Below are 144179 nucleotides of genomic sequence, written 5' to 3'. Positions count from 1 at the left end.
CCAACGACCACCAGGACCTCCCAAGACCAAGAAGGACCGCAGGAGCCCCAAACACACCGAGACAGCCAGAAAGCACAAGGGTTCGAGCTGGACGTGCAAGAGGGCCAGAGGGACGTGCTGCGCAAGAGAGAACTGGATATGTAAGAGGGCCAGAGGGACGTGCTACGCAAGAGAGAACTGGATGTACAAGAGGGCCAGAGGGACGTGCTGCGCAAGAGAGAACTGGATGGGCAAGAGGGAAAATGTCATTCGGCGCGCCCTGATATAACATGGGCGGTGACGTCAGCCCCGGCGCACCACCAACCAGCGCCCTCCACCGAACTTTCCAGCTTCGCGCCTCCCGCATTCGTTGGCTGGAGGTTCACGCCCACCGCGCTGACCAATCACAGGCCCGCAGCGTGGTGATTGCTCGTGGCACTCTATTTTGCTCGGCCTGCCGGAGGTGTAGCTGGCTGCGGCCCATGCGGCGGTGCCCCGAACTGGCCTCTTGCCTGTTCTCTTCCGAAGTCCTTGTCAGGGAAGGGAATTATTTAATGTTGTACTAAGGGCCTGTCTCAGTGTCTACAGGTGTGCATTGCCATAAGGGACAAAGGTTTGATTACCAGGTGTGACACACAGGGGTTTAGTTTTCATTCCTACACTATCTAACACTCGAACATCCTGGTATGCTCACAAGCAGACATCTTAACCCGGCAAACCAGACTAAAACACAGAACGTATTACAGGTAGATTCCCTATCGCGACAGACGAAGCATGTTACCTATTCAGATCTACCTGGCTCTAGATTTTGCTCTACCCTACCGACATAACAATACTAAAGATCAATTTTTAAAAATAATTTATACGCCAAGTTTTGTCTTTTGTAACTCTTGTGAATAAAATGACCCCACGATTTCTTCTCCATGCAAATCATATAACTTATAAGTCCAAGGTACTGTATCCGTTACCTCAACGATTTTAAAAAGTTCATTAGTCCATCTCTTTGTATAACCCTTCTCAAAATGACTTTTCCATCTGTATATTCTTACAACATCGCCAACTTTGAACATTGGTTTTCTCAAATTAACCTTCTTTTCATATTCTAATTTTGTAACCGTTTGTGCTGGTTTTTCTTTAGTAGATGAATGTACCACATTGTCATAATTGTCAACAATATCCTGAATTTCCATTACCCATTGTTGAGAACCGACTTGTGTGAATTTTTTATATAACCTCTCTTTCAAAGTGCGATTAAAACGCTCAATAACAACTGCATTTCCTTCATTAAATGTACTGTATAATATAATGCCATGCTCTTTAAGAAATTTAATAAATATGCTGTTGTGGAACTCCGTCCCCTCATCCGTCCACAGTTTCTTTGGTTTTCTTTTACTTTTATTAAATATCTGTTGGAAGGCTAACATCAGAGTATAACCTCTCTTGTTTTTCAAAGGAACAACCCAAGCAAATCTACTCCTCAAATCAATTACGGTTAAAGCATACTTGTATCCCTCATCATTTTTTAGTTCGATTAAATCAGCGGACCATATGTGGTCGGTGTATTTAGAATAAACTTTCCTTCTTTTAAACTTTGTGATTATAGGTTTATGTAATTCATCAGCCAAAAGCTCCTCAGTCTTGATGACATCATTAGAGCCTAATAGTTTTTTGAGGGTGAATAACCAAGGCCAAGTTTCAATTTAGCATTTATCAAATTTCTCACAATAAACCTATCAACCTTCTCTCTCAACGTTGGATTTTGTATCAAAGACAAATTATACAACATTTCTCTGTCGGCTTTATGTTTTTCAGTCAATGTAGTGGTTTTCCCATAAGCAATATCATGCTTCATACACACTTCGTCAACCCTATTTGTAGGTTTAGACCAAGGTTTAGGATTGTCAGCCTCATCTAATCTTTTATCCAGGTTTGTTCCAGGACCACAGAAAGAATATCCAGGTAGATGTAGTTCCCCTGGAATTACAGTTGTTGTAAATTTACTTCCTGACAAAAACTTTTGTATGTCTCCTCCACTTTTAGGAGAGATGAATTGGCACTTTTTAGAGCCATACACTTGACATATTCCTTTTTCATAAACTCCATTATTTTTATCTTTAACAAAGGAGATATTTTTAGATTTAGTTTTCTTTTTACATTTGAGACAATAACTCATATTTATTTATGAGAAAAAGTCCTACATAGTGCCAAAACCTTTTTGGTTTTCAACATATACATTTCTATCTTGATTTTTAAAACATAAAGAATCCTTAGGAATGCCTTCACTCTCTCCTCCATTTATTTACAAATAAAACTAACTAAAGTCAATAACACCAACATCATCAACTATATGTTGTATATCTGCTCTCTGAATTTATTATAGCAAATTTAAAAACCAATATCTTCATAAGAGCCATTAGTTCTTTATTTTCCTCTTCGGTGCGTTGAGATTGATTTATTTGCCGTAATAACTTCAATCTTTCATTAATCTCAGGAATGGTCATATTTTTATATTTTTCCCCCCTCTCTCTTTCCTCCCTCTCCTCCTCCTCCTTTTTCTCCCTTTCCTCCCTCTCCTCCTTCTCCTTTTTCTCCCTTTCATCCTTCTCCTCCTTTTTCTCCCTCTCCTCCTTCTCCCTTTCCTCCTTCTCCTCCTTCTCTCTTTCCTCCTTCTCTTCTTCAACTCCTTCCTCCTTCTCTTCTTCAACTCCTTCCTCATCCCTTGCTACCCTTGAGCTTGAGCCCAAAAGAATATTATACATATACTCATCTGGATTTTGAGATATTCTTGTATCTATAATTATTTTTCTCATAATAGGATACCAATAAGATTTGTTGACGATTTCTAAAAGAGTTTTATATTTCATAACTTTGAGAAGTTCATTTTTATTTAATATTTTAAACAAGTCTCTATTTGTGGGTTTAGCAATATCAGTATAAGGCCAGTTTTTAATGACAAAATTTCCATGTATATGCTCCAAATCATAAGGTATGTAATACCGAGCACCCTTTTCTTGTAGGTATCCCTGAATACAAAAATTATAATTCTCTTGTAGTCTTTTTCCTGCCATTTATGTATCAGAAATATATGTGAGATTAATATTATAACAGGTAATACCACCCCATCTTCCCACTACCAAATCGGTTTGTATTCCTCGGCTTTCTATCCTTATCTCATTACCTTCCTTCTTTGTCATGTTAACCATCGCTATACTATCATATATTTTTCTTTTCTTAAAATCATGTATTTGTTGTTTACTAATTGTACTTCCACATAAATCCTTATCCTCACCAAGCGGATAATATTCTTCTTTACGAGACTGATTCAAATCATGTAGGTCTTCTAAGTTTATTGAAAAATACCAATTATACCCTAAATTAGGCATATCATACCCCCATTTATTGATTCGCATATTAACTATATGTCCTTCTTTATAAAATTCAATTGTAAGCAGATAGGTTAAATTGAATGAGGAAAGGTGTATGGTCAGTATAACCGGGTGTTGTGGTTGTAAATTTTACTTGTTTAACAAAACGTGCTGTTTTATTTAAAAAGATATATTGTGATAAATCACTGAATCTAATTAAGTCATTCGCATCTGTAGGGTTTGGATAATTGATTAATTTATAAGTATTCTTCATATTAATATTTTTACTTATACTATATTTTTGTCGTTCAGCCTGTGCCTTTGTATAATAATTTGATAAATCAATATCCTGAGAGGATTTTCCAAAGATAGAACCATCTTTTCCAACATAAGTCATTTATATTAGATTAAAAATGATATCATAAAAATTTTCATTATTGTTGAGTTGAAATAATACATATAAACATAATTGACCACAACATTTAGAATTAATTTCTTGAACTTGAAATGTTTGATAAACACCATTCTGTAAGAATTGTATTACTTCAACAGGTGGTGGCATACCATAACTATCAAAATAATATTTATCCTGACTATTATGAATACAAACCCAATGAGAACCATTCTGTGTGTCTAAATTCATAATAATATTCATTGTATTCTTGGACAACTTTTTAAATTCATCTCTCATACAAATAACCACATTATCAATTTTTAGTTTTTTACAATATTTAGTAAGTTCTATATTTGACGTTGTATTCTTTCCAAATTGTTTAAACCATTTATCCATTTATTTATGAGAAAGATATAACCCATTACCCCTTTTAGTTAGTTTAACACCCGCTTGAGCGATAGAGGAAAGCATATCTCCAACTAACAATCTAGCTTTATCAGGTAGACTTTCAAGTTTTTGAGCAAAATCTACAATTACACCACTTCCACTAATTTGTTTCTCCAACTCCTTGTTATGTCTTTCCAATTCTTTTTGAGCTTTTAGTTGTGCCTTCCTTTCGTTAGCAGTTTTTACCGCTGCTGAAATACCACCAGTCAATGCTCCCGCCGCACTTAAACCAGCAAATAAAGGAATTAGAAACGGGAGAAATCCTCCTCTTGACTCGTCTATTGAATATTTCTTTAACATAGGTTTTGTCATTTTAATTTTAAGTGATCCAGCATCATTTAGTGTTTTCACCTGCTCTCTTGTGAGTAAAACATCAATCCTTACTGCTCCTTTTCTTTGAAATGTATTAACATTAATAATACAAGGCTTTTGATTTTGAATACAAGATGTTAATTTATCAAGATTGATTTGATTAACATATACCCCTACCATTTATTTATGAGAAAAAACCTATGTGATATTAATCATAACACCATTATCTGTATTAATCTGTAATTCTGTTTCCTCCAAAAGCAAACAATAAGCATCAACTTCTTCATTCTCTCCTCTTTCAATGTATAGAGAAGTATCCACTCTATTAGACTTTATAGTTTCCTTTTGAGAACTCAGGTCAATTGCGTAGATTGTATAAAGTTTTTGAAACGCAACCATATCCAAAATAGGTTCATTATTACCGTTGCTTTCACACACCTTTTGGTAAGACTTGTAGGCTTCCGCATAATCATTTTTTTCCCAATCAATTTCCAATCTATCTCGCGGATAAAATGTTCCATCAAGAGAAACCCGAAGTTGTTTCACCTTAGCATTATCACTCAGCGCATTATTCTTATCAGTACCCTCCTCTCCATCTGGTTTCTTAAAAATGAGCCATAGGTATCGTGGCTTTCCTTCAAGAACATCCAAATTCCAAGTGTAGGTAGTGTGTTCCAGTTTAACGTGTTGACATCTTCTTTTAAGGTATGATACATTTAGCGGTTTCTTTGAGTTAAGTCTTCTATTTAACATCTCTTCCGTTTTAAGATTAGGAGTATATTCACTAATATACCAACACAAATCATTAATAACAAATTTATTATAGTCACCAAAAGCATTTTCAGCCCCAAAAAGCAACCTATTTACATTATCATTCCTTTGCAGTTAAAATCTAATTTTAAGACCACACAAAACTTTATCATAATCACAAAATCCAAATATACCTTTCAGAGGTACTGCTACGGTAAAACTATTCTCTGCTTTTGTATCATCATTATACATTGACTTCCTTTGACTATAACCAGGGTCAGCATTTGTTCCCGTTGACATATCAGGAATAAAACCTTCAACAGCTCCCTTACCCATTCTATCACTAAACGAATATAGTGCAAATTTCATCATTTCAGATATAGCAGAGACATAATCAACCGCTTCAACCTCTTGTGTTCCAATATACAGGCGGACACTATCAAACATTTTCCAGAAGAAATCATTTACGAGTGTAGCATTAGTATTATTCGCAGCCTTAGTGAATTTAAATTTACACAGCAAGAAACTTTTTTTTTTTTTTTGGGATACTGAATCGAGGCTCGTGAAAGAGCTAACATTTACTTCACAAACAAATCGACCAGACAAACAAAATACACAAAAAGAGGGAGCGGAAGACAAGATGAAGAGAAAAGGGGAAGCACACAAACACAACATCCGAGAGCAGGGAGATGTGTGGAAGGGAGAGGGCCCGGGGGGAGGAGGCATGGGAAGGGGGGGGGGGGAGGGAGAAGTATAAAGCACAAGGACACCAAGGACTTCCAGGAAAGAAGTTGGTATTTCAAAAAGGGGAATTGGGGTGAAATTAGCGGGGGTAGAAAAGATCAAGGTTTTGGATGGGGGAAGATAAGAGATGGTGGTGAACAGCTGTTTTAAAGACTTGGAGGGTGGAGTGGGATTGAAGAGAGTGAGGGAGTTTGTTCCAGAGGCGGGAGAAAAGAGGAATGAAGGAGTGAAGGTGAGCAGAGAGTCTTGATTTTGGCAGTTTAACCAAAAGAGGGTTGCAGGCAGATCTTGTGCGACCTGTAGGAATATTTGCGGGACAGAGCCCAGAGAGAGCTGGGGGGGCAAGGCCAGAGAGGAGTCGGTAGAAGACGGAAAGACCACCAACCTGCCTGCGGTGAGTGAGTGAGAGGCCCTTGGAGTTAGCTTCATCGCGGGAGATTCCAATGATTCTGAATGCTTTGGTTTCAACAGCGCGAAGGCGAGCTAGGTGTGAGGCAGGAGCACCAGCCCAGAGGGGAGAGCAGTATTCCATTGAGCTGCGGATGAAAGCCTTGTATGTGGTGAGGAGCTCAGGTGTGCCAAGGAAGGACTTCGCACGACGGAGGATGCCCAGTCGGCGACTGGCTTTGGAGGCCAGATTTGAAATGTGGTTTTTCCAGGAAAGATCATGGCAGATAGTGAGACCCAAAAGCTTGAGTGACAGAACTTCTTGGAGAGGATTATTCAGAAAGTGGATGGGAGGGTTGTCCAGTCGGTCTTTTCGGAGAGACATCGTAAGAGTGTGAGATTTGTCAGGATTGAAAGACATGTTCCACTTGTTTGCCCAGTCTGTGATTTTGTCAAGGTCTGCAGAGAGTGAGGAGGCTGCAGACTGCCGATCTGAGGGATGAAGAATGGAGCGACAGAGAGTAGAGTCGTCAGCAAAGAGATAGAGAGGATTTTCAAGAGAGTCAGAGAGATCATTGATGAAGACCAGAAAAAGCACAGGGCCCAGAACACTGCCTTGGGGAACTCCAGCCTGAACAGGAAGAGGAGATGAGAGAAACCCATTCAGGGCCACACGTTGACTACGAATAGAGAGGAAGTCCGCCAGCCATGCGTGGAGATTTCCATGGATACCAAAAGAGGAGAGTTTGGTGAGCAGAGCGGGGTGCCAGACTGTATCGAAGGCACGTGATATGTCAAGGGAGACTGCTCTAATTTTCTGTTTGGCATTGAGGACCTCCATCCATTGTTGAGAAAGCAGAAGCAGCATGTCCAGAGTGGAGTGTCCAGGTCTGAAACCAAATTGATGATCAGAGATCAAGCCATTGGAGAAGAGGAAAGATTTCATATCTGAAGCAATGATGGATTCCATGACCTTGCTGATAATTGGGAGAAGGCTGATTGGTCTGTAGTTGCTGGGATCTGTTTTTGCACCTTTTTTGTGCAAAGCGGTGATGTTGGCAGATTTCCAAGCAGATGGAAGATGACCTTGAGCAAAAGAGAGGGTGAAGAGAACAGAGAGAGGGAGTGAAAGAGCGGAAGAACATGATTTTAGGACCCGTGGGCTGATGCCGTCAGGTCCAGTTGCAGAATCAGAGTCGAGGGTTGACAGACACTTTTCCACCTTGTCAGGAGGAAAGGACACAGAGTCCAGGAGCAGCTGGGTACGACTGGGTACGGTGGGTACAGAGAGGGATGGGTTTGGGACACAAGATTTAGAGGCAAACACAGAGTTGAGGCATTCGGCTTTTTCACGTGCGGAGTCAGCCGTGTGGCCATTTAAGGTGAGGGAGGGGATGGAGGGGGAACAAACACCAGAAACAGATTTTACCAGACGCCACCAGGAATTGGAAGAGGGAGACAGATAAGAGAGTTCGGTCCTGAGGACGGAGAGATATTGTTTCCTGGCTCTCCTGAGGGTGGACACACACTTGTTTCGGGCTTTGTGAAAGGAAATGAGATTTCCTTCCGTTGGATTTGCTTTCCAGGAGACGAAAGCAAGTTGTTTCTGGGCAATAGCCTCACCACAAGATTCCGTGTACCATGGACGGGAGGAAGGGTATGACAACTGAAGACGAGAAGGGATAAAACTGTGCATGAGAGAGAGCAATTTACTTTGGAAGAATTCCCAGGATGAGTTGATGTCAGAGGCAGTAGAGATGGGAGACCAGTCCAGATGATTGATGGCTGCTTGAAGACCGTGCCAGTTGGCCTGAGTGAAATGCCAGACTCGCCGACGCTGAGGAGGCTCTCTGAAAATGGTCAGAGAGATGTCCACTTTAACAAGCACATGATCAGAAGAGCCGATTGGAGCAGAAGAAGAGCAGCAGACATTTTCAGGGAAGTTAGTCATAACCAAGTCCAGAAGAGAAGATTCTCCGTTGACTGAGATCCGGGTTGGGAAATTGACAGATTGTGTCAGTCCCAGTGAGTCACAGAAGTCCTTTGCTGAAGAGCCATGGCTGGTGAGAGAGGTACCCATCCCCAGCCAACTGGCATGGTGACAGTTGAAATCACCACATATGAGGAAGAGAGAGTTGGGATGGGTAGATAGAAGTTGGTCCATATTATCAGACAGCGAGATGTAGATGGAGTCATCACTGTTTGGTGGACGGTACAACACGCATATGAACAAAAGGTGGGAGCGAAGGGGAAGCCGTAGCCAAAGGTATTCCTGGGGGTGAGGTGGAGAGAGGGCAGTGCAGGGCGAGTGAGGAAGAGAGTTTTTTATAAAGATAGCAACCCCACCTCCAGAACGAGGCTCAGGTCTATCATACCGGAGGAGGGAGTAACCTGGGAGAGATACCAAGGAATCAGAGACATCATGAAGGAGGAAGGTTTCTGTTAAGCAGATCACGTCTGGTTTGTCAGAAGCAACCTTGGAGAGATCAGTTAAGTTTGAGCGAAGGCCCCGGATGTTTGAGGTCCATACTGTTAAGGAAGAGGAAGGGGGAGCATCGGATACAGAACAGGGGGGGGGGGGGGGAGCGGTAGGGCAGGATGTGGAAGAGGAGGAAGAGGAGGAAACTCCTATTAAAGCTATATTCAAGTAAGTTTGTTGATTATTTATTTCAAAACTTTTTGTTCCATTTGAATTCGTCTGTTCCTGTTGTAGCATTTACCTTAAAATAGTCTTCCTTTTTAGTAGAGTTTGAAATGATAATCGTATCATCCAAATCATAGATACTATCAATCGCTTCCATACTTGTATTTATATAGTATTAAAATCGTTGAAACCCTGACCCAAGTATTTTAATGATTTTTTGTCGTTCTTGTGAAGATAGTTGAGTTTTACCTTTTTTAATTTCTTTGATTGCTTGTAATTTATGAGACTCCTTTTGAGCATCTTTTATACTCTTTATAGCACCCACAACTGAGCCCACGGCTGAAGCAGTTGAACCAATTAGGTCTTTATGTTTAAGGATGGTTGAACCAATACCCATTAGAGTATCAATTATCCCATCTCCTTTATTTCTAAATTGATGTCCCACACCCCGTTGTCTCTTTGGTTTTTAGTATCCTCTACCAAGAAACATACCTTCACCCTTATAGTATGGTGAAAGGAACATCCCATCCCCTGTAATTATTTTATATTTTCCCAACTCGTGTTTTCTCACAATAACCATTATTTATTTATTGAAAAACTTCACGTAGGTGAATTCTGATGGATATAATTTCATCATTAAAGGATATCATACGATTATCTTGGTCGGTTATCCTAAAATTTACTCTGTATATGGTTTTTCCTGACACAGGTAAATAGACAAGATTTTTTGGTTCCATATTAAATTTATAACCAATCGGGGTTGAGTATGCACTGAATGAAAATATTGTATTTGTTCTTATTCCATCGTTATAAGCACCATCAATCAAATCACAATGAATTAATACTGAATTTATACCGGAGGATATTTGAATGACATTATCACTGTAAGACGTCCCGTTAGTTTCAATCTTTTTAGAAGAGAAACCCAATAGCTCTCTGAACGAATTTTCAATCGTGAAATCAACTTTATAATTATTTTTAAGTTTAATAGTTGATTTTGAAGTGTGTTTTTGAATATCTATTACAATATTTTTTGGTTCATCACCTTTTTCTTTCATAAGGCGAGAGACTTCTGAAGATATTTGAGAAATCTCGTAAGCACCGGATGAAACGGTTATAGTTTTATATCCACTTCCTGGATTATAACTAAACTTGTTGTTTTTCTCTGTGATATTAAAAAGGGTATTGTAAGTCTCCATTGACAACAAAGAAGCCTCATATTCTTTTGTGGGGTCAAGTTGTAGTGGGTAAGGGAATGAAGCCGTGTTATCACTCGTTGTGAAATTAAAACTAAGAATTGTGCTTCTCATCTTATTTAATATCTAATAAAATATCTTTGTATTGACATTTATTAATTATTTTCATATTCATCAACTGATCTAAAATGGCGGATGCTTCATTAAAACAATTGTTGTTTCCAGCCTTCTTACTACCTAACAACAATAATAACCTATTAACTAATTGTGATGGGTCATTTGGAAGAAAACTAACACCCGAACCAAGCTTACTTAAAGCATCAATAATATGTTTCTCCTTCTCATTCTTCTTACTTTTACCAGCAACAGAAACTCCATAATCAAGTGCGTTTAGCAACTCAATATACTCTCTATCTTCCTCTCTTTCCATATCAAGCGGTTCATCAAAATAAGGTGAATTAGCATGTCCATCTTTTGTTTGAAGAAACATTAATCTTGGGGTTAATTCAACATTTGGTTGGTCAGAACTTAAGAACACCAATTTATCATTAAATATCAATAACTTTTCTTTCACAAGATGGAACTGTGCTGGTTCTTCTGTTGGAATGAGACCTGCTCTGGTTTTTGAACCCTTCAAATATTCATTGTTTTGAAGAGCTTCTACAATATAATTGGAAAGTTTATTTACCTTCTCAAGATGTCGAAATAATCCTTCATCATCATATTCTAATTCTCCAAGTTCTTGCTCTGTCATTTGACTAAAATCTTTGAGCATTTGAAATTTTTTTGGAGTAAATTCTACCGTGGGAACTGTAGGTGAAATCGTTTGTTGAGTTTTTAAAAGTGGTTAAAAAAATTTCTCTTGTTTTCTTTCAAAGGCTTCTTCACCAGTTAGTTTCTGTCTCCTTTTCTTCTTTATGTCTTCCTGTTGCTTTACAACTTTTGAAACCAACTCTTGATGTTCTTTAAACTTTCTTACTCTTTCTTCGGTATTCATTTTCTGTATTTATTTATTGAAAAATATCATTTAGTATCTCATCTTGTTTCACAACAATATATTTATATTTTCCAATCGTGTGTTTCATATTATTTTCAAATTCCTTCTTACTACATAATGTAGAACAATTATCTCTCCAAAAATTATTTGTATCTATTGAATTTAACTTAAATAAAATAAAAGTATTAGCATTGTTTCTTATTGAGCGCCGAGGGAGTTGAAAATATGACTGACTAAGATAAATACAATTACAAGAAGAATTTCTCCCTCTTGTATAGTAGCTATCCATTACTGTTTGGTTTCTCTCATTAACACAATCATCAAAGATAACGAGGTTCTTTTTTGATTTATCTAAATCTTGAGGTGAAGGTATATCATCCGTATTATCACTGAGAATACAAGTTATGGGTTTTGGTTTTGATTTTGATTTCTGTGTATCACAAAATAATTGTATTATATCATCAATATTATAATCATTTAGTTTGTTTTGAAGTTTAAATAAACCGATAATGTCTTCCTTTTTAAGACCCGCATTAAAACCCTGTGAGAGTAGTTGATACTCGGGTTGAAAACTTGACTTTGTAAAAATTATTAAATTATCATAATCTAAAAAATTAGGACTAAGGAGCATCTTTAAAAGTAAACAGGTTTTTCCACATCCGCTTGAACCGACTATTAGACATCTCAATGAATTTGGAAGATTTTTATGGTTATTAAATTTTATCTTATTTTCCCAAACGGGTAAAAAATCATTCATTTATATATTTGGAAAACAAGTCATCTAACTTTTTTGAGTTTTTTGAGAAACTCTATATTTTATCCTGAGTTCAGGTTTAATTTCAAAATAATTCATTATTTTGTTTATATAGTATCTTGTATTAACATTTCCATTAAAATTATTTTGAATAATAAATATCATTAAACCCTTATACATTTCCTCAATACAAATAGTCTCTTCCCTTGTAAGAAATGGTGTATTATCACCATAATACTTAACATTCATCTCTCTTATTAATCTTGTAAAGTAATTAATTTTTGGTTCTAATTTAAAAGAGTTATATATTTTTCTATATTTTTTATTATCATTAATTAAAATTAAATCACAGAAAATACATTGTTTATATGAACCCTCATTATTAAGCCCTATTCTACCACAACGGTGGCAGATTTCTAATTTATCATATGGAGAGTCTGGAAATTCTAAATATCCTTCAGAATTTATCATATTTATAAAGTAAAATTATACTTAAAACAAAGTGCCTTTTTTAGAGGCTTTTTTAAAGATGAAACTGTGCTTAAAGTAAAACACAAAAGACAAATTTCAATCAATCTCTACTTCGGTGGAAGATATAGAAAAATATGTCAAAGATGTTAAATTGAACAAAGAGAAATATGGAAATTTTTGGATTAAACCCATAATGGAGAATAACATGTGTCCTTTTATTAAATTTACGAGACAAGCTATGTTAATTAATAACTCTATTAAAGTAAATTTGACAAAAGTTTCTCCACTACTACTAACAATTTACTCAAAGCTTGAAAAGGTCATTGATAAAGAAGCTTTGAAAATGAATGATAAGACCATCAACGATTCTAGAGGAAACATTTGTATATTCTTTAATAGACCCAAAGATGTGGGCGAAATTAATAATATGAATATTAGTGGTGAACTATCATTCCGTACTCTGATTATTAGAGATTATTTGAAAATAACATTTAATGTAAAAAATATTGTGGTTATTAGTTCTAATGAAAGAAAATATATAGATATTGATGGAAGTTTAATGGTATGTAAATGAGTGATATTAACAGTCAATACTCTGAGAGTTATTATACTGAGAGTCTAGGATCTGAAGATAGTTATGATACTAATAGTTTGTGTTCAAATGATAGTTATGAGAGTAGCTTTATTGATGACTCAGATAGTGAAATTGAAATTGATGAACTAGAGTATCTAAACTTTCTGGCTAATACATAGACGCTTTACTTTAAGTAAAGTTATATACATAAAACGAGTTGAAAAGCTCAAAGGTGTTTTACTTTAAGTAAAGTTATATACATAAAACGAGTTGAAAAGCTCAAAGGTGTTTTACTTTAAGTAAAGTTATATACATAAAACGAGTTGAAAAGCTCAAAGGTGTTTTACTTTAAGTAAAGTTATATACATAAAACGAGTTGAAAAGCTCAAAGGTGTTTTACTTTAAGTAAAGTTATATACATAAAACGAGTTGAAAAGCTCAAAGGTGTTTTACTTTAAGTAAAGTTATATACATAAATCGAGTTGAAAAGCTCAAAGGTGTTTTACTTTAAGTAAAGGTATATACATAAAACGAGTTGAAAAGCTCAAAGGTGTTTTACTTTAAGTAAAGCTATATACATAAAACGAGTTGAAAAGCTCAAAGGTGTTTTACTTTAAGCACAGTTTCATCTTTTAAAAAGCCTCTAAAAAAGGCACTTTGTTTTAAGTATAATTTTACTATATAAATAAATATGATCAAAGCAACGTATTGCGACGTTTGTGAACAAGAATATAAACAATACAAAAGACACCTTAAAACTAACAAACACACATTTAATCTACTTCACCTACTATCTCCTATTCAGAAGGAAACAAAACACTGTTCTGCATGTAATAAAAATATCCTCAAGAAAGGCTTTGAAATACATCTTAAAACAATTCTACATCTATCTATAATTCCAGTAATCTCTGTGTGTGTGTGTGTCTGTGTGTGTGTGTGTGTGTGTGTGTGTGTGTGTGTGTGTTTGTCTGTGACCGCTGTTTCTCGACAACTACCGGTCCGATATACTTGAAACTTGCCAGGTATATTGCTGGGGACCCGAGGATGTGCCTTTTCAAGGTTTCATATTAATCGGAGAAGTAGTTACCGAGCTATGGCGATTTCTTTACCAAACTCCGCAAGCCGTTCGCTTTGGACCAAACCATTTCATGTAAATAGAGGGGGGGGGGGGGGGGGGGGGTTCTGTGGTCGTTGCGAATGGACCAAACCATTTCATGTAAATAGAGGGGGGGGGGGGTTCTGTGGTCGTTACTGCCACGTGGTTTCAAAGTTTTTTTTTGTTGTTGTTGTTTGCACGCATACTTTTTTGCACGCACGTACGGGCACCCACGTACGGGCACGTCCTAGTTTATCAAATTTTATCACAACTAAAAACTCTGATGGCGCATTCAAAGGACATATTAAAATAAGAGTCTTTAACTTCAAACCTCCTGAACCAGAGTCTATAGTTGATGCTGTAGAAATAGTTAAACCTGCTGTTCAAACGTTGATTGAAAAAACACTAAAAGAAATGAAACCACTTAAATTTTATATGGGAGTAAAATTAGAAATGACAAAGGACGAAGGAGTTATAGATACACCATACATGAGAACTGAGCCACACTTTATATCTTCATATCAAGATTTTAAAACATCAGGAGTCTATGATGAACTTATTAAACAAGAGCAAGATGTGGATAATTCAATCGTAGGAAGTGGATTCAATATTGGAAAAATTATTTACATAGACATTCATATTCTTAAATCAGATCCTCTAAAAGCTTCTTCCTACATTGATTTACCCAGTGTTATCAAAAATAGAAAAGCAGTTATCAATATCAAAAATAAAGACAATAAATGTTTTCTCTGGTCTATTCTAGCACACTTACATCCTCCACATTTTCATGATGAAAGAGTATCTCATTATAAAAAATATGAGAATACATTAAATACGAAAGATCTAAAGTTTCCTATGGCTTTAAATGATATTCCTAAATTTGAAAAGATAAATAATTTATCAGTTAATGTTTATGGTCTAACAGAAACAAACAGCATTCAGGTTTTAAAGCTTTCTGACAATTGTAAACAAACTCATATTAATCTTCTATATTTTAATTCAGAGGAAAATTCACATTATACATACATTAAAGATATTGCTAAATTAATAAAACCACAAGTATGTAAAAGAACAAATAAAATATATATTTGTTTGCGTTGTCTTAACTTCTTCCATACACAAGAAAGATTAGATAAACATTCAAATTATTGTGGTGAACATAAATCAACGGTAATCAATATGCCTAAAGAAGGCTCAAATATCACATTCAAAGATGAAAAGAAAAAGATCAAACATCCATTTGTTATATATGCTGATTTTGAAAGTATTCTAGAAAAAATAGATACTGCTTCTCCAGATCCAAAAGAATCATACACAAATAAATATCAAAAACATACTCCTTGTGGTTTTTGTTATTATATCAAATCATCCGTTGGTGATAAATACAAGTTAGAGGAGTATAGAGGCTCAAATACCCCAGAGGAGTTTGTGAAACAACTAGAAAAAGACTGTGTCCGATTAACCAAGATAATGAGAGAAACTAATAAACCAATGTCCTTGACGAGTGAACAGAAAAGGGAATTTAGAAAAAACAATGTTTGTCATATTTGTGAGGAAAAAATTGGTGAAGGTCTAAAGGTTAGAGATCATTGTCATCTCACTGGTAAATATAGAGGTCCAGCTCATCAAAGTTGTAATATTAATTATCAACTCCCCTCTTTCATTCCTGTCTTTCTTCATAACAACGCTCATTATGATACGCATCTATTTATTAATGAACTTTCAAAGACATCTGGACACATTTCAGCAATTCCTAACATGGATCAGAAATACATTTCATTCACAAAAACAATTCACACATCTCCTATTACTCATATCAGATTTCTTGATACATTTAAATTCATGGCAAGTCCATTGGCTAACTTGGTTCAAAATCTAAAAGAGTTTCCATGTCTTTCAGAGTATTTTTCAGATAAAGATTTTCTAACACAAAAGGGAATTTACCCCTATGACTATATGGACTCATTTGAGAGATTCAATGAAACACAACTTCCTTTAAAAGAAAATTTCGATAACAAATTAAACAACAGTCATATATCTGATAAAGATTATGTACACGCACAAAATGTTTGGGAAAAATATAACATCAAGAATCTTGGCGAGTATCACGATTTATATCTCAAAACTGATGTGCTTTTATTGGCCGATGTATTTGAAGCCTTTAGATCTGTTTGTCGCACTGGATATGGATTGGATCCTGCTCACTACTACACAGCACCTGGATTGGCTTGGAGCGCGATGTTGAAAATGACAAAACAAGCTTTGGATTTGATAACCGATGTCGATATGCTTTTGATGATTGAAAAGGCAAAAAGAGGTGGAATTTCACAAGTATGCTCGAGCAGATACGCAAAAGCAAATAACAAATATCTTCCAAATTATGATTCAACGAAAGAGAGTTCTTACTTGATGTACTATGACGCAAACAACTTGTATGGCTGGGCAATGTCTCAAGCTCTTCCTTATGGGAAACTAAGATGGGTAAAGGAAAAAGACTACACAAAGGTTTTACAAGATGTATGTATCTCTACACAAAAAGAATTGGATGATTCAAAGGTTGGTTATTATTTTGAGGTCGATTTAAAATATCCTGAAGAACTTCATATCAAACATAAAGATCTTCCATTTGCTTGTGAGAAAGAAAGTCCAAAGAAAGAATGGTTGAGTGATGATCAACGATCGTTTGATATAGGTGAATCAACAGAAAAATTACTTACTACATTATATAACAAGAAAAATTATGTACTACACCAAAGAAATTTGCGACAATATTTATCAAAAGGTCTAAGAGTAGAGAAGATCCACAGGGTTCTAAAGTTCAATCAAAGTCATTGGTTAAAGGGGTACATTGAATTTAACACACAAAGAAGAACAGAGTCAAAAACAGATTTTGAGAAAGACTTTTATAAATTGATGAATAATGCAGTCTTTGGTAAGACCATGGAGAATGTGAGGAAAAGACAAAATATCAGACTAGCAACATCTTGGGAACAAGCATCAAAATTAATTAATAGACCGAGTTTTACTAGAGCTGAGGTCTTTACTGAGAACTTTTGTGCGATCCATTTGGTTAAAGAGAGTATTGAAATGGACAAACCTATTTACATTGGAACATCAATTCTTGACTTGTCAAAGTCATTAATGTATGATTACTTTTATATTAATCTAAAATCAAAGTATAAGGATAATGTGTCATTGTTGTATATGGATACTGATAGTTTTATTTTGAAAATTAATACTGATGATGTTTATTCAGACATGAAAAAGGACATTAATATCTATGATACAAGTAATTACAGTCCAGAGAGTGAGTTGTTCTCTTCTAAAAATAAAAAGGTGATTGGAAAGTTCAAGGATGAATTGGGAGGAAATGTTATGAGTGAATTTGTGGGATTGAGGTGGAAGGCTTATGCTTATAAATACATTGTGAATAACGTTGAAAAGACTGATAAGAAGTTAAAAGGTGTAAAGAAAAATGTCATTAAAGAAACAATAAACTTTAAGGATTATTATAACTGTTTAACAACAAAGAAAGAAGAGTTTAGAAAGATTAATGGAATAAGAAGTTATAAACATCAATTATATTCAGAAGAGGTGAATAAGAAAGCATTGGGGGCTTTTGATGATAAGAGGTTTATTTTAGAAAATGGAATTGATAGTCTCCCTTATGGTTATATAAGTATATAAGTGATAAGATATATAAGTGATATGATAGAAGTGATAAGATATATAAGTGATAAGATATATAAGTGATAAGATATATATAAGTGATAAGATATATATATATAAGTGATAAGATATGTATATAAGTGATAAGTTAAAAAGGGGGGGTTAGGGATTTTAACGGGCTACCACCGCCTTTTTTACTATTATATAAACTAGGGCATGCCCGTACTATATATATATCTAAAATTATATCCCCCCCCCCTCTATTTACATGAAATGGTTTGGTCCAAAGCGAACGGCTTGCGAGTACGGTGACAATCCCCCCCCTCTATTTACATGAAATGGTTTGGTTCAAAGCGAACGGCTTGCGAGTACGGTGTTTTTTATCGGACCCGTGGAATTATAGATAGTAGTTTTAATTAGTTTTAAAACATAGTTTAACGGCAACATAGTTTTCCAACGTGAAATAAATGAATACGCTCTCAAATGTGCCGTCCGAGGCAGAGTCTGTTCGCCACGTTCGGCACACGTGATAGCTCGCTGCTCTCTGATTGGTTGAATCGTTTTTTGGACATAGCTCGGTAACTACTTGTCCGATTAATATGAAACCTTGAAAAGGCACATCCTCGGGTCCCCAGCAATATACCTGGCAAGTTTAAAGTATATCGGACCCGTGGTTGTCGAGAAACAGCGGTCACAGACATACAAACATACAAACATACAAACATACACACAGAGATTACTGGAATTATAGATAGATGATAGAACCAAGTATCAACCAGACTAAAGAGTGGACGTGTAATCAACCTTGGTATATAAATGGAAAACATAACGAATGTGAAAAATATCAGATTCAAGAGGTTGAGAGAATCACTGGTCAGAAGGTTCTCAAGACGGATAAACGTATTCATTTGTTAAGTGGGGTAATGGAGGGCGGGAAGAAAAATATATTAGAGTGGAGTGAGAACTTTAATGGTTATCAATCGGATAATAAATATTATAATTTTAAAATGGTATGTGGGAGAGGAGGAGGTCAAACAAGAACCCTCCGTGAAACATACCACTTTATACTTTCACAACAAAAGGTTAAGGAACCTGTATACTTTATAAATATACTTGATGGGGATGAGTTCTATTGGAGAATGGAACTCTTTAAAAAGTTAGAAAGAGATAATATATTTATAGGCTCATTAGTAGAGTGGTCTAAGGAACTACATTAAGGGGGTAGTGGGGGGAATAGGGTAAAAATTACATGTAAGTGAGAAGGATCATAGGTTCATAAGGCTAGAAGGATTATAGGTTCATAAAGAAAATCATAGGTTCATAAGGTGAGAAGGATTATAGGTTCATAAGGTGAGAAGGATTATAGGTTCATAAGGCGAGAGGGATTATAGGTTCATAAGGTGAGAAGGATTATAGGTTCATAGAGGGAAAAATAGAGGTGTTTATGATTTTTGAAAAAGACAGGGGGGTAAATGACATTAGATAGGGATTTCCCATGTTAAACGGAGGTGTCCCAGAAGCAACATTTATCACCTACTGGTAGGGGTAGGGAGGAGGGGGAGGGGGAAAATGGAGGGGGAGGGAGAAAAGGGAGGGGGGGAGGGAGAAAAGGGAGGGGGAGGGGGAAAAAGGGAGGGGGAGGGGAGAAGGGGAGGGGGTAGGGTGGAGTGGGAAGGGAGGGGGGAAGGGGAGGGAAGGGGAGGGCCAGTCAACAATGACGTTGCAGTTCTCATGGTCGGAGAGCAGCACAACAATCGCGACATCGTCCTGCATCTTCGCAACAGCACAAAGCGGATTTTGGAGACTCACCGATCCTGTGACGCCCTCCAGTACCGGCGTTGCCGGGCGGGGGAAGGGAGACCCATACATTACACACATTACAACATTACACACACACAAACTGTGTTTTATGTTCAATGGTCTGGCGGCGGGGATGGAACATCACGTGATCGCTCTGAGCGAATCAGCGCGCTGCTCTGCCACCAGGTCAGATTCCGTGTATAATATTCCTCGCTGAAATGCGCTGAGGTAAATATGAATAAAAAATATGGATCTCGTCAAATATTTTTAGGTAGGCCATGTCCTTCCCAGGCTCAATGGCCATGTCTGTGCCAAATATCAAGTATGTGAGCCTCTCCGTTTAGGAGTCTATCGGTAACATTACACACACACAAACTGTGTTTTATATATATAGATGACCCCTTTTAGTTCGTTTTACACCCGCCTGTGCGATAGAAGAAAGCATATCTCCGACTAACGATCTCGCCCTATCAGGCAGACTTTCAAGCCTTTCAGCAAAATCTACAATTACCCTACTTCCACTAACTTCTTTCTCCAACGCCTTGTTATGTCTTTCCAATTCTTTTTGGGCTGCTAGTTGAGCTTTCCTTTCATTCGCGGCTTTTACCGCTGCTGAAATACCACCCGTCGCTGCCCCCGCTGCACCTACAGCACCGGCAATTAAGGGGCTTAGGGCTAGAAGCGGAAGAAATCCTCCGTTTATTTCCTTTAGTGAATATTTCTTCAACATAGGTTTTGACATTTTTCAACTAAGTGAACCGACGCTATTTAGTTTTTCCTCCTGCACTTTTGTGAGTAAAACACTAATTCTCATATCACCCTTTCTTTGAATTGTACGAACATTAATCGTACAAGGTTTTTGATTTTGGATACAAGACGATAGTTTATCACGATTGATTTGATTAATATATACATCAGTTGTTACTTTACTCATTTTATTTATGAAAATATTTTTTTCCCTAGTTATGGAAATTTTTCCCTAGATGATTATGTGATATTGGTCATAACACCATTATCCGTATTGATCTGTAGTTCTGTTTCTTCCAAGAGTAAACAATACGCATCAACTTCTTCATTCTCTTCTCTTTCGATGTATAGGGAAGTATCCACTCTATTAGACCTTATAGTTTCCTTTTGCGTACTTAGGTCAATTGCGTAGATTGTATATACAGCAATACCCCATTTTACGCCATTTCGACCTATGTCAAATCCGACTTTACGCCACTCTTCTAGAGTAAATTTCAGTTCAGCGAACGTCATTATGTGCGACTTTACGTCACTCCTACATCATAATACCAACGCATACCAATACGAACGCATACCAACGAGCCAGCTGCTGATACAGGAGAAGGCGAAGTTTTTGTTCCAGGATCTTCTGAAGAAGTAACCGGAGGATAAGGACACAACCTTCGTTGCAAGATCTGGATGGTTTGCACGCTTTAAACGGAGCTTCAGCTTGCACAACGTCAAGATTCAGCGCGTAGCCGCCGAGGAATTTCCTGCCACATTGAAGATCATTGAGGACGAGGGATTCTTGCCCGAGCAGATCTTCATCGTCGATGAAATGGGCCTTTTTTGGAAGAGGATGCCGGACAGATCCTTTATCTCGAAGGAGGAGAAGACCATGCCAGGCTACAAAGTCGCGAAGGAGCGGCTAACGCTAATGCTTGGAGGTAATTGCACCGGCGACTTCAAGCTGAAGCCGCTCTTGGTGTATCATGCGGCGAACCCCCGGGCACTTAAGAACATCCTGAAGGCGTCTCTTCCCATCATTTGGATGAATAATATGAAGGCATGGGTAACCGTCATAATTTTTGAAGAATGGTTCATCAATCATTTCATCCCCACTGTCAAGAGCTATTGTCGAGAGAAGAAAATTCAATTTAAATTGCTGCTGATTTTGGACAATGCACCTGGCCATCCCACTAACCTCGGTGATTTCGACCCCAATGCGAAGGTGGTGTACTTGCCACCCAACACCACATCGCTCATCCAGCCTATGGACCAGGGTGTGATGGTGCTTTTTAAGCGCTATCTCCACTGCACTCTTCGTCAGGCTGTCGATACAACGTCGGAGGAGGAAGGCATCAACATCCGGCAGTTTTGGAAAAACTATAACATCTACCAGGCAGTGCTTAACATCAATGCTGCATGGTTACGGTGTTTGTCTTCATTTTAAGGCATTTTTAAGGCATTACGCCTGGTTTACGTCAAAAACCGAGTTACGTCACGGCTTATGGAACCAATTAATGACGTAGGCCGGGGTATTGCTGTATGTCTTTAAACGACGCCATATCCAAAATGGGCTCTTGATTACCGTTGCTTTCACACACCTTTTGGTAAGACTTATAGGCTTCAGCATAATCATTGGTTTTCCAATTAATTTCCAATCTATCTCGAGGATAAAATGTTCCATCTAGAGAAACCCGAAGTTGTTTTACGGTAGCATTATCACACAACGCGTTATTCTTATCAGTAGCAGTACCCCCATCGGGTTTCTTAAAAAGAAGCCATAGGTACCAAGGCTTTCCTTCCAGAACACCTAAATTCCAAGTGTAGGTAGTATGTTCCAATGTAACATGTTGACATCTTCTTTTAAGGTAGGATACATTTAGCGGGGTCTTTGTGTTCAGCCTTGTATTCAACATCTCTTCCGTTTTAAGACGGAGTATATTCACTAATATACCAACACAGATCATTAACAACAAATTTATTGTTAGCACCGAAAGCGTTAGCCTCCCCAAAAACCAATCTGTTTTCATTAGTATTCCTCACTAGTTGAAATCTAATTTTAAGGCCATACAGAACTTTATCATAATCACAAAATCCAAATATACCTTTAAGGGGCACAGCTACGGTAAAACTATTCACTGGTTTTGTCTCATCATTATACATTCCCTTCCTTTGTTTATAGCCCGGGATATCGACCTTTTCTGTTTTCATATCAGAAATAAAACCTTCAACACACCCCTTACCCACCCTATCACTAGGCGAACATAGCGTAAATTTCATCATTTCAGCTGTCGTAATCAATCGCTTCAACTTCTTGCGTTCCAATATACAACGAATACTATCAAACATTTTCCAGAAGAAATCATTTACGAGGGTAGCGTTTGTGTTATTCCCCGCTTTGGTGAATTTAAATTTACATAACAAGAAACTATCGGCTAGGTTCAAGTAAGTTTGTTGATTATTTATCTCAAAACCTTTTGTTCCGGTCGTATTCCAATCTGTTCCTGTTACGGCCTTACCTTATAATAATCTTCTTTTTTAGTTGAGTTTGAGATGATAATCGTATCATCCAAATCATAAATAGTATCAATTGCCTCCATTCTTTTTATATAACAATAAAAAATAGAATAAATAAATTTATTATATTTACGTGTGATACTAATAAAATATTTAAAACTTTTGAAAACCCGACCCAAGTACTTCAATTATTCTTTGTCGTTCTTGTGGAGTTAGTTCAGTTTTACCTTTTCTAACTTCTTTGATCGCTTGTAATTTATGAGACTCCTTTTGAGCGTCTTTTATACTCTTTATAGCACCCGCTACATTTCCCACGGCAGAAGCGGTTGAACCAATTAGGTCTTTATGTTTAAGAATAGTTGAACCGATACCCATTAGAGTATCAATTAACCCATCTCCTTTATTTCTCAATTGATCTCCGACGCCACGTTCTCTCGTAGGCTCATAGTATCCTCTCCCAAAAAACATACCTTCCCCCTTATAGTATGGTGAAAGATACATACCTTGACCCTTATAGTGCGGTGAAAGATACATACCTTCCCCAATCCCATTCCCAGCTATTTTACTAACACCTTTCGTATCTTTCGTTATGACTATATTTTCTTAGCTCATGTTTTCTTACAACAACCATCTTGTTTTTATTCCAAGTGGAATAAAAAACTTTTAGCATTTTAGTTTTAATTTTTTCAATTTATCCGCTTTGATTTTTCGTTCTAGTCGCGAATACTTAGTGCCCGGCGGCCAAAACAACTTTTCAAAACATAATTTATCTTTCATTGAAAATTTTGACGGAATTAAAAATTCTCCGCTCGACGTTAACATAACCTCTCCTCTTTCCCGAGTAAATACAAGACCTATTTTTCCAAACGCTAACTCTTGATAAGTTTTCTTTTTATCTTGATCACTCATGTTAAAACTACATTCTAGAAAAAACAGTTGGACGTTCATTTATTAATTAGTTTATAGTTATTATATAATTTTTCAAATTATTTTTTGAAGAACTTCGCATAGCTGATCTACAGTTGATTGTTGAACAACTTCACGTAGGTGAATTCTGATGGATATAATTTCACCATTGAAAGAAACCATATGGTGATCCGGATCGGTTAGGCGGAGAAAAATATATTTCTGGGTTCTGGTCAGCGCGCGCATCGATTTTGACCCTGCGCGTCAACAATTTTTTTTTCCAATTTGGTATCGACATTCGTGCACGGTTCTCCCCTACAAAACTGCGTTTAGTTTGTCCAAATCCAACCAGCCATTCCAAAGCTATGAGTAGTTTTGTGTGCCGTGACGTCATGAATCCAATCAGGAAGTTGCATGTGACGTCATCGTCTTAGTCACGTGACCGCGTGGGTGGCAAAACATTGCTTCTGCCACCATACGTGATGGCGACAATTTGAAACTCGTCTCACATATAAATTGCCCTATACACGATGATAAAGAGTTGTTGTGCTGTCGGATATACAGCCCGATTTCATAAGGGATCGGGCTCGTCATTCTACCGTTTTCCGGACGACACAACGCGCTAAAACGGATTCATAGCTGCCTTGACTGCAGCTCTCAGGTGAGAATATGGCTCATGAGGTTGTTACCTTTGCTCGCGAAGCGAAAAGCAGGATTAGGCATTTGGTTACGTACATGTGGAGTGTGTGGCGTACGTGTGGTGTACTTGTGGAGTGTGTGTGGCGTACGTGTGGCGTACTTGTGGAGTGTGTGTGGCGTACATGTGGAGTGTGTGTGGCGTACGTGTGGCGTACTTGTGGAGTGTGTGTGGCGTACATGTGGAGTGTGTGTGGCGTACGTGTGGCGTACATGTGGAGTGTGTGTGGCGTACTTGTGGAGTGTGTGCGGCATACGTGTGGCGTATGTGTGGAGTGTGTGTGGCGTACATGTGGAGTGTGTGCGGCATACGTGTGGTGTACGTGTGGAGTGTGTGCGGCATACGTGTGGCGTACATGTGGAGTGTGTGCGGCATACGTGTGGTGTACATGTGGAGTGTGTGCGGCATACGTGTGGAGTGTGTGTGGCATACATGTGGCGTACTTGTGGAGTGTGTGTGGCGTACTTGTGGCATACGTGTGGAGTGTGTGTGGACTGTGGAGTGTGTGTGGCGTACTTGTGGGTCCACACGGGTCCACAGGCAGATGACACAGCCTCAGTTTCTCGCAATACCGCGAAAACGCCTCAGCGGGCAAGCTACGGGCGTAAACTGACAGGTCCGTCTGATCAAACGACAGCTTTCCCGCCATGTTGTTTATGCCACCCAAGATGGCGGCCGGAACCGGTTGCCATGGACGATGCTCACGCGATGCAAGGCCTCTATCGGCTGGATATTGTCATTTATTGAAACGAAGACGTTCTTTGTCGGGTTCGTGTGAAGCAACCAGAAGGCCTAGAGAGCTGCGGGTGGTCTCGTTAGTTAGGACTGGATCCTATCTCGTTTGTCATGACGTTGTAAGTGTCTGTGATAATCTGGTGGACTGGGAGAAGAGATCGTGGGAGACCATCGACCTGTTAGACCAATTGCGCATGCGCAGTGTTGACGCGATCGACGCATTGGAATGTTTAACGGTACGGCGAGGCGATCTCGAGAACGAAATGGCAGTCTATAATATGCTTGAAGAACTTAATAATTTTCAGAATAAATACATTTTAAAATAACTTAAGCTTGTGTTCATTATTTACAAAAAGGCCTACCAGTCCCATTGGCTGTCTTTAATTTCTCTCTGGACGGCGCCACAGCAGATGAGGAGGACTGCAAGGCACGAGGACACAAAAAACCTCTATATGTGCAATCCATGCTTTCCAAAAAAAACCAAGAAAAAAAAAACCACATCGCCGCATCAATTCTGGAACTTTGGTCTGACCAGAGACCAGCAATATATATTTTTGGGCCTAATATCTTAAAATTTACTTTAGAAATGGTTTTTCCTGACACGGGCAAATAGGTGAGATTCTTTGGCTCAATATTGAATTTATAACCTATTGGAGTTGAATAAGCGCTGAATGAAAATATTGTATTTGTTTTTACTCCATCGTCATAAGCACCATCAACCAAATCACAGTGAATTAATATTGAATTTATACCTGAGGATATGTCAATGACGTTATCACTGACAAATGTATTATTATCCTCGAGCTTTTTTGCGGAGAAACCTAACATCTCGCGGAATGAATTATCAATCGTGAAATCTATTTTATAATTATTTTCAAGTCTAATAGTTGATTTTGATGTATGTTTTTGAGTATCTATTTCGATATTTTTTGGTTCATCACCTTGTTCTTTCATAACACGTGAAATTTCTGAACATAGTACAGGTATCTCGTAAGCTCCGGGGGGTACTTCTATAGTTTTATATCCAGTTCCTGGATCATAACTAAACTTGTTATTCTTTTCTGTGATATTAAACAAGGTATTTTAGGCTTCCATAGACAATAACGCCGCTTCATATTCTTTTGTGGGATCAAGTTGTACCGGGTATTGGAATGGAGTCGTGTGATCACTCGTTGTAAAATCAAATCTAAGAGTTGTGTTTCTCATTTTATTGTATGTGAGATAAAAGATCTTTGTATTGACATTTATTAATTATTTTCCTATTCACCAACTGATCTAGAATAGCTGATATTTCATTAAAACAATTGTTGTTTCCTGCCTCCTTACTACCCAACAGCAGTAATAGCCTATTAACTAATTGTGATGAGTCACTCAGAAGAAAACTAACACCGGAGCCTGAACTCAATCCAAGTTTATCTACAGCATTAAGAATATCTTTTTCCTTCTCATTCTTACTACCTTTACCCTTAATATATCCCTCATAATCAATCGCGTTTAGCAACTCAATATACTCTCTATCTTCCTCTCTTTCCATATCAAGTGGTGCATCAAAATATTTTGACCCACTGAGCCCCGTTTTTGTGAGAAGAAACATTCATCTAGGGGTTAATTTAACATTTGGGTGAGTATAACTCAAAAACAACAGCTCATCATTAAATGTATATACCCCCTCGTTAACAAGAATATACTCTCCTGGTTTTCCTGCTGAAATGAGTCCCGTTTTGGTTAATGTTATGTCCCTTCTATATTCATTGTCTTGAAGAGCTTGCACAACATGATTAGAAAGTTTATTTGCCTCCCCAAAGTCTCGGGATGATTGTGTTGTCTCTATATTTGTAAGTTCTTGATTCGCTAGTTCATCCAACTCTCGCAACTCCTGTTGTTGTTTGGTAGTATATGTTATCGCGGGAACTTGATCTGATAGGTCAATCAAATCAGGCACTTCCTGTTTTTGGGTTGGGGTATATTCTATCACAGGAAGTTGAAATGTAACCCCCTTTTGTTCGGAAGATTTTAAAAGAGGCTTAAAAAACTTCTCTTGTTTTCTTTCAAATACGTCTTCACCTAATAGCTTTTGTCTCCGGTTCTTCCTTATTCCCTCCTGTTGTTTAACAACTTTTGAAAGTAATTGTTGATGTTCCTTAAATTTTCTTGCTCGTTCTTCAGCATTCATTTTATTTATGTAAAGAAATTATTAGTTATTATATCATCTTCTTTAACAACGATATATTTATATTTTTCAGTCGTATGTTTCATATGGTCCTCAAATTCCTTTTTACGACATAATGTAGAACAATTATCCCTCCAAAAATTGGTTATATCTAGTGCATTTAGTTTGAATAAAATAAAAGTATTAGCATTGTTTCTTATTGAGCGACGAGGGAGTTGAAAGTATGATTGACTAAGATAAATACAATTACAAGGAGAATGTCTCCCCCTTGTAAAGTAGCTGTCCATAACCGTTTGATTTTTGTCATTAACACAATCATCAAAGATAACGAGGTTCTTTTTTGTTTCATCTAACTCTTGAGGTGAAGGTATATCATCCGTATTATCAGTGAGAATACAAGTTATGGTTGTAGGTGATGTAGGTTTTGATTTTGTTACGGATTCGTCACTTCCGTTGTGGTTTTCATCCACTGTAAACATTTTTGATTCCATGTACTACTATTGTTGTCGTTTAAGGGAAATAGAGATTACTATTTTCAAAAGGTAAAAAAGTTAATGTTTTAAATGAAACCGGACGACGACGAAGAGGAAGAGCGAGTGAGTCGGACAAGAAGCCGAGCTGCTTCAAGGTCCTGAGCGAACGTTTGCGAACGAGGGTCACGAGTGAACTCTGGGTTTCCCGGGAAAGGGATTCCTGTGACAGAGTTGTTATCGCTGTGACCGATAAACCTGAGTGACAGGTTTTGCGGGTGATTCCGAGGAGAATCATCGGAGTGCCGTTGCGCCACGAGGGCAGGCCGTCGGCCATTTTACCTCACGCAGGATTTGCGCTTCGCTCAAGGTTTTTCACTTCGCTTCAACCATTTTCACCGCATTCAGACGTTAATCTGGTGTGTGGGTGTAACGTGGCTTTTGAGTGGGAAATCTGCGGTTCGCCGATTGGGAGCCGTGGAACGTCCATACCCGAGGGTGTGATTTCCCAGTCGCCTTGAGGGCGCCTTTGCGCAGCTTTGGCAGAGTGACTGTGACTGTCATCCGAACAGGATTCTGGTCTCGATTAGACATCGTTCTGACGATCACTGGAGCGGATCGACTTTGGCTTGATGCCGGGATAGAGACATTGGGAATGTTCTTCTTTTCGCTCACTGGGAGCACAGTGAGTTATATGGTACGAACCTGATGGTACCATCATAGGAAATATATATTGGTTGTACAATTGAAGACCATAGAATTCTAACCAGGCTAAGTCACATTTTTTTTTTTCCCCCGTTTTTCACGTTTGTCACGTTTTTCAAAATATTTTTCACGTTTTTCTCGAAATGACTAAAATGTGACAGCCTGGTTATAATTTTATGGTCTTCAATTGATTACTATTGTTGTTGTACTGTTATTCTTGTGTGATCTTAATACAATACTTGTTTGTTGGTAACAATTGGTGTGGTTTCACCATTGATCTTTGACAAACAGAATAACACATCTTTCTGCCGTAACTCCTCTCGGGGCTCGGAGGTACACCGTGACCTGGGTTTGGGGAGGAGCACGTAACAATTTCTTTTTCCATTTTTGTGGAATATCACAAAATAGTTGTATTACATCCTCAATGTTGAGCTTATTTAGTTCGTGTTGAAGCTTAAATAACCCGATTATATCTTCTTTTTGAAGGCCGGCATTAAAACCTTGTGATAGTAGTTGGCACTCTGGCTGAAAACTAGACGTTGTGAAAATTATTAAATTTTTATAATCTAAAAATTTTGGGGTAAGGAGCATCTTTAAAAGCAAACAGGTTTTTCCACATCCACTTGACGGCACTATTACTATTAGGCATCTTAACGAATTTGGGAGGTTCTTATGATTATTAAATTTTATCTTACTTTCCCACACGGGTAAAAAATCATCCATTTTATATAAGGTTGAAAATATATAGCGGGTAATCATTCATCATGTGTATTCTCTATTTCTCTATTTCTATTTCTCTATTTGTATTATAATTATGTATACATATTAGAAGCTGGTGTTGGGCTAGCGGCTAGGGTGCCGGCTTAGGATCCTAGGATCCTGGGTTCGAATCCCGGTCAATCGCTGAATTAACGCCAGGGGGGTTGACTCAGCCTGTCATCCTTCCGAGGTCGGCAAATTGAGTACCAGTTCACTGGTAATTCCCTGCTTGTCGTTAAAGGCGGCAAAAAGGGTTGGCGTCAGGAAGGGCATCCGGCCGTAAAACATTGCTTCAAAAAGGGGACCGAAAAACAACAACAACCACAGTTCCCGAAAAAGGCCAACCCCCGCTTGCGGGGAAAAATGGCCTCTAAAAGGTGGTTTTTTAAAATACATATTAGAAGCGATTCAACCAACCGTCTAATTGTGTTAAATATATCTTGAAATATTTTGAAAACGGGTTCGGCCATTTTATATACACTGACGAAAAAAATTTGGGAAAATCGTGAAATCTGCCAAATCAGAAATTTTGAAAATCAATTTTTTTATTTTTTGAAAATTGTGAAATCTGAAAATTTGGAAGATTGGGAAAATCGAGAAAATGTGAAAATTGGAAAATAAATAATTCATTGGTCACTTCCGGTTTGTGGTGAGTCACTTCCTGTTTTTGAGTTGAGTCAGTTTCGGGTTGGGGGGTGGGGAGGGAGGTCTGGCCTAGAACCTACCGTATACATCTACTATCGTGCTATATATCGTTTATGGCCCCATCTCTCAATGGTGAAGAATCACTTTAAAAATTCTCGGATCCGGATTTGAATCTTCACCAAAATTGATTCAATTCTTCCTTGTCACACACCTAACCTGCCCACCAAGTTTCATCCAAATCCGTAAACACATTTTTGAGATATCGTGATATCGTTTTGCCCCATCACGCAATGGTGAAGACACATAAAAAATTCTCGGATCCAGATCTGGATCTTCACGAAAATATAACCATTTCATCCTTGTCACATATGCAACCTCTTCACCAGATTTCATCCGAATCCATCCACAGCTTTTTCTGAGATATCCTGTTCACAGAGACAGGGGTGAAAACATGTCCATCCATGGATCCTGAACGACCAGGCAGCCATGACCTGCGTCATGTTTATTTCCGGTATCCTTCAGAATTCATCAGTTCCCACAAGGAGATCCCACGCCCTGCCTGTGAAGCATCAGCTATCGACTATCTACCAAAGCATCTATCTGAAGCATTTTTCTAACAAATAGGCATCTGACAGGAATCAAACCCAAACTAGAGTTATAAAATGTAAATAAGCTTCTTCTGTCAGGAATGAATCCCTGGTGTTGGGCTAGCGGCTAGGGTGCCGGCTTAGGATCCAAGGATCCTGGGTTCGAATCCCGGTCGATCGCTGAATTAACGCCAGGGGGGTTGACTCAGCCTGTCATCCTTCCGAGGTCGGCTAATTGAGTACCAGTTCACTGGTAATTCCCTGTTTGTCGTTAAAGGCGGCAAAAAGGGTTGGCGTCAGGAAGGGCATCCGGCCGTAAAACATTGCTTCAAATAGGGGACCGAAAAACAACAACAACCACGGTTCCCGAAAAAGGCCAACCCCCGCTTTGCGGGGAAAAATGGCCTCTAAAGGTGGTTATTTTTTTTTTATTTGTCAGGAATGACCATCTGCATGTGCATTCCCTGCATGGGAAACCCCAGGATGACAGTTTATAGCTGGGTCGGGATTCAAACCCAGGTGAAACAGCGTTGAGGCAAGTGCGCATACGTACCTCTTGGCCATCCTGCCAGCCCAGTAGTACCGGCTAAAGCTGACAACTACAAATATACACTACATGGCCAAAACCAAAAATATGCAGACAGGTTGTGTGTGTGACCCTTCTAATTAGTGGATTCGGCTGTTTCAGCCACACCCATTGCTGACAGGTATATATAATGAAGCACAGAGCCATGCAATCTCCATAGACAAACATTGGCAGTAGAATGGGCCGTACTGAAGAGTTCAGTGACTTTCAACGTGGCATCGTCATAGGATGCCACCTTTCCAACAAGTCAGTTCATCAAATTTCTGCCCTGCTAGAGCTGCCCCGGTCACCTATAAATGCTGTTATTGTGAAGTGGAAACGTCTAGGAGCAACAACAGCTCAGCCGCAAAGTTGTAGGCCACACAAGCTCACAGAACGGGACCGCCGAGTGCTGAAGCACGTAGCACGTAAAAATAGTCTGTCCTCGGCGGCAACACTCACTACCGAGTTCCAAACTGCCTCTGTAAGAAACGTCAGCACAATTGTTTGTTGGGAGCTTCATGAAATGGGTTTCCATGGCCGAGCAGCTGCACACAAGCCAAAGATCACCATGCGCAATGCCAAGCGTCGGCTGGAGTGGTGTAAAGCTCGCCACCATTGGACTCTGGAGCAGTGGAAATGCGTTCTCTGGAGTGATGAATCACGTTTCACCATCTGACAGTCCGACGAACAAACATGGGTTTGGCGTATGCCATGAGAACGCTACCTGCCCAAATGCATAGTGCAAACTGTAAAGTTTGGTGGAGGAGGAATAATGGTCTGGGGCTGTTTTTCATGGTTGGGGCTAGGCCCATTAGTTCCAGTGAAGGGAAATCTTAACGCTACAGCATACAATGATATTCTGGAATCTCTAGATGATTATGTGCTTCCAACTTTGTGGCAACAGTTTGGGGGAAGGCCCTTTCCCGTTTCAGCGTGACGATGTCCCCATGCACAAAGCGATGTCCATCCCATAATCACCCAACATCAGTGCCTGACCTCACTAATGCTCTTGTGACTGAATTGAAGCAAATCCCCACAGCAATGTTCCAATGTCTAGTGGAAAGCCTTCCCAGAAGAGTGGCGGCTGTTATAGCAGCAAAGGAGGGGACCAACTCCATATTAATGGCCATGATTTTGGAATGAGATGTTCCATGAGCACATATGGTTGTGATGTTCAGGTGTCCACATACTTTTGACCATGTAGTGTATTTTCAAAAGCTAGTTGTAACGATGATGTGATGCAAGAACCAAAACATACAAAAGGTATAAATATCAAAACGTCTTTATTGCGCATTTTTTCTGTGCTAAGCAAAACTACAAACAGGAAAAGCAATGCAAAAGAGAATGTAACACTTCTAAAATAAACTTTCCCCACCCCTCCCAAAACTTTTCAGTTTTCGAGTTTTTTTTCAAAAACATCACGCACATGAAAAAACATCTTGAAAGGTTCACTTACAATTTAAGGCTCTTGTTTTTGCATCAACTTATAGTTTCAGGCATCACAAGCACTTCTGCATCTGTGGTTTCAAGTCACATTGTTCTAGTTCAGGGAAGTAAACAGAACACATCGTTAAAATTGGAACCATGTCAATATCGGCACAAGGTTCATCGACACACACCTGGAAAATGATCCGAGTGCAAGACCAAAGGAGATGCACTCGCATCGTGACGTGGCCGTATCTCCATGAGCTTTTACACTCGCGTGCCCCCAAGGAGTTATGGGTGCATCATGCTTTTGAAATGAGGTGCATGTGGATCACGGAAAAAGAAAATCATGATGGCATATTTGCCAAAAAGTTATATATGGGTCTATCAAGATCTTACTGAGGTTCAACGAGATGTAGTATACCTCCAGATCCGAAGTTGGAAATTCTGGTTCAACAACTCTGTGCAAGTCTCGATGAACACAGACACCAAAAGCATATGATATATTCGAACAAACACTTCAGAAGTTGAGGCAAACATTTGGCTCGTGTAGCGAAAAAGCTGAAGTGATCAAGACAAGAACATACAATTAACAACAACGACAGCAAAGGAATATATGAAACATCACGGGTAAAGTGTGGAAGAAGCTGGTCCACATCTACCAAAGGGGGTGAGATGTGAAGTTGAAATTCAGCTTCAAGAGGTACTTCACGTTAACCTGCGCCACGTCATACACGATGTATCTGAACAGCTGTTGAGGAACGAACAGAAATGGAACTGTATACAACAAAAACAACAACAGGCATTTTAATGCCATTTTCTCTGCAAGAGCAGGGGTTAGCCTTGCGGTACCCATGACAATATTCTCCATTTTGCCCTATTTTCTGCATCTCTCCTTGTTAACCCCCTTGCCCGCAATTCTTCTTCGACCATCTTTAGCCAAGTCTTTCTCGGTCTTCCCCGTCCTCGACTTCCTTCTACATTCATTTCCATCACTCCTAACTCATCCAGTCACTTTCATCCTTCCTCAACATATGAGCAAACCATCTCAAACTGTTTTTTTTTTTTGTTGTTTGTTTTTTGTATACAAGATCGAGGCTCGTGAAAGAGCGAACATTTATCACACAGAAAGACAAACCGACACAAAACCGACAAACCGACACATAAAACAAATAACATCGGGAGCGGTAGACAAGATGGGGAGAGAGGGGGAAGGACACAAACACAACATTTGAGAGCAGGAACCGAGAGACATGGAAACATAGAGAGATCTGTGGGAGGGAGAGGGCTTTGGGGGGAGGCATGGGAAAGGGGGTGGGAGAGGCATAAAACATATGGACACTGCCAGGACTACCAGGAAAGAAGTTGGAATTACAAACAAGGTGGATCTGGGGTGAATTAGTGGGGGTAGAAAAGATCAAGGTTTTGGATGGGGGAAGATAAGAGATGGTGGTGAACAGCTGTTTTAAAGACCTGGAGGGAGGAGTGGGATTGAAGGGAGTGTGGGAGTTTGTTCCAGAGGCGGGAGAAAAGAGGAATGAAGGAGTGAAGGTGAGCAGAGAGCCGAGATTTCGGCAGTTTAACCATCAGAGGCTTGCTGGCAGATCTTGTGCGACCTGTAGGAATATTTGGGGGACAGAGCACAGAGAGAGCTGGGGGAGCAAGGCCGGAGAGGAGTCGGTAGAAGACAGAAAGACCACCTACCTGCCTGCGGTGAGTGAGTGAAAGGCCCTCAGAGAAGTTCCTCTTCACAGCATCCATCACAGGCTCTATTCCCATCATCTTTCGCAATTCATCATTTATCTCCTCTCTCTCAACGATACTTCACACATCCACCAAACCATTCGCATTTCCACCCTTTGTTGCTGCTCTACGTTCATTACCCATGTCTCACTCCCATAAATCATAACACTTCTCACACATGCAGCAAACACCTTTCCCTTCAGCTTCAACGACACTCCCCTCCTCGTCAGCATGCCACTCAGTTCCCGAAACGTCTTCCATGCACATCTCACTCCAGCAACCATTGCCGAGTCTGATCCACCTTCTCCATTCAGCATGTCTCCGAGGTAACAAAATGTTTTCACACCTTCCAACTTCACGCTGTCTCCAAGATCCAACTCAACATTTCCTCCTTCTGCAGCTCCCTCTGTGTACACTGTACACCTTACACTTGAATGTAGCTGCCACACTGGTTAATGACCCTCTCAAACCACTACATTTTTGATGAACCCACTCAGCGCACATTGTACATTGAATGAAATTCACTCCGACACCCTTCCTGCACACAGAACACGGCCACTTCCCAGTTCTTTCCACCTCACCACATGCTTTACCACTTGCCATCACCTTCGTTTTTCCGATATTCACCTTCAGACCTTTTGTCTCCATACATTCCTTCCACTTGTTCATCTTCTCCTTCAGTCCATCCAAACTTTCTGCAATCAACACCAGATCATCTGCATACTCCAACTCCCATGGTAAACCCTCCTTTACGTTCCAAGCCAGCACCTCCATCACAGCTACAAATAGTAGTGGACTTAGTACCAACCCCTGATGCACTCCCACCTTCAGCTCAAACTCACCACTGTTCCCGTCCTTCATCCTTACAGCTGTGCGCGCTCTTTTGTACATTGCCATCACAACTCTGATCAACCATTCCTCCACTCCTAACTTCCTCAATGCCCATGTCACTACTTCACGTGGAACCCTATCGAATGCTTTCTCCAGATCAAAAACCCAAGAAACAACTTCTTCCTCTTCTCCATGTACTTTTCCTGCAACTGCCTCACAATAAAAAGCGCGTCTGTCGTTCCTCTTCCTGGCATAAATCCAAACTGCATTTCATCAATCTTCACTTTCTTCCTTACCCTCCTCTCCAACACCCTTTCCAATACCTTCATTCCATGCTCCAATAACTTTATCGCTCGATACGAGCCACAGTCCAGAGGGTCACCTTTCCCCTTGTATAGAGGGACGAGGGTACTCAGTTCCCAATCCACTGGAATGCGGCCTTCTTTCACCACCACATTGCAGATCTCTGTCATTGTCTTCACACCCCAATTTCCAGCTGCCTTCAACAAATCTCCCACAACTCCCGTCGGCCCTCCCGCTTTTCTACTCTTCATTGCTTTTATCGCTTCCTGAACTTCCTTCTCGGTTATCTTCTCTGCCGGTCCTAAAACTGGGTTACTCTCTTTGTTGCCATCCCATTCATTCTCTGCATTCAACAGTATTTCCATATATCTCTTCCATCTTCCTTTAATTCCATCTGGGTCCACAATGATTTGTCCCACTTCGTCCTTCAAGCAACTAATCCCCACCACATCACACCTCTCTTTCGCTATCTGCTTTGCAATCCTGAATACCGCTCTCTGACCCTCTTCCAAATCAAAGCGTTCTCCGAACATTTTCCTACATGCCTCCTGCGCCTTTGCAACCTCTTTCTTTGCAGCCTTCTTGGCTGCCTTATAACTTTCATGCTCTGCCTTTTCTGCCCCCATACCCTTCGCCTTCTGCCACTCCTTGAACTTTTTCAAGCCTCGCTCCAAGCTCCACAAGCGCCGATCACACACCACGAGGTCCCTCGCTCCAAACTCCAAAGCACCGCGAAGGCCCGAGCGAACGACCACCAGGGACCTCCCAAGACCAAGCAGGGAAGCGCAGAGAGCACAAGACAGCCAGGGAGGGACGTGCGCAAGAGGGAGTTCGAGCTGCCAGAGAAAGCTGTGCAAGCAAGAAGAAGACGTGCTGAGCAAGACCGCACTGCTGAAACGCAAGACCCGCAAGAGCCATGCTGCGCAAGACAAAGAGCGGAAATTGGCGTTTGACGTGCCCTCATATGCCCCCCCTTCTTCCTCCCGCGTTAATTTGCTTGATTTGTTAATTTTAACACACCCGTGTTAAAATGAGGACATAAATGGAGCTGTATACAATATATAATTACATTTGTGAAAACTGTACTCCATATCGTGTTGCTTTTAATCATTTCAGGTTGCATTCCATTGAATCCAAACAATGATACGTTTGTACCCAAGTGACGACATAGTCGGAGGACAACAGGAGTGGGGTCGATCTTGAGAAGCTTTCACACGTTTAAACACACTGTTGATTCCAGGGGTATTACGTGAGATGTCATTTGGCATCCTATGATGATTCGACAACTGGTCGCATCTTTTGCAGGCCTGCAGTACTACAGTCAGAGACTTGAACCTGGGTTGCATTTTTTGCTTTTAGTCTTGCCCGAAGGGGATGCGAGACTATTGCGATGTCCCTGTCTGTGTGTCTGTGTCTGTGTCCACACCCATATATTTTCACTTTAAAAATATTTTCTCTGCAACCACTTGTCCGATAGATGCAAAACTTTAAACATAGGAGGAACTCACCATGGAGAATATTTCTTTGCTAACTTTGATGTCATCGGTCACATGGTGTGGCAGCCATAATGCATTAAAGGAAAAAGAAATTGGACATCATTTTCTCCGAACCCGCTCAACGAAAAAAATTGAAACTTGGCAAATGACATCAACTCCCCATGGGGTATGTTGGGTGATAACGATTATGTCATTAGTGAAGTGGTATTCCAGCCATAATTGGTCGAATTAAAATCCTCATCCAAAAATCTGAAACTTCATATATCTGATCTATGAGCCGATGTGAGGGAAGAATTAAATTTACAACATTCATAACCCATGCCAATAAATTATGTGTCATAATAGGATGATACAGGTATATGAGCCATAATAGCAGTGGGCCATAATATTAGCATGTTCAGTTAAAGATAATATTTTTGTTCAGAATGAACGCGCAAGGTGTGACTAGGTGCTTTATGAGTGCCGTTCGAGTTACTCCTGCCATTGAAGGTGGGTGAAGGTCATGTTTTCACCCCTGTCTGTCTGTTTGTGAATAGGATATCTCAAAAAGTTGTGGATGGATTAGGACGAAATTTGGTGCAGAGGTTGGGTATGTAACAAGGACAAAATAAGTAGATTTTGGGGATGATCCGCATCTGGATCTGAGAATTTTATAAGTGATTCCTCAACATTGAGAGATAGGGCAAAAAACGATATATAGCATGATATTTCAAACAGTTCCAGACGACTTATGACAAAACTTGGTGGATGAGTTGGCTCGGTGACGAGAACAAGCCGATTCGATTTTGGTTCAGGTCCGGATCCAGATCTGGCATATCAGAGGGCTACAAAACGTAAACTGTTCAGCCTTGTGGAGGTATGCTCCTACCGAGTGTAGTTGTAGTTCTATTGGAGATGAGACTTGGGATAACTGAGGATGTGACATGGCTCAAACCTGTCATCTCGAGTCTTTAAAACCTGCGAATCAATTGAGACATTTCCCTCCCCGCCTTGCTGTCTCACACTTGGTTTTCCCTTCCTCTTCTTGCAGTGTGTGAGTTTGTATCCAGCTTGTTCACCCCATGTCCTCCTCACTCTCTGATTGATCCAATTCTTTACCAGGCCCATTCTGCCTTCAAGTGTCCCTCTACCTTTCTGCTGGTGCCCCCTCTTCCCTTTTGCAACAAGTTCATATTATCATGTGATGTTCTACTCCATTATCGTCTTGCTTTTCCATGAGCCTCAACATTGTACACAAAAAAGACAAACGTTAGGAAAATTGCCAAATCAAAACTCCGACGTCGAATCAAAGGATACTCATTGTACAGAAGATGACAATTATTGATGCTACAGTCAACTGGTTTTCCCTTTGGAACATCCATGCCATCCATCTTGACAGTGCTGCTGGGGTCTGGAACCGTTTTACCCAAACCTACAGCAGCACGGGATGAGAATCTTGGTTTGCGAACACTATTGCATCAAGCAAGTTTACTCTGTTAAAAAACATCACTTCCAGAGGATTAATGGAACAAATGAACACAGAAACTGTATTAATAACTTGCCAGCTTTGTTGGGAACCCATCTTCATAGTGGTATGCAAAACGCATGGAATGTATGACCCTTACATGCACAAAATACATAACCAAGACCACACTTGAGCACTTTACACTAAAATCTCCTCAAGACAAACCATTGTAAAGAAGGACACCCGATAAGATGGACAACATCTTTACTCAAGACGTTTCATGGTACACGGACGGAGCTAAACTGGTCACTTTCAAAGGAATCTTTATGTGCTCCATGTAAAGTACTGTACTGTACATCCTTATGTGCCAGTTTAAGGAGTTCCACTTGCCTTTAACGCTGTGCTTTCCCTTAGGGAGCTTGGTCACATTCTTAGCCTCCTTGAGTTCATACCTGAATAAGACAATGCAATACAGTACTGCATTTTTATATCCATGGACTTTACAACAAATACATCTTCAAGCTGGAGATGTAATCATTTATGTTCCCCAAACATCATTATATGCTTTGTAAAAGAGTCAATGCACAAGCATTCACTTAGAAAAATGTGGGAAAAGGAAAAACTATTCTCGGAAAAGCATCCCACGAATTCGCGGCTTTTTCCCCGATTCGCGGCCGTGTTCCGCGAATTCGCAGTTTTTTTTGTCCTATTCACGGCCATGTTCCGCGAATTCACGGGTTTTTTTTCCTATTCGCGGCAGTGGTCCACGAATTCACGGATTTTCATCGACATTCACGGGGTTTACCTCACCATTCACGGATTTTGCCTTGCCATTCGCGGTTTGTTCCTCTCTATTCACAGATTTTTGCGCCTCGGGAACCTATCCTCCCTTTTTCCATTGAAACAATGCCCCGCTATTCGCGGTTTTGCAATTCGCGGATTTTCCAGGAACATATCCCCTGCAAATAAATAGCGGGGTCCGAGGGTACTATATAGTCTCTATGAAGCAGTGTTTCAGTCCATGGACAAGATAAACAATGGACTTCATCAAGTAAGCGTTGATAAGGGTAAGTTTACAGTCATAGAAACGAGGTGAAGATGTGTCAGCCGTTTGTTAGAGCAACAACAACTCAACATTTTGTTTGTTAGAGCAGAGCCTTTCAATCAATGATGGAGGTGCACGGTATTCGTGGATTTTCGTCGACATTCGCGGGTTTTGCCTCACCATTCACAGATTTTGATGAGCCATTCGCTGTTTGTTCCTCTCTATTCGCAGATTTTCGTGACTCGGGAACCTATCCCCCCCATTTTTCCATTGAAACAATGCCCCGCTATTCGCGGTTTCACAATTTGTGGATTTTCCAGGAACATATCCCAAGCAAATAGCGGGGTCCGAGGGTACTATATAGTCTTTATGAAGCAGTGTTTCAGTCCATTGACAAGATAAACAATGGACTTAATCAAGTAAGCGTTGAAAAGGGTAGGTTTACCGTCATAGAAACAAGGTGCAGATGTGTAAGCCGTTTGTTAGAGCAGCAGCCTTTTAATCAATGATAGAGGTGTGCGGTATTACCGGTACTGTATATGGTTAACTTCCATTTCTATTTTTAACAATATGTATTCCAATTTTTTTAAGGTCTGAAGATAGTCATATAATACTTTCTTCACAAATGTCCCAATTAGCAAGCAGCTCGCTCCGTGTGTTCCGTTAGCATGCAGCTCGCTCCGTGTGTTCCTTTAGCATGCAGCTCGCTCTGTGTGTTCCTTCAGCATGCAGCTCGCTCCGTGTGTTCCTTTAGCATGCAGCTCGCCCGGTGTGTTCTGTTAGCATGCAGCTTGCTCTGTGTGTTCCGTTAGCATGCAGCTCGCTCCGTCTGTTCCTTTAGCATGCAGCTCGCCCGGTGTGTTCCGTTAGCATGCAGCTTGCTCCGTGTGTTCCGTTAGCATGCAGCTCGCTCCGTGTGTTCCTTTAGCATGCAGCTCGCCCGGTGTGTTCCTTTAGCATGCAGCTCGCTCCGTGTGTTCCTTTAGCATGCAGCTCGCCCGGTGTGTTCCGTTAGCATGCAGCTCGCTCCGTGTGTTCCTTTAGCATGCAGCTCGCCCGGTGTGTTCCGTTAGCATGCAGCTCGCTCCGTGTGTTCCATTAGCATGCAGCTTGCTCCGTGTGTTCCGTTAGCATGCAGCTCGCTCCGTGTGTTCCTTTAGCATGCAGCTCACACCATGTGTTCCTTTAGCATGCAGCTCGCTCCGTGTGTTCCGTTAGCATGCAGCTCGCTCCGTGTGTTCCTTTAGCATGCAGCTCACTCCGTGTGTTCCGTTAGCATGCAGCTTGCTCCGTGTGTTCCGTTAGCATGCAGCTCGCTCCGTGTGTTCCGTTAGCATGCAGCTCGCTCCGTGTGTTCCGTTAGCATGCAGCTCGCTCCGTGTGTTCCTTTAGCATGCAGCTCGCTCCGTGTGTTCCTTTAGCATGCAGCTCGCTCCGTGTGTTCCTTTAGCATGCAGCTCGCTCCGTGTGTTCCTTTAGCATGCAGCTCGCTCCGTGTGTTTCGATAGCATGCAGCTTGCTCCGTGTGTTCCGCTCCATGCAGCTCGCTGTGTGTTCCGTTAGCATGCAGCTCGCTCAGTGTGTTCCGTTAGCATGCAGCTCGCTCCGTGTGTTCCGTTAGCATGCAGCTTGCTCGGTGTATTATGTTAGCATGCAGCTCGCTTGGTGTGTCATGTGATCATGCAGCTTGCTCGGTGTGTTCTGTTAGCATGCAGCTCGTTCGGTGTGTCATGTTAGCATGCAGCTTGCTCGGTGTGTCATGTTAGCATGCAGCTCACTCGGTGTGTTCTGTTAGCATGCAGATTGCTCGGTGTGTTATGTTAGCATGCAGCTCACTCGACGTGTTCTGTTAGCATGCAGCTCACTCGGTGTGTTCTGTTAGCATGCAGATTGCTCGGTGTGTCATGTTAGCATGCAGATTGCTCGGTGTGTCATGTTAGCATGCAGCTCACTCGGTGTGTTCTGTTAGCATGCAGATTGGTCGGTGTGTTCTGTTAGCATGCAGCTCGCTCAGTGTGTTCTGTTAGCATGCAGATTGCTTGATGTGTTCTGTTAGCATGCAGCTTGCTTGGTGTGTTATGTTAGCATGCAGCTTGCTTTGTGTGTCATGTTAGCATGCAGATTGCTCGGTGTGTCATGTTAGCATGCAGATTGCTCGGTGTGTTCTGTTAGCATGCAGCTCGCTCAGTGTGTCATGTTAGCATGTAGCTTGCTCGGTGTGTCATGTTAGCATGCAGCTTGCTTGGTGTGTTCTGTTAGCATGCAGCTTGCTCGGTGTGTTCTGTTAGCATGCAGCTTGCTCGGTGTCATGTTAGCATGCAGCTTGCTCGGTGTGTTCTGTTAGCATGCAGCTTGCTCGGTGTGTTATGTTAGCTTGCAGCTCGCTCGGTGTGTTATCTTAGCATGCAGCTTGCTCGGTGTGTTATGTTAGCAAGCAGATTACACGGTGTGTTCTGTTAGCATGCAGCTCGCTCGGTGTGTTATGTTAGCATGCAGCTTGCTTGGTGTGTTCCATTAGCAAGCATAGCTCGCTGGCCAGGCCAGACGCTACACATCAACCGCTTTGCAAACTGCTCGTCCAGTCGCTCGTCAAACGGAGCAAAGCGATTTCCTCGAGGTAAAATGAGATTTGACTTCAAACAAATTGCAACAAGAAAGAATTATGAAATAAAGAATATGAACACACGTAACTCTATGGTTATTCAGTTTGTTCCTATGTGGATTGTTATTGTATGCTGCATGGTTCTCAAGCCAAGGGGATAATTACATTATTTAAATTGTCATGATATTGTTGCGGTTGTGAGAAATAAAGATAACCCCCCTCTTAGTTAGTTGCACCACAACATGTAGCCTCGCTTCGTTCAGTTATTTCTTATTAAATGTTAAGCATAGTCTCCTTTCCTGTGTTAGTATGCATTGAAGCAGGCAAGTAAGTGTAGGCTTCATTGTTCATTGGGCTGGAATACCATGTGCTACGCCCAGAACAAGTCTGGGAGGCCCGAGGGAGGAGCTACAGGGGAGTGGCCGGTAAGCGGCAAGCAGCCAATAGGAGCTACAGGGGAGTGGCTAACAACGGCAGCCAGGGGAGGTGCTTGGAACATTCGGGTAAGACTCCGGAGAAGGGCTATAAAACCCTGTCCGGGCCCCCGAACGTAAGTGAGAAGAGGTGTGATCGAGGACCCGCTCCGTGGACCAAGCTCCCAGCGCGCTGTCTGTCTCTGAGCTCTCTGTCCCGGGATTCTGAAGCGACTGTGTGTGTGATCGAAAGCACGAACTCTCTGTAGTCTGCGTTCTGCCTGTTATAAGCGCTTTTCGAGGACGATCTCTCCCGGGGCCCGACACTCCAACAATCTCCCTGCCTGGGCTCCCTGCACGTGCCGTGAACATCCCCGCCCAACGAGCTGACCGGGGTTAACGGCACCAACGACCGCGCTTGAGCGCGTTCCCTTCTCTTCCTTCCTTTCCCCGCGTGAGTGAGAGGGCCCTTGTCCGGGGATTAAGTTAAGGACGTTAAGTTTCTGCTCTGTGTCTTTTTGCCCTGATCATTTGTACATTGTAATAATAAACATGTGTTCTTTTGCATCCATTTGGCCATTCACATCATTTCCCACTATTGGCTTCGCATTGTACGAAATAACACCGCTCAATCGGGTTCATCTATCTATAATTCCAGTAATCTCTGTGTGTGTGTGTGTGTGTGTGTGTGTCTGTGTGTGTGTTTGTTTGTTTGTCTGTGACCGCTGTTTCTCGACAACCACGGGTCCGATATACTTGAAACTTGCCAGGTATATTGCTGGGGACCCGAGGATGTGCCTTTTCAAGGTTTGAAATTAATCGGACAAGTAGTTACCGAGCTATGTCCAAAAAACGATTCAACCAATCAGAGAGCAGCGAGCTATCACGTGTGCCGAACGTGGCGAACAGACTCTGCCTCGGATGGCACATTTGAGAGCGTATTCATTTATTTCACGTTTGCAAACTATGTTGGCGTTAAACTATGTTTTAAAACTAATTAAAACTAATTTGCGATTCATCGTAACTGCGATATGCGACCTTCCGGAGCTCCTGTGAGAGCGTGCGCCATTACGGATAGTAATTCAATTAAAAACATAAAAACATTGTTGTGCATGCTATGGCGATTTCTTTACCAAACTCCGCAAGCCGTTCGCTTTGGACCAAACCATTTCATGTAAATAGAGGGGGGGGGGGGATTGTCACCGTACTCGCAAGCCGTTCGCTTTGGACCAAACCATTTCATGTAAATAGAGGGGGGGGGGGGGGGGATTGTCACCGCACTCGCAAGCCGTTCGCTTTGGCTTTGCGAATGGACCAAACCATTCCATGTAAATAGAGGGGGGGGATATAATTTTAGATATATATATAGTACGGGCATGCCCTAGTAAGGATTAATGGCACGAGTCACGTGACACGCAAACCACTCGGGCGTATCAGACCAGCGTGACTCGTGCGAGGCCCAGTCCCCGTTCTCGTGGTGGCGTGTGTATAGAAGGTACTTGGGGATTCGACCAGATACCCTTCCGCACGCTCGCTACGGGGGTGGCGGCTGGAATTGCTCCGCAATCCACCCCACGGGTGTAAAGTGGGTAGCGGCCTCGTGGACTCGAAGGCCCGAGGGGGAAAAGGGTTTAACCCCCCTCTGTACGTCTATGGGCTCGAGGTCCTCAACAATATTATCACGAGTATCGTGATAATGAGATAGGTTTTCCCATTATCGCCCAGGCCTACTCCAAGAGCAAGCACCTCGACCTCTGTCCCCTTCCCTCTTTCTTCCTCTTTCACAAATATAATCCACCAGGATAACTCCAGTGATCTCCAAGTAATAGTCAGTTGCAAAAGGTGAGAAAACATTTTCAGTTGGCTTCTTCAGGTGAAAATAAATAATTTCATCAATAAAGGAGAACATTACAGAAAATGCCATCTCATAGAACAAAAAAAAGTGTCCACCCGCACGTGTCAGGGTGGTCAAGTCAAGATGATCTTATTTCCGCACAGCCCTTGGATGTACCACTCGCATGCTCCAGCTTAACTTACCCAATGCTAACCATATAAAGAAATGATACCGCGGCTCAAAGTCTAATTATCCAGAGAACCACAACGGCTTGGGGTTGTGAGCGTTCCCGGTTGGAATAAAAATCCTAATTTGCACTTTATCATGCAATTAGCTCGATTTGCGGAAACACTGCACCAATGTGGTCAGACGCGTTCTAACAAGCACAAAGGGCACAAGGGTATCACCTTTCAAACGCGATGCCTCAAGACGACGGCTGCAACACCAAGCTTGTTATGGATAATCACCATACCATGGAGCTTTTCCTTCCTCTTTATCACAAATGTGGAACACATCACAATTACCTCCCCAAAACAAGCAAAGCACATTACTACATAACTGTCAAATCCCAGAGTACAATGCCCCATGTACGTGTGTTAGCAAGGCCGCTGCCAAGTAGCCTGTGAGCATGGTGCAAGAAAGGAACCACACAATTTTTTAACACCCCATGCATGTGATGTGCTCATTCAGTCTGAAAATCGCTACTGAAAATTACCAACACAAAAAAGCTGGACAGCCTTCCCCATCACTACACAACTACATTCAGTGAGCTTTCATCACTAGGAAACATGGCTCCACGGCCAGCCTTCGTTGCTTATGAGCTTATAAAGAAATTGCAGTGACATTGAAACTGAAACTGAGACGAGAGACAATGAGTGGTGCAATGTGCACGGCTTTTTACTTTTGCCCACAGCTTGGAATGAGAAATGCAATTGTGATGAAATTCCCACCGGAAATTTACCTCTAAAATAGACGCCTAACATCAATACCGATGCCTAACATCAATCCCGACGCCCAACATCAATCCCGACGCCCAACATCAATCCCGACGCCCAACATCAATACCGACGCCCAACATCAATACCGACGCCAAACATCAATACCGACGCCAAACATCAATACCGACGCCAAACATCAATACCGACGCCAAACATCAATACCGACGCCAAACATCAATACCGACGCCAAACATCAATACCGACGCCAAACATCAATACCGACGCCAAACATCAATACCGACGCCAAACATCAATACCGACGCCAAACATCAATACCGACGCCAAACATCAATACCGACGCCAAACATCAATACCGACGCCAAACATCAATACCGACGCCAAACATCAATACCGACGCCAAACATCAATACCGACGCCAAACATCAATACCGACGCCAAACATCAATACCGACGCCAAACATCAATACCGACGCCAAACATCAATACCGACGCCAAACATCAATACCGACGCCAAACATCAATACCGACGCCAAACATCAATACCGACGCCAAACATCAATACCGACGCCAAACATCAATACCGACGCCTAACATCAATACCGACGCCTAACATCAATACCGACGCCAAACATCAATACCGACGCCTAACATCAATACCGACGCCTAACATCAATACCGACGCCTAACATCAATACCGACGCCTAACATCAATACCGACGCCTAACATCAATACCGACGCCTAACATCAATACCGACGCCTAACATCAATACCGACGCCTAACATCAATACCGACGCCTAACATCAATACCGACGCCTAACATCAATACCGACGCCTAACATCAATACCGACGCCTAACATCAATACCGACGCCTAACATCAATACCGACGCCTAACATCAATACCGACGCCTAACATCAATACCGACGCCTAACATCAATACCGACGCCTAACATCAATACCGACGCCTAACATCAATACCGACGCCTAACATCAATACCGACGCCTAACATCAATACCGACGCCTAACATCAATACCGACGCCTAACATCAATACCGACGCCTAACATCAATACCGACGCCTAACATCAATACCGACGCCTAACATCAATACCGACGCCTAACATCAATACCGACGCCTAACATCAATACCGACGCCTAACATCAATACCGACGCCTAACATCAATACCGACGCCTAACATCAATACCGACGCCTAACATCAATACCGACGCCTAACATCAATACCGACGCCTAACATCAATACCGACGCCTAACATCAACACCGACGCCTAACATCAACACCGACGCCTAACATCAACACCGACGCCTAACATCAACACCGGCGCACAACATCAACACCGGCGCCCAACATCAACACCGGCGCCCAACATCAACACCGGCGCACAACATCAACACCGGCGCCCAACATCAACACCGGCGCCCAACATCAACACCGGCGCCCAACATCAACACCGGCGCCCAACATCAACACCGGCGCCCAACATCAACACCGGCGCCCAACATCAACACCGGCGCCCAACATCAACACCGGCGCCCAACATCAACACCGACGCCCAACATCAACACCGACGCCCAACATCAACACCGACGCCCAACATCAACACCGACGCCCAACATCAACACCGACGCCCAACATCAACACCGACGCCCAACATCAACACCGACGCCTAACATCAATACCGACAATTAGGTAACAAAGCCATGTTGGCAGTATGGTGTGGAGTCCTTTGAACTGTGCTGAACTAAAAAATATTGTGGAAAAAGAATTTATGATGCATATTAAAGTGCATCCGTATCTAGAAAACGTTATTGTGTCATCTGAAAATTGAAACCTTGCACACTAAAATATTTGACACCAAATATTCGATTTACAACCTCAAAACCCGACATTACAAACGTATGCTCAACCTCGCTAAACTCAATTTAAAACTACGAATTCAAAACATGATGTCATGGACTTTTGCTCAAAAATTTAAATCGTGGAATTTTAAAATAAACACGTGATATCGTTAGAACAGAAATTAGGAATTATAAGAAAGTTTGACACTGGTGCCCACCTTCCAGATAAGGCACTTGATTTTTGTCTTGCAATGGAAATACAACGGTGAATACGAGGGCAATAAAAAGAAAATATCATGGTATGTGCGCAACCTGTGATACCTTCCAGTGGAGTGCAAAGGTTTGTTAATTTTGTTAACCTTAAGCAATTTCCGATATAAGTAAATAAATAACTTTTAATTTATATTATTACTTTTGTATTATTATATTACTGGTGTGGCTCCACGCGCCTCACCACACATCGCTTCAGAGGGATGGATGGGCATCTTTGACCATGCCTAACGTCCACCGGCGCACACATTAATGAATCATCCTGCCTGTGAATCACCGGGATGACAGTATATTGAAAAAGGTCAGGGTTCGAACTCAGGCTAGACAGCTTAGATGCACGTGTGTGTACCTGGTGGCCATTCTGCCAACCCATTATTGTTACTGTGCCTTTTTTCAAAGTTATTTTCCCCATTATTATTGAATCTTCGGGCCGGAAATTGTTTTGGGAACGCTTCCCCCATTATTATATCTATAGGAAAGTCACTTTCGATTTATGAACTACTTTTCAGGAACACGTCATGTTCATTCATAAATAGATTGCTGGATACTAGTAAAGTTAAAGTATAGTATAGTATAGTATAGTATAGTATAGTATAGTATAGTATAGTATAGAATAGATTCATATACAGCCTCTCTCCCTGCACTCTCCAAATAGTCATAACTCACATGTTTCCGAGGGCAACTTCAGCCAACATTATCAATCCTGTCGGGTTGGCATGGTTTGCATGGCAGTAGTTTGCACTCTTGGACACCATATCGGCAAAGTAGACACCTTTACCAAACATGTAACCAGTCTGCAAAAACAGAAAGAAAATGGATGTAAAAACAAGACGACGTCATGCAGAGCACAATACTTGCAAAATCCACCCCTCATCAAATACATCAAATTGTCCAATTCATTAAGATTATAATTGACAATCTTGATCAAAGCTCAGGTCAATCGGATTTAAATTGATGATTTTTTCAGATTAAAATTGATATTAGAAGTTTGACCTTGAGTTGACCTTTGACCTCAAAAATAGTACGTTTTCCAATTCAATGAGGCATTTTGCAATTGCTGTTTAATTTCTAAGTCAATTGGATGAAAATTCACGATTTTCCAGATCAAAATTAATGATTTTAGAAGTTTGACCTTGAGTTGACATTTTACCTTAAACAAAGTTGGTTTCCCAATTCAACGAGGCACTATGCAATTGCTGTTTAATTTTCAAGTCAATCGGATGAAAAATGACAATTTTAGAAATCTGATCTCAAGATGACCTTTGACCTAAAAAATCACTATCAAATCTTCCAACGCTACCATCTGGTGAAGTTTCGTGAATATCGGTTTACAATTGTGACCTGTAGGCGATTGACAGACAGACAGAATAACAAACTCAGCCGACCAATTTACTTGAAAAATCTTCGATTTTACAAGTCATAACAAGAAAGAGCAATCAGAGATTGCAGACCCTCACCAGGATGTGATTTCAGTGGTTTTTAAGGCTTTTGCGTTAAAAACAAATATGGCGGCCGAACCATGTGACCGATGACGTCATAATTTTTAATTTTTTTTCTCCACCAATTTATCCCTAGATGATGCTCAAGAAATTTTCTTATCCGGATGAAGTTTTGTACTTATCGAATTATGACGTCATAATGGAGGCACCTATGACATCATCATTAATATATTTTATTCCCCATGGAGAGTTCTTTATAATGAGCCATGTCTCAATTTTTTCTATGCGGCGCTTTTGGCGAATCGAGGTGCAGTTTTTAGGTTTTTCCAAGATGGCGCCCTTACCACTTGAACTATGACGTCATAATTATCATTAAAAAATTGTACAGGTGGAGTTGCACCTATGGTGGAAATTTCCTGTCAATCGGACCAACGGTTGCTGAGAAAATCATATTTATTTTGTGTGGACAAACAGACAAACAAACGGACCCAAATGCAATACCCTCTCCTCCTGCAAGGGTAAAAATGCATGCTATAGCAAGGGACGTAACAGTAAACAGTCAAAATGGAATGATCAGAATGAAACGCTAGTCGAGCAAATCTTGCCTATTTGTCTCTTTTCTTTATAATTCAATCATTATTTTAAAGTACATTAATTAAAGTGTAAAGTCGAATAACAAATGTCAAAAACTCTTCAAGCTTATTTTGGGGGGGAAAAAAAAAACTTGCATGAATTAAAAACGAATCCAATTGCACGAGCTGTCCAAGAGCATGTGATATAACAAGAGGATGTGGGTGTATGTGGGTCAGTGCAAGCAGAGTGAGAAGCTGTACCACAGGCGCCTCTGGTGGTGCGATGCGCAGGCCCTGAGACAAAATGCCGGCAAAGTTGGTGATACGGGAGCCGTGCCAAAGCATCATGTGGTTGGGAACATCCTCGAAAGGCCGGAATTTCTGCCGCTCCCCATCACGACACACTTTGAAGATCTGTTGCAAAGCACAAGTGATTGGTGGATAGAGGTAATCTGTTGGGGATGCTGCAATTGATAAAAGTCAGCACGAATTGTGGAAATTGACTAAATAACGAGTCATCAATATACAAAACATCTGATAAAGTCAGAACGAGCATGGGGGTATTAGACGAGAAAGAGTTGCTGCAATGGCCTCGTGATTCTTGAACTGGGCATCCCTTCGCACAAAGCTTCCAAGCTTGTCCCATCAAGGGTCTCTCTACAGTGGTCATTACAGGGTACCTCCTTGGTCTCCTCATTTCGGGATTGTATTTTTTTCTTCAGAAGAGACCCTTTGAAGCAGGTTTGACTTGAGCAAAGTGAGCCAAAAATGAAAAGTACTAAATTACATGAGAGGGTCTCACGGATACATCTTTGAATTTATAACCTAAAATCTTGAGGGGATATCCGAAGACCTTGACAAGATATTTGTACCTATATTGAAGGAGGCAGGGGGAGCCTGGTGTTGGCTTAGCGGTTAGGGTGTCGGCTTGGGATCCTCGGATCCTGGGTTTGAATCGCGGTCGATCGCTGAATTAACGCCAGGTGGGATTGACTCAGCCTGTCATCCTTCCGAGGTCGGTAAATTGAGTACCAGTTCACTGGTAATTCCCTGCGTGTCACAAGAGGTGACTAACAGGGTTGGTGGCAGGAAGGGCATCCGGCCATAAAACATTGCTTCAAAAATGGGACCACAATGCCCGAAAAAGGTCAAACCCTGCTCTGCTGGAAAAAATGGCCTCTAAAGGTGGTTCCTGTATTATTATTGAAGGAGGATATTGAACATATTTGGTACCAAAGGTGACATCCCACAAGCTGATTTAGATAGGAAAGAAAAAGCACCTGGAAGATCACTTTAACCTGGGAAACTGCAATAAACTGGAGAGGATCAGGTCTAACCTAGAGGTTTCTCGACTTCTTTATTAGAACTCCCAGTGACATGTGAGCCTGACGTTGGCTTAATGGTCAACGTGACTGGTTTAAGATCTTAGGGTCCTGAGTTTGAGCCCTTGTCGTGCCATTCAAATAACCCCAGGTGGGTTGACTCGGCCTATCCTCCTGAGGTCAGCAAAATGAGTACCAGCTGACTGACTGGTAATAAGGAGCATTGCATAAGCGCATCAAGATTGACTATAATCCAGGAGACGAAGGGGAGCAACTTTGTGTTGGATGGGTGTGAGGAGGTGCGACCGGAAGAAGTGGGAGGCATAAAAGGCGGCAATCAAAAGTGCTTCCTGGTTTCATGCAGCTGGTCATGTTAAACATTACACGTAGTTTTTAAACAAAAGGGGACAGTGAGGCACAACTAATTATCCTGGGTCACTGCTAACTCCAGGACACAGGTTGAACGCAGCAAAATGTGTCCTACTATTTTACGCTTGAGAAAACACAATGACATAAATAAACTGGAGTGGGGAAGACACATTTTAAATTTCATGAGACAATAGGGATTTTTCTTGAAAATCGCTGCATTGAAAGGAGGCAAGGTAGCGTACACACCTGTTGCACTTCAATTGTAAACGAATCATGTGTGGGTGCATGAGTGTTATGCACATAGTCCAGGATCACGCGGGCCTCGTCAGTCTCCATATCCAGCACCTGCGTAGGCAGAAGAGAACCCCAGTTGTCCAATCTAAGCAATGGTACCACTTGCATAAGCAATATTATCACGTAGGACAACCATATACAGGATACACCTAAGGTCTTAAAGGAAGACTCCAGACCCCCAATTTTTTTTTGAGTTAAATACTTCTACATAATCTTTGATCAGTACATAACATCATCTATAAAAAAATTTAAAAATCAACCCGCGAAGTTGTTTCCTTGTAATCCGACCTTAAATGCGCCAAAAATTATAGACCATCGACGAAAACGCTTTTGCAAATCTTAGACCACGTGCCCATGCACAGTATGACGTCACACGAGGTGATCAGGGAAGCCGGAAATACTTTACAAATGGTTTACAATACAATACAATAGTGTAGTGTTTCTATTCTAGTTATATTGTCCTGCATATCGGATTCTAAATGGTTTATAGTTGTGTTTTGTACAGGTGCTGTAAAGTCTCGGAGCCTTTTGTACGTAGAAGGGGGGGGGGTTATGCGGGAAAAAGCGTAATTTTGAAAATAAAAGAAATATAAATGCGGCTCCCGTTTTCTAATGTGCGTGCTGATGAGAAACAGGGATTTTTTAAAGCCGCACTGTATTGAATCCTCATCGCATTTTGACGTTCGAAATCCTGTCATTCTCAGGCTTCAGAGGTGACTTGACGTCATGCTGGCTTTATTACATCATGTTCTAGCACAACGTGACCCCAGTGACATCACTGCAACAGAGTCTACGTCACCTCGTGCAAGATTCAATAAAGTGCACCTTTAAGTGGCCTAAAGGGCCATAACATTAGGCTGGGCATTGTGTTAGTACTAGGAGTGCAGTCCTAGAAACAAAATATAATGCATAATAGGTAGCCAATTTATTTTGCTGGTTTATACCAATATTTGCATGCAAAGTGTAAACAACGTTTCATGATTGAAGAGCCCCTTTAAAGTATGTACACAACCATAAATTGAGAGATTATGAACCCCCCTTTCATTCAAGAAAAACAATGGTATTATAATCATAAACACAGGCTCGAATGCGAGTGTACTGTCATTGTGTGTCCCCAAAGACACTTGCAATGCATAGGCCTAGGCCTACACTAAATCGTAAATGACGTTTGCGTCATGTATAAAATGTGGGCTATCCCTCCCCCCCCCCCCCCTTTTCCTGGGATGCGAGCATAATTGTTTATGTATCGTCTTATTTCAGGGTCTCGTGGAACATGCCTGCCATAAATATAAATAAATTGGCCAAAATTCTACGAAACGCCGACGTACAGTGACGAGTGCATTTGTACACCACACTCAGTAGCTGCAGCCTGCGTGTCTGTGGCTACGCCATGATACAGGCACAAGGCGATCGGGTTTTTACCATTTTATCGATCAAACAAGGCCACAACTGCAATAACACTCGCTTGATATATAAATATTCCTCGCATATTTAACCGAAACTATCAACAAGTAGGCTAGCCCAACACGTACCAGTAATCTAAATCTGCGAGCCGTCCAGCATCAGCTTCATCGTTTTCCACTTCGATCTCCATATTGGCCTCTGGATCTTCGTCGGCGTATTCCGACTCAAACTGATATGGTTGAACACCAAATTCTCTCCGTTCTTTATCAAATTCTTCTACAATACTTTCCTCAGCCTCTGATACGTATTCATCGGCTGAAAAGTCCGACAGATCGGAGGAAATAGAGCGATTCGGAGTCAGAAACTGCTTCTTCTGCCATGTCTGCCATGTTTATGCAGTGTGTGCACCGCGATCAGCTGAGATCTATACCTCATGTGACGTCACAAGGATTCCAGAACTAGCTGGTTTTTTTTAATCGTGCCTTTTTAAAAACGCATTTTACGACTAATTTAGCATCGATTTTTTTTTCTTTTTAAAAATTAAACATTACCTAATTCTAAAGATTTAAATAATTTAAAAAAAATTGGGTCTGGAGTCTTCCTTTAAACAAACACTAACCTCATCCAAATACTTTCCTCGACTACACGAGATGAACTTGTTCCCGCTTTTAAAATGACGAATCAAAAAGAAACAATTATACGGGACGCATACGGACATAAAAACCCACAAACCTCAATCTTTGCCTTCAACCTCTCATAATTGACATCCAGTTGGTTTTTATCACCATCCTGGCTACATGAGAGCAAGCTGTACGCCACCTCAATCTCCAGCAAGTTATCCAGCATCTCCACCTTCGACTGGAGAATGAAGAACATCACAAAGGAAGAGCATGAGCGAACGGGTGTGTGCACACGCGCAAATGCTCAATCCCGTATATACAAACAGATTGAAACAGCTGACACATCACCTGTATGTATTCCAGGTTGTCTAACATTGGTGGCTTCTTCATGCCAAAGTCGTGTGGAATGAGTGTGAAGAAACGGTTCGACATATCCAGGATTTGGGACTCGGATGAACTTTGCGAGAGCAGCTGCGCACGTTAAACAAAACGGGCACGGATTACAATGGTCCACATAGGGATATTGCCAAGATCGGGGAAACAAAACAAACCAACAGTAGACTGACCACAAGTGGATCAAAAACATTCGCAAAGTAGAATATATATATATATTTTAAAATGCCAATGAACTTTACTTCCTTAATTTAGCAATTACGGGTGAGTATATAATCCAAGCAATTGAGGAAGCAATCTGTTATTGTTTCACAGTACCTGTTAGCATGCTAAGGCACTTTCATGATGCAGAAACAGAGATTGTACCTTCTGAACGTTTCCCAGCAAAGAGTAAGCGCTTTGGATCTGCCTTCGGCTGAGCTTCCCCAGTGGCATCTTTTGCAGGTCAATCTGCATTGGGATAAGATGAACACTAATACACATATGCAAGCAACTTTTGCACTCCCAAACTCTCTCAATTTGCTTGAATGACCAAAAGGCCAAAAGCAAGTCCGAGACAGTGGTAAAATTTTTTAAAAATAACACATAGACATTGATTAATTTGTCAGTTATTGTCAATATGTTGTCCAAGTTTTGATCAAAATGCCATCATAAAACATACAAGTAATTCATTACAAGGTAAGCTACAGCTTCTGTCCTGAACAAACAGTGGTACATCAGGGGTGATGAAGGTTGTGGTCAAGTTTCATCGAAATAGCGTGTGTAGTTTCAGAGGAAAAAGCAAATTCCTATTTTGGGGGGGGGGGGGGGGGGCTCAAGCCTAGTGTAGACCCCTGATAGACCCCAATTTTTAATGCCGTGAACAAACTTGATTTGCAACATACCAAGTATTATTTGTGCCAAGTTTGGTCACAATCCCATCAGCGGTTTTGGAGAAGAAGTTACAAGTGTTTATGGACCGACGGATGACGCGTCATCGCATAAGCACCCCAGAACTACATTCCAGGTGAGCTAAAAACAACGATGGAATTGTAACAAAGCATATATTAATTAATACTAGTAATATTAACAACAATAATAATAGTAATGAATGTATAATTCCCACCCTGACTCGAGCACATTTGGACTTGGTGAAAGGTAAGCTACTGCTCAAGCAATATGGCAGGCAGGTATCCTACCAGGCCGTGAGGACCAATGAAAATTTGGTCAAATGGACACATGGACGACATCACATGACTTGTCATCTTCTCCCATCAATGCCCATCGTGATAAAGGCAGGTGAGGACATTTGCTCTGAAAGATTTGATTCTTATTCAAAGCTCCTATTCTTTAGTCATATTTTCTTTGTTCCGTCTCATTAAAAAGAATGTTGAGCAAAACATTGAACATGAGAGCAGGATGATCATGTCACTGTTGCAATTAAAGCCCAGCTAGCTCCACTGTTTGATGCGAACAAAAAGGTAAGACCTTGAGATCCCAAATGCATTGACTGAGTTATGAAAAACAAAGTTCCAACGACTTATAGATTGCCCAAACAAAAGAAGCATAAAAGAATTTTTTTAATTTCTAAATTCACTACATAATGTCGCCCATAGTAAGTAATGTAACCACAATATTTGAAAAGTTCAAAACATTGAGCCTACCTCAAACTCTACCATGGCCTTCTTCATGTTATCCACATCAAATATCAACTGCATGAGATCTTGAATAGCTGGGTCCAGCAAGGACTTGATCCCTGCAGATTGAGTCAGCTTTTGTAACTCGTGATTGTCCTGCAGTGAATAAAACAGGCAAGGAGATACACCGTATTAAGCAGTGAAGCAGACAAAGAATCATTGTTCATAATTATCCTGCTGAGTGGGCTCAGTATAGCCTACAGGTAAGCGCACTCGCCTCGAAGCCGTCTAGTCTGGGTCCAAATCTCAACCTAGCTATAAACTGTCATCCTGGTGTTTCCCAAGCAGGGCAAGGCATCAAGATGTGCTGTCCCTCAGGGATGGACGTTAAACTGGGCTTTCCATTTGCTGCCATAAAATGGTGGATGTTAAAGAACCCATGGTGTCTTTCACGAAGTGTAGGTGAGTTATCGCCAGCACACTGAACAAATTCAAATTCTGCTCCAACCTACAGGGGGCGCTGCATCAGCGGCACAGCCATGCCCCTTATGCTTCAGTCACATTTGGCTCGGCGGCCGTAGGGTCTAAATAATCTACGGCCACTAGCAATTATAGGGCGGCCGCAGTATTTCCACGGTCACACAATGTAGCAGTCACATATGTTTTTATTTTTCGGGTAGCCGCACGGGGTATTTAGAAATTGTGGAGACCGAAAACGTGGGGGTGCCGTACGGTCTTTGATTTGATGTCGCACGGTGACCTTAGGGCGTCCCTGCGGCGGCCATATAATTTTCAAGGCAGACGCAAGGTAGCCTCAAGGTGCCCGCAAGGCGACCGCAGGGCGGCCCTAAGACGAACGTGCGGCCAGACGGACGGTAACGAGTGGGTATATATACCAGTTATTTTTCATATGTATAACAGCACTTACAGTTGTCATGGCTACGGCTTGTCGAATTGCTACGGCCAACCTAGAAATGAAAAAAGTTATAACTCCGCGCTATAATTCCACGGCGACCCCTACGGCCTGTAAGAGATAGCCATACGCCCTAGGGCCACCCTGAGGCCACCTCAGAAACTCTGCGGCCGCCGCACGTTTCTGTCAATTTAGGGGGGGTACGGCCGCCGTATCCTAGCCATAGAGCAAATGTGACTTATGCTTTACCCTCAACAATAATGCAAACCAGTAGTCACATGCTGTACACAAAATGAATGAATCCTGTATATCTGGAAGTCACACCAAATTTACACATGATAATTAAATAATTATGGTATTGTTAAAAATAGCAAATGCGACAAAAATGATAATTTCAAATGTATTCACAAGCCTCCAGCCTACCCGTCCGTAATCAATCTCCATTGGGTAGAACTTATTCGGGTATTTCACAAACTTCTCACAGTACCAGCTATTCCCAGTCTTGGAATCGTACAAGTCCACAAAGTTATCAATTGCGGTTTCCAGAGAATTCATCTTCTCCAGTTTGTTTCCTCCAATGGTGGTCCCCACACGGCCCCAAGAACGAAACACCCAGTACCTGCAAGCCAAGAGTATCAACTGAATAAGGTCATTCAAAATGTAACGTAAAGCTCACTCGCATAAGTAGGTCACATCACTGGCAGTTAGCAGCAAAAACACTCATCGACTTGATAACTTCAGTCATCGACACTATAATACTCTCCTCCACTCTGTCCGTCCGACGTCCGTCCATTCATTCATAATAATAATAATAATTCATTTATTTTGTATAGCGCTTTTCATGAAGCCCAAAGGCGCTTTGACAGAGTGCAAAATATAATGCATAACAAAACATGGAAACAACAATTGCAAAAAGACAAGAATCAATAGGGAAATATTTAAAGCAAAAGGAGGGAGAAGGAGAAGTGATAGTCAGGGGTTAAATGCTGTGGGTTGAATGTTGAATGCAGTGCTGAACAGGTGGGTCTTGAGTGATGTTTTGAATGTGGTGAGTGAGGAGGAGTCTCTGATGGTGTGAGGTAGTGAGTTCCAGAGGGTGGGAGCAGCGATGGAGAAGGCCCTGTCCCCCCAGGATCTGAATTTGGTCCGGATGGGGGGGTCAGGAGGTTGGTACCAGCAGAGCGGAGGTTGCGGGTGGGAGTGTGTCTGGAGAGGAGGTCAGCCAGGTAGGATGGGGCCAGGTTACGGAGGGCTTTGTAGGTCAAGAGGAGGATTTTGTACTGGATTCTCTGGGAGATGGGGAGCCAGTCAAGCTTGTAAAGGACGGGGGTGATGTGGTCACGGGTCCGGGAATGGGTGAGTAGACGGGCAGCGGAGTTCTGAATGTATTGGAGTTTATTGGTGATTGTTGAGGGTGAACCATAGAGGAGGCTATTGCAGTAGTCCAGACGGGAGGTGATGAAGGCGTGGATGAGGGTTTCTGCAGCCGTGGAGGAGAGGGATGAGTGGAGACCGGCGATGTTTTTCAGGTGAAAGAAGGCTGTCTTTGTGATCTGTTTAGTGTATTTGTCAAAGGAGAGGGTTTGGTCAAAGATGACGCCAAGATTCCGGATGAGAGGGGAGGTGGATACTGGGATACCGTCGATGTTGAGGGCAAAGTTATGGGTGGATTTTGTGAGCGTTTTTGGGCCAATGATGATTATTTCAGATTTATCACAGTTAAGTTTGAGGAAGTTGATTTGAAGCCAGGATTTTATTTCAGAGATGCAGTTTGTCAGGATAGAGTGGGTGTCGGTGGAGCTTCTTTGATTCATGGGTGGAGCTTCCCCCTTGAGGGAGTGGCTTCACCCGTTCTGGGAGGGGCTTCAACATCAAAACTCCACCATTTTCTTCGAACCGCATAGCCCTGAGGCCTCTTGTATTAGGCTAGCACTTTCTGACTCACATGGTTTTATCTAACAACAACATGCATTTTCAGGCCATTTTTCCCCTCTAGAGCGGGGGTTAGCTTTGCGGGCCCCATGACAATCATGGTTCCCCGTTTGAGGCAATGTTTTTATGGCCGGATGCCCTTCCTGACCCCAACCCTTGGTCACGCTCTTACGATGCGCAGGGATACAGTGTGCCTATTCTGAATCAGGGGTACACACCGTGATCATTCATTCCAGCAAGCTGGTACTCAATTTGCCGACCTCGGAAGGATGACAGGCTGAGTCAACCCCCCTGGCGTTAATTTTTTTTTTTTTTTTTTTTTTGTATACAAGATCGAGGCTCGTGAGAGAGCGAACATTAATCACACAGAAAGACAAACAGACACATAAAACAAATAACATCGGGAGCGGTAGACAAGATGGGGAGAGAGGGGGAAGGACACAAACACAACATTTGAGAGCAGGGACCGAGAGACATGGAGACATCGAGAGATCTGTGGGAGGGAGAGGGCTTTGGGGGGGAGGCATGTGAAGGGGGGGAGGCATGTGAAGGGGGGGATCGATCAACCAGGATCGACCCAATTGATCGACCCAATTGATCGATCGATCAATTCAGCGATCAACCAGGATTCGAACCCAAGATCCTAGGATCCCAAGCCGGGAAGTGTATTCAACGCTTTCAAGTTTATAAATGAACAACAGAAGTAAGTCAAGGCAGGTTCTCCCCCCCCCCCCCCTTCCTCCCTCTCAAATCAAGGTAGAAGTGTCACTCTCCTCGCTCTACCACCCCTCTCCCCTGTGTGCAATCCCCTCTTCCCCCACACTCCCCACCTCTCCTGTCTGCGATCCTCTTTCCGTCTCCACGGCCAGACGGTCGTCGCGTTTTCATGAGCGCTGCAAGGGCGAGGAGGTTATGGTCCGAGATACCACACGGCAGAACAAGCCGCATGTCAAGAGCTGTTAGCCACCGCCTGACTACACACAAGTAGCCATCCTGCTGAATGAGGCTCTGCAAACATGCCGTCGCTAAACCACCATGCACATCCATAGAGTGGACAGGTTCTTAAGTGTCGTCTCCATTATTGCTGTCTCCTGCTTGTGAATGTGCAGGTCAAAATTATTGTGCAAGCCATCAAGAGTATCGTGGGCATGGGGAATAGTAGTTTTGTGTGAGAATTTTCTGAATTATTCTTCGTTCTCCTCACCCTTCTTTAATAAATCCTGTTCTTCCACTACTAGAGTGTCAGCCCGGTGTGTGTTCCGGAATTGGGAATGATATAATATGGCACAAGTAAAACCACGACTGTTAGAAATTTGTGCAAAAACCCTCGTTAGAAGGGTAACAAGCGTTACGCCTAGGTCCCCCGTCGGGGAAGTGATGTGAGTTGACAAAGTGGAAGACGCAGAAAACATGCTATGATATGATATTTCGCTCAAGGTTCAGACATACATGGTGGCGGCCATCTTGGATTTTGACGTGGCAACCAAATTTTCAATAGGGTTCTTCCTTGTGCCTAGATACACCCACACCAGATTAGAAGTTGGTACTTCGCTTATTTTTCAAGATATTTCGCTCACAAGGTTCAGACATACATGGCGGCGGCCATCTTGGATTTTAACGTGGCGACCCAATTCTAAACAGCCTTCTTCCTTGTGCCTAGATACACCCACACACCAGATTAGAAGTTGGTACTTCGCTTATTTTTCAAGATATTCATCTCACAAGGTTCAGACATACATGGCGGCGGCCATCTTGGATTTTGACGTGGCGACCCAATTTTCAACAGCGTTCTTCCTTGTGCCTAGATACACCCACACACCAATTTAGAAGTTGGTACTTCGCTTATTTTTCAAGATATTCAGCTCACAATGTAAAGACATATATATTGTGGCGGCCATCTTGGATTTTGACGTGGCGACCCAATTTTCAATAGCCTTCTTCTTTATGCCGAGATACACCCACCCACCAATTTAGAAGTTGGTACTTCGCTTATTTTTCAAGATATTCAGCTCACAATGTTCAGACATATATATGGTGGCGGCCATCTTGGATTTTGACGTGGCGACCCAATTTTCAATAGCTTCCTTCCTTGTGCCTCGATACACCCACACACCAGATTAGAAGTTGGTACTTCGCTTATGTTTCAAGATATTCATCTCACAATGTTCAGACATACATGGCGGTGGCCATCTTGGATTTTGACGTGGCGACCCAATTTTCAATAGCTTTCTTCCTTGTGCCTCGATACACCCACACACCAAATTAGAAGTTGGTACTTCGCTTATGTTTCAAGATATTCATCTCACAATGTTCAGACATACATGGCGGCGGCCATCTTGGATTTTGACGTGGGTTGCACCCACACACCAAATTCGAATGCGGTCCTTCGCTTACGCACGCACGCACGCACGCCCGCACACACGCACGCCCGGTGTGTGTTCCGGAATTGGGAATGATATAATATGGCACAAGTAAAACCACGACTGTTAGAAATTTGTGCAAAAACCCTCGTTCAAAGGGTAAAAACGTGGTGGTTCGTCAAGGGTCTCAATTGGCTGCCATCCTTTCAAACTGACGAACACATCGCAGGAGACAGACTCATTGCAGTTTCTGTGCGTCAAAAACAGAAGTAAAGATCTTTTTGGCTTTCCCAACAGACGATGTACCGCCCCAAGGACTATCTGTCACTGAATTTGTGACTGGTAGAAGATTTGACCGCGTGTCTATCCAGTCCACTGTGGGATTCAAATCCTGGTTCAATTCCCATCACCGTAACAATATATATAAAACAAATGAAGAAAACAACTGCAGCTACATAACTCCTCATAATGTGAGGAACACACGCACGCGCACGCACACACACACACACACACACACACACACACACACACACACACACACACACACACACACACACACACCAAAACTACTCACCTATTCTTGTTGTCAGCCTCAAGTAACTGCAGCTTGTAATACGAGTTGGTACCTTTGACTATGTCCACCTGTCCAAGCGTGGCACTGTAGATTTTGCTGCCTTCTTCATGCACATGTGCTGTGCTCTCCAGTCCTACAGAAGCACAAAAATGGCAAGAATAAAGCAAAAGAAAAAAAAGGATTTATCAACTCAAAGCTAATAAGAGCATGTTTATCGCTGTGGGAAGGAAGGTGCGGCTAATGTTTCAAAACAGTAAATATAGCTCAGTTTAAAAAGTCACTGTTTAACTTGTCCGCCAATGGCCAATACTATCCTGCAGGAAGACATTCGACATTCCATGACAATTAAAAACACCAGTTAATGGTTAGAGAATGGAAACCTCTCTGGTGTGTGCGATAGGTTTAGGGGGGGTGGGGGGAGGGCAGGGGGGGAAGACAAGTCCAAATATGTGAAAGACTACCCACATTTAATACCAAAAGGACAAATCTAGTAATGGCCCGAGTTAATCAAGACCGATATAAATTAAAATGTCGGTCAGTGGAGGCAGCTGTTGTACGCCATCGTACAGCGTAATGACATCATAGACGTAATGACGTAGTGTGACACAAAACTGCTGCTACTTTAATATTGTCGCATCTCCGGGATTAAGACCCCGGGGTGACGGATGACCGAAATGAGCTTCAACTCTGAGGCGTACTTCGAACCTTGGCGGGATTGTCTTTGGCGCACGTGAGAAAGGCCCGAAGCCTTATCTGATCGTACGGCCGACACTGGGTTAATCCGAACCCACAAACACAAATACGGGACGAGCAAAATCCACAATACAAAAAAGAAATGCTAAAGTAAAGGATTTAATGAAAATAAATGCAAGAGACAAAAATGAAAGGCGAGGTAAAAACTATAATTCCTAACTGAGACGTCTCCACTCCGACTCTTATACAAACAAGGGGAAAGATTAAATAAAAATAAATGATGTTCCTGCCGGCTGGCACATAACTCTGGTCTCAACGAGGGGGGTTGGCATTCGTTGCCTCTAAACCACTGCATGGGAAGCACACCAACAAATGGCGCCGAAAACGCCCATGCGTGAGTGAACAAGCAGCCAACCGGCCCTTCCTCGCTTCCAGAGCCAAGCGAGACGCGGCTCTCTCCTCCCCCGAAAAGCACCACAGTCAACAACACCCCCTCCTCCGACATTGCAAAACTTCCAAAGCTCCAACACGTCTCCTCACCAGCGCACCCGAGACAACAGCTCCCACTCGAGCCGAGAGCCAGAACAAAAGAAAATGCGACCTCCTCCAACGAACGCCAGGACCAGAAGAGGCCAAGATGGCGAGACGGCTTCTTTTTTGCTCTCCTTGCTCTCGAATGTTCCACCACTGACGTCACACTCTGTCCAATCACCGATGGTCCCATTACATCAGTCCATCACCACAACCAATCGTCATCTTCGGGGCGCTGGCCTCACTGCCTTGCTTGACGTCCAATGACGAAGGTCAAGGTGTGGCCTTCCCGTCACGAGTCGTCGGGGGGCGGATTCCAATCTCTGTTCAGGAATGTTCCGATGACGTCGGGGTTTACTTGCCCATGTACTGGGTTTCTGTCGGGCTTTGATGGCTGTTGTAATGGCGGCCCTTTTTGATGAAATAAAAACGAAGGGAAAAATCACAGGGGCAATTACACACTGGGATTTATTAATCTTATGTCCTTGAACTAGTTAACACAAAGCCACACCCCTTATGGTGACATGCAAACTCTTAACCTGAACATTTACCCTGCTTATGTACATCAAAATGGGTTTCTTTTTCTTGGCGTCACACAGTCCATATTAAAACCTACACATTCTGAACTTTCCTAAGGTATTCCATGCCTACCCCCACAAACGTAATATATAGAAGATGTTATATTTTAACCTCCAGTAACTTTTCAGTCACCACGAAGGGATTAGTGTTACGATTATATTTACTATAATATTAATGTTAGGTTATCCTTATTACGAAAATGATATTACTAAAAAAAAAAACCCAAGGCTAATTCCGTACTACCGCGTTATTTGTAGCGTACACCGCTTATCATCGATTCATGAACCATACACCGCTTCAATCTAGAAACTTTGCAATAACGACAAAGGGATTGCAGTGTTACGATTATATTTACTATATTATTAGTAATAACGCTATTAATATTATTATGAAAACAACTACTGTATTAAGAAACCTGAGCTAAATTTGTCCAAAGCGACCTGCAGGTGAGGCATGAAGGCATGAAGCCTTAGGCCTATACGTACTGTGTCGTTGGAAGATCCGTAACGTCTATGCTTTTGATGCCCAATGGTTATTTTAACAATCGGTTTGTTTGTGTTTCACACTGAATGAAAAACGTGAAGGTAGAGCATGGCGATTGTGATATATGAGAGGTTCGACGATATGTTCGGCATGAACGACATTGGAATCAAAATGCCGGAGTGTGGAGTCAGCCGTTGTATGCCGTAATGACATCAGACGTAATCACATCACCCTGTCATGTGACCAGATCCTCAGCTCTGATTGGTATAGTTTGAGGGGACACACATCCATCCATCCATACATACGGACGGACGGACAAACACTGTTCTGGACCGCTTTGCCCTATGGGCTATGCCGTAAAAAAATTAATCTAAAGGTCATACATAAGGAGAGTGCAGTTACAACAAAAGTCAAAGAATTTAAGTACAAACAAAGACCATGAAGGCAGTCAGCCTGCTTTGTTTGAAAAGCCTGAAAACACCACAATTCCAACATATTCCTTAAAGCAATGGGAGGAGGAACACCTCACAAAAATATATTTAGCATCTGTCACTGGCTAGCCAACAACAGACAAAACCACCAAGTTACACAGGTGATGGCACAGGTACTTTACGGCTCATTCTGATCACCTTTAAAAGTGGCAAAATTTGTTACTGGGGGAGCTTGATTGCCATAAATCATCAATCACAATTCTTCAAGACTATTCAGATAGAATTAAGTGGGTGGTTGGAATTTTATATGTACTAATCCACAAAGGATACATGACATAGAAAATAAATAAATAAATAAAGCTGACCTGAGTCCGGATCAACTGCTGCTCCACCTTTCAACATCAACTTCTGCTTCTTCTCAGTCTTTCCAGAACCTGAACCATGTGCAGGGTGGGTGCACAAGGGGTAAAACAAAGTTGTGCTGTTTTGTTAAGGATAAGAGGTTACGGAATGTTAAGCCCACAAAATTAGTGATATTCCATAATGCAGTGAGGATTCAAGTAAATAATATTATGCTCTCCATATGATCCTCAACAACCCTTTCTGGCTTATATCTGAGATTGCCCCCAAATCAACATTGCACACAATCTCCATGTTATCAAAATGATAATGTCAGAATTTATATGTCTCCATTGAAGTGTAAAGAGGAATTATCGGCAGAAAAACAAAAATCTCATCAGTTGAACATTTTCAATTCGGTAGTTTGTTAAACAAATAAATAAACAAGTACATATACATTCAAAATACGGCACAGATTGGGCGACGGCACAGATTTTCGAAGCTGAACACGTTCTCCACGTTTTCAAAGTTAGGTCATGGTTCACAATTGTATTTTGTCGAAACTGTATTTATCTTTCGGTGTGTGAACCGACAGTGTGTCCCTAGGAAGTTTCTCGGTGTTAATCTTTCATAAATTAATCGTTTCTGTTTGCAGCGCGTGTGCGGCCTTGCCTCGGGCTTCCCCGGTCCCCCGTCAGTTTGTTCCTTCCTTCGCTGTTTTTGCTAGGTTCTTAGATTTTTCCCTTCTCCCCCGAACATCTACTCTTTGTCTAACGTTTTAACCCCCCCCCCCCCCCCCCACCCCCAAAAAACAAAAAAACAAACATTTATTTCCCATTCTCCACGTGTGAAGTTGTCCCATCGTGTGCTTCTGTCCACGTGCGCTGTCTCGCCCCGCCCCCATTATCTCCTTGCCCTCCACCTTTTCCCCTGTTCACGTGACTCGTGGTTGTCCCTCTAGGCTCCCTCTCCCCATTGGTATTTTTGTGAATATGACTGTTCTTAACGGTTCTGTTTAAATATGTTTAAACTTTCCCCTGCAGTGTTTTATTCAGTGGTATATTACAACACGCTGTTTTTCTTCCTTTTTAAAAGGCTCTTTTCAATTTCCTCTCCAACTCATTCCACTTCAAAAAAATATTCAATCTCTTATAATTCTAAATCACTACATGCTCGAAATTCACATTCATTCCACCCCTCCTCCATCGTTCTTAAACGGATCGCTAACTTGAAAATCACAACAAACCCAAATTGTTATAAATGTTCGTCTTTCGTTAATCATCCACTTTCTAAACTCCCCGCTTGCCCCTCCCCTCCAAATCACCCCCTTGCCCCTCCCCTCCAAATCTCCCCGCTTTCCCCTACACTCCTAAACTCCCCCCTTGCCCCTCCCCTCCTAAACTCCCCGCTTTCCCCTCCCATTCAAAACTCCCCCCCCCAACCCCTCCCCTTCAAATCTCCCCCCCAACCATCCCTCCCAAATTCTCCCTCCTTTCACCTCCTCCTCAAAGCTGCCTCCTTCCCACTTCGTCTCCCTTCTATCTCATACCTCCACCTTCCCCAACCTTCTACTTTCCTCTGCCCCCCCCTAAAACAACCCCTCACTGTGCCTCATCCCATCACCATCAAACCTTTCGTCCTCCTCATCCTTCCCTTTCTTGTAACTCTTCTGTAATCTCTGACACACTATCAACTGCTCTCCCTACCTCCCCCTCTCACCCTCCATCTGACCCTACCCCTCCCCTCCCCTGCACCCGATGCTCCCCCTCTCTCCTCATTAACGGTATGGACCTCAAACATCCGGGGCCTTCGCTCAAACCTGATTGATCTCTTCATTCAGGTTGCTTCTGACAATCCAGACTTGATCTGCTTAACAGAAACTTTCCTCCTTCAAGATGTCTCTGATTCCTTATTATCTCTTCCTGGTTACTCCCTCCTCCGGTATGATAGACCTGAGCATCGTCCTGGTGGTGGGGTGGCTATCTTTATCAAAAACTCTCTTCCTCACTCTCCTTGCACTGCCCTCTCTCCACCCCACCCCCAGGAGTACCTCTGGCTACGGATTCCTCTCTGCTCCCACCTTTTGTTCATATGTGTTCTGTACAGTCCTCCAAACAGTGATGACTCCATTTACATTTCGCTGTAGAACAACATGGACCAACTTCTATCAACTCATCCATACTCTCTCTTCCTCATATGTGGCGACTTCAACTGTCATCATGCCAGCTGGCTGGGTGTGGGTTCCTCTCTCACCAGCCATGGCACCTCAGCAAAGGACTTCTGCGACTCTTTGGGGCTGAGACAATCTGTCAATTTCCCGACCCGGATCTCAGTCAATGGAATATCTTCTCTTCTAGACTAGGTTATGACAAACTTCCCTGCAAATGTCTGCTGCTCTTCTTCTGCTCCAATCGGTTCTTCTGATCATGTGCTTGTTAAAGTGAACATCTCTCTGGCCATTCTCAGAAAGCCTCCTCAGTGCTGACGAGTCTGGCATTTCACTCAGGCTGACTGGCATGGTCTGCAAGCAGCCATCAATCATCTGGACTGGTCTCCCATCTCTACTGCCTCTGACATCAATTCTTCCTGGGAATTCTTCCAAAGCAAACTGCTCTCTCTCATGCACAGATTTATCCCATCTCGTCTTCAGTTGTCTTACCCTTCCTCCCGTCCATGGTACACTGAATCTTGTGGTGAGGCAGGCGCCCTGAAACAACTTGCCTTTTCCTTTTGGAAGGCAAATCCAACTGAAGGCAATCTCAGTTCCTTCCACCAAGCTCGGAACAAGTGTGTGTCTTCCCTCAGGAGAGCCAGGAAGCGCTATCTCTCCACACTCAAGATTGAACTCTCAAACCTGTCTCCTTCCTCCAAATCCTGGTGGCGTCTGGTCAAATCCGTTTCTGGTGTTTGTTCCCCCTCCATCCCCTCCCTTACCTCAAATGGCTACACAGTTGACACCGCACGTGACAAAGCCAAATGCCTCACCTCTGTGTTTGCCTCAAAATCTTGTGTCCCAAACCCATCTCTCTCTGTTCCCACCTTTCCCAGTCAAACCCAACTGCTCCTGGACTCTGTGTCCTTCTCTCCTGACAAGGTGGAGAAGTTTTTGTCAAACCTCGACTCTGATTCTGCAACTGGACCAGACGGCATCATCCCACGGGTCCAAAAATCCTGCTCTGCCGCTCTATCTCACCCTCTCTGTTCTTTTCACCCTCTCTTTTGCTCAAAGTCATCTGCCAGCATCTTGGAAATCAGCAAACATTACCGCTTTACACAAAAAATGTGCAAAAACAGATCCTTGCAACTACAGACCAATTGGCCTGCTCCCAATTATCAGCAAAGTCATGGAATCCATCATTGCTTCGGATATCAAATTCTTCCTCTTCTCCAATGGCTTGATCTCTGATCATCAATATGGATTCAGAGCAGGTCATTCTACTCTGGACATGTTGCTTCTGCTGTCTCAACAATGGATGGAGGTCCTCAATGCCAAACAGGAAATCAGAGCTGTCTCCCTTGACATATCACGTGCCTTCGATACGGTCTGGCACCGAGCTCTGCTCACCAAACTCTCCTCCTATGGTATCCATGGAAATCTCCACTCATGGCTTGCGGACTTCCTCTCTGGTCGTAGGCAACGTGTGGCCCTGAATGGATTTCTCTCATCTCCCCTTCCTGTTCTGGCTGGAGTTCCCCAAGGTAGTGTTCTGGGCCCTGTGCTATTTCTGGTCTTCATCAATGATCTCTCCAACTCTCTGGAAAATCCTCTCTATCTCCTTGCTGATGACTTCACTATCTGCCGCTCCATTCCTCATCCTTCAGATCGGCAGTCTGCAGCCTCCTCACTCTCTGCAGACCTGGACAAAATCACAGACTGGTCAAACAAGTGGAACATGTCTTTCAATCCTGACAAATCTCACACTCTTACTATGTCTCTCCGAAAAGACCGACTGGAAAACCCTCCCATCCACTTTCTGAATAATCCTCTCCAAGAAGTTCTGTCGCTGAAGCTTTTGAGTCTCACTATCTGCCATGATCTTTCTTGGGAAAACCACATTCCCAAGCTGGCCTCCAAGCCCAGTCGCCGACTGGGTATCCTCCGTCGTGCGAAGTCCTTCCTTGGCACACCTGAGCTCCTCACCACATAAAAGGCTTTCATCCACAGCTCAATGGAATACTGTTCCCCCCTCTGGGCCGGTGCTCCTGCCTCACACCTAGCTCGGCTTCACGCTGTTGAAACCAAAGCTTTCAGAATCATTGTCATTGGAATTTCCTGCAATGAAGCTAACTCCGAGGGCCTTTCACTCACTCACCGCAGGCAGGTTGGTGGTCTTTCTGTCTTCTACCGACTCCTCTCCGGCCTTTCTCCCTCAGCTCTCTCTGTGCTCTGTCCCCCTAATATTCCTACAGGTCGCACAAGATCTGCCAGCAACCCTCTTATGGTTAAACTGCCAAAATCTAGGCTCTCTACTCACCTTCACTCTTTCATTCCCCTTTTCTCCCACCTCTGGAACAAACTCCCCCACTCCCTTTCAATCCCACTCCTCCCTCCAGGTCTTTAAAACAGCTGTTCATCACCATCTCTTATCTTCCCACATCCAAAACCTTGATCTTTTCTACCCCCGCTAATTCACCCCAGATACACTTTTTTTTCTTTAATTCCAACTTCTTTCCTGGAAGTCCTTGCAGTGTTCATATGTTTTATACCTCTCCCACCTCCCCCCAAGCCCTCTCCCTCCCACATTTCTCTCGATGTTCCTGCTCTCAAATGTTGTGTTTGTGTCCTTCCCCCTCTCTCCCCATCTTGTCTACCGCACGCCTTATTTTGTATTTTATGTGTCGGTTTCACTTTTTGTGTGATTAATGTTAGCTCTTTCACTAGCCTCGATCTTGTATACAAAAAAAGGAAAAAAAAGAAAAGTACACCGCCCCCACGCCAAATAAATAAATAAATAACATCCTCCAGTGCAGCACTGCCAAGGCACCTGGAGATACCGCCGTGCAGCACATAGTATTTGGGAGGGAGAGTGTTTCATCCGAAGTTGTAGCTTTTTGAAAATTAATGAAATGTCATTCATCTAAAAAATAATTAATTGATTAATCACTAAATAACTAATCGATTAATTGATTAATAAATAAATCAAAAATACCCTTTACACCCAAATCATTTGGTCATTGTCATGACCAAATATCAGCTTCCTAGCTCAAAAGGTGCCTGAGATATTGCCCAGATGAGAAAGGAAATAAATAAGTACTTAATTAATCGATAATAATTAAGTAACTAATCAATTAATTGATTAATCAAAAAACAAATAATAACGTTCTTGCCAAAGCACTTACTCACTATATTGTGCCGAAATTTCAGCTTCCTAGCTCAAAGGATGGCTAAGATATCACGCGGACAAACAAACAAGAAAGAAAGAAAGAAAACAAACTACCGAAGTGAAAACTGAGTACTCCCTATCAGCGCACATCATCGCTGGGCCCCCTTTGCATCAATTGCAAAGTGCCCCGTGATGATGTCATGCAGCACCTGGAGATGGGATAGGAAAGGAGCACCGCACCCCCCACCTGCACTTCTCAATCACCCGCACCAAACACCTCGTCCGGCTCACGTATAGTACGGATGAGGCCAGGTCGACATCAAACCCCACCAACTCCACTTTATCTGTTTATCACCCTTGCCTATCTTGTTTCCTGGAGTGACTGAGGCACCTATGTCTGTAGATTCGTTTTTCACATGACTGACTAAAGGGCATCTGGGCATACAGCTTATGTGCTCGGAGTAAGGACTTTCTCATGTGTCACTGTTCTGTCTTGTAAACGCATGCCTTTTTGCTTTACATGATCAATTGCTTCCAAACTGCCCAATTGTCTCTTTCTCCATTGGTTAGACATAGTATGCAAATAGGAGATCGAGTTTTGCCCCACTGTTTCACCACAATTAGATTAGTCAAAGCCCCACTGACGGCATCACTCGACCGTGCTGATTGGACAGGAGTGGGGCGTTGCGAAGCAAGATTCCCTATCTGGAGGGGCGGGATTAATTCTGGCCGCGAGGACCCAACCTAAATTAATCCTCTCAGCTGGTGTCCGTGGTTGCTTAGAAACTCGCCATGAGGTGGAGTTATCTGCGGCCCGTTGGCGTCAGGGTCAAAGGTCAGGGACTGGGTCGGCGAAGCCCCTCGTGACCCGTTAGGCGAACCAGTATCAATATATATAGTCAATCGATTGAAAAATTGAAGATTAATGCACCCTTGACCTTTGACATATTGACCTCAAAAACAATAGGTTCCCAGCATTTGTCTAGCTCTATCAGTTGCTTACGTTTCGTGAAGATCAGTTTAGAATTGCGACATGCAGGTGACTGACAAAAAAAACAGACAAGCAAACGTACTCTGGGAATGAATATACTTGTGAATCTACGATTTCGCAAGTAACAAGTGTTGTTACAGGAACTAAAGCTCAGACTGGAGCTGCCACATGCACATCTGGAACACATGGGCATACAGAGAACAGGAAGAGACACACAACACAGGATTGACAGAGACAAACACAGCTTTGGGAAAGACCGTCACTTCCCAGGGTACCGTGGGTACCAGTGATGCCACACCAATTATGTCACCTTTCTCACCGCACTGAGCAGGACATTTCCGAAGGAGGAATTTCCTCCTCCCCATTGATGCCAACTTATGAGGGTTGGTCATGCTCTTGTCGTTTTAAAGGCTGAACATCAAGCAAGGAAGAAGGGTTAATAAAATTAGTAGTTTTAAAACGTTTTGGACTCTGCAGTTCCCTCCACATTAAGGCGGTTTTAAAGTTTGATTACAGGATTGTCCTCCTCGTCAAGTTAAACAATGCACCTTTATTCAACTTCTTTAACTACAGTTCACAGCTCTGAAAAAGGTATCAAGTCTCCGAAGCCATTCCTCTTCAATTTTAAGAGCATACAACTTACCTTCCCCAACTTTGCCCTTCCCTCTCGAGCTCTTCCCGCTTTTCTTAGGTTTTTCAATCCCTTCCCCTTGGCCGGATCCATCTTGCACAAGAGGCTTCTCATCTGGTTCCTCCTCAGACTTCATTGGGACACCCCATCCAGATATGGCATGACCTTGCACAAAGTTTTCGAAATCCTTCAATTCCATGCAGCTTTCGTCGTCTTTGCCTCCAATCTCAGTCAAAAGATCTTCACTGACCACACACATTCGAGCTGCTCGGACCTCCTCCATACGTCGGCCCATCTTTTCAACCTCCCCTGCAGAAAACAAAACATCCGTACTGTGCATTTTACAAGATTCTCGACAGACCAACATGAGGAACCTTTATCGACAATCCGACATGTTACAATTCCCTTCCACCTTCTTCACGACCCTCTTTGCTTCCTTTTCCACACATTCTCCTAGGCCTTACGTTTTGTGCTGAGGCAAAGATTTGCCTTTTCCACAACAGAAACCACATTTCCCCCAAACGAGTCGATCAATTTCTTCAACTCCTCCTTGTTGCGTTGCATCTTCCCTACAAGCAGAACACACTGCCCAGCCAATGGTTTACCTGGCAAGATAATAAATATATCACGGTCAGAATGAGGAGAATTAATCTACAAGTGAAATAAACGAATGATTGATAAACACCGAGGATGTGCATGATTCAGTGTGCACACACTAATCATTAATTGCAAAATAAAGAACAGTATAAAGAATATACAGCAAATACAAAAATGAGGAGACAAGATAGAATATGGTACAAATAAGAAATCAGAAATGTATGCAAAGATTTGAGGTACAGTACACTATAATCAAGACAAAGTCTGAGAAGAATAACGAGAAAACAGAAAAATGGATAAACACATGGTCATTATGCAAATAATGTGCTATTAAGTATATAGCATGACAAGTTCGGCCCAATGACGCTACACTACTGATGTAATTTTAAAGAGTCAAGCCAACTCACACAGCTAAACAACAAGTAAGCTAAACACCCTTTCTAGGGTGTCAGGACGATTGGGTTGAAGCAGGTTCCTTCCAAGGAAATGCACTGGGTAGTTTGTTATTGTCACCCGTTATAACTTGCCTACTCTCCATTGAAAGTCATCATGGGATATTTAAGGTCAATATTATTATGATAACCAGCCAACAATGCTGGCAGACAGGTCACCAGGTTTACAACCCATCCGACAGACAGCACACTGAGTGATGCACGCCCTGCCTGTGAACACCCATCCCATCTCGCCTTCAGTTGTCATACCCTTCCTCCTGTCTATGGTACACTGAACTAGCAACTTGCCTTCGCCTCATGAAAGGCTAATCCAACTGAAGGTTATCTCAGTTCCTTTCACAAAGCTCAGAACAAGTGTGTGTGTGACTACCCTCAGGAGAGCCAGGAAACAATATCTCTCGACTCTCAAAACTGAACTCGCATGAGGAGGAAGGGTATGACATAACTGAACTCGCATAAGGAACTGAACTCGCAAACGAAGGAACCGAACGTTCATAAGGAATTGAACTCGCGCCTGTCTCCATCCTCCAAATCCTGGTGGCGTCTGGTCAAATTTGTTTCTGGTGTTTGTTCCCCCTCCATCCCCTCCCTTACCTCAAACAGCTACACAGCTGACACTGCACGTAATAAGGCTGAATGCCTCAACTCAGTGATTGCCTCCAAATATTGTGTCCTAAACCCATCGCTCTCTGTGCCCACCTTTCTCAGTCAAACCCAGCTGCTCCTGGACTCTGTGTCCTTCTCTCTCGACAAGGTGGATAAGTTTCTGTCACCCTCTCTTTAGGTCAAGGTCATCTGCCATCAGCTTGGAAATCAGCCAACATTACCGCTTTACACAAAAAAGGTGTAAAAATAGATCCTTGCAACTACAGACCAATCAGCCTGCTCCAAATAATCAGCAAGGTCATGGAATCCATCATTGCTTCTGACATTAAATCCTTCCTCTTTTCCAATGGCTTGATCTCAGATCATCAATTTGGGTTCAGACCAGGTCACTCTACTCTAGACATGCTGCTTCTGCTTTCTCAACAATGGGTGGAGGTCCTCCATGCCAAACAGGAAATCAGAACCGTCTCCCTTGACATATCACGTGCCTTCGATACGGACTGGCACCCCGCTCTGCTCACCAATCCACGCATGGCTTGTGGACTTCCTCCTCTCCTGTCGTAGTCAGCGTGTAACTCTCAATGGATTTCTCTCATCTCCCCTTCCTGCCCAGGCTGGAGTTCCTCAAGGCAGTGTTGTGGGCCCTGTGCTTTTTCTAATCTTCATCAATGATCTCTCTGACTCTCTGGAAAATTATCTTTATCTTTTTGCTGATGACTCCACTCTCTGCCGTTCCATCTCTCATCCCTCAAAATGTCTGGTGCTCCTGCCTCACACCTAGCTCGGCTTCAAGCTGTAGAAACCAAGGCTTTTAGGATCATTGGTATCTCCCGCGATGAAGCTGATTCTGAGGGCCTTTCACTCTCTCACCGCAGGCAGGTTGGTGGTCTTTCTGTCTTCTACCGACTCCTATCTGGCCTTGCACCCCCTGCTCTGTCTGTGCTCTGTCCCCCACAATATTTCTGTAGGATGCACAAGGTCTGTCAACAACCCTCTTCAGGTGAAACTTCCAAAATTAAGACTCTCTTCTCACCATCCTTCCTCCATTCCTCTTTTTCCCCACCTCTGGAACAAACTCCCACACTCTCTTCAATCCCACTCTTCCCTCCAGGTCTTCAAAACACCTGTTCACCACCATCTCTTATCTTATCTCCCCCCATCCAAAACCTTGATCTTTTTTACCACTGTTAATCCACCCCAAACCCACCTCCTTCAAAATTCCGTTTTCCTCCTAAACGTCCCTGTAGTGTCCATCTTGTATATCCCATGTCGTCCTCTCTCTCGCACAGATCTCCCGATGTCCCTGTTCCCTACTGTTGTTGTGCTTCACTCTCTCACCCCCTCTTGTCTCCCACTCCCTTCGCTCCCTTTATGATATGTTATATGTTTTAGCTCTTATACGAGCCTTAAATAATCGTTAAAAAGGTGTTAGAAAATTACATCACACACTACTGGCGTTGAACAGCAGTGAAAAGGGGTTATAAATTTTGCATGTCTTCTCTAAATGATCGAGGCTTATGGAAGAGCAAGGTGACAGAGTGTATCGTATGAACCCACAATAGAGCAGTGGGGCAACTATGGACATAAACAAGGGAATGAAAAAAAACAGGAAAAGACAGAGAATGAGAAGGAAGAAACACTGCAACCTGGAAGTAAGTGTGTTGGGTTAGGAAAGATGAATGAGAGAAATAAGATTGTGAGTAGGATGGGGAAATACATGAGAGATGGATGCCCCATCTGCTTGAAGCCCTGGAGGAAGAGTGAAGAGTGGTATAGAACAGCCCCTGGCAGATCCTACAACTCCCCCTTCGCCCCCACGAGAAAAGCAAGGTCAGAGTTGAGGTGTCCCGTCAGCCTGGATTTTGGAAGTTAAACCAGGAGGGGCTAACAGAAAGAACAGGTACATCCTGGAGTTGATGCAGAGGTTCAGATGGGAGAGCAATCTAAACCATGAAGAAGTGATAAAAAAGAAGAAAAAAAAATAGAGGTCACAGACCTGCTTCCTATATAACTGCTGACCTTGTGCTTTGGCCTCATCACAGGAATGAATGAATGAATGATCGTTTTAAGGCCATTTTCCCCGCTAGAGTGGGGGTTAGCCTTGCAGGCCCCTTGACAATCATGGTTCCCTGTTTGAGGCAATGTTTTTATGGCCGGATGCCCTTCCTGACGCCAAGGCCTCATCACAGGAGAATCCCATAAATACAATGCAAGAACAGCAGACCTTCTGCTTCGGCCTCTTATTTTCCATGCAAACAAGCTCAATAAGCACGACATGCATTTGAAAACGAAACAAAAAGAGCATTCCCGCTGTCAGGTGCAAACCTTTTTCAGGCTTAGGCTTGCACACTGGTGGTTTAACATCTGGAATAGACTCCACATCTTGGACAACCTCAGTGACTACTTGAGCGGATCGAAAAATGCGTTCCCGAGGCTTGAACTTGTAGTTCTTCAGGAATTTATTCACTTGAAGTTCCTGAAATTAAAGCAGGCACACCAATTAAAAATTGTTTAAATAATTTTAATGAATGCTTTAATTTAGGCAATCTGTAAGCATGAGATTATTTAATTTATGCAAGTTGTAAACACAAGATTATTTAATTTATGCAAGTTGTGAAAAGAGATTATTGAAATTTATGCAAGTTGTAAACATGAGATTAGTTTATGCAAGCTGTAAAAAAAAAAAAAAAAAAAAAAAAACTTGCAGTTTATGCAAGCTGTAAACACGAGATTATTTAATTTATGCAAGTTGTAATGAATGAATGAATGAATGATCGTTTTAAGGCCATTTTCCCCGCTAGGGCGGGGGTTAGCCTTGCGGGCCCCATGACAATCATGGTTCCCTGTTTGAGGCAATGTTTTTATGGCCTGATGCCCTTCCTGACGCCAACCCTTGGTCGCCTCTTACGATGTGCAGGGATACGGTGTACCTATTCTAAACCGGGGTACACACCGTGCTCATTCATCCCAGCAAGCTGGTACTCAATTTGCCGACCTCGGAAGGATGACAGGCTGAGTCAACCCCCCTGGCGTTAATTCAGCGATCGACTGGGATTTGAACCCAGGATCCAAGGATCCCAAGCCGGCACCCTAACCGCTAAGCCAACACCAGGGATTGCCAAACATGAGATTATTTAATTTATGCAAGTTGTAAACATAAGATTATTTAATACTGTATATGCAAGTTGTAAACATGAGATTATTCAATTTATGCAAGCTGCAAACATGAGATTATTTAATTGATGTAAGTTGTAAACATGAGATTATTTCATTTATGCAAGCTGTAAACATGAGATTATTTAATTTATGCAAGTTGTAAACATGAGATTATTTAATTTATGCAAGCTGTAAACATGAGATTATTTCATTGTGTAAGTTGTAAACATGAGAGTATTTCATTTATGCAAGCTGTAAACATGAGATTATTTAATTTATGCAAGTTGTAAACACTAGGGCATGCCCGTACTATATATATGCCCGTACTATATATCTATCTAAAATTATATCCCCCCCCTCTATTTACATGAAATGGTTTGGTCCATTCGCAACGCCAAAGCGAACGGCGAACGGCTTGCGAGTACAGTGACAATCCCCCCCCTCTATTTACATGAATGGTTTGGTCCATTCGCAACGACCACAGAACCCCCCCCTCTATTTACATGAAATGGTTCGGTCCAAAGCGAACGGCTTCCGGAGTTTGGTAAAGAAATCGCCATCGCGTACACAAACGCGCAGGAAAGCGAATGAATCGCAAATTCGTTTTTATTAGTTTTAAAACATCGTTTAACGCCAACATAGCGCCAACATAGTTTGCAAACGTGAAATAAATGAATACGCTCTCAAATGTGCCATCCGAGGCAGAGTGTGTCCGCCACGTTCGGCACACGCGCTAGTTCGCTGCTCTCTGATTGGTTGAATCGTTTTTTGGACATCGCTCGGTAAGTAATTGTCCGATTAATATGAAACCTTGAAAAGGCACATCCTCGGGTCCCCAGCAATATACCTGGCAAGTTTCAAGTATATCGGACCCGTGGTTGTCGAGAAACAGCGGTCACAGACAAACAAACACACACACAGACAGACACACACACACACACACAGAGATTACTGGAATTATAGATAGATGAGATTATTTAATTTATGCAAGCTGTAAACGAGATTATTTCATTGATGCAAGTTGTAAACATGAGATTATTTTATTTATGCAAGCTGTACACATGAGATTATTTAATTTATGCAAGTTGTAAACATGAGATTATTTAATTTATGCAAGTTGTAAAAAGGAGATTATTTAATTTATGCAAGTTGTATACACAAGATTATCAACACAGACAGATTCAACAAAGCCCTTTTTGTTCTCCACAACCCACACAAAACATCACTCACTGGCAATTGGCAGGAAAAGGAGAGTTAATCAAACAAAAACAAAAGTTCCCACTGTGCAGTTCGGTACTTCTGTAAACCATGAGCAATACTTGTGCAACGATGCTCATTCATCGATATTCTGAATGCAGGACATAAATCCCAGTCCGTATTAACATTTTGGTGGAATTGGCCTGGTTTCATAAAATGATCATTAACCATTTATAAAGCAGTCGTTTTGGGCTTTTGTTGAGCATGTGATTATGCACCATTCAGTTTATTATGAACCATTATTTTCTAGATTGGCTACATATTGACGCTGACTACACAGTCGGACGCAGGATGTCATCCCATGGTGCAAACCACTCTTCCATTTTGCTGTTGCCATCTACATTAGTCTTCACGCCCCGTTAGTGTACTGAGCAACAGTACACCATGTTGCAACGAAATTGGCTTATCGGGGGGTGGGATAGGGGATGGGTGTCTGATCTTCAATTTACTTGTTTCTACACCCCAAGTGGTGTTTATAATAGAGGACATGGATTTGTCCCCCCATTGGAGAAAGACCCTCTCGTGTTCAGGCCGTTGGTGCTCCTATGGTTGGAAGCGAGTGCCCCGGAAGCATCGACGGAAAATGAGTGGCAATCATATGTGTGGGAAAACTGCATGCTCAGTCAGGGTTGCCCAGATCGCGCAGATGGCAAAGCACTGGTACGGTTCACCAGAGGACCTGGGTTCGATTCCCGGTCTGGGCACGTAATTTTCCCACATACAGTCATGTGAAAAAGTAAGTACACCCCATGGAAAGTTTTGACCTTTTCAACATATTTCAACATACAGCTATTTGATCTTCATTTCAACAATATTGATAGATAAAGGTGATATAATATAACAAATATCATGAAACATTTACATTTTGTAGTCCATTGTATAATTTAAATAAACATAAATGCAAATTTCGCATGTGGAAAAAGTAAGACCCTTGGCTCTAATCGGTGGTATTGCCTCCTTTGGCAGAAACAACGTCAAGTAGGCGTTTCTTATAACTGTCTACCAGTCTCTGACATCGACGAGGAGAAATTTTTGCCCACTCATCCATGCAGAATTCTTTCAGCTGTGCAATATTTGAGGGGTTTCTTGCATGCACAGCTCGTTTCAAAACCCCCCACAACATCTCGATGGGATTTAGATCCGGGCTTTGACTTGGCCATTCCAGAACCCTCCATTTCTTTCTTTTCAGCCATTGCTTGGTGGATTTACTGGTATGTTTAGGGTCATTGTCATGTTGCAAGGTCCACCTTCGGTTGAGCTTCAACTTTCCGACAGATGGCCTCACATAATCCTCAAGCACCCTCTGGTACAATGAAGAATTCATAGTGGATTCTATGATGGTGAGTTGCCCAGGCCCTGATGCAGCAAAGCTGCCCCAACCCATAATATTTCCACCACCATGCTTTACAGTTGGTATTGGACTCTACCTTTGACTCATCTGTCTAGAGCACACTGTTCCAGAAGTGCTGGTCTTTGCCTAGGTGTTCATTGGCAAACTTTAGTCTGCCCTGATGTTCTTTCTGGACAGCAAAGGTTTCCTCCTGGCACACCTCCCATGTAGATCAAATTTGTGCAGCCTCTTTCTAATGGCAGACTCATGCACTTTGACATCAACAGTGGCAAGAGCTACCTGTAGGTCCCGTGATGACATTCTGGGGTTCTTAGAGACTTCTTTCAGCATCTTGCGGTCTGCTCTCGGGCTGAACTTGCTGGGGCGGCCTGGCCTGAACAAGTTGGCAGTTGTTTGGAATCTTCTCCACTTGTAGATGATCTTCCGGACAGTCGAATGATTGATTTCAAATAGTTTGGAGATCTTTTTAAATCCCTTCCCAGACTCGTAGGCATCTATAACCTTCTTTCTGAAGGCCTCGGAGAGCTCTTTTGATCCAGGCATGGTGACACCGCACACTTCAACAACAAAGAGCAAACCAAACTAAATGTCTGAGGTTTAAATAAGACAGGTTCCTCCAAGATCCTCTCTAACGATGTTCTAATCATTTGCACCTGAGCTGGTGCACCTGATTCTAATTTTAGGTATTTGAAGTAGTGATAAATGTAGGGGTGTACTTACTTTTTCCACATGCGAAATTTGCATTTATGTTTATTTAAATTATACAATGGACAACAAAATGTAAATGTTTCATGATATTTGTTATATTATATCACCTTTATCTCTCAATATTGTTGAAATGAAGATCAAATAGCTGTATGTTGAAATATGTTGAAAAAGTCAAAACTTTACATGGGGTGTACTTACTTTTTCACGTGACTGTATATCAATTAATGACTCGATGCAAATTCTCAGCAAAACATCGAAACAAACTACATGCATGTGTCGAAAAAAACATTTGTCAGCTCTGAATTGATGTGAATCAGACCTATCCTCATCACAAGACGTCATACACCAACCAATCTCAGCTTGCTAAGTATATTATCGCATCAGGTGATGAGTATTGGTCTTCAGCTCAGTCACAGAATGGCATCCAATTGATAAAGTATTATGGCTTTGACCAATCTGCATTGTAGTGCTTTGTGAACCAGTGATCTCCAAGAAAGCGAACCTTTGGGATGACCCAGGGCTTGCGCTCAGGGGTTTTCGTCTTGGCTTGGCACTTGGTCCAAGCAGAAATGTTTCCAGTACAGTGGTATGCATCGCTCTCAGAAACCAGCTGTCCCTGCTTACACTCTTCACATGGTAGCAGACCACCAAATAGCATGCCATCTGCGAGTCGCTCCAAAATCTGGGGAAAAAAAGAAAAAGAAAAGTGCAATTTCAATGTTCCTCTAAATGAGATAAATTATCACAAACAAGCGTTACGCCTAGGTCCCCCGTCGGGGAAGTGATGTGAGTTGACAAAGTGGAACACGCAGAAAACATGCTATGATATGATATTTCGCTCACAACGGTCAGACATACATGGAGGCGGCCATCTTGGATTTTGACGTGGCGACCCAATTTTCAATAGCGTTCTTCCTTATGCCTAGATACACCCACACACCAGAAGGTACTTCGCTTATTTTTCAAGATATTTCGCTCACAAGGTTCAGACATATATATGGTGGCGGCCGTCCTGGATTTTGACGTGGCGACCCACTTTACAATAGCGGTCTTCCTTATGCTGAGATACACCCACACACCAAATTAGAAGTTGGTACTTCGCTTATCTTTCAAGATATTCTTCTCACAAGATTCACATACATGGCGGCGGCCATTTTGGATTTTGACGTGGCGACCCAATTTTAAACAGCGTTCTTCCGTGTGCCTAGATACACCCACACACCAGATTAGAAGTTGGTACTTCGCTTATTTTTCGACATATTTCGCTCACAAGGTTCAGACATATATATGGTGGCGGCCATCTTGGATTTTGACGTGGCGACGCAATTTTCAATAGCGTTCTTCCTTATGGCGAGATACACCCACACACCAAATTAGAAGTTAGTACTTCGCTTATTTTTCAAGATATTCATCTCACAAGGTTCGGACATACATGGCGGCGGCCATCTTGGATTTTCACATGGCGACCCAATTTTCAATAGCGTTCTTCCTTATGCCTAGATACACCCACACACCAGATTAGAAGTTGGTACTTCGCTTATTTTTCAAGATATTTTGCTCACAAGGTTCAGACATATATATGGTGGCGGCCATCTTGGCTTTTGACGTGGCGACCCAATTTTCAATAGCGTTCGTCCTTATGCCGAGATACACCCACACACCGGATTAGAAGTTGGTACTTCACTTATTTTTCAAGATATTCATCTCACAAGGTTCAGACATACATGGCGGCGGCCATCTTGGATTTTGACGTGGCGACCCAATTTTCAAAAGCGTTCTTCCTTATGCCTAGATACACCCACACACCAGATTAGAAGTTGGTACTTCGCTTATTTTTCAAGATATGCAGGTTACAATGTTCAGACATACATGGCATCAGACATACATGGCGGCGGCCATCTTGAATTTTGACATGGCGACCCAATTTTAAACAGCGTTCTTGCTTGTGCCTCGATACACCCACACACCAGATTAGAAGTTGGCACTTCACTTATTTTTCAAGATATTTCGCTCACAAGGTTCAGACATATATATGGTGGCGGCCATCTTGGATGTTGACGTGGCGACCCAATTTTCAATAGCGTTCGTCCTTATGCCGAGATACACCCACACACCAAATTAGAAGTTGGTATTTCACTTATTTTTCAAGATATTCATCTCACAAGGTTCAGACATACATGGCGGCGGCCATCTTGGATTTTGACGTGGCGACCCAATTTTCAATACCGTTCTTCCTTGTGCCTAGATACACCCACACACCAGATTAGAAGTTGGTACTTCGCTTATTTTTCAAGATATGCAGGTTACAAGGTTCAGACATACATGGCATCAGACATACATGGCGGCGGCCATTTTGGATTTTGACGTGGGTTGCACCCACACACCAAATTCGAATGCGGTCCTTCGCTTACGCACGCACGCACGCCCGGACGGACGGACGGACACACGGACGGAGGGGAAAGCCATAGTCCCCCTTTCGCTCCGCTGAGCGACGGGGGACAATTAGCAAAGCTATGATAGCCATAGTCCCCCTTTCGCTCCGCTGAGCGACGGGGGACAATTAGCAAAGCTATGATGTACTTTCTTGACAGAGCTTGATTCATGAAAAAAAAAAAAAACATCTCATGGAATGTTCACACAACTTTATCAAACAGCTTTGGGGCGAGGTGTGAGGCTAAAAAAATTGGACAAATTTATGTCCAATTAGAAATTTCAGAAACTCAATTTGTATTCTAAATTTTAAGATACGGAATTGCTACAAAGTGCCTGAATGACAAAAGGAAAAACCCATTTCCTGGAATCAAACACTGCCGAAATTGTAAAATGAAGAATTGGTCTTGCTCGAGAATGCTCGTGTCGAATTGCGTTGGCGGATGGGTAGAACGACAGACAAAATAAACAAAACGTTCAATGAAGTATGCTCACCTGCATGAGAGCAAAGTAGAAGCTGATGTTTCAGGTGTTAACCCTTTATCACAGCAAAAGAAGGTTGCTCCAACAAAGGGTTAATAAGCTCTTTTGCTCTGATGAAGGGTTAACGCCTGAAACAACAGCTTCTTCTTGCATCCCACTATGGTTAGGATGTCACAAACAACGTTCCATTTGGTCCATTGCTGACTATGTAACTCGATGCTCAAGCAATATCCTTGGAAGGTTATTTTTTGTTTTGAGGAAACAGACTCCACAAGCTTTTCTAAAGTCCAATACAGTCTGTTCCCAAGCAATGGAATTCATACTATGGAAGGAAGTTAGTGACTCAGCTTCAAATCCCGTCTTGAGGACCATACCGGGACATAGTATGTGAGTGGCGAGACTGTTTTGTGCAGACAATAAGTCAAAAATAAGTCAAAAATAATGCTGTGAAATTATTATCAAGCGTGCTTACAATGTATTTTTTATCTATTAAAGGGCAATAAAAAGTTTTTCTGCAAATGCAATGCTTTTCACCAACTTTGAAAGGTAGTCATGAACATCTCACCACTGTTTCACCAACAGGCACCTTTTGCCCATTTGCAATGAGCAATTCCTTCAGATCAATCTCAGAAGACACTTTGGTCAGAGAATCCTTGAAGCTCCACATCTTCTTGGTCTGATCCTGCAGACGGCACATTAGGGGAGCGTGTTCTCTATCTTACTCGGTTTTCCCTCCATGGGACATCATTTGCAAAACGACAAAACATTGTTCCGTTTCTGCTGCAATAGGCAAATTCTATAAGATGCATATTCTGTAAGCAGCCTCATGTTAATGATACATCATCGTAACAAGTCGTCAAATTACAATTATATTGTATTTCAAAAAAATAACTGGAACGACGACACTCTTCGACGTTACGACGACACTCTGACGTCACGTCAACCAATATGCCTTCGCCCACATCATTACATCATTATGCATACTTGTACTAAGTTTGATTTAAATCTATTAAACTGTTCTCAAGTTATCCCATTTTTACCTGACATGACCTCTGATCTTTGACCTCTTGATGGCACAATCCAATCAGTTCATCTTTGCATCATATATACTTATACCAAGCTTGTTCAAAATCTCATCACTGAATCACAAGTTGGTGCAGCAACATAATTTTTACTTAACATGACCTCTGACCTTTGTGACATCATGACCCCAAAATCTAATCAGTTCATCTTTACCTCATTATACATACCTCCACCAAGTTTGACTAGATCCCTTCAGTCGTTCTCAAGTTATCTCGGTAACGAAAACCTATGACAGATGGACTGACGGACAACCTGAAAACATAATGTCTACGGCAACTTAGTCGGCGGAGGCATAAAAAAATAAAAACAACTGCTCAAAACTTCTGCAGGGATTTCAACGTCGATGAATATTGTCACCTGACATCATAATTTCAATTTTGTCCCATGTGGGAGCAAGCAATGTGAGAACACTTTCTTTAATGTGAAAAAATCCAACAACAGTTCAATATAACACATCACTGAATTCCTGATGCAACACCGAGAATGATTTTCGACATGGTGAAAAAAGTGCAGCTTGATGTTAAACATACATACATACATACATACATACATACATACATACATACATACATACAGTAACAGCACACAAGCCTCTGAAAACTGACACGGTCACCAGTTGGGAATGGGTCCCCTCTTCCGCCCTGAATTTGCTCACGCACCAGTAATATGGAGTCACCCCACTCTGCCGAATAGGCCAAGCCTTGCCAAAGGGCAGTCTGGGTTTAAATAATGGTGCCTTACCATGCCGATTCCCAATCGATCAGTCTATAGGTTTATAGGCCAATTAAGACCAGGTCACGCTATCTCAGACATGCTGCTTCTACTCTCCCAACAATGGATGGAAGTCCTCAATATCAGACGAGATCAGAGCAGTCTCTGTAAATACATCTCGAGCTTTCGATAGTCTGGCATCCAGCCTTGCTCTCCAAACTCTCTGCAAATATTTATTTCCAGTATTTTATTTGAATTTATCACTAAAAAGTTTATTTAAATAACCAGCAGGAACCTTAGTAAATGCACTGCCATCTGTGCAATGCAATGCAAGCAGTAATAGGCAAACTTTCCTACCGTTAAAATAAAATATTATTTAATGCAGTAGTGATCAGAGCAAAATTGAATTAGATAACCCTCCAGGGAATAAGACTCTGTGGATAAATGTGTGATCCAATTATTACAAACAAACAACCATTGGGGAATTGTCGGACAGTCCAGGCTTGACCTGCTCTGCCATTAAGAGAGCAAACTACAAATCTACAAGGAAAATCTGAGTCCATTAGACGAATTCAAAATAGGAAGGAAAAACTTCCAAAAATAAAAAACAGGTCACACAATCAACTCATCAGGTGTCTGACATTCATTGTATGTTTCTCACAGCAATAATTTTGTCACAAATGTCTTAATCAATGACAATGGCACAAAGACTCAAATCCATGATTAATGCAAGCACAGAGTTATGCCAAATTACATTTGCTTTGGTTATCGAGACCATGCCCGACGCTATGACCATACCTTGAGCAGTTTGTCTTCCTCAGTATCTTGGTCTGACAACTTTGTTTTCTTGCTCAAAATCCCATCTGGTTCTACTTTCGCAGGCTTTCTTTTGCTGCAACACACAAAGCAAAACTAACGCCTCAGCCAAGAACCACAAACAAGCTCAATAAGCTGCTACACCAGTGGTGCGAAACAAATAAAAGTGGAAGTGGAACAAATAAAAGTGGAAATGGAACAAATAAAAGTGGAAGTGGAACAAATAAAAGTGGAAGTGGAACAAATAAAAGTGGAAGTGGAACAAATAAAAGTGGAAGTGGAACAAATAAAAGTAGAAGTGGAACAAATAAAAGTAGAAGTGGAACAAATAAAAGTAGAAGTGGAACAAATAAAGTGGCAGTGGAACAAATAAAGTGGAAGTGGAACAAATAAAAGTAGAAGTGGAACAAATAAAAGTGGAAGTGGAACAAATAAAAGTGGAAGTGGAACAAATAAAAGTGGAAGTGGAACAAATAAAAGTGGAAGTGGAACAAATAAAAGTGGAAGTGGAACAAATAAAAGTGGAAGTGGAACAAATAAAAGTAGAAGTGGAACAAATAAAAGTGGAAGTGGAACAAATAAAAGTAGAAGTGGAACAAATAAAAGTAGAAGTGGAACAAATAAAAGTAGAAGTGGAACAAATAAAAGTAGAAGTGGAACAAATAAAAGTGGAAGTGGAACAAATAAAGTGGCAGTGGAACAAATAAAGTGGAAGTGGAACAAATAAAGTGGAAATGGAACAAATAAAAGTAGAAGTGGAACAAATAAAAGTGGAAGTGGAACAAATAAAAACGTTTTTTTCTAAACTAAATTAATTAATCATTGCAAACCATACAGAAGTTCAGATCCATTATTCCAAGCAATAAGCTATTCAACCAATAAGTGGTCATAATGGAAAAACAGGCCATCATACTGGGCTGACATCCAATTCAAAAACAAAATGTTGATTAAAAATATAATCTCAAATAAAATATATAAAGCAGATTCAAATTTAACACGGAATTGCGTGTTAAAATGTGTTTATTGTAAAGCAATATAAAGTTGCATCATTGTCCCAATAGTAACTTATCATATGAGATGCATGAGTAAAATTGCCCCAATCCACTTCCATCCATCAAATTAGAGCACAAAACTAGAACAGTTAATGGTAAAAAGGAACAATATTTTGAATATGAGAAAATGAATACAGGGTTTAAGCTGGGCAGAAAAATATATTAATTAGCAATTAGGCTAATTTGGTCTGAAAATATGTAGCCAGTTTCAAGTTTTCCTTAGCCAAACAATCCGTTGTTAGCCGTTTGGAGAATTTTGAATGAAAAAAAATATTTAAAAATAAATAAATAATAAAACTTTTATTAGTATTTGGTGATTTTTCACTCAATAGCTTCAAACCAGAGGTGATGATATTTCACCAACACACTGAGATGACCATCTCATCCAATTCCCTTTTGATGCAATTACAGGAATGATGAGGTGAACAACCTGGCTAGTTGCATAATCGTCTCTCTGTTCAGCCAAATGGAAAACACCCTTCAAAAGGAGCTTTTAGTCGAATGGTGCAAACAGAGGTTTTACACGAATATGGAATCTGTAACGGAGAGTCCAAGTGCTGGAGAAGATCCTACAAGCAATCTTAATCTCTTGTACATAATCAGTGAGCTTGCTATCGCAGTGTTAGCAGCTGGTGGAAACGGACTTGTTTGTGTTGCAGTGTTACGGACCAGACAGCTTAGAACAGTCACAAACTTCTTCCTCGTATCTCTGGCAGTGGCGGACGTATTTGTCGGGCTGGTAGCTATTCCTTGTGCTATCTTGACCGACCAAGGTCTTCCAAGAAACCAATTTTTGCTTTGCCTTTTCATGCTTTCTTCGATCATCACATTCACACAGAGCTCAATATTCAGTCTCCTGGCTGTGGCTATTGAGAGATACGTTGCCATCTTTAACCCCCTTCGTTATCAGGTCGGTAAGTAGTTGAGCTGTCTCTATTGATGTTTTTTTTATTTATAATGATGGCAATCACAAAATACGTGCCATTGCGAGCATCGCTGATTTGCTTTAAACATTCTTCAGTGGAATAGTAATCATAGCCATGAGCACATAATGGCAAAAAAGTTTCATGCAAATTATTTTATTCATTTTCATAAAAAGTGAAACATTTATCAGCATTTATGTTTAAAGATTACCAGTCAGTAATTTAGACTTGACTTGACCACCACAGGATGAAGATCTCCCTCAACATGGTCCATTCTGTTCTATTCGATGCAATTTGAGGCTATTTCACTCCAGTAATAGTTTTTAGTCTCCTACTGGTTTCACCGTCCATCTGTCAGTCCCACCTGTGGTTTTTCAGACCTTTTCCCCACACTCTTCAACATATTCAACTGAAACTTGGGATATGGCTTTATTATGACAAGTTACAGAACAAGTTCGAGTTTCAGGGCATTTCACCAATTTTTCAGTTTTGCCCATTCTGGACTTAGAAAATATCACATCGGTAGGGGACATGTATTGCAAAGCAATTCTCGCTCTTGTTATTTAATCTCTTCATCTTTTTTTTTTTTTTTTGGTCTACCTCTTTTTTCTAGCGGCTTCTACAATTTGCCAGTTTGTAATTATTCTTGTACACTCCTAGTGCTAGCCTGGTGTTGGCTTAGCAGTTAGGGTGCCGGCTTGGGATCCTAGGATCCCGGGTTCGAATCCCGGTTGATCGCTAAATTAACACCAGGGGGGTTGACTCAGCCTGTCATCCTTCTGAGGTCGGCAAATTGAGTACCAGCTTGCTGGGATGAATGATCCCGGTGTGTACCCCGATTTAGAATAGGTACACCGTATCCCTGCGCATTGTAAGAGGCGACTAAGGGTTGGGGCCAGGAAGGGCACCCAGCCATAAAAACATTGCCTCAAACAGGGAACCATGATTGTCATGGGGCCCGCAAGGCTAACCCCTGCTCTAGCGGGGAAAATGGCCTTAAAACGATCATTCATTCATTCAATTCATATATTTATATTCATTCATTCACACTCCTAGTGCTATGTTTTCAGACCAAGTACGTTTCAGTTTTTTGTTTTCTTCTTTTGAAAAGTAATTTCACTAAGGAATTTTGTTTTCTGTCCGATACATAAGTTGCTCTTTTTGTCCCTTTTGATTACAAGACAACATATTGCCATGGCTCTTTGCATAGTGATCATGTTTTGCTCTATCATCATCGTTAGAGATCATGTTTCACGGCCATATGTCATTGCTGTGAGAACACATTGCCGATTGTAAACATTCCTTTTCAGACAAAAGAGCAGTTTGCTTTTCATTACAATTTGTTTTAATTTCCCAAATGTTTCCCATCCTTCTCTAGTATGTCTCGTCACTTCTTCAAAGTGATCGTAACCATTCGCACGAGTTGGCCCAAGTAGATTTAATTGCCGTTTTCTTCTATTTTGCAATGATCAATTGGAATCTTTTGTTTTTACATAATGGTTCAGAATTGTTTGAAATCAAATCTGAAAATGGTAGATGGCTTCATCTTTTTTGATCGGTTTATTCCAATTTATCTGTAAGAACACTCTTGTGGGCAGTGATCAATTTTGGTGATGTTGTGTCTCCTTGTCTGACACCATTTTCGATCTTGATGTTGCCACTAATCCACCATTGCATACCACCATTAATATACGATGCATCTAGAGTTGACATTTAGGTGATGCAGAGCTTGCACGATCGCATTTGTTTCCACAATGTCGAAGACTTTTTCATAATCAATGAATGCAAGACACAAGGCAGTTTATATTCTCTTGATTTTTACAGAAGTTGATTTATTGAATGAAAGTCATCTATTGTTGCATATCCGTTTCGAGAACCTGCTTGCTATGGTTGGTTATTCATTATCCAGTTCAATCCTGAGTCTGTTATTGAATATTTTTGTGATCGATTTATATGTGCTCAAGAGAAGGCTAATTGGACAGTACATCCATTGCTCCAATGCATCTCCTTTTTGTGGATCAGTACCTGCTTAGTTCTTCCAAGTTATAGAAAAAAATTCCAACCTTTGAAGCACTTTGCAAATCGTTTTTCTAATTTACTATGGACCAGTTCACAATCATCTTAGATGGCATCTATACTAATTTCATCTTCTCCAGGGGCCTTACCTTTTTTCAAGCTTTTTGATGTTAAAAACGGGATCTCATCATATTGGATAACTTGTTTTTGGTCATATTGGATAACATGTTCTTGCAACTACATTTTCCTTTCTTTGCAACTTATGGGCCTGGCAATTTCAACACCTCCGTTACTTTGTTTGTATTCAAAACATGGTTTTATTCATTCAAACTGTTGGAAGCTGGTGTTGAGCTCAATTTGGAATTCTCTTCTGTTTTGATGGTCTGAATGTATCAATTATTATTGATTTTTTTTCTTTTTTCTTTAGGTTGAGTACGTGCTTGCACCTTATCAGTCGATGGACAATGCCCATATTGAAACAGCTTAGCACAGTCGCATCTGTTGCTAAAATCTTGTAGTTGACAAAATTGAAATCTATATAAGTTTTAGTGGTTCCATTTAGACTTGCATTGTTTTTGTTAAGGTGTTCATGATGTACAAGTCTTTTTCATTGCAAATTCCAATAACCCGCTTCCTCTCATTTATTTTGCAAATTCCAAACTCCAAACGGCTTCTTCATATATTTTTTTCTCCCCACTTATGCATTGAAATCACCATAATAATTGTGTATTGCGTTGAGTTGAAAGATATAAATTCTACATTTCATCAATTCATCATTATCATGAATCATTGGACATTTCAATTATTTCAAAATGGTACTTGTTCATCAATTCAAGAATTATGTTCAAGAATTACGAATTAGTTGTGCAATTCTATGAGAAATATTGTTGTAATATACATTTCCAAGCAATTTAAATACTATGCAAATGAAAGCGATATTTGGGGAAGAATTTTTTTATTTCTCAGAAACAAGCATTGCTGGGAAGATGATTTTCAATTGGATAGTACAGAGAGCACTTTGTTACCATACTCTAGCAGGTGTATCTGGCGTTTCCCAGTGCTGTTCTAATCCTGTTGGCATTTTGAAGAAATATATATATATATTTTTGTGGGTGCCAAAACACCTCCCTACACCTACTAAGGAATGGGCTCGGGGATCTTTTAATATTACCTTTCACATAGTTACAACGGCAGTTTATTACCAGTTACAAAGGCTTACACGACCGGTCAAAAGTTTTAGAACACCTCAATTTTTCCAGTTTATTGAAATTTACGCAGTTTAATGTTTCAATGTACTCTGAAATTACGCATAGAACAAATAAACAATTGGAGATAAAAAAAAAATCATAGAATCATTTTGTTTAACAAAATTTAATTTAAATTTTTGACTCGGCAAAGTAGCCACCTTTTGCAGATATAACCGCCGAACACACTCGTGGCATTCTTTCTACAATGGAAATCAAATATTGTTTGGGAAGTTCTTCCCAACACTGTTGCAGAAGTTCCCACAAATGTGTTGCACTTGTAGGTTGCTTTGCTTTCATCCTTCTGTCCAGTTCATCCCAAACCAGCTCGATGGGGATTAGGTCTGGAGACTGTGCTGGCCATTCCATGATTTGAAGCCTACCGTCTAATTCTTTGCCCCAAAGGTAGTTTTGACATAGCCTGGAGGTGTGTTTAGGGTCATCATCTTGCTGTAGGATGAACCCCTGACCAACTAGGCATATACCAGAGGGTATTGCATGGCACTGCAAAATGCTGTGGTAGCCCTTTTGGTTCAGGGTGCCAGTCACTCTGTGCAAGTCGCCGACTGGATCCAGCAAAAGAGCCCCAGACCATCATGCTTCCTCCTCCACATTTGACAGTTGGTGGCACACACTGAGGAACCATCCTTTCGCCTACTCAACGGCATACAAATTTCAAATTTTGATTCATCGGTCCATAAGACCTTCTTCTAGTCTTCAGTCGTCCACTGGCAGTGCTTCATGGCCCAGGCAAGCCTCTTTTTCTTATTTTGCCATCTTAGCAATGGTTTTCTTACTGCCACTCGACCTGTCAAACCTGCAGCTCGAAGTCTTCTCTTCACAGTTGAAACTGAGACTTGCTTACTTCGACCAGTGTTAAGCTGTGCTTGAAGCTGTTGTTCTGTGAGCCGATTCTGTTGTGAGCCGATTAAATCTCAGAAACTTGTCTTCTGATTCTGTTGTGGCTTTGGGTCTGCCAGACCTCTTCCTGTCAGAGTTTCCTCCAGTTTCCAAGTGCCTTTTGATGGTGTAGGAAATTGTACTCACTGACACCTTGGCTTTCTTTGCAATTTCTCGAAAGGAAAGACCTACACTTTTAAGGGTTATAATGGTCTGTCTGTCTTCCTTTGTTAATTGCTTTTTTCTCACCATTATGATAGCAATGTACTACTTCCTGCAGTGCAATATTGTCCAAATAATGCTTCAGAGGGTGTAATAACAGTCTGTTCCAATACTGCTTTTATACAGACAGGGGGTTTGTAATCAAGTAATCAGCAGAGGTTGGTACACCTGTAGGAATTGTTTACATCAACTTTCAAGGCTTAATTTACTTACATTGCTGCAGAACAGCTGTAAGTTGTTAACCCATTACTTGTTCCCTGAAGAAGGCCTTTTTTTACAATATAACTGTGCAATTTACATTATTTCCCCGTTTTTACTAACCGACTTTTTTTTTTTTTCTACCTTGAGCAGTTTACTGCTTACCTTTGTACCATTTCAGGTTATTCACTGGACTTGAATTGCTTAAATTTAATTGCTTTTGCTTAAAAAAAAAAAAACTGGAAAAATTCAGGTGTTCTAAAACTTTTGACCGGTGGTATCGGTTTGACAGTCATTAACAAAGAAAATCCAACAATTTTTTTTAGAAAAATTTTGAAATGTATTATTTTATTTTTTTGGCCTAAAATACTCCCGTGTACCCCGCGACAACCGGTGTACCCGGCGACAACACTGCGTGAAAAATGGCAACACACACACAGACGTCTCTCTTATAGTATAGATAAGTGAATATTGAATACCACATACCTTGTTAATTGCAATCGTTTTGAATAATTACTCTACAAATGAAGATTAAATAAATACTAAGATTCGCAAAAAAATTTTTTAATATGTCCTGAGAATTATAATTTAAAAAACCAAGTCAAAATATTAATTTTATTTGCATTTTAAAGACTTCAGTTATGGCCACGCTGTTCTCATCCCCACATCCCCTTTTCCCCCAATGAAACGAAGTGGAGAGTCTGATTTTTTTCAACGAGTAATACCCACTCCTTTCAGCAGGCGTCATTGATTAGACCACTTGCACTCATCTCCTTGTACAAGTGAAAATCGCAAATTATCTCCCGATTCTCACTGGAGGATGGAGAGGGAGTGAGCAGGAATTATTTTGTGTCGAACATGACATGACCCGGGGTTCCCCAAGCACATATGCCATATTTGGTGGAGATTGACCCAGAAGTTGTTTTTTTCCCATGATTTTCAGACATGCTCACAGATGCATACTGTACATACATGCATGCATACATACATACATACATAGAATTGCCTTACTTTATATCATGGAATGTGGTATTGGTATATGGCAGGCATGATGGGTGGAATGGCTTGATCCTGCGTCGAAGGTCGTTGTTACAACTTATTATTGACATTGTATCAACATGGTCACAAACTTCACCACGACCAACAACAGTCACGTTTGGTAGTTGGGTGCAGCGAAATCATGTCTTTATGCAATGTGAAGATGGCACTTCCAGTATTTTCCATGAAGTTCACAGTAGTGGACAACGATGGAACAATCTTACAATTGGATACTATTCCCATGGCCAGATGGTATTATTTTGTTTTTGTATACCAAGTCGAGGCTCCTATAAGAGCCAACACATAGAACATATAATAAAGGGAGCTGGAGACAAGAGGAGAGAAAGAGGGAAGCACAACAACAGTAGAGAACAGGGACATCAGGATATCTGTGGAAGGGAGAGGGCTGGGGCAGGGTACAAGGAATAAACAAATGGACACCACTGGAACTTTCAGGAATGAAAACAGAATTTGAAAAAGGTGGATTTGGGTGTATTTTTTTTGGGGGGGGGGGGGGGGGGGGAGGGTAACGACAAACTAACGTCCCCCTGCCTGGCTGCATATAATCAGGGTAACTGCGCTTGCAAGCTCCCATACCCAGCTAACTTCTGCAAAACAAAAAAAGCCTTGTAAAAAAAAAATATATATATATATACATTGGGAGCAATTTAGATAATGCAGGTGCAGGTGTGCAGGAGTGTGCAGGAGTGTTGGCCATCCATCCCATCTGGATGAAATGGGGTAAGAAACGAATCAGCACGAAATAGGAATAGCACACCAATTCCCCATAATTGTGGCACGTTTTTCTCACGACTAAAATACGAAAACCTCCTTCGTTACAAAAACAAAGATTCCCCTACACATACGGAAGTCTCACCCATGCTCATCTTTCCACCCCCCTCCCCCACCCCCATACAGGCAATCATGACACCACACAATGCCATCATCATCATTGTGATCACCTGGGTGATCTCACTCGTCATTGGGCTGGTACCCGCCTTGGGTTGGAACAAGGGACCTCCACAAAGTGGACTTTGCTTATTTGTACCAATCATCGACATGTCGTACATGGTGTACTTCAACTTCTTCGGCTGTGTGCTTTTCCCGCTGCTCATAATGTTCGCAATCTATGCGCGCATATTTGCACAGGTTCGATGGCAACTGCGTCGGATTGCAACCGAACGACATGGCAATGCAGAGGTGAGTCTACAAATCACAAAAATACTTCCTGATTGGATACTGCTGGGCATTGTAAAAACATAGTAACAAACAGAAGATAATTTTGTTGGAGTGACAAAAAGGAAGAATATAATTTTATTCTTGGGAAAAATGCCAGGGGCATAGAAAAGGCCCCTTAAATATGGTATGTGCCATGTGGCAAAGTATAGAAAAGAATGGACATTAAAAAAAATCTCCTGTGCATGCTGGACTACCCTTGTGTTCTCAGGAGGAACCAATTAATGCTCTAGAAAAGTTCATTTTATAGAACCACACCCATTGCTGACAGGTATATATAAAATCAAGCACACAGGCATGCAATCTCTATAGACAAACAATGGCAGTCGAATGGGCCGTACTGAAGAGCTCAGTGACTTTCAACATGGCACCGGCATAAGATGCCACCTTTCCAACAAGGCAGTTTTTTTTTTTTTTTTTTTTTTTTTTGTATACAACATCGAGGCTCGTGAAAGAGCGAACATTAATCACACAGAAAGACAAACAGACACACAAAACAAATAACATCGGGAGCGGTAGACAAGATGGGGAGAGAGGGGGAAGGACACAAACACAACATTTGAGAGCAGGGACCGAGAGACATGGAGACATCGAGAGAACTGTGGGAGGGAGAGGGCTTTGGGGGGAGGCATGGGAAGGGGGGGGGGGGGGGTGGGAGAGGTATAAAACATATGGACACTGCCAAGACTTCCAGGAAAGAAGTTGGAATTTCAAACAAGGTGGATCTGGGGTGAATTAGTGGGGGTAGAAAAGATCAAGGTTTTGGATGGGGGAAGATAAGAGATGGTGGTGAACAGCTGTTTTGAAGACCTGGAGGGAGGAGTGTGATTGAAGTGAGTGTGGGAGTTTGTTCCAGAGGCGGGAGAAAAGAGGAATGAAAGAGTGAAGGTGAGCAGAGAGCCGAGATTTCGGCAGTTTAACCATCAGAGGGTGGCTGGCAGATCTTGTGCGACCTGTAGGAATATTTGGGGGACAGAGCACAGAGAGAGCTGGGGGAGCAAGGCCGGAGAGGAGTCGGTAGAAGACAGAAAGACCACCTACCTGCCTGCGGTGAGTGAGTGAAAGGCCCTCAGAGATAGCTTCATCGTGGGAGATTCCAATGATTCTGAAAGCTTTGGATTCAACAGCGTGAAGCCGAGCCAGGTGTGAGGCAGGAGCACCAGCCCATAGGGGAGAACAGTATTCCATTGAGCTGCGGATGAAAGCCTTGTATGTGGTGAGGAGCTCAGGTGTGCCTAGGAAGGACTTCGCACGACGGAGGATGCCCAGTCGGCGACTGGCTTTGGAGGCCAGCTTGGAAATGTGGTTTTCCCAAGAAAGATCATGGCAGATGGTGAGACCCAAAAGCTTGAGCGACAGAACTTCTTGGAGAGGATTGTTGAGAAAGTAGATGGGAGGGTTGTCCAGTCGATCTTTTCGGAGAGACATAGTAAGAGTGTGAGATTTGTCAGGATTGAAAGACATGTTCCACATGTTTGACCAGTCTGTGATTTTGTCCAGGTCTTCAGAGAGTGAGGAGGCTGCAGACTGCCGATCTGAGGGAAGAGGAATGGAGCGGCAGAGAGTGGAGTCATCAGCAAAGAGATACAGAGGATTTTCCAGAGTCGGAGAGATCATTGATAAAGACCAGAAAAAGCACAGGGCCCAGCACACTGCCTTGGGGAACTCCAGCCTGAACGGGAAGGGGAGATGAGAGAAATCCATTCAGGGCCACACGTTGACTACGACCAGAGAGGAAGTCCGCAAGCCATGCATGGAGATTTCCATGGATACCATAGGAGGAGAGTTTGGTGAGCAGAGCTGGGTGCCAGACCGTATCGAAGGCACGTGATATGTCAAGGGAGACAGCTCTGATTTCCTGTTTGGCATTGAGGACCTCCATCCATTGTTGAGACAGCAGAAGCAGCATGTCCAGAGTAGAGTGACCTGGTCTGAAACCAAATTGATGATCAGAGATCAAGCCATTGGAGAAGAGGAAAGATTTCATATCCGAAGCAATGATGGATTCCATGACTTTGCTGATAATTGGGAGCAGGCTGATTGGTCTGTAGTTGCAAGGATCTGTTTTTGCACCTTTTTTGTGTAAAGCGGTAATGTTAGCTGATTTCCAGGATGCTGGCAGATGACCTTGAGCAAAGGATAGGGTGAAAAGAACAGAGAGAGGGTGAGATAGAGCGGCAGAGCAGGATTTTAGGACCCGTGGGCTGATGCCATCTGGTCCAGTTGCAGAATCAGAGTCGAGGTTTGACAAAAACTCCTCCACCTTGTCAGGAGAGAAGGTCACAGAGTCCAGGAGCAGTTTGGTTCGACTGGGAAAGGTGGGAACAGAGAGAGATGGGTTTGGGACTAAGGATTTTGAGGCAAACACAGAGTTGAGGCATTCGGCTTTGTCACGTGCGATGTCAACTGTGTGGCCATTTGAGGTAAGGGAGGGGATGGAGGGGGAACAAACACCAGAAACGGATTTGACCAGACGCCACCAGGATTTGGAGGAAGGAGACAGGTTTGAGAGTTCATTCTTGAGTGAGGAGAGATAGTGCTTCCTGGCACTCCTGAGGGTAGACACACACTTGTTCCGAGCTTGGTGGAAGGAACTGAGATTTCCTTCAGTTGGATTAGCCTTCCAAGAGGCAAAGGCAAGTTGTTTCAGGGCAACTGCCTCACCACAAGATTCAGTGTACCATGGACGGGAGGAAGGGTAAGACAACTGAAGGCGAGATGGGATAAATCTGTGCATGAGAGAGATCAGTTTGCTTTGGAAGAATTCCCAGGAAGAATTGATGTCAGAGGCAGTGGAGATGGGAGACCAATCCAGACGATTGATGGCTGCTTGAAGACCGTCCCAGTCGGCCTGAGTGAAATGCCAGACTCGTCGACGCTGAGGAGGCTCTCTGAGAATGGCCAGAGAGATGTCCACTTTGACAAGCACATGATCAGAAGAACCGATTGGAGCAGAAGAAGAGCAGCAGACATTAGCAGGGAAGTTAGTCATAACCAAGTCTAGAAGAGAAGATACTCCATTGGCTGAGATCCGGGTCGGGAAATTGACAGATTGTGTCAATCCCAGTGAGTCACAGAAGTCCTTTGCTGAGGTGCCATGACTGGTGAGAGAGGAACCCACACCCAACCAGGTGGCATGATGACAATTGAAGTCACCACATATGAGGAAGAGAGAGTTGGGATGAGTGGATAGAAGTTGGTCCATGTTGTCAGACAGTGAAATGTAGATGGAGTCATCCCTGTTTGGGGGACGGTACAGAACACATATGAACAAAAGGTGGGAGCGGAGAGGAAGCCGTAGCCAGAGGTACTCCTGGGGGTGAGGAGGAGAGAGGGCAGTGCAAGGAGAGTGAGGAAGAGAGTTTTTGATAAAGATAGCCACCCCACCACCAGGCCGAGGCTCAGGTCTATCATACCGGAGGAGGGAGTAACCAGGAAGAGATATTAAGGAATCAGAGACATCTTGAAGGAGGAAAGTCTCTGTTAAGCAGATCAAGTCTGGATTGTCAGAAGCAACCTGTATGGAGAGATCAGTCAGGTTTGAGCGAAGGCCCCGGATGTTTGAGGTCCATACCGTTAATGAAGAGAGAGGGGGAGCATCGGGTACAGGACAGGGGAGGGGAGGAGTAGGGTAAGATGAAGGATGAGAGGGGGAGGTAGGGAGAGCAGTTGTTAGTGTGTCAGCGATTGCAGAAGAGTTCCAAGAAAGGGAAGGATGAGGAGGATGAAAGGTTTGAAGGTGAAGGGATGAGGCACAGAGAGGGGTTGTTTGAGGGGGGGCAGAGGAAAGAAGAAGGTTGGGGGGGGTGGAGGTATGAGATAGAAGGGAGACGAAGTGGGGAGGAGGCAGCTTTGAGGAGGAGGGGGGAGGAGGGAGAATTGGAGAGGAATGGTATGGGGGGAGATTTGAATGGGAGGGGTTGGGGGGGAGTTTTGAAGGGGAGGAGTGAGGGGGGAGTTTAGGAGGGGAAGGGCAAGGGGGGAGTTTAGGAGGGGAAGGGCAAGGGGCGAGTTCAGGAGTGGAAGGGCAAGGGGGGAGTTTAGGAGTGGAGGGGTAGGGGGGAGTTTAAGAGTGGCGGGGCAAGGGGGGAGTTTAGGAGTGTAGGTGCAAGGGGAGGGATTTGGATGGGAGGGGCAAGAGGGGAGTTTAGAAAGTGGATGATTAAGGAAAGACGAACATTGAAAACAAATTGGGTTTGTTGTGATTTTCAAGTTAGCAATCCGGTTCAGAATGATGGAGGAGGGATGGAATTAATGTGAATTTAGACCATGTAGTGAGGGAGACGTATAAGATATTGAATTTCTTTTTTTTGAGGTGGAATGAGTTGGAGAGGAAATTGAGAAAAGCCTTTTAAATAGGAAGAAAAACAGCGTGTTGTAAAATACCACTGAGTAAAACACTGAAGGGGAAAGGTTATACATATTTAAATAATATTTAAACAGAACCGTGAACAATCTTTTGTGCACAAAATACCAACGGGGGGAGAGCCGAGAGGGACCACCACGAGTCACGTGAAGGGCAAACGGTGGATGGCAAGAAGTTAATGGGGGCGGGGCGAACAGCACACCTGGACAGAAAATACAGGATGAGTCAACAGTACACGTGGAGAAAGGAAAATAAATGTTTTTGTTTTTTTTTGTTTTTTTGGTTTTTGGGGGTTGGGGGGGGGGGGGAGGTGGGGATTTAGAACGTTAGACAGAGTATTATGTTCGGGGTAGAAGGGAAAAAAACTAAGAGCCAAGCAAAACACGATTAAGATAACAAACACCAACGGGGGTACAACTACAAGGCCGCACATGAGGAGCAGAACACGATTAAATAATTACAAGTTACAGGAAATTCAAACCAAAAGTAACTATAATCAAAACAATAACGCATGGACGATAAAATAACGAGTTGAAATTTGACAATCTATCTGGGGAAATGGGGGAGAAACACGTGGTCGAAGAACGAACGAACGAACGAATAAGAATGAATAAACGAATGAGAACAGAGAAGGAAATGTTTTTTTTTTGGATTTTTTTGAGTTGTGATTTACACAAGGAAGAGGGCTATGGGGTGAAAAGATTGGGAAAACAGAGAACGAAAGTTATTGGATCACAAAAACACGGACCGCTGGGAGAAAAACAAAGCCTCAAGGTTGTACAGTGTTCACTGTACAACTACAAGGCCTCAAAACACGACCCGAATTAACACGATTTTCAATACAGGTATGAAAGATTTGCACCGAAAATCTTCGTCGGGAGACAATATATACACCATAAAATAAATAGTTATAACGAAAATACAAATGGGAACAATTACTTAACTTCGATTTCGATGGATAGCATGGAGAGCTGAGAATAAACGAACCCTCGCCAGCAAGACCGGAAACGGAAGTCAAAACGGAGTCAGTTCATCAAATTTCTGCCCTGGTAGTGCTGCCCCGGTCAACTGCAAGTGCTGTTATTGTGAAGTGGAAACGTCTAGGAGTAACAACAGCTCAGCCGTGAAGTGGTAGGCCACACAAGCTCACAGAATGGGACTGGGGGTGCTGAAGCGCGGTGTGCGTAAAAATCGTCTGTCCGAGGTTGCAACACTCACTACCGAGTTCCAAACTGCCTCTGGAAGCAATGTCAACACAACAACTGTACATCGGGAGCTTCAGGAAATGAGTTTCCATGGCCCAGCAGCCGCACACAACCCTTAGATCACCATGAGCAATGCCAAGCATCGGCTGGAGTGGTGTAAAGCTCGCTGCCATTGGACTCTGGAGCAGTGGAAACGCGTTCTCTGGAGTGATGAATCATACTTCACCATTTGGCAGTCCCACGGACGAATCTGGGTTTGACGGATGCCAGAAGAACGCTACCTGCCAGAATGCAAAGTGCCAACTGTAAAGTTTGGTGGAGGAAGAATAATGATCTGGGGCTGATTTTCAGAGTTCGGGCTAGGCCCTTATTTCCAGTGAAGGGAAATCCTAATGCTACAGCATACAATGACATTCTAGACGATTATGTGCTTCCAACTTTGTGGCAACAGTTTGGTGAAGGCCCTTCCTGTTTCAGCATGACAATGCCCCCGTGCACAAAGTGAGGTCCATACAGAAATGGTTTGTCGAGATCGGTGTGGAAGAACTTGACTGGCCTGCACAGAGCCCTGACATCAACCCCATCGAACACCTTTGGGATGAATTAGAATGCCGACTGGAAGCCAAGCCTAATTGCCCAACATCAGTGCCCGACCTCACTAATGCTCTTGTAGCTGAATGGAAGCAAATGCCCGCAGCAATGTTCCAACATCTAGTGCAAAGCATTCCCAGAAGAGTGGAGGCTGTTATCGCAGAAAAGGGGGGACCAACTCAATATTAATGCCCCTGATTTTGGAATGAGATGTTCGATGTTCTGGTGTCCAGATACTTTTGGTCATGCAGTGCATGTTTATTAATATATATGTATATATATATATCTATATATATATATATATATATATATATATATATAATATATATATATATATATATATATATATATATATATATATATATCTATCTATATATAACTGTAAGAAATAGTAGAAACTCCAAAGTACGAGCAGGGCGTCTCATTTGTATTGAATATATAATCGTTAGATTAAATAAGACGCGGACGTAGCTTCAGGACGTCGATCTTTAATTGTCGACCAAGCTTTCGACCAAAAAAGGTCTTCTTCTGAGTCTACAAAAACAGCAGGCATGTATATCAGTCAAGCGTGTATGGTGATATCTGTGTGAGATGTGCGACGTGTGTAGAAAATGCATACAGAAGGAAGAGCCACGCCAAAGCTCACTCACCAGCCCCAAGTTCAACGGAAGTGACCGTTTCCGTTACGGTCACTTCCGTTAGAGTGCACGTGCATATACAAATATAGAGATATACATACATAAACACACAAGCAAATATTCATATCCCATTTATATTCATATAATATATTTATATATTTATATAAATGACATATAAAGGAAAACTGAATGAATGAATGAATGATGAATGAATGAATGAATGAATGGGTTACGGTTAACAATTTGATTGGGTGATGTGGGAACATGCTTTAGTCATCAAAATTTATGCCATGAGGGACTTTTGTCCGAAGTTTGTGTATCCAAAAGGACTCACGTTTCAGAATCGTGGTGTGTGATCGATTTGTGATTGATTCAATGGCAGAGATCTGAATGTCATTTATAGAGTGATCCGGTTGATTAAATTGTATCGTGTAAGGCAGAGATTTGCCCTGACTGGTGTGGAAGTTATTGATTTCTGACCGGGTGTTATTAAATCGTGTGTAGAGTGTATTTTCAGTTTTTCCAACATATTGTTTGGTGCACTTTTGGCAAGTGATTAGGTATATGACCCATGTAGATTTGCAGTTCATATAGGAGGTGATGGGGAATTTTGTCCAGTGCTAGAACTACAGAATTTGTTTCCTTCTAGTAAATGTTTGTGAATAATGCATTTGTTTGCTGTGCATTTATAGAAGCCAGGGATCCTAGTTTCTTTGTTGTGGGGCTGTGGGTGCTTTGCTTTTACCAAGAGGTCCCTGAGTGTCCGACCTAACGATTAATCTAACGATTATCTATCTATATATATCTATATATATATCTATATATATATATAGATATATATATATCTATATATATATATATCTATATATATATCTATATATATATATATCTATATATATATATATATCTATATATATATCTATATATATCTATATATGCTCCCGGCTGCATCCAGGGGATTCCATATAATGAGTGGATACCAGAGGTAATGTGCCATGTGGCAGATGGCACTTATCGCTCCCATTAAGGTACAGCATAGCTGGATGGGATACCTTAATGGCGGTTCACCACTGATGGTATGAAATTGCAAAGTGACTGATATATATATCTATATATATATATATATATATATATATATATATATATATATATACATACATATATATATATATACATACATACATATATATATATATATATATATATATATATATATATATATATATATATATAATATATATATATATATATATACATACTATAGATATATATATATATATACATATATATATATATACATATTATATATATATATATATCTATATATATATATATATATATATATATATATATATATATAGATATATATATCAGTCACTTTGCAATTTCATACCATCAGTGGTGAACCGCCATTAAGGTATCCCATCCAGCTATGCTGTACCTTAATGGGAGCGATAAGTGCCATCTGCCACATGGCACATTACCTCTGGTATCCACTCATTATATGGAATCCCCTGGATGCAGCCGGGAGCAAACCAATCCAAATATATGTGCAGTTCTCCAGCTTTCAATGAGCGCAAGTAATGACGTCACTGCTATGTACATACGCTCTGCCTGTCAAGCTCTCAAGAGAACCCTCTGACAGAGCAGAATTTTGATCTTAGTTCAGATACTGTTCAGATACTCACTGCGTTGCCCTGATGAGCCCCAAAAGGGCGAAACCAGGTCGGTAACTGTGAGTTTTACATACACTTATGACAGTATCTGAACTAAGATCAAAATTCTGCTCTGTCAGAGGGTTCTCTTGAGAGCTTGACAGGCAGAGCGTATGTACATGGCAGTGACGTCATTACTTGCGCTCATTGAAAGCTGGAGAACTGCACATATATTTGGATATATATATATATATATATATATATATATATATATATATATATATATATATATATATATATACATACATATATATACATATATACAGTGATCCCTCGTTTATCGCGGGGGTTACGTTCCAGAACCCCCCCGCGATAGACGAAAATCCGCGAAGTAGCGACCATATTTTTATTTTATTATTTATATATATTTTAAAGCTTTATGACCCTCCCCACACTCTTATTAACCTTACCCATACTCTTATAAACACTTCCTATACTCTTAAACACTTTTTACACTCTTAAACATACGTAATTTTAACAACATATAAAATTCTAATGGGTACTCACGATTGAAGATACTGTAGCGACCCATGGGTTCCCCAAGCAAGACCAGCATCAGAATCTCCTTGCTCCAGCCGGTGACGTCACCGGCGGGGATCCCCGGTGCCAGAGTGGCTGGTCACGTGACCGCCAAAGCGTGCCGCGCGTGCGGGTATAATCAGCTACACCTGTTGATCACGTGACCGCCGAAGCACGCCACGCTTGAGAGGCGTGGCTTTCGGTTTCTGGTTGTGCTTTATAATGCAGCCCGATAAACGGGCTTTTCAGTGTTCCCGAGTTGGTTTTGAGAATAAATATCTTCTCGGACGAGTTTGTGTCTTGCCCGTCATTTCGTCCGTATCAAGCAAGAGCCCCGGCTCTTCAATACTACAACTTGCGTGATGAAGATGATGATGAATTAGCTGTGCAGTACTGATGACGATGAAGGTGATGACGATGACGAATGTACTGCACAGCCAGAAAGAGCATTACAGTTACCCATTACGTGGGTAACTAGCGCAAGTGGAAGCTGCCGCATCTGCGTTTTCCATACGCACGACTCTTTGTCTCTTTGTCTACTCTTCTACTGTACACTATGTACAGTATTTTATTTCTTGTAATATGTTTTAATTACTGTATTTTTCTTATTTTTTTACGTTTTTAAATTTTTTAGGCTAGTAAATGCTTATTTTACCACAAAAATATTTAAAATAATAGTATATAAAAATACATTTATACCGCAAAATCCCGCGATATAGCGAAAAATCCGCGATATAATTTTACATATACTAGCGAGAAAAACCCGCGATGTACCGAAGCCGCGAAAAGTGAACCGCGATATAGCGAGGGATGACTGTATATATATATATATGTAATGGCACAATACTCGCTATCAAAAGTGGGACACGAGGGTTGCAAAATAAATACTTCCATTTAGTGTTCTTGTAATTTTTACTTAACAGATGGATGTGTCCTCAATCAGAAAAAAAGCCCAAGAAGATAATGCAATGTTCATACTGTTCATGAAATGGCCTCAATCATGAAAAAGCTGCTTTTTTTTACGTAAGTTACATGGTGTCCACTTTCCCTCTATATCTCCCTGAAACAACACATTTGCAGGGGTTGTTAATGATTGTTAATAATGTTAAGAGTGCCTCATGATAATATACCTATGAATGCCGAGAAAATATAAAACTGCTTAATTTTATCACAAATACATCAAGTGGACACCGTAACTTACGTAGTATGGTGTATCAAAGGTCTCTGCTAAACTACATTGCTGCACTTTCAAAGCACCCTTTATTTACAAATATGTCAACCACACACACACACACACAGACAAATGTAACTGAGCTCATTAACATCAATTTTATTTGGCAAACCATAGACATATTAACACTTGCGTCTACGTAAGTTACAATAATGACGGTGGACACCAAAAGTCACAAGTTCAAGCAAACAACAGTTTATTGAACATGTCAACTTATTTACATGAAAGTTTCAAACACGAGATGTGCTGTACTGTACATCGTCTTTTTTTTTTGGGGGGGGGGGGGGGGGGAATTGAAGAAAACAGTGAAAAAGAACAGTTTCGTTTCTTGTTTACCTGGACAATTGTCATTTTGAGAGCATGTATTGCCTCGCCTGCAAACTGCAAGAATTTCCTGCATCTTGGACTTTCAATAATGCCATGCTGTTTCAGTCTCTGTTTTCTTCTTGGAGTGGTCTTGATTATAAGTTGTGAGAGGACTGCCGCGTACTGATCTCCACTTTTTGGCATCCCTTTCTTAGCACGGTACACTGCTTTGCGTAGGGCCTCTTTGGAGCACGAAGGCTGTGTTTGATCCGGTGTTTTATTTGTAGTGGCACTGTTGGATTTCTGCAATCGTTCCTTCTTCTCCTGATAGAGCTGCCTACGTCTTTCATTTGATCTTCTTCTTGCTTGTGCCGTTTGTTTTCCCCTCTGCTTGGTTTTCTGCTGTCTCCAGATTTCTCGCTGGCGTTCTTTCCTAAAACGCGTTTTGGGTGTGTACTTGTTTGTGGTTGCATGACTTCCATCCAACTCCAGCTTCTTTTTAGCACGATACCGCTGGACTCGCAACCGTGTTTTCTCCCTGTATTGTGCTTGCTTTTCTTCACTCAGACTAATTAGGTGCAACTTTACCCGCAAACTTTCCGTTTGTTTGAAGTCTGCATAGCGTTGTGGATTAACTTTCATATTTCTTCTCCAATCTCTTTGACGCTCTGCTTTACTCTTTTTCGCTTTCACTGATTTCACGTCTGGTGCTGTTGGCTGCGATTCTTTTGGTTGCTTTAGTCTCAGTCTCAGGTGGTAACGCCTTTCCTCCATTCTGTAAAAACCAAAATTATAAGTAATCATCATTCAAACGCATCATCATTCATTCAAATCATCAAATGCGTTTCATATTTCAGCGTTCGTTCGGAACTGGCGGCTGCTTCAGGCATCTATCTGATTGGATGATGAGTGATAGGCATTCCACCACCCCACGAGGCTTGAAAACCCGTCTTTTGCTTTCGCGGTGTGAAAGCCTAAGGGGGTTCTACGTACGTTACAAAGTGGACACGGATATTATCTTCGGCGAAAGTTTTAAATTTTCATCCCCAAGGTCAGGGTTTCAGAACTTGTGTGAATACTAAGGAAAAGTATTCAATGCAAGAAGTGTTCATCACATAGTCAGTATTCTACAGATAGTTAGGAATTGTTATAATTGATTAACCAAACTGTGAAACTTCAGTGGACACGGAGGTAACGTACGTTCCCGGTAACAGTCTGATCGATTTATTGATTACGTAACCACCTTTCCGGAAGTGATTGTTTGTGGATATATTTCTTTCATCCACAACCAAACTAGGGTCAAAATGTAAACAAAGACAATATCCTGTACATATGTTATTTTTCATTTTCAACAATACTTGTCACGTGATGTCCCATTTTTGGATGCCATTTTGGGCTAATGTTCGCAATAAAAATAGTGAATAAAACACACAATACACACATCAAAGTTTTTTTATTTCTTTCTTTTATATCTTTGTACATATACACATATCATATAACAAGGATACTTTCATGGTATGACTACTTTGCAAGCCAGAAGAATGAATAAACTGCAGACACAAAAGTTAGTGAATATTGTGCCATTACATATATATATATATATATATATATATATATATATATATACCAGTAGAAGCCGAGAAACGAATTTTCAGTCCCCATGTTAAAGTTGCAGAAAAATAAACCATCTGAAATAAAGGGAGGGGCCCTTTGCGCTTCCCTTCGATTAAATATTCAAGACGACATAAAAGACTTCAAAACGTAAGAAGTAAAAAAAGATTCAACCCACATGGGACTCGAACCTACACTCCCCAGCTTGGGAGTCCAATGCCTTATCCATTAGGCCATTAACCCAGCACATTAGATTTGGGTAATAACATTTTGAAGAGTTATAAAGTGTGTGTGTGTGTGTGTGTGTGTGTGTGTGTGTGTGTGTGTGTGTGTGTGTGTGTGTGTGTGTGTGTGTGTGTGTGTGTGTGTGTGTGTGTGTGTGTGTGTGTATATATATATATATATATTTTTTTTTTGAGGAGGAGATGATGAGGAGGAGAGTGTCGCTGAAGCTGAAGGGAAAGGTGTATGCTGCATGTGTGAGAAGTGTTATGATTTATGGGAGCGAGACATGGGTAATGAACGTAGAGCAGCAACGAAGGCTGGAAAGGGTGGAAATGCGAATGGTTCGATGGATGTGCGGAGTATCGTTGCGAGAGAGGAAGACAAATGATGAATTGCGAAAGATGATGGTAATATTGCCTGTGATTGATGCTGTGAAGAGGAACAGGCTGAGATGGTTTGGTCATGTGTTGAGGAAGGATGAAAGTGACTGGTTGAGAAGAGTGATGGAAATTGATGTAGAAGGAAGTAGTAGAGGACGGGGAAGACCGAGAAAGACTTGGCTAAAGATGGTGGAAGAAGAAATGCGGGCAAGGGGGTTAACAAGGAGAGATGCAGAAAATAGGGCAAAATGGAGAAGATTGTCATGGGGACCGCAAGGCTAACCCCCGCTCTAGCAGGGAAAATGGCCTTAAAATGCATGTTGTTGTTGTTGTTATATACACAAAGAATTAAGTTAAGCACCCCCCCCGTTTTTTTACAACCTCGCACATTACAAGTTTGTTGTCGTCAAAACAGTGTAATATACCCATGATATTGCTATATTTTCTGGAGAAGTGATATTATGGTCACATAAAAACATAACAATCATGCCGTTTTCAATATGTTATTCTGAATAATTTAAGGTGAAATTTTTTGGGAATTTTAGGCATATTTTCACCTCAATTTAAGTATGGAGCTATAGGTCCATCACGGACAGTGTGGATGACGTTTATGTTTTCTAACGTACAGTCATTGTTCTGAGAAGACCTCTAGCGATCTTTGCGTCAATAACGTGTGTAGGACCCACGTGATCGGATCACTGACTCAGCCCTACGCCTCATAGACCCTGTAAGCCGTCGTATGCGTTGCTGTAGCAGGTTGTTCCATTCCCGATGTAATGCACGTTCCAATTCATCCAGATTGGCTATTGGAGGGACCATCTTCGCAATTTGTCGTCCCAACATGTCCCAAACGTGCTCGAGGGGGTTCAACCTGCCACAGCAACGCATACGACGGCTTACAGGGTCTATGAGACGTAGGGCTGAGTCAGTGATCCGATCACGTGGGTCCTACACACGTTATTGACGCAAAGATCGCTAGAGGTCTTCTCAGAACAATGACTGTACGTTAGAAAACATAAACGTCATCCACACTGTCCGTGATGGACCTATAGCTCCATACTTAAATTGTGGTGAAAATATGCCTAAAATTCCCAAAAAATTTCACCTTAAATTATTCAGAATAAAATATTGAAAACGGCATGATTGTTATGTTTTTATGTGACCATAATATCACTTCTCCAGAAAATATAGCAATATCATGGGTATATTACACTGTTTTGACGACAACAAACTTGTAATGTGCGAGGTTGTAAAAAAACGGGGGGGGGGTGCTTAACTTAATTCTTTGTGTATATATACTAGGGCATGCCCGTACTATATATAAGCTAGGACGTGCCCGTACGTGGGTGCCCGTTCCTTGCCAAAAAAAAAAAAAAAAAAAAATTTGTGTAGGGGTGTGTGTGTGTAAACATCCTAGGGCGTGCCCGTACGTGGGTGCAAAAAAACATGCGTGCAAACAACAACAACAAAAAAAAACTTTGAAACCACGTGGCAGTAACGACCACAGAACCCCCCCCCCCCCTCTATTTACATGAATGGTTTGGTCCATTCGCAACGACCACAGAACCCCCCCCCCTCTATTTACATGCAATGGTTTGGTCCATTCGCAACGCCAAAGCGAACGGCGAACGGCTAAATCGCCATAGCTCGGTAAGTACTTGTCCGATTAATATGAAACCTTGAAAAGGCACATCCTCGGGTCCCCAGCAATATACCTGGCAAGTTTAAAGTATATCGGACCCGTGGTTGTCGAGAAACAGCGGTCACAGACAAACATACACACATACACACATACACACAGAGATTAATGGAATTATAGATAGATATAGACTTCCGTTGAACTTGGGGCCGACTCAGAAGAAGACCTTCGTTGGTCGAAAGCTTGTCGACAATTAAAGATCGACGTCCTGAAGCTACGCCCGCGTCTTATTTAATCTGACGATATATATATATATATATATATATATATATATATATATATATATATATATATATATATATATATATATATATATATATATATATATATATATATATATATATACATACATATACATATACATATATACATATATATATACATATACATATATATATATATATACATATATATATATATATACATATACATATATATATACATATATATATACATATACATATATATATACATATACATATACATATACATATATATATACATATACATATACATATATATATACATATACATATACACATATATATATATATATATATATATATATATATATATATATATATATATATATATATATATATATATATCCCGCTTGGAGTTTGCAAAAAAGCACCGAAAGGACTCTCAGACTTTGAGTAACAAGATTCTGTGGGCTTTCATGTGTGTTTCACTGAGGAGAGGCTTCCGTATGGCCACTCTGCCATAAAGCCCAGAAGGTGGAGTGATGCAGTGATGGTTGTCCTTCTGGAAGTTTCTCCCATCTCCACACAGGATCTCTGGAGCTCAGCAAGAGTGACCATCGGGTTCTTGGTCACCTCTCTTACCAAGGCCCTTCTCCCCCGATTGCTCAGTTTGGCCGGGCGGCCAGCTCAAGGAAGAGTCCTGGTTGTTCCAAACTTCTTCCATTTAAAAATTATGGAGGCCACTGTGCTCTTGGGAACCTTCAATGCAGCAGAGATTTTTTTGTAGGCTTCCCCAGATCTGTGCCTCAACACAATCCTGTCTCTGAGCTCTGCAGGCAGTTCCTTCGACCTCATGGCTTGGTTTTTGCTCTGATATGCATCGTCAGCTGTGAGACCTTATATAGACAGGCGTGTGCCTTTCCAAATCATGTCCAATCAATTGAATTTACCACAGGTGGACTCCAATCAAGGTGTAGAAACATCTCAAAGGTGATCAAGAGAAATTGGAGGCACCTCAGCTAAATTTCAAGTGTCATAGCAAAGGGTCTGAATACTTATGTCAATGTGATATTTCACTTTTCTATTTTTAATAAATTTGCAAAACTTTCTAAAATCCTGTTTTCTCTTTGTCATTATGGGGTATTGAGTGAAGATCGATGAGGGAAAAAATGAATTTAAACGATTTCAGCATAAGGCTGCAACATAACAAAATGTGAAAAAAGTGAAGGGGTCTGAATACTTTCTGAATGCATTGTATATAACATGATATTTAAAAAAGTTATGGAAGAGTTATGACTAAACTAGGTGGATGAGTTGGTTCGGTGAGAAGAACAAGCGATTAGATTTTGATTCAAGTTCGAATCGAGATCCGGCCTATCATTGGGATACAAAACAAACTGTTCAGCCTGGCGGAGGTATGCGCTCCACCGAGTGCCGTTCTAGTTTGCTGTGCTAGTTTATGTATATATATTTATATATATATTGCGCTTTTTATTTTTTGACAGATGCGCTTTTTATTGTGAGGCAGTTGCAGGAGAAGTACATGGAGAAGAGGAAGAAGTTGTTTCTTGGGTTTGTTGATCTGGAGAAAGCATTCGATAGGGTTCCACGTGAAGTAGTGACATGGGCATTGAGGAAGTTAGGAGTGGAGGAATGGTTGATCAGAGTCGTGATGGCAATGTACAAAAGAGCGCGCACAGCTGTAAGGACGAAGGACGGGAACAGTGGTGAGTTTGAGGTGAAGGTGAGAGTGCATCAGGGGTCGGTGCTAAGTCCACTACTATTTGTAGCTGTGATGGAGGTGCTGGCTCAGAACGTAAAGGAGGGTTTACCGTGGGAGTTGTTGTATGCAGATGATATGGTGTTGATTGTAGAAAGTATGGATGGTCTGAAGGAGAAGATGAACAAGTGGAAGGAATGTATGGAGACAAAAGGTCTGAAGGTGAATATCGGAAAAACGAAGGTGATGGCAAGTGGTAAAGCATGTGGTGAGGTGGAAAGAACTGGGAAGTGGCCGTGTGCTGTGTGCAGGAAGGGTGTCGGAGTGAATTCCATTCAATGTACAATGTGCGCTGAGTGGGTTCATCAAAAATGTAGTGGTTTGAGAGGGTCATTAACCAGTGTGGCAGCTACATTAAAGTGTAAGGTGTGCACAGAGGGAGCTGCAGATGGAGGAAATGTTGAGTTGGATCTTGGAGATGGCGTGAAGCTGGAAGGTGTGAAAACATTTTGCTACCTCGGAGACATGCGAAATGGAGAAGGTGGATCAGACTCAGCAACGGTTGCTAGAGTGAGATGTGCATGGAAGAAGTTTCGGGAACTGAGTGGCGTACTGACGAGGAGGGGAATGTCGTTGAAGCTGAAGGGAAAGGTGTATGCTGCATGTGTGAGAAGTGTTATGATTTATGGGAGCGAGACATGGGTAATGAACGTAGAGCAGCAACGAAGGCTGGAAAGGGTGGAAATGCGAATGGTTCGGTGGATTGAGAGAGAGGAAGACAAATGATGAATTGCGAAAGATGATGGGAATAGAGCCTGTGATGGAAGCTGTGAAGAGAAACAGGTTGAGATGGTTTGGTCATGTGTTGAGGAAGGATGAAAGTGACTGGTTGAGAAGTGATGGAAATGAATGTAGAAGGAAGTAGAGGACGGGGAAGACCGAGAAAGACTTGGCTGAAGATGGTCGAAGAAGAAATGCGGGCAAGGGGGTTAACAAGGGGAGATGCAGAAAATAGGGTAAAAATGGAGAAGATTGTAATGGGGACCGCAAGGCTAACCCCCGCTCTTGCAGGGAAAATGGCCTTAAAATGGCTGTTGTGTTGTTGCTGTATTTATATATACTAGGGCATTGCCCGTACTATATCTATATCTAAAATTATATCCCCCCCCCTCTATTTACATGCAATGGTTTGGTCCAAAGCGAACGGCTTCCGGAGTTTGGTAAAGAAATCGCCATCGCGTGCACAAACGCGCAGGAAAGCGAATGAATCGCAAATTCGTTTTTATTAGTTGTAAAACATAGTTTAACGCCAACATAGTTTGCAAACGTGAAATAAATGAATACGCTCTCAAATGTGCCATCCGAGGCAGAGTGTGCCCGCCACGTTCGGCACACGCGATCGTTCGCTGCTCTCTGATTGGTTGAATCGTTTTTTGGACATAGCTCGGTAAGTAATTGTCCGATTAATATGAAACCTTGAAAAGGCACATCCTCGGGTCCCCAGCAATATACCTGGCAAGTTAAAAGTATATCGGACCCGTGGTTGTCGAGAAACAGCGGTCACAGACAAACGTACAGACAGAGATTACTGGAATTATAGATAGATATTTAATTTTAAAGCAAAAACCATGGCACTTCGGTGGAATTTGTTTTGAAAGCCATTAACTAGTGATGGCCAACTAGTGATGGCCATTATTTTGAAAGCCATTATTGGCCGATGTATATTCCAAGTTTCAGCCAGTTTCAATGTATAGCCCTTGAGATATGAGCGCCAACACATTTTGGGCGGGCGGGTGGACGGACACGAACGTGATTGAGGGGTTTTTTGGGGGGGTTTTTGTATACAAGATCGAGGCTTGTGAAAGAGCTGACATTAATCACACAAAAAGTCAAACCGACACATAAAACACAAAATAAGGGGAGCGATAGACAAGATGGGGAGAGAGGGGGAAGGACACAAACACAACATTTGAGAGTAGGGACATCGAGAGAACTGTGGGAGGGAGAGGGCTTGGGGGGAGGTGGGAGAGGTATAAAACATATGGACACTGACTGCAAGGACTTCCAGGAAAGAAGTTGGAATTTCAAAAAAGTGGATCTGGGGTGAATTAGCGGGGGTAGAAAAGATCAAGGTTTTGGATGGGAGAAGATAATAGTCAGGTTCACTATGTTAACAAATATAATTTCGTTCAAAATTTTGGGAGATTAGCAAACCTGTACATTTTTGGAATCATCAGAGCATGCAGAATCCGAAAATCAATGTTGACATTTGCACAGACACATATTTTGGATTTTCAAAATGGCCGCCATAAAATACATATTTTGCGCTATCTCGGCTTCTCGTCAACCTAGAAAGTTAATTAAATATGCTAATCCTGTTTTCTGGGTCAAGGAATCCAATAAAGGCCTCAAAATAGTGCTCAGGATTATAGAAAAGCAACAAACAAAGGTAATTGAAAACCATTGTCTTTATATTTGTGATATAACTGTATTGCATAACACATGATATTGCAAGTCCTTTGAAGTTATAGGTATGGGTTTATAAAGCAAGAAAGCAGCCTTCTTAGTATCAGATTGAACCATAAGTCCTATGCACAGGATCTACGAGGTCTATACCGTTCAGGAATATGCTTTTACAGATCTTCATCACTTTTCTGAGTGTCATTTTCGCAAAGGTGTCTACGCAAATGCCAACATTAATTTTTGGATTCCTCATGCTCTGAATATTCCAAAAATGTATAGTTTTGCTAATCTCCAAAATTTTTGAATGAAAAAACTTAGTGAACCTGACTATAAGAGATGGTGGTGAACAGCTGTTTTAAAGACCTGGAGGGAGGAGTGGGATTGAAGGGAGTGGGGGAGTTTGTTCCAGAGGCGGGAGATAAGGGGAATGAAAGAGTGAAGGTGAGCAGAGAGCCTAGATTTTGGCAGTTTAACCATAAGAGGGTTGTTGGCAGATCTTGTGCGACCTGGAGGAATATTTGGGGAATATTTAGGAAATAAAACTCAAGAATGTGGAAACAGACGTTGATGAAATTTGTAACACTAGGGCATGCCCGTACTATATATATATCTAAAATTATATCCCCCCCCTCTATTTACATGAAATGGTTTGGTCCATTCGCAAAGCCAAAGCGAACGGCTTGCGAGTACGGTGACAATCCCCCCCCTCTATTTACATGAAATGGTTTGGTCCAAAGCGAACGGCTTGCGGAGTTTGGTAAAGAAATCGCCATAGCTCGGTAACTACTTGTCCGATTAATATGAAACCTTGAAAAGGCACATCCTCGGGTCCCCAGCAATATACCTGGCAAGTTTCAAGTATATCGGACCCGTGGTTGTCGAGAAACAGCGGTCACAGACAAACGACAAACACACAGACATACAGAGATTACTGGAATTATAGATAGATATTACCTCAACGTGCAAAGCATTTAATTCTGAAATTTACAGCCGATTTCATCCACTAGAAGCCGGGAAACGAATTTTCAGTCCCCATGTTAAAGCTGCATACAGAGAAACGATCCCTTATAGAAAGGGAGGGCGCTTTGCATCTCCCTTTGATTTGAATTTTGTATTTGCAGGAGCATCAGGAGAAGGCCATGTCAAAAGATGTGAAGACAGCAATCTCCCTCTTCCTCGTTCTTTTCCTCTTCACAGTGTGCTGGGTGCCCCTGCATATCATCAACTGTTTAATTCTCCTTTGCCCAATTTGCCAAATCCCCCTGCCAATCCTCTCGACAGCAATCATTCTCTCACATGCAAACTCTGCTGTGAACCCAATTTTTTATGCACTACGCATGCGCTCGTTTCGCCAAGCTTTCGTTAACATCTTACTAGGTGGAAGACGATCCAAGAAGACTCGGATCTTCCCAACTTCCGGCAGTTCCGCCAACAGAGCGACAAACTAGTGAGATTAAGTTTGGATGTCACAGCTGTCAGTCATGCAACCGTACAGCCTTATAATTACAGCTCTCATCCTCCAAATTACCACCGGTGGATAGAGTGAGGAATGTCGATGTCCTCTTCCATGTGTACAATGGTGTCTTGTGAAATTTTCATTGCTGATAACAGCAGATGATCACATCAATTACGAGGCGGCACAACTAGTGTGTTGTTTAGAAACAAGTCAACTTCAAACACAGCCACATTATCATTCCCACTTCCAAAAACTTTAACAAGCGTAACAACTCTGCAGAAAAAGCACTCACCCCTCAGTTTTCACTGCAGGAAGTCTTTTCTGGAGGTCAGAACAGTCGGCAGCATTCAAAAGGGAAAAGCCAACTATGTTTGCCACACTATAGGAAGGCAGAAATCCAAGCTCTGCACGCTGAGACGTGAAGCATGCTGGGTGGTACCAGCGATCGATTAGGCCCAGTTGAGGCTTCTCCGGATCGACTGCCTTCTTGGAAATCCGGATCGTGTCCTGTGATAAACAGGGTAAGGAAAGTAATTGTAAATGATAATGACAATGTAATCATTTTATTAATACAGGATTTCCTCCAATAAATGTCCTGGGTATTTACTTTTTCAACCCCATTCTGGGGAGGGAGAGAGAGGAAAGGGCAGGGGGAGGGGGGAGATGAGGCGGTACTCATTGGAGGGGGCACTTGTTTTTCCAAATGACTTCAATGAGGGACACCTTTTGGAGGCAACATCCCATATGTGTGGTGGTTTGTAATTTTTGCATCTTTCACGAACTTCCTTTTTTCTTCACACAATGAAGTCATTTATCACATTCGCATGCCACATGACATGAACTCAATTGAGTCATCGTTATCATACATGGATTCATCAGTCACGGCACTTTCAACGGACTTTCCTTTCATTATAAGTAGCTACTCACTGCACTTTCAATGGACAAAGAACACAACACAACTCGGCTGAACGAGCATAGAGCATCTCGTGCGTCACTGCCTTGCTTCGTTTCATGTATGACTAGCCGTGCCCACCAGTCGCTTTGCTGGCGGGTTTAATCAAAAGACAGCATGTTGCACTTCCCAAGCACATTTGTTGTCTATATGCGAGTCTCAATGAGGATGTAAAACGAAGTGAACAACATGAAAAAGAATATTATATAACACGTAGTTGTGGTTGTTACTGTCATGGTGGCTCTGCTTGTTACCCTTGCCAGAGGAGAGGGTATTGCATTTGAGTCCGTTTGTTTGTTTGTCCGCACAGAATAAATATGATTTTCTCTGCAACCGCTGGTCTGATTGACAGGAAATTTTCACAATAGGTGCACATCCTCCTGTAGAATTTTTTTAATGATAATTATGATGTCATAGGTCACGTGGTACAGGCGCCATCTTGTAAAATCCGAAAAACTTTGCACCTCTATATCTCCGAAGGCATTGCATAGAAAAAATTTAGACATATGGCTCATTGTAAAGAATTCTCCATTATGACGTTATAATTCAACAAGTACAAAACTTCATCCGATCAAGATGAAATTTGTTGAGTGTCATCCAGGGATAAATTGGTGGAGGAAAATAAATGATGACGTCATTGGTCATGGGGTTCGGCCGCCATATTTGTTTTTACAGAAAAGCCGTTAAAACCACTAAAAACATGCCCTGGCGAGGGTCTGCAATCTCTGATTGCTCTTTCTTGTTTTGTGTACTTTCAGATATTTTTTCATAAAATATACTTGCATATATTTTTCAAATGTTTTGAGAAATATCACTGTAATCCAATGAAAGACCAAATATTGCATTGGAGTCATCAGAGGGAGCCCAAATTAGTAAAGAGCAAATATGGAGCCATCAGGAGAAACCTGGACAGGATTCGGATTTCAGTCGCTACTCCACTACCCTCAAACCCATACATGAGCAACCAAGTGAACCTGACAGAAAATAATCAACTTCTCCCTAGAGCCTAGACAGATAGATAAAGAAAGGGAGAAATTAACAATAAAAGATTAGAATGTATATATACAGAAATGTGAAAGGATTGAAGAACAAAGACATCAGGAAGAATTCGGATAGATAGATTTCAGTAGTTACTCCCCTGGCTCAAATGACGGAATGTCAGAATGTGGAGAGATGAAATGAGGGTGGACATTTGCTCTTCTTGCCAACACTTGTCACGGTCCCCCTGTCCTGTCTTTCCCTCACGGTCCCCCTGTACTGTCTTTCCCTCACGGTCCCCCTGTACTGTCTTTCCCTCACGGTCCCCCTGTGCTGTCTTTCCCTCGTGGTCCCCGTGTGCTGTCTTTCCCTCGCGGTCCCCCTGTGCTGTCTCTCCCTCGTGGTCCCCGTGTGCTGTCTTTCCCTCACGGTCCCACTGTGCTGTCTTTCCCTCGTGGTCCCCGTGTGCTGTCTTTCCCTCACGGTCCCACTGTGCTGTCTTTCCCTCGTGGTCCCCGTGTGCTGTCTTTCCCTCACGGTCCCACTGTGCTGTCTTTCCCTCGTGGTCCCCGTGTGCTGTCTATCCCTCATGGTCCCCGTGTGCTGTCTTTCCCTCGCGGTTGTCAGCTCTTTCACGAGCCTCGATTCAGTATTTAAAAAAAAAAAAAAAAAAAAACTGCAGTGTATAGATTACATTGGACCTGAGGAATTAAGAGATTGTATCAAGTAGATCTGTGTGCACTCATGCACACAATAACCTCTCCGTTTCCTTTCGGAGGAGGCAAATAACCATGAGAAGAAACGATTAACAAGCCGCAAGATCCTCTTCTTCTTCGTTTATATGCAGCACAAGACTGTGGGGTAGCATCATTGGTCGAGGACATGGCTGTGTTGCTAATGCAATGCCCTCTCTTGCTTAAGGAAGAAATTTATAATTTGTTAATGGTGCCGGCAGTAGCTCGCCTACTCTTCGCGTAGGACACCGTGGGGTTTGGTAAAGTCCGCAAACAAATGCGGGCAGACAAGACATCCGATTATCATCCATCCAAGGGACGGCACACATGAATCACCCTGCCTGTGAAACACCAGGATGACAGTTTACAGCTTGGCCAGGATTCAAACCCAGGCCAGAGCGCTCGGGGCACCCGGAGAAACGTTTTTAGCAAATAAACCCTTTTTTAGCAGTCGGAACTGCTGTTGAGATAAATTCCGGTTTAAATTTTGAAAATCGGTTCAGAATAAGAGTTCATACAGCGTATTGCATTTAGTAGAAATACAATTCTCCGGGCGTCTTCAGACGGTGTTCATGCCTTTATTTAATTTCCGCTCAATGTGATACGCTGTGTAAACTCTTATTCTGAACCGATTTTCAAAATTTAAACCGGAATTTATCTCAACAGCAGTTCCGACTGCTAAAAAAGGGTTTATTTGCTAAAAACGTTTCTCTGGAGGCCTCCAGTCGTCTCCGGACGGTGTTTAGTATGATCCACTTAGAGGTGAGCTGTGCACCTCGAGGCCATCCTGTCAGCACAAGCTCATTATCGACTATGCTGTATCAAAATGTTAACCATGTAGAGTCATGGTCTTCATTCAGCATTAACATTGCAATGCTAATTTAAGCAATTGTAACAATTGCAATTGCAATTTTAATTTGATTTTAATTTGCAATTTTAATTTCACTTGTAATTGTAATACTTTAACAAGTGTGTGTTTACCCTTAGGAGAGCGAGGAAGCACTATCTCTCTACCCTCAAGACTGAACACTCAAACCTGTCTCCTTCCTCCAAATCCTGGTGGCATCTGGTCAAATCTGTTTCTGGTGTCTGCCCCCCCTCCCCCACCCCCCCACCCCATCCCCTCCCTGACCTCAAACGGCTACACAGCTGACACGGCACATGACAAAGCCAAATTCCTCAACTCTGTGTTTGCATCAAAATCTTGTGTCCCAAACCCATCTCTCTCTGTACCCACCTTACCCAGTCGCTCCTGGACTCTTTTCTTGATCTGATCTTTTCCATATCAGGCGCAGAAGTCATGGCGGCATCGTGAGACGCGCGCTTTCTGCAGAGAAATTACACTCTTGTCTTGAAAATCCAAAGCTCGCCGCAAATGTTGAGGAACCACATGTGTACTGATGGAGCAAAGAATAATCTTTTCTTTCATGAATGATCTTTTATTGTCAAACCTCGACTCTGATTCTGCAACTGGACCAGACGGCATCAGCCCACGGGTCCTATAATCCTGCTCTGCCGCTCTTTCGCACCCTCTCTCTGTTCTCTTCACCCTCTCTTTTGCTCAAGGTCATCTGCCATCAGCTTGGAAATCAGCCAACATTACCGGTGTACACAAAAAAGGTGCAAAAACAGATCCTTGCAACTACAGACCAATCAGCCTTCTCCCAATTATCAGCAAATTCATGGAATACATCATTGCTTCAGATATCAAATCCTTCCTCTTCTCCAATGGCCTGATCTCTGACCATCAATTTGGATTCAGATCAGGTCACTCTACTCTGGACATGCTGCTTCTGCTGTCTCAACAATGGATGGAGGTCCTCAATGGACAGGAAATCAGAGCTGTCTCCCTTGACATATCACGTGCCTTCGATACGGTCTAGCACCCCGCTCTGCTCACCAAATTCTCCGCCTATGGTATCCATGGAAACCTCCACACATGGCTTGCAGACTTCCTCTCTGCTCGTAGTCAATGTGTGGCCCTGAATGGATTTCTCTCATCTCCCCTTCCTGTTCAGGCTGGAGTTCCCCAAGGTAGTGTTCTGGGCCCTGTGCTTTTTCTGGTCTTCATCGATGACCTCTCTGACTCTCTGGAAAATCCTCTCTGTCTCTTTGCTGATGACTCCACTCTCTGCTGCTCCATTCCTCATCCCTCAGATCGGCAGTCTGCAGCCTCCTCACACTCTGCAGACCTGGACAAAATCACAAACTGGTCAAACAAGTGGAACATGTCTTTCAATCCTGACATATCTCACACTCTTACGATGTCTCTCCGAAAAGACCGACTGGACAACCCTCCCATCTACTTTCTCAACAATCCTTTCCAAGAAGTTATTTTGCTCAAGCTTTTGGGTCTCACTATCTGCCATGATCTTTCCTGGGAAAACCACATTTCCAATCTGCCCTCCAAAGCCAGTCTCCGACTGGGCATCCTCCGTCGTGCGAAGTCCTTCCTTGGCACACCTGAGCTCCTCACCACATACAAGGGTTTCATCCGCAGCTCAATGGAATACTGCTCTCCCCACTGGGCTGGTGCTTCTGCCTCGCACCTAGCTTGTCTTCACGCTGTTGAAACCAAAGCTTTCAGAATCATTGTAATCTCCCGCGATGAAGCCGATTGTGAGGGGCCTTTCACTTACTCACCGCAGGCAGGTTGGTGGTCTTTCTGTCTTCTACCGACTCCTATCCGACCTAGTTCCCCCAGCTCTATCTGTGCTCTGTCCCCCAAATATTCCTACAGGTCACACAAGATCTGCCAGCAACCCTCTTCTGGTGAAATTGCCAAAATCAAGACTCTCTGCTCACCTTCACTCTTTCATTCATCTTTACTCCCGCCTCTGGAACAAACTCCCTCACTCTCTTCAATCCCACTCCTCCCTCCAGGTCTTCAAAACAGCTGTTCACCACCATCACTTGTCTTCCCCCATCCAAAACCTTGATCTTTACTACCCACGTTAATTCACCCCAGATCCACTTTTTTGAAATACCAACTTCTTTCCTGGAAGTCCTAGCAGTGTCTCTGTATTATACTTCTCACCCCCCTCCCCCCCCCCTTTCCCATGCCTCTTCCCCCAAAGCCTTCTCACTCCCACAGCCCACAGATCTCCCGATGTCCCTGTTCTCTACCGTTGTACTTGTGTGCTTCCCTCTCTCTCCCCATCTCGTCTCCCGCTCCCTTTATTATATGTTTTTTGTGTCGTTTTTTTTTTTTTGGGGGGGGGGGGATTAATGTTAGCTCTTACACCAGCTTCGATCTTGTATACCAAAAAAATAAAATGCATGTGATAAGCCACCTTGGCAATCTTCTCCTCACACCCCTTGCACTTGCTACGGTTGGACTTGGCATATTCCACAGCAAAGTCACCAAGAACTTTCTCTTTTGCATCTCCATTTTTTCCGCTCTTCTTGCCTGAAACAAATTGTCCAGCGTATCAGGATTCTCAAGTTATGGTCCAATTATTTTGCCCAAAACAATTCACAACATTTCCATATTAAATATGAATATTAGTGCATCTTACCACTGTTGATTTCTCCAGTTTCGATTGCTTTCTTGATTTTCTCCTGGTCCTGCCAGCGAAGCTCTGACAAACCATCGACATCGGTTGCGGCGGCAGGACGAGCGCGGTTGAAGAAACATTCAAAGTGGTGCCAGTGTGGAACTTTCCCATCAAACATGTGTGACTGCAAAGAACACGGGTAATTAATATGGCAGTTACCATGGAGGTTTTCCATCATCCTGTATCCAGGGGAGGAAATATCCCTCCTCCCCAACGGAACCATTTCTCTGACCTGCTCTCAGATTTATCTTCACCTCCACTCCCCTCCCCTATTTCAACTATACATGCCGCAAGGAGAGAGGGGGGGCGGGGGGGGGAATTAATCACCGAAAGACCCAAAGGATGTGTTTTGTATCCCACTGATACGAGGCTGAACCTGGATTCTAACCTGAACCAAAATCAAATTTGTTTATTCTTGTCGGCTCACCAGGTCTGCTCATTCATGTAGTTTTGGAATAACTTGTCCACAACTTTATGAAATCTCATGCCATATATTGTTTTTGGCCGTGTCTCTCAATGGTTCTCAAAAATCACTTTAAGATTATCGTATCTGGACCCGGTTTCAGATCTTCACCAAAAATCTTACTATAATTCACCAAATGTCCGTCCGTCCGTTCGGAGGTACCGCAAAAACGGCTCAACCGATCGTAACGATATTTTGGGTGGGTATTCCTGGGACCCCTGGGAGTAAAATAGGCTATATTATTTTTCCAGTTTTTCCAAACACGATGGAATAATGTTTACCGATATGAACAGTGATGTGGCTTTTGTTGAAATTCTACAAATACTGTTTATTCTACGTACCAGGAGAGAGTAGAACGACTCCTGACGAACTCTTCCTATATAAACGTGCGGCTCCGAAGTAACATGGCAGCGTGTGCAAAGCGACTGAGAAACAGGTGTAGCGGCCGCTTCCGTGTTCCAGATTCGGCACGCACTCTTCACACATAAACGTGCGACTGAGAAAGACGTGTAGCGGCCGCTTCCGTTTTGCAGAATTCAATCTTTTTTCAAAATGGCGCCATGTACTGTTTAGATTTTGATGATTTGCGTGTGATATGATTCAACGGATGTTTATATGAATCATTTAAATTTTAAAAAGCCTTCAATTTCTGATATTTTGCCTTTTCATTTGGGCTTCCCAATTGAAGCCCCGCCCATAGTGCGGGTACCGTTGCTAGTCTAATCAATTCGTCCTTGTCATATACCCAACCTCTCCATCAAATATCGTCCGAATCCATCCACAACCTTTTGAGATATCCTGTTGACAGACAGACGGGTGTGAAAACACAAACTCCGCCCACCTTTGTTGACAGAGGTAAGCAGTGTGTCTCGTTTTGTTCGCCACACCTGAGGAAGAACATGACTGCCATAGAGAGGGTTCAGCATATACAAACTAGATGGATTCCGGGCCTAGCTCGAGTCATCCATGAGGAGCACGTGAAGGAGATGTGACTTTACACACTAGAATGGAGGTGATCTGATACTGATAAAGGTGTTTAAGGTAATGAAGGGTGGACTGTAGAGGAATACAGCAGCATGGGCAGTGGGAAGAGGACCAGGAGGCACAACCTGAGTGTAAAGAGGAGAGTTAGGGGATGGAGAGGTACACTACCCATGCTATGCATACAATCACCCATTGCATATTCATACCTGTCCTGCCAATGTTCATGTACCTCTCCATCCCCAAAGCTTCCAGGTGCCTCCTGTATAAACTTATCTACCGTTTCTGGTGCCACCACCTCTCCAGGGAGACCATTCCATGCATTACAACTACTCTCACGCTGTTGAAACCAAAGCGTTCAGAATCATTGGAATCTCCCGCGATGAAGCTAACTCCAAGGGCCTTTCACTCACTCACCGCAGGCAGGTTGGTGGTCTTTCCGTCTTCTACCGACTCCTCTCTGGCCTTGCCCCCCCCAGCCCTCTCTGGGCTCTGTCCCCCAAATATTCCTACAGGTCGCACAAGATCTGCCTGCAACCCTCTTATGGTTAAACTGCCAAAATCAAGACTTTCTGCTCACCTTCACTCCTTCATTCCTCTTTTCTCCCGCCTCTGGAACAAACTCCCTCACTCTCTTCAATCCCACTCCACCCTCCAGGTCTTTAAAACAACTGTTCACCACCATCTCTTATCCTCCCCCATCCAAAACCTTGATCTTTTCTACCCCCGCTAATTTCGGTCCCCTTGTGTTTTATACTTCTCCCACCCCCCCTTCCCACGCCTCCTGCCCCCAAGCCCTCTCCCTCCCACACTTCTCCCTGCTCTCAAATGTTGTGGTTGTGCGCTTCCCCTTCTCTCCCCATCTTGTCTTCCGCTCCCTCTTTTTGTATATTTTGTTTGTCTGGTTGATTTGTTTGTGAAATAAATGTTAGCTCTTTCACGAGCCTCGATTCAGTATAAAAAAAAAAAGATTAAAAAAAAGACTTTTCCATCCCAGCTCCTCTGTATTTCGGTGACGTATTAAGTAGACATATCACACATTGACATTGAGGAACTGATCGACATTAAACTTGCTCCTCTCGGTTATTGGAGCATCCTCTTCCTCATTTGGCATTCCTATCCCCTCACGACTCCGTCTCCTTCCCCACAGACTGTATCCCACACAAACACATCGAGGAGGGACTCCAACTCAGGCCCGCTAGCCGAGGCCGCCTCACTTCTCCCTCCGCAACCCACAAGTCCGGCCGTAGCGTTACCTGCACCATCAAGGCGAGCCTCAGGGAGTCCTTGGCGATGTTTTCCCCGCACTTCTTACAGGAAGCGCGGCTGCTCTTAGCGTACTCGGCCTTGTACGCCATATCTGGCGCGGAACTCATGGCGGAATCGTGAGGAGACGCGCGCTTTCTGCGGCGAAATTAAACTCTCGTCTTGAAAATCCGAAGCTCGTTCCACACAAACTTGTGCGCGACGCAAGGAAATCCGAACGCGCCGCAAATGTTGAGGAAACACGTGTGTACTGATGGAGCAAAGAATTACAGCGAACGCGGGATGGGATGGGAGGAGAGTATGCAGATGAGGAAGAGGAAGAGCGCGGGTTGGTCGGTTCGATTTGGCGGGTGAAGATTGCACGAGATTTTAATCTCAGATTTAGCGGTCATTTTCACGCCATATTTGAAGAAGAACCACTTCAAGAATCATTCTCAGGTTATTTTAAATTATTTTCCATATGAGACTGAGATAACACTTGTGTTAATTATTTTGCCGTCTAAGAAACGATCTTACAATATATATTTTTAATTCTTCTTTATATTTCATTATTTTAATATAAATTGAATATATTTTAATATAAAATCCTCTTTATTCTGAGGCGAAGCGTCAAATTAAAACGGAAAATTTCGCGAACCCCGCCGCCTTTCCATCAGCCAATCAGAGAACAAGAACGTACGGCGATAACATACGTCACGACGTTAAATGGCGGATTTCATTATTAATTTCTCTTTTAGTCTGGGATCCAGTCACCAAAATTTGAGAGAACCTGACATGGCATGTTATACTCTTTGTTTGTGTTTTTTCTATTAATTTGGACATTAAGGTCCGCTGAATGAGAGGTCTGCTCTGCCGGAAACCTTGCGAAAAAATTTTGTGGCCATTTTTGTATATGCGCCCTTTATTTTTTGATCGAAAAATGTGAAAAATGTTTTTTTCTTCTTAAAATCCTCAGTGGGTTGTGTAGGGTGTTTCCCACACATAGACTTTACTTGGGCGGGCCCAGGTATATGAACGGCCACCCAAGTAAAAAAATAAAATAACAAGTACAGATACATTCAAAGTACACCGCCCCCATGCCAAATAATTAAATATCCTACAGCGCGGCATTGGGAGGGAGAGGTGTACACTAATTGATTGATTAATTATACAATTAAAATCAATAAAAGATTATCACAAAATATTTTCTTAATCAATTGGCTAATAGCATAACTAAACCACTCGTTCTTCATCCGAAGATGTATATTTTAGAAATTTAATTAAATAAGTCATTAATAAAAAATAAAAAAATTAATTGATTAATCAATAAATAATTAATCGATTAAATGATTAATCAATAAATCAAAAATATCCTTGATAGCCACATCACTTGGTCATTGTCATGTCCAAATATTAGCTTCCCAGCTCAAAAGGTGCCTGAGATATTGGCCAAATGAGAAAGAAAATAAATAAGTGATTAATAATGAAAATAAATAAATAATAATCATGAAAAAATTAAATTATTAATCAATTCGGTCATAGAACACATAAACCACCATGATTTCATCAGAATCTGTAACTTAAAAAAAAAATTTTTTTAGTCATTAATCGAATAATTAAATAATTAATCGATTAATTGATTAATTAATAAATCAAAAATAGCCTTTGCAGCCAAATCACCTGGTCATTGGCATGTCCAAATATCAGCTTCCTAACTCAAAAGGTACCTGAGTTAATGGTCAGAAGAGAAAGGAAATTTGATTAATTAAATAAGTACTTAATTAATCGCTAATAATTAAATAACTCCTCAATTAATTGATTAATCAAAAAACCAAAAATATCGTTTTGACAAAGGACTTGCTCACTACTGTGCCGAAATTTCAGCTTCCTAGCTCAAAGGATGGCTGAGATATCGCCTGAACAAACAAACAAGAAAACAAGAAAACAAGAAAGAAAACAAGAAAACAACCAGAGTGAAAACTGGGTACTCCCTTTCAGCGTGCGTCATTGCCGAGCCCCCTTCGGTGCCCGGCAATGACGTTTTGCAATGCCTGTAGATGGCATAGGAAAGGAGTGGTGTACAAAATGTTTTAATTTAAAAAAAAAAATTCAGCCATCCGTCCGAGAGAACGACGCGACCCGCGACAACTGCGATTGATTAACTAGTCTAGCGGACAATCTCCCCTCGCTCTACCCCTCCCCCCTCCCCTACTGACAGTTGCGCGCTCTGCAGAGATCAAAACACAGAGAGAGAGCGAGAGGGTTCTTTGGATAGCTTTTCAAGACACGGACACGGTGGATATTTTGGATGGATATAGCACGGACGAGGTAAAGCAACTCCTTTTCTCCTTATTGTGTAATTATTGTTTTCTTGACTTTCATAGTAGCTTGAATTCTATGAAAGCAAGCGGCAACTATGCTGCGTTACCTAGCTAGCTTGGTAGACCTGTATGCTAGCTAGCTTGGTAGACCTGTATGCTAGCTTGGTAGGCAGGCTATGGCTAATGGACATGGTGATGATTCTGAAACGATTCATCCACGCTGAGCGTGCAGGCCTGTGGGAGGAACACATGGCTGAAGTAGAAAATATGTTACCATACCTTGGAGCTGCTGGCCACTACAAGTATGTATCCTGCCTGCCCCACTACCTAGAAGCAATGAGAAGCCCACCTACACTGGCTCCGAACATCCATAGGGAATTCAAGGATGGGCGGTTCACTGTACGTCAAACAGAAGGTCGTTTCAATGGTGTCTGGACAGACATGGCACTCGAGAAAACCTACAACCGTGATACCAAGACAAAACTCTTCACTGGCATCAGTCAGCAGCCAGCGGCCATGGAGAAATACTTGCGAGCTCTTCCAGTTCTGACAGCAGTGTCAGAGCAGACAAAGGCTATGGCACACCTGGATATGGATGACACCAAACACCATGAGGACTCCAACAGCCAAGGCACAATGGAGGCTGAAAGTGTTAGGAAAATAACAGATGTCATCAACAACCAGATGATCAATCCATTCACATGTGAAGAACAGGAGCTGATGAACCTCTCAACAGGCCACAAAGCTGCATCTGCAGACTTGGTGAGCGCCCGTGAAAAAGGACTGGAGGCACTGGCTGCAGCAAGAAAAACAGACAGTGAGAAAATAGCCCCAATAAAACTTGCCACATTTGCAGCAAAGCCAAAAAAGTCACTGTCCATGGCACTCAAAGCCAAGAAGGTCTACGAGGAAGAGAGTGCATTTGTCCGAAACCTGTGCTTTGTGCAGGACTTGGATGAAGACAAGAAGGTGGAGGTCTTCAGTCATGAGTGGACAAGTTTCCCAACCTCCCTGTTTGAATCAGATCCATCCCTTGACCAAAGTTATGCCATGCGTAAAGGGAACAAGGCCGACTACTTGGCTGCAATCCAGACATCCCTTGGCAGCTCATGGAGGGAAGTGGACAGACTGCCACCGTCCGACAAGCCTGTTGTAATGGTAGTAGATGCCATGGCATTCATCCAGCGTCACCAACATCTTGGGAGCAGCACCTTCCATGAACGGCAAGTAAAGTACCTGAAGCAGCTCCTCAGTAGTATCCCAGACAACTGTGACTGCATCCACCTTGTTGGTGATCGATATGATGTCTCCCCAGCTGAAAGTCTGATAAGTGAGGAACGAGAGAAGAGAATGAAGACCTGCCCCAGCAAGATGAAGGAGTACAAGCCACACGATACTCTCGCCATACCCGAATGGAAAGGCTTCGTTCACAATCCACTGAATAAAGCAAACCTGTTGAACTACATGGGAGAAGCATGGGCAGCTCAGAACAAGTCACTTCCTGCAGGATGCACACTTATTCTTGGTGGAATCTTCCATGATCCTGGTCGCACTGTCCTGTTGTCAGCAGATTGTCAGGTTGAGCTTCCAGAACTGTCCTGTGAGAAGCATGAGGAGGCAGATACCAGGATGTTTGCCCACATTGCATACTCAGTACAACATCTGCACCACAAACGGGCTGTAGTGGTGGCTACTGACACAGACGTGATCATGATGTGCATATACTACATCACACACCTGGATGGCCTACAGGAGCTGTGGGTGAAGAAGATGGATATCTACATACCTGCTCATGCAATCGCCGAAGCCCTGGCAGTGAAGTATGATGTTGAAGCTGCAGATCTTACATCCATGCTCCTCAGCACCTACATACTGACTGGATGTGACACAGTGAGCTATCTCTACAGAAGAGCAAAAAGGCACGCCTACAAAACTGCCGTTGATCACCAGGCAGACCTTCTGCCCCTGTGCAGATACGGTGACCCTGAAGAAAGCCTGGATGTTCACGAAGATGTTGTGACAGCAGCTAGGCGATACATGGTGTCACTGTCTGAGAGGAGTGACTTCGGTGGTAATGTGGAGCACTGTGAGCCCATCTCTTTGGTAACATCAAAGGAGACATGCGTTGCCTTCCACCTACCGAAGATGCCTTCCAGTTACACCTTCGCCGAGCCCTGCATCAGTTGGCTGTATGCAAGCGAGCACACATGTTTCAGCCAACCTACCCTGCTGCCACTGACCTAGGCAGAGAGCTTGTCAATGGTAAGTTGGTGGCAACTGGCAACCATGATGCTGAAGGAGGCAAAACCTGCAGAATTCAAACGCACCAAATACTGTCACTGCAAGAAAAGCACGTGTGTCCGAGGATGCTCCTGTGCGAGAGCCAATGTGAAGTGTGTCATCGCATGTCTGCACCGGGGATCCCAACAAATGTTCAAGGATTGAACTCGCACTCGAAGACGGTGACATGCATTACACATTATAAGTTATTTTGTTCGGTGCAATGTTAATTTCATGTGATATTACAGACGTTGTTGCCAGTAATTTTTTATTTTTTTATGTTCAATTATTTTGTTCAGTTAAAGTTTAATTTCATTTTTTCTACATACTGGTCACTAATCTATCCAAATTCAGCTGCGTAACGATCATTGTTTTGTTGGCTTGTCATCCTGTGTACATTTTATTTTAAAAATCATTTTGCTGTTTTGTATTTCTTGTGTTACAAGTATTTTCTTTGGGAGCACAGGGTTCTGTTAAAATTAAAAAGATGCCTTTGCCAGGATGTTTAATAAAATGGACATAAACTACCATGATGCTAAATATGCGGTATGTCTCCAGGATTTTTTAGCGTAAGGGTAATAAAATCACCACAGATCCATTGATTTTGGTTTGATTTTCAGAATGTTTACTGTGGAATGACTATAATGTTTGGTGAAAAGAATGACACATTGGCTGATGTCATAACTCAGGGCATAGTTGATTACTAATGAAGTAAAGATGAAAATAATGAGAAAATGCAAAAAAATCGGGGGCGCTTTTGCATGAAAATGATTCTAAATCATTTGGAAAGGTTTTGTAAGTGTATTTCTCAACTTGATGTTGTCAACACATGTGTTCTGTGTATCTGGGATGCATTTATTGACAGCCTACACAACCCACTGAGGATTTTAAGGAAAAAAAACATCTTTCACATTTTTCGGTCAAAAAATAAAGGCTGCATATACAAAAATGGCCACAAATTTTTTTTCGCAAGGTTTCCGGCAGCGCAAACCTCTCATTCAGCGGACCTCAATGTCCAACTTAATAGAAAAAACACAAACAAAAAGTATAGCATGCCATGTCAGGTCCAACCCATTTTATTGAGCTTTTGAGCCTGTGGATCCCAGACTATTTTCCATGGGGAGCGTTCCTTCATGCTGATTACATCACACTTGTCACGCCCACTTATTTAACGGTCTCAACGATTCCCACCTTGTGGGGTTGCCGGGTAACGTTTTCGACTCTCTCGGCAACCGTTGGTCCGAGTGACATGAAATTTTACCATTTGAGCGTCTACGCCTGTAAAAAAATGTATTCATATTTTGTCAGTTTGTCAGTGGGTGCCAGGAAGAGCGGGTGTGCATACCTCTGAACTGTCCTGCCAGATGGGAGGAGAGTGTGTGTACTTTAGTACAGTATTTATTTACCTGTTTTGTGTCACTGTGTTTTGTGTCACTATATTTCAGGCACCTGCATTTATCTACCTTATTTAATAAATACTGTACAAAGTATTGAAGACAAAAAATTATTTTGAAATATTTGAAAAAAAAAAAAAAGGTCGATTTTGCTCGGATTCAAAATAAATTTGTTCGAAAGTGCCGAAGCCTTTTTGATTAATGACTGTTATATATATATATATATATATATATATATATATATATATATATATATATATATATATATATATATATATATATATATATATACGTATGAAGGAGCTGGGGCTCCCACGTCGATCAGAAGAATGGACGCGACAAAAAGCTGGAATTCATCTGAGTTGCTTTATTGAAATCAAACACTCAGGCACTCTGAAAACCCGTTTATCGGTCAGCAATATATATCTATTAACCCAGGGGGTTTGCCCAGGCCCGGCGCCAGGGGGCGTGGCCCAGCGTCCTGGCTGCGGCCTGGCAAGTTGAGGGCGAGCCTGCCCGGGCATGCCCGGGCATGCCCGGGCGTCCCGACCGAGGCCTGGCAAGTTGAGCGCGGGCCTGCCCGGGCGTCCTGGACGAGCCCGGCATGGTGATCGCTCCGCGTCCTTGATAGGTGCAAGGCGATTGTGAAACCCCAGCGGCAGCCGCTACACACGTCCCCCCAGAATCGACTTGCACCGGCAGGGTCAACTTGAGGGGGGTCCTGATGACCCGGCTGAAGCGACCCCTGGCGGGTCGTGGGAGGGGGTCCGGTGAGGTGGTGGGCGGTCGAGTGGGGGGCCCCGTGGACGGGGGGCGGCCTCGCCGCGGCGGAAGGGCCACCCGTGGTGGGTGGTCGACGTCCACGTGCGCCGGCTTGAGGCGGTCCACTGTAATCCGGTCCGACCTGCCGCCGATGTCGATGACGAACGACTTGTCGTCCCGTCGTAGCACCCGGAAGGGCCCGTCGTACGGCGGCTGGAGTGGCCACCGATGTGCGTCGTGACGCACAAAAACATACTCCGCTGTGCGGAGTGCTGGGGGGACGTAGGACTGGGAGTCACCGTGGTGGGATGTCGGCACGGGGGCAAACCGTCGGGCGGCCTCCTGGAGGTCCAAGCGCTGGTGAGCTGCGGACCAGGGACTGGTAGCGTCGGGCACGAATTCGCCCGGGACGCGTAGCACCTGGCCATAGACCAGCTCGGCGGTGGATGCCTGGAGGTCCTCCTTGGGGGCCGTGCGAAGGCCCAAAAGGACCCACGGCAGCCGGTCGGCCCAACCGCCGTCTTGAAGGCCGGCCATGAGCGCGGCCTTCATGGAGCGGTGGAATCGCTCGCACAACCCGTTTGCTTGGGGGTGGTAGGCCGTAGTACGGTGGAGCTTGACCCCCAGGTTGCGGGCGACCGCGCCCCACAGCTCGGAGGTGAACTGTGGTCCGCGGTCTGACGAGATGTCCGCCGGTGCGCCGAAGCGGGCGACCCAGGTGGCGATGAAAGCCTGCGCCACGTCGGCGGTGGTGGTGGAGACGAGGGGAACGGCCTCCGGCCACCTGGTGGTCCTGTCCACCATGGTGAGCAGGTGTGTGAACCCCCGTGACGGGGGGAGGGGGCCCACCAGATCCACGTTGACGTGGTCGAAACGTCGTTCGGGCACGGTGAAAGGTGCCAGCGGGGCCTGGGTGTGTCGGTGGACCTTGGCCCGTTGGCAGGCCGTACAGGCGCTGGTCCAATCGCGGACGTCCCGACGAAGGCCGTGCCAGACGAAACGCGCCGACACCAGCTTCTGGGAAGCTTTCCGGCCCGGGTGGGAAAGGCCGTGGAGGGAGGCGAAGATGCGGCGTTGCCAGGTGACGGGCACGATGGGGCGAGGCTGGCCTTGGGAGACGTCGCAGAGCAGGACAGTGTCCGCGCAGGGGATGTCGGCCAGGCGGAGGCCCGTGTCCGCCGCCCGGAGGGCTTGCACCGTGGAGTCGGTGGTTTGGTCCGCCGCCATAAGCGCAAAATCCACGCCCAGGTGGACCGCGTTCGCGCTGGCCCGGGAAAGACAGTCGGCCACGGCGTTGTTTTTGCCGGCGACGTGCCGGATGTCCGTGGTAAACTCCGACACGGCGGAGAGGTGGCGCTGTTGGCGGGCCGACCATGGCTCCGTGACCTTGGCCATGGCGTAAATCAACGGCTTGTGGTCGACGAACGCCGTGAAAGGTCGGCCCTCCAGGAGGTGGCGGAAATGGCGGACGGCCAGGTGTAGACCGAGGAGCTCCCGGTCAAACGTGCTGTATTTGAGCTCGTTCGGCCGGAGCTGCCGGCTGAAAAAAGCGAGTGGCTGCCAAACCCCGTTCACCCATTGCTCATGTACGGCGCCCACCGCGTAGTCGGAGGCATCCGTGGTGAGGGCGATGGGAGCGTTGAGCACCAGGTGAGCGAGCAGTGTTGCGTCGGCGAGGGCCCGCTTTGAGCGTTGGAAGGCCGCATCCATTGCTGCGGACCAGGCGATGTCGTGCTTGGCCGGCTTGCCCCGGAGGGCATCGTAGAGGGGCCGCATGAGGTGAGCAGCGCGGGGCACGAAGCGGTGATAAAAATTCACCATTCCCAGGAATTCCTGCAGGGCCTTTATGGTGCGGGGACGCGGGAACGTGGTGATGGCCTCGACCTTGGTTGGCAGCGGCACGGCCCCGTTCTTGGTGATGTGCTGGCCCAAAAAATCAACGGCCGTCGTGCCGAAGTGGCATTTGGCCGGGTTGATGATGAGGCCGTGCTCGCTGAGGCGCTCGAACAGTGTTCGGAGGTGGAGGAGGTGCTCGGCCCGGGACGTGCTGGCGACGAGGATGTCGTCCAGGTAAACGAAAAGGAACGGCAGGTCACGCAGCATGCCGTCCATCAAGCGCTGGAACGCCTGAGCCGCGTTCTTGAGACCAAACGGCATCCGCAAGAATTCGAATAAGCCGAACGGCGTGATGACTGCCGTTTTAGGGACGTCGGCCGCCCTGACAGGTACCTGGTGATATCCCCGTATGAGATCAATTTTCGAAAAAATGACCCGTCCCGCCAGACGGGCGGAGAAGTCTTGGATATGCGGGATCGGGTACCTGTCGGGGGTGGTAGCGTCATTCAGACGGCGGTAGTCGCCACACGGGCGCCATCCACCCCCCAGCTTTGGCACGATGTGCAGTGGCGAGGCCCACGCGCTATCGGAGCGCCGCACGATGCCGAGGTGCTCCAACGCGTCGAATTCGGCCTTCGCTACGGCGAGCTTGGCTGGGTCGAGGCGGCGGGCCCAGGCGTAGACCGGCGGGCCCGTGGTTGGTATGTGGTGCTCGATCCGATGCCGTACTGCGACGGCCGAAAACGTCGGCCGCGTGAGGGCCGGGAACTCCGTGAGCAGGCGAGCAAACTCGTTCGCCGACGGGACGGTGCATGCCAGCTCGGTCGGCGCGGAGCTGCTCAATGTGCATACCAGGGAGCTGAAGGTTTCAGCGTTGATTAAACGACGCCGTTGGACGTCCACCAGCAGTCCGTGTGCGCAGAGGAAGTCGGCGCCTAGCAGAGCCACGGGCACGTTGGCGGTTACAAACGTCCAAGCAAAGCGTTGGCCGCCGAAGCAGAGGGTGACGTTGCGCGGGCCGAAGGTGCGGATAGTCGATCCGTTGGCCGCAACTAAGGAGGGGCCGCAAACCGCGGATTGCCTGTCCTGGTCAGAGGCGGGTATGACGCTCAGTTGGGCGCCGGTGTCGCACAGGAAGCGCCGTCCGGACGCTTTATCCGTGATGAACAGTAAGTTGCCCGTATGGCCGGCGCTCATGGCTGGTAATGAACGCCGGCCCGGCCGTTTCCCGGCCTGCCGAAGGTGCACGGGGGTCGGCATGTCCGGGCCTTTTGTCCGAACCTGGCATGATAGTAACACCACGCTTGGTCGGGTGGAGGTGGTCGGCACGGTAGAGCGGCCGCCAATTGCGTCGGCAGTTCGGCCGTCGACCGTGCCGGGTGCTCGGGCGCCATGGTTGTTGCGTCGGACGGCGGTGGGTCCCATGTCGCCGCTGCGATGCGCCGTCCTGCAGCGGAGATCTTGTCGGCTTCTCTGGCAAGGGCCCGGGGATCTGTGATCGTCATGCTTGCCAGGGCGAGGCGTACCGGGTTAGGCAGCTGACGGAGGAACAGCTCCCGGAACAGGTATGCCGGAGAGTGCTCGCCGAGCAGTGAAAGCATGTAGTCCATTCGCTCGGAAGGGCGCGTGTCGCCGAGCTCAGGCAGTTCGAGCAGGCGCCGTGCGCGTTCCGCCGATGGGAGGGCGAAAGCATCGAGGAGAAGCTTTTTAATCGCGCCGTATTTGTCAGCGGCTGGCGGGCTTTCGAGGAGGCTCAGGGCGCGGGCCGCTGTAGCCGACCCGAGCGCAGCTACCACATGGTGGAAGCGGGTGTCGTCGGCCGTGATGCCTCGCAGGGCGAACAGGAACTCCGCCTGTGCGAACCAAACCGCCGCGTGAGCCTCCCAGAAGGTAGGCAGTTTAAGGGCGACTGCCGTGTCCATCACGTCGGGGTCACCAATGAAGGAGCTGGGGCTCCCACGTCGATCAGAAGAATGGACGCGACAAAAAGCTGGAATTCATCTGAGTTGCTTTATTGAAATCAAACACTCAGGCACTCTGAAAACCCGTTTATCGGTCAGCAATATATATCTATTAACCCAGGGGGTTTGCCCAGGCCCGGCGCCAGGGGGCGTGGCCCAGCGTCCTGGCTGCGGCCTGGCAAGTTGAGGGCGAGCCTGCCCGGGCATGCCCGGGCATGCCCGGGCGTCCCGACCGAGGCCTGGCAAGTTGAGCGCGGGCCTGCCCGGGCGTCCTGGACGAGCCCGGCATGGTGATCGCTCCGCGTCCTTGATAGGTGCAAGGCGATTGTGAAACCCCAGCGGCAGCCGCTACACGTATATATATATATATATATATATATATATATATATATATATATACATATATATATATATATATATATATATATCTATATATAGTTACGGTTTTTAGAACCTTCACTTTGTAAATTTAGTAGTAAATTTCCTGTGTACATTTCCCGTTAATTGGCTGTTAATTGTTTGCACCTTAGTTAGTCCATCGCATCACATAGCAAATAATAGGCTTCCCTCAATAGTTATCTCATTGTTATATGTCTCAGGTAAGGCTCTGTGTCCACTAGTTCATCTTGCGTTGCATCAAATGAAATAAGGTAGAATCCCCTTTCAATTGCCTCAAAACGCCATTGCCGGCAGCGTTCGCTGCCCTTTGGCTGGGGCTCGTTCGACTGGCCCCAAAACTCCAGTGAACACATGGTCAAGCCGGAGAAGAAGGGCGTGGCCCGCACCTCATCATACAAGGTGGAGTCAGCTAGTCCTTGCCGACCAATCAAGGCTCAGTGGGCAGGGCTTGAGAGGACGGAGAGAGGAACATCGAGAGGTTTCCGAAGATTCGAGGGTGTGGCCTATATAACCCGTTGCGGGGAGCCCCCACCTCAGTTCTGAGGGAGGTGCGCTGGACGAGACGAGTGAGGAGAGTCCCGAGGGAGAGAAGCCGCACAAGTGTTCCGTGTGTTTGAAGGTCTTCGTTGCTCTTCAACTTTAAATAGACAGACTAATTCACACGGGAGAGAAACCGTACAAGAGTTCCGTGGGTGTTGAAGGAGCTTCGAAGACGCAGGAGGCGGGGACGCGCAGAGGATCCGGAGCGTGCTCGCTGTACCAACCAACACCGACGGCAACTGCCGGAACCAACCTCCAACGAATAAGGGCGTGCACGCAAACCTCGACGTCGTGCCGCGATCCTCGGACCTCCCTGCTGCCGTTCTGCACGAACCTGAACCTTCTCCCCGTCATTCCTGCCTACAATTCCCCATTCGTGTGAGTCTGCCCATCGTCTGTCCTTTGTGTTGTCCTGGGTATAAGTTAAGCCTGTATAAGTAAGAATTGCCCTGTGTATCTGCTTTTTCATTTTCCCTGTAAATTACTTTTTTCTCTTCTTTTCTTTGGTTGTGTAAATAGTAGTTAATAAATATCTGTTCCTCCATTCTTTGATTTCTTCTTTCTCATCCGATCGCTTTAGAGATTTCCCCATTGAGTTCCTGTGGCGCGATTTCGGCCAACGTTTATGAATCGGGTTAGTCTTTGCTAACGGCTCGAACTTCGGACTGCTAACCCGCTCGGCAAATACCATCTTGTCCGTGGTTTCGAGCGGAGTTACCCACCTGCCTTGTGGAGGGATTGGCGGAGGTGTACGGGAATCCCTTGACCAATCACCTCGGCCAATCCCACCCCACGGAGGAGCGGGGTAGCTTCAGGAACGGAGACGGCCAGTGTACAAGACGAGGGGATTAAACCCCCCTCGGTAAGGGGAGTGCCGTCATCCGATTCCGTAACAATTGGTGTCGGGGAGTGGGATTTGAGGCCCGAACCAAATTTTTTAATCCATCCAAAAAAAAAATTTGGTCAAAATTTACGAGCGGCCGAAATTTTGTGTAACATCCTAAATTTAAATTGTGCCATGGATAATCAAGGCAACCGGATGCCGGTAGGGGAGTTAGAAGAGGGTTTAGAGTCGACCTAGGACTCCAGGGTGGCAATGGAAATAATGGAGGAGGAGCGCAATACGCATTGGGTAGCGGAGATTTCAGGCGCAATAGATGGTGGCCTCGCACACTAGGTTGCAGCAGCACCAAATGGCGCTGTGCACGTGACCGCAGCGGCTGTGCCCGCGGCGCTGATAGATACGAACCTCTTCATGATGCAAATGATGGCCTTTATGGTCAAAACGGGGGAAGAAATGGAAAAGATGAATGGGACGATGGGAGCCCAGAAAGAACAAATTTAAGGGATGGAAAAGAGAATGGGGGAGCGATTGGGAAATCGAATCGGGGGGCTAGGAGCCAAATTAGAGGGTTTAGACAACAAATTAGAGGGTTTAGACAACAAATTTGAGGGTTTAGACAACAAATTTGAGGGTTTAGACAACAAATGTGAGGGACTAAACAGCAAATTGGGAGGAGTAGGAAACAAGTTAGGAAGCAAATTGGAGGGATTCGGAAGCAGATTAGGGGACAAACTGGGGGGCATAATTGGCCAAGCCAAATAAATTAATGAGGGGTTGGCGAGGAGGCAAGCCGCATATGAGGTAAAGGAAGCCGAGAGGGAGGTTAACCGCAGGTTGAGCGGGAGGGGCACACGGGTGCACGACGAGGTAATGCGACTCGAGGAGCGCAGGTTGAGCGAGTTGGAGCAAAGCGCGGTTAAAATGATTGGTATAGAGATCGCGACCCGGGGTTTGGGGAAGCCGGCGACCGCTGAGGTAGGAGAGGGAATTTTGATAAAGCCAGCGGTCGTCGAGGTGAATAAAGAAAAAGAAATAGTTGGAATTGAAATTGAAGAGATGGCAGAGATAGGAATGAAATCGGGGAAAGTGATGGATAATGTACAGAGTCCGTGCTCACATCATTATGCCGTGCAGCATAATCCTTATAAAGATTTGCAGGTGCGTGTGGAGCGAAGAAGAAGAACCCCAAAGGTGAGACGGGCTGTGTATGGTGCGAAAAGGTTTTTCGGAAGTGTTTGGCGCGAAAAAAAAATTCGCGCGCTTGGGATCCCAGCGTACCGCGGGCGTTTGTGGGAGGTCCGTTGGGCGCTGTGTGAGAGAAAATGGCACGCATGTGAGGAAAAAGTGTGTGTCACAGAGGGAGGAAGTGAGAATGAATGCGACACAGAGAGTGAGAACGATACGGAGTGTACGTGTGGTGATGAGAGTGATACCGAGTGCGAGCGAGAAGGCATGTCGGAGCGTAAGTGTACGGAGTGTGACACGGAGAGTCAGGTGGTGGTGGAACGTGTGCGAGAGTGTACACCTGAGTTAGTGGTGGCGCGTGTGCAGGAGGGCGCACCGAAGCACGTGATTGGGTGTGCAAAAGAGTACACACCCATGGTTGTCACAGAGGATGTGACCAAGGAGTGGGCGCGAGGAGGTGTGTTAAGGAAGTGTGCGAACGGCGAGTGTGCGCAAGAGGGTGCGCGAGAGGTGTGGTGTGTAACAGGGAGTGCGGTGGTAGAATGGACGGAGTGTGTGGGAGGCGCAGAGACGCCGGGTTTTGCGAGTGTGAAAGGGGTCGCGTATGTGTGCGAGCTTGTCCGGGAAGCATCAACGTTAAACGGGATAGCGGTTAGACCAACGGTTAGCCAACGCGAGCCCCCGGTCCGTGCCGGGCTGTGGGTATTGCGGGAACCGGCGGGGATCAGTGCAGCGTCGCTTCTCTTTGAAGCGTCGTGCACGATCCGGGCCTGGCCCCGCCCCGCACGGTCGAGTCCGGGCCTTGCCGGGCAAGGCGACCGGTCCAGTTCGAGGGCAGGTAGAAGGGACCAGAGCGGCGCCCCCTTGTGGTTGCGGCGTTCCGGCTGGGCGAGATTGAGCCATCGGGCCGGAGACCGCAAGGTTCCGCGCTGAGATGGTGCGTGGAATCTCGGCCCGAGCATGCCGCCTCCCTTGAACCGAATGCCGGACGGACTCAACCGGTAGGCGACCAAACCACCCGAATTCATTGCTCGGCTTTGCGAAGCCGAGTTTTAATGATGTAACGACGTACCGAGAGGCTCAGATATAGCGGACTGTGATGAAGATAGTGTTTTTGATCCGAAATTGGGGATAGGGAATTGGTGATTGGCAAAATTGATGAGCAAAATTTGATTGGCAAATGATTGGCAAATTTGATTGGCTGAAAATTGGATGAGCAAAATTTATAGTGGGAGATGCCCGATGTGCAAGGATGGTAAATCCACCATCCCTCGGATACCCGGGCACATGAGCATTAGTTATGGGGTTTTGGCAGTGTAAGCTCGCCGAGGGAGGGTTTGGATACTGGATTAGGGATCTAGAGGATGACCATAGGTAACTGTAGCGTTAAGTAGCGACATGATACCTGTAGTAGGGGACGTAGGTAGATTAGTGGATTATAATGACGAGGGAGCGCAATAATATAAGGGGCGACTGGGAAGCGCGAGTTTTAGAAGGGCACCAGGTAGATCAGATGATGCCGTGTGTGTGAGAATCTTTGTGTTGAGAAAATGAGGCAATGCTCGTGAATGGTGCCGTGTGTGTCAAGAAAGTGTGTGGAGTAGTGTATGAGTGAGTAATTATGATTGTGCATTGTATTGATTGAAGAAGCCTGGGAGGAAGGAGGGTGCAGGTGGCACCAGGTGTGATTGCACAGGTGTGCAAGTGAACAGGTGTATGGAGAATGGTTTACGGAATAAATGGGATGGAATACATGGAGTATGGAATGGATGGTGTGCAGTGAGTATGGTGAAAAATGTGGAGTGGAGTGGTTGGTGCGAAGGGAGTGTATGGGGAGGATGGACCCCTATCACGAATACCTGGGGAGGGTAGTTTAAGAGTTAGGTAGAGGGTATAGGTAAATTGTGGTTGGATATTGGCATCTGTGGTGCGTGTGGAAGAATGGTGTTTGGATGGGTGCATTAGTGATGTGGAAATGGCTGGGCGTGTGGCCTGTTAGAGGGATGGTTGGTTGAGCGCTCCGCCACTGTTAGGATGTCGGCCAGGTGAGGCCGCAGGTGGCTCTGGGAGCCGTTAGAGTTGTGGATGGGGCCCGTGGATCCGGATGACGGACCCGGGTAGCCCTGTGCCAGAGAGGGCACCGAGGGGGTAAGTGCCAGGGAGAGCCTTCCCCAGTTAGACAGGTAGGGTGAGGAGCTAGGCAAGCTCGGGAGACAACCTCAGTGGCGGAGGCGCACAGGTAAGTAGACCTGTTAGGGGAGCCACACGACTCAGCCCCGAAATTGTGCAAAGGCGCAGGGAGTTGAACCGGGGGAGTGAGACCCCAAATTGATGAGCACCACAGTTTGGTCAATGGGAGTTTGGTTCTTAAAACCGCATAGAGTGTAAGATGGCCAATGGTTTGGCAGGGAAAGACCACGGGTAGTGTAAAGTGTGTTAATGTCATTTAGGAAGTAGTTAGGATTGAAATCTCCTCGCACCATCTGCATCCACTCACCTGAGGTGACAGAACCTGAGGTGACAGTTCTGGGCCCCGTGCTTTTTCTGGTCTTCATCAATGATCTCTCTGACTCTCTCGAAAATCCTCTCTATCTCTTTGCTGATGACTCCACTCTCTGCCGCTCCATTCCTCTTCCCTCAGATCGGCAGTCTGCTGCCTCCTCACTCTCTGAAGACCTGGACAAAATCACAGACTGGTCAAACAAGTGGAACATGTCTTTCAATCCTGACAAATCTCACACTCTTACTATGTCTCTCCGAAAAGATCGACTGGACAACCCTCCCATCTACTTTCTCAACAATCCTCTCCAAGAAGTTCTGTCGCTCAAGATTTTGGGTCTCACTATCTGCCATGATCTTTCTTGGGAAAACCACATTTCCAAGCTGGCCTCCAAAGCCAGTCGCCGACTGGGCATCCTCCGTCGTGCGAAGTCCTTCCTCGGCACACCTGAGCTCCTCACCACATACAAGGCTTTCATCCGCAGCTCAATGGAATACTGTTCTCCCCTATGGGCCGGTGCTCCTGCCTCACACCTAGCTCGGCTTCACGCTGTTGAAACCAAAGCTTTCAGAATTATTGGAATCTCCCGCGATGAAGCTATCTCTGAGGGCCTCTCACTCACTCACCGCAGGCAGGTAGGTGGTCTTTCTGTCTTCTACCGACTCCTCTCCGGCGTTGCACCCCCAGCTCTCTCTGTGCTCTGTCCCCCAAATATTCCTACAGGTCGCACAAGATCTGCCAGCAACCCTCTGATGGTTAAACTGCCGAAATCTCGGCTCTCTGCTCACCTTCACTCTTTCATTCCTCTTTTCTCCCGCCTCTGGAACAAACTCCCTCACTCCCTTCAATCCCACTCCTCCCTCCAGGTCTTTAAAACAGCTGTTCACCACCATCTCTTATCTTCCCCCATCCAAAACCTTGATCTTTTCTACCCCCGCTAATTCACCCCAGATCCACCTTGTTTGAAATTCCAACTTCTTTCCTGGAAGTCCTGGCAGTGTCCATATGTTTTATACCTCTCCCACCGCCCCCTTCCCACGCCCCCCCCCCCCCCCCAAAGCCCTCGCCCTCTCTCAGATCTCTCGATGTCTCCATGTCTCTCGGTCCCTGCTCTCAAATGTTGTGTTTGTGTCCTTCCCCCTCTCTCCCCATCTTGTCTACCGCTCCCTATGTTATATGTTTTATGTGTCGGTTTGTCTTTCTGTGTGATTAATGTTCGCTCTTTCACGAGCCTCGACCTTGTATACAAAAAAAAAAAAAAAAAAAAAAAAAAGAACTCCACACCGTGCCATGGGTTGTTATTGTTTTTTTGTGCAAATGTTTTGGATTGTGAGACACATCATGACGTGGGTGTGACATTGTGCTTGATGTTCCATCTCTTCCTCCTTAAGAGGGACTGATGATGAATTGGTGATGGCAAATTTAGACATTGGGATTGTGACGAATTTGGTATTAGGGGAGATATGGGGAAGACGTGACGCTAGTGACGAATTTGTAAATTGTTGTGTAAATACGAGGTAAGGGGCAAGGGTAGAGTAGGTGACAGGGGGGGTGGCGTACGCTAGGGACGAGCTTTCTCACTTCGCTCTCCGTGCACACCTTGCCCTGCATTACCTTGATTGATGTGTACCCTTGTGACCTTACCCCTCGCTAACGCTGCATCTCTGTCTTCCTTCCCCGACCCATGGATCGTGCTCTCTGGGCACTGATGGGGAGCGTGCGGGAGGCCGCGTCTGTGTGCCCGAATTCTCGCTGCCAGCTGCTTGCATCGATGCACCACTTTATGGACCGCCGTTTTGCGGCCAAGCACCACAATATGGACCACGGTCAGGTGGACCCTTTTTGCCATACAGGTGGACCACCCATAGCTGGCCCCTGTTGGCCATAAATAAAAACGGACACGTTTTGTGCATTTTTATTTATCTTTGCAAATAGGCAGCAAGCAAGAAGAGCAAGAAAGACAACATCAGGAAGAACATCGGCCAGCAGAGCAGGAGCTGAGAAGAGAGTCATCAGTTTGTTTATTATTGAAATGTGATGACATGTGTGAAATGAGCACTGGATGGTGCTTTTCGTGCTGATTGTGTTGATTGGTGCTTTATGGTGCTTTGGTGTTTATCGGTGCTGGTGCATCGATGCAGTGCATGCTGTCTCCTCCCTCCCACAGGATTCTTTTTGTTTCCCAAAAGAAAAATGACAGGTCCTGGGTTGCAGTTTTGTAAATAGTCAAAATAATGTCACCTGTAAATAATGCTCCCCACCGTTCATGTTTAGTTTGAAAATTAATTCCGCAATTCGGTTATTCTGTGGGTGTGAATCTGTTAGGTAGGGTGCAACGTAATAGCGGGACATGTTTATTTGTGTTTTAAAACTGTCACACTCAGGGTCAGATTAATTGTAGAGGGAATTACACCTGAGTGTCACACTAAGTTAAAGTTCTGTCGGCCCGAGACGTGCCGTGATGAATGAGGGTGTTGTGTTACGGTTTTTAGAACCTTCACTCTGTAAATTTAGTAGTAAATTTCCTGTGTACATTTCCCCTTAATTGGCTGTTAATTGTTTGCACCTTAGTTAGTCCATCGCATCACGTAGCAAATAATAGGCTTCCCTCAATAGTTATCTCATTATTATATGTCTCAGGTAAGGCTCTGTGTCCACTAGTTCATTTTGCGTTGCATCAAATGAAATCAGGTAGAATCCCCTTTCAATTGCCCCAAAACGCCATTGCCGGCAGCGTTCGCTGTCCTTTGGCTGGGGCTCATTCGACTGGCCCCAAAACTCCATTGAACACGCGGTCAAGCTGGAGAAGAAGGGCGTGGCCCGCACCTCGTCATACAAGGTGGAGTCAGCTAGCCCTTGCCAACCAATCAAGGCTCAGTGGGCAGGGCTTGAGAGGACGGAGAGAGGAACATCGAGAGGTTCGCGAAGATTCGAGAGTGTGGCCTATATAACCCGTTGCGGGGAGCCCCCACCTCAGTTCTGAGGGAGGTGCGCTGGACGAGACGAGTGAGGAGAGTCCAGGGGGAGAGAAGCCGCACAAGTGTTCCGTGTGTTTGAAGGTCTTCGTTGCTCTTCAACTTTAAATAGACAGACTAATTCACACGGGAGAGAAACCGTACAAGAGTTCCGTGGGTGTTGAAGGAGCTTCGAAGATGCAGGAGGCGGAGACGCGCAGAGGATCCGGAGCGTGCTCGCCATACCAACCAACACTGACGGCAACTGCCGGAACCAACCTCCAACGAACAAGGGCGTGCACGCAAACCTCGACGTCGTGCCGTGATCCTCGGACCTCCCTGCTGCCGTTTTGCACGAACCTGAACCTTCTTCCCCGTCATTCCTGTCTACAATTCCCCATTCGTGTGAGTCTGCCCGTCGTCTGTCCTTTGTGTTGTCCTGGGTATAAGTTAAGCCTGTATAAGTAAGAATTGCCCTGTGTATCTGCTTTTTCATTTTCCCTGTAAATTACTTTTATCTCTTCTTTTCTTTGGTTGTGTAAATAGTAGTTAATAAATATCTGTTCCTCCATTCTTTGATTTCTTCTTTCTCATCCGATCGCTTTAGAGATTTCCCCATTGAGTTCCTGTGGTGCGATTTCGGCCAACGTTTATGAATCGGGTTAGTCTTTGCTAACGGCTCGAACTTCGGACTGCTAACCCGCTCGGCAAATACCATCTTGTCCGTGGTTTCGAGCGGAGTTACCCACCTGCCTTGTGGAGTGATTGGCGGAGGTGTACGGGAATCCCTTGACCAATCACCTCGGCCAATCTCACCCCATGGGGGAGCGGGGTAGCTTCAGGAACGGAGACGGCCAGTGTACAAGACGAGGGGATTAAACCCCCCTCGGTAAGGGGAGTGCCGTCGTCCGATTCCGTAACAATATATATATATATATATATATATATATATATATATATATATATATATATATATATATATATATATATATATATACAGTTGTGGACAAAAATATTGGCACTCTTGCACTTTTTTCAAATAAGTCACAATTTTCTCTAAAAATAAGTTGAAAAAGTATTTGGTCTCCACAATTATATATTTCACTGTTAATATTACAGAACCTTTGTTTTTGTTTCAGAGCTTAATATATCCTTTTAAATCAGAAAATAAAAATAAATGGCATTGACAAAATTATTGACACCCTCGACGTAATATTTGGTAGCACAGCCTTTCGACAAAATAACTGCAGTCAAGCGCTTCCTATAGCCATGAATGAGCTTCCTACACCTCTCTACTGGCAGTTTGGCCCACTCTTCTTGTGCAAACTGCTCCAGTTCTCCCAGATTTTAAGGGTACCTTCTCCCAACTGCTGTTTTCAGACCTCCCCACATGTGTTCAATGGGATTTAGATCTGGACTCATTGCTGGCCACTTCAGAACAGTCCAGCGTTTTGTCTTGAACCATTCCTGGGTGCTTTTTGAAGTGTGATTGGGGTCATTGTCCTGCTGCAAGACCCATGACCTTCGGCGAAGACGAAGCTTTCTGACACTGGGTTGAACATTGCGTTCAAAATGCCTTGGTAATCTCCTGATTTCATGATGCCCTGCACACATTCAAGGCATCCAGAGGCAGCACAGCAACCACAAAACATCACTGAACCTCCTCCATGTTTGACTGTAGGGAAGGTGTTCTTTTCTTTGAAGGTTTTATTTTGTTTTCTGTAAACATAGAGATGATGTGCTTTACAAAAAGCTCTAATTTGGTCTCATCTGTCCACAGGATATTCTCCCAGAAGGATTTTGGCTTTCTCAGGTGTGTTTTGGAAAAACTCCAGTCGGGCTTTCTTATGTCTCTCTCTCTCTAAGCAATAGAGTCCTCCTGGGTCTCCAACCAAAGAACCCCCTTTCATCGAGTTTTTTTGTTTTGTTTGTATACAAGATCGAGGCTCATGTAAGAGCTAACATCAATCACAAAAAAAAAAACGGACAAACAAAAGATACAAAAAAGGGAGCGGGAGACAAGATGGGGAGAGAGAGGGAAGCACTCAAGTACAACAGCAGAGAACAGGGACAATGGAAGATCTGTAGGAGGGAGAGGGCTTGGGGGGGAGGAGGCATGGGAATGTGGGGGGGGGGAGTATAAAACACTTTTTTGTGTTTTATACTTGTGTTGGTGAAGGATGGTGCGAGTTGAAACTGTCATACCTTGTGTGTGAAGGTCAGCTTGAATGTGTTTGGAAGTTGACCGAGGTGCTTTCTCCATCATTTGAACAATCCTTCGCTGCAATCTTCAATCAAGTTTTCTCTTGTGGCCACGTCCAGGGAGGTTGGCTACAGTGCCATGGGCCTTAAACGTCCTGATAACATTGTGTACGGTGGA

The 144179-nt window shown here is 43.3% G+C and overlaps 2 protein-coding genes across 2 annotated transcripts; one reads left to right on the top strand and one right to left on the bottom strand.

Annotated features, from left to right (window-relative positions):
- Window positions 1-32336: 32336 nt before the first annotated feature.
- PARP1 (poly(ADP-ribose) polymerase 1) lies at window positions 32337-123158 on the bottom strand. Its single transcript, XM_068115089.2, has 23 exons — window positions 122835-123158; window positions 120096-120258; window positions 119871-119986; window positions 114206-114420; window positions 84739-84832; window positions 82712-82828; window positions 79736-79915; window positions 75087-75237; window positions 71571-71711; window positions 71119-71415; window positions 64187-64255; window positions 61105-61237; window positions 56662-56857; window positions 55353-55481; window positions 54076-54159; window positions 53665-53787; window positions 53429-53554; window positions 51245-51343; window positions 49569-49721; window positions 47963-48090; window positions 38703-38764; window positions 38165-38279; window positions 32337-33238 (listed from the first exon to the last, which is right to left on the bottom strand). The coding sequence occupies exons 1-23, from the start codon at window positions 122952-122954 to the stop codon at window positions 33154-33156; spliced, it is 3096 nt and encodes a 1031-aa protein (XP_067971190.2). The 5' UTR covers window positions 122955-123158; the 3' UTR covers window positions 32337-33153.
- LOC137428048 (adenosine receptor A2a-like) lies at window positions 86338-113905 on the top strand. The gene is made up of 4 exons (XM_068117988.2): window positions 86338-86718; window positions 93268-93549; window positions 98575-98589; window positions 113591-113905. Exons 1-4 carry the CDS (start codon window positions 86338-86340, stop codon window positions 113903-113905), a joined length of 993 nt encoding a protein of 330 aa, XP_067974089.2.
- Window positions 123159-144179: the final 21021 nt, after the last annotated feature.

The sequence above is a fragment of the Myxine glutinosa genome, chromosome 5, assembly GCF_964187855.1.
Source record: "Myxine glutinosa chromosome 5, kmMyxGlut1.1, whole genome shotgun sequence".
Classification (NCBI taxonomy): Eukaryota; Metazoa; Chordata; class Myxini; order Myxiniformes; family Myxinidae; genus Myxine; species Myxine glutinosa.
The sequence above is the reverse complement of the archived record's forward strand: the minus strand, read 5'-3'. Positions and strand labels throughout refer to the sequence as shown.

Excerpts from the sequence above, each read along its gene's own strand:
- LOC137428048 (XM_068117988.2), top strand. The coding sequence starts at position 86,338 with ATGGAATCTGTAACGGAGAGTCCAAGTGCTGGAGAAGATCCTACAAGC. Across the intron at positions 86,719-93,267 it reads TTAACCCCCTTCGTTATCAG|GCAATCATGACACCACACAA; the intron begins GTCGGTAAGTAG and ends ACCCCCATACAG.
- PARP1 (XM_068115089.2), bottom strand. The coding sequence starts at position 122,954 with ATGAGTTCCGCGCCAGATATGGCGTACAAGGCCGAGTACGCTAAGAGC. Across the intron at positions 79,916-82,711 it reads TGCCTGTTGGTGAAACAGTG|ATTTTGGAGCGACTCGCAGA; the intron begins GTGAGATGTTCA and ends TTTTTTCCCCAG. Across the intron at positions 51,344-53,428 it reads GGTTGAAGGCAAAGATTGAG|GTGCTGGATATGGAGACTGA; the intron begins GTTTGTGGGTTT and ends CTGCCTACGCAG.